This window comes from Theobroma cacao, chromosome 4 (genome assembly GCF_000208745.1).
Source record: "Theobroma cacao cultivar B97-61/B2 chromosome 4, Criollo_cocoa_genome_V2, whole genome shotgun sequence".
Lineage (NCBI taxonomy): Eukaryota > Viridiplantae > Streptophyta > Magnoliopsida > Malvales > Malvaceae > Theobroma > Theobroma cacao.
In genome coordinates, this window is record NC_030853.1 from 25,848,480 (window position 1) to 25,988,630 (window position 140,151).

General features: G+C 34.7%; 19 protein-coding genes across 32 annotated transcripts in view; 8 read left to right on the forward strand and 11 right to left on the reverse strand.

Annotated features, from left to right (window-relative positions):
• The window catches only part of LOC18602650 (glycine-rich RNA-binding protein 2, mitochondrial), a 2,556-nt gene extending 1,085 nt beyond the window's left edge, over positions 1–1,471 (reverse strand). For both annotated transcript variants that reach the window (XR_001927312.1, XM_007034168.2), the window contains exons 1-3: positions 1,315–1,471; positions 511–640; positions 358–426 (exon numbers count right to left, since the gene is read on the reverse strand). Coding sequence is in view for 1 of the 2 variants with exons in the window: in XM_007034168.2 (XP_007034230.1) it covers positions 358–426; positions 511–628 (187 nt within the window). In the remaining variant the exon portion in view is untranslated. The remainder of the gene's footprint in view (positions 1–357; positions 427–510; positions 641–1,314) is intronic.
• On the forward strand, positions 5,340–14,910 carry LOC18602652 (myb-like protein X). Its single transcript, XM_007034172.2, has 4 exons — positions 5,340–5,673; positions 5,987–6,918; positions 12,593–13,646; positions 13,867–14,910. The coding sequence occupies exons 2-4, from the start codon at positions 6,841–6,843 to the stop codon at positions 14,352–14,354; spliced, it is 1,620 nt and encodes a 539-aa protein (XP_007034234.2). The 5' UTR covers positions 5,340–5,673; positions 5,987–6,840; the 3' UTR covers positions 14,355–14,910.
• LOC18602653 (protein ECERIFERUM 26) lies at positions 18,730–21,356 on the forward strand. The gene is made up of 2 exons (XM_007034174.2): positions 18,730–19,239; positions 20,164–21,356. Exons 1-2 carry the CDS (start codon positions 18,811–18,813, stop codon positions 21,055–21,057), a joined length of 1,323 nt encoding a protein of 440 aa, XP_007034236.2. The 5' UTR covers positions 18,730–18,810; the 3' UTR covers positions 21,058–21,356.
• Positions 25,058–27,534, reverse strand: LOC18602656 (chaperone protein dnaJ 20, chloroplastic). Its single transcript, XM_007034177.2, has 2 exons — positions 26,882–27,534; positions 25,058–25,473 (listed from the first exon to the last, which is right to left on the reverse strand). Exons 1-2 carry the CDS (start codon positions 27,299–27,301, stop codon positions 25,324–25,326), a joined length of 570 nt encoding a protein of 189 aa, XP_007034239.1. The 5' UTR covers positions 27,302–27,534; the 3' UTR covers positions 25,058–25,323.
• LOC18602657 (serine/arginine repetitive matrix protein 2) lies at positions 28,681–35,551 on the reverse strand. Of its 9 annotated transcripts, none has more exons than XR_001927602.1 (10): positions 35,470–35,551; positions 34,552–35,096; positions 33,775–34,215; positions 33,134–33,647; positions 31,468–32,645; positions 31,156–31,350; positions 30,614–31,064; positions 30,110–30,185; positions 29,745–29,866; positions 28,681–29,090 (listed from the first exon to the last, which is right to left on the reverse strand). XR_001927602.1 is itself a non-coding variant. In XM_018119794.1 (7 exons), the coding sequence occupies exons 2-7, from the start codon at positions 35,081–35,083 to the stop codon at positions 31,027–31,029; spliced, it is 2,898 nt and encodes a 965-aa protein (XP_017975283.1). In that variant the 5' UTR covers positions 35,084–35,096; positions 35,470–35,551; the 3' UTR covers positions 30,532–31,026. The 9 variants fall into 9 exon arrangements, 1 of the variants encoding a protein (XP_017975283.1); XR_001927601.1 differs by having other exon boundaries at positions 29,745–29,871; XR_001927603.1 differs by lacking the exons at positions 28,681–29,090; positions 29,745–29,866 and adding exons at positions 29,342–29,479; positions 29,704–29,744.
• Positions 36,717–56,627, forward strand: LOC18602658 (small subunit processome component 20 homolog). Its single transcript, XM_007034186.2, has 31 exons — positions 36,717–36,955; positions 37,061–37,183; positions 37,554–37,711; positions 38,321–38,365; positions 39,552–39,630; positions 39,763–39,836; positions 40,446–40,552; positions 41,320–41,502; positions 42,004–42,207; positions 42,316–42,526; positions 42,612–42,686; positions 42,778–43,127; positions 43,312–43,504; positions 43,788–44,040; positions 44,127–44,466; positions 44,640–44,820; positions 44,930–45,070; positions 45,207–45,468; positions 45,622–46,083; positions 46,399–46,862; positions 47,958–48,094; positions 48,175–48,356; positions 48,447–48,839; positions 49,285–49,410; positions 49,722–49,787; positions 49,876–51,686; positions 51,775–52,054; positions 52,941–53,174; positions 55,048–55,632; positions 55,786–55,918; positions 56,036–56,627. Exons 1-31 carry the CDS (start codon positions 36,887–36,889, stop codon positions 56,290–56,292), a joined length of 8,178 nt encoding a protein of 2,725 aa, XP_007034248.2. The 5' UTR covers positions 36,717–36,886; the 3' UTR covers positions 56,293–56,627.
• On the forward strand, positions 56,976–60,438 carry LOC18602659 (probable magnesium transporter NIPA2). 2 transcript variants are annotated; one of them, XM_018119753.1, is made up of 9 exons: positions 56,976–57,166; positions 57,359–57,571; positions 57,690–57,746; positions 58,502–58,592; positions 58,796–58,956; positions 59,118–59,245; positions 59,343–59,480; positions 59,580–59,672; positions 59,864–60,438. In XM_018119753.1, exons 2-9 carry the CDS (start codon positions 57,445–57,447, stop codon positions 60,032–60,034), a joined length of 966 nt encoding a protein of 321 aa, XP_017975242.1. In that variant the 5' UTR covers positions 56,976–57,166; positions 57,359–57,444; the 3' UTR covers positions 60,035–60,438. The 2 variants fall into 2 exon arrangements, with proteins under 2 accessions (XP_017975242.1, XP_017975243.1); XM_018119754.1 differs by having other exon boundaries at positions 58,553–58,592.
• LOC18602662 (putative protein FAR1-RELATED SEQUENCE 10) lies at positions 67,455–72,484 on the forward strand. 2 transcript variants are annotated; one of them, XM_007034190.2, is made up of 5 exons: positions 67,455–67,616; positions 67,713–67,818; positions 69,825–70,856; positions 70,932–71,375; positions 71,465–72,484. In XM_007034190.2, exons 3-5 carry the CDS (start codon positions 69,828–69,830, stop codon positions 72,068–72,070), a joined length of 2,079 nt encoding a protein of 692 aa, XP_007034252.1. In that variant the 5' UTR covers positions 67,455–67,616; positions 67,713–67,818; positions 69,825–69,827; the 3' UTR covers positions 72,071–72,484. The 2 variants fall into 2 exon arrangements, with proteins under 2 accessions (XP_007034252.1, XP_007034253.1); XM_007034191.2 differs by having other exon boundaries at positions 67,477–67,616; positions 69,768–70,856.
• On the forward strand, positions 76,052–78,519 carry LOC18602663 (receptor-like protein 12). The gene is made up of 2 exons (XM_018119091.1): positions 76,052–76,657; positions 77,836–78,519. Exons 1-2 carry the CDS (start codon positions 76,052–76,054, stop codon positions 78,517–78,519), a joined length of 1,290 nt encoding a protein of 429 aa, XP_017974580.1.
• Positions 82,124–84,743, reverse strand: LOC18602666 (zinc finger CCCH domain-containing protein 1). Its single transcript, XM_018118672.1, has 4 exons — positions 84,536–84,743; positions 83,786–83,951; positions 82,872–83,701; positions 82,124–82,546 (listed from the first exon to the last, which is right to left on the reverse strand). The coding sequence occupies exons 2-4, from the start codon at positions 83,862–83,864 to the stop codon at positions 82,439–82,441; spliced, it is 1,017 nt and encodes a 338-aa protein (XP_017974161.1). The 5' UTR covers positions 83,865–83,951; positions 84,536–84,743; the 3' UTR covers positions 82,124–82,438.
• LOC108661650 (F-box protein CPR30-like) lies at positions 86,683–87,524 on the reverse strand. The gene has a single exon (XM_018119258.1). It carries the CDS (start codon positions 87,500–87,502, stop codon positions 86,816–86,818), a length of 687 nt encoding a protein of 228 aa, XP_017974747.1. The 5' UTR covers positions 87,503–87,524; the 3' UTR covers positions 86,683–86,815.
• LOC18602668 (phenylalanine--tRNA ligase, chloroplastic/mitochondrial) lies at positions 88,513–94,657 on the reverse strand. The gene is made up of 10 exons (XM_018120192.1): positions 94,278–94,657; positions 93,532–93,722; positions 92,379–92,585; positions 91,987–92,104; positions 91,480–91,556; positions 90,906–91,085; positions 90,759–90,803; positions 90,547–90,651; positions 88,933–89,046; positions 88,513–88,813 (listed from the first exon to the last, which is right to left on the reverse strand). The coding sequence occupies exons 1-10, from the start codon at positions 94,474–94,476 to the stop codon at positions 88,763–88,765; spliced, it is 1,287 nt and encodes a 428-aa protein (XP_017975681.1). The 5' UTR covers positions 94,477–94,657; the 3' UTR covers positions 88,513–88,762.
• Positions 96,600–97,730, reverse strand: LOC108661627 (F-box protein CPR30-like). Its single transcript, XM_018119093.1, has one exon. The coding sequence runs from the start codon at positions 97,728–97,730 to the stop codon at positions 96,600–96,602; it is 1,131 nt and encodes a 376-aa protein (XP_017974582.1).
• On the reverse strand, positions 98,545–99,861 carry LOC18507219 (F-box protein CPR30). The gene has a single exon (XM_007099604.2). It carries the CDS (start codon positions 99,798–99,800, stop codon positions 98,682–98,684), a length of 1,119 nt encoding a protein of 372 aa, XP_007099666.2. The 5' UTR covers positions 99,801–99,861; the 3' UTR covers positions 98,545–98,681.
• LOC18602670 lies at positions 100,212–102,376 on the reverse strand. Of its 2 annotated transcripts, none has more exons than XM_018118629.1 (3): positions 102,202–102,376; positions 101,416–101,517; positions 100,212–100,597 (listed from the first exon to the last, which is right to left on the reverse strand). In XM_018118629.1, the coding sequence occupies exons 1-3, from the start codon at positions 102,304–102,306 to the stop codon at positions 100,481–100,483; spliced, it is 324 nt and encodes a 107-aa protein (XP_017974118.1). In that variant the 5' UTR covers positions 102,307–102,376; the 3' UTR covers positions 100,212–100,480. The 2 variants fall into 2 exon arrangements, with proteins under 2 accessions (XP_017974118.1, XP_017974117.1); XM_018118628.1 differs by having other exon boundaries at positions 100,212–100,611; positions 101,418–101,517; positions 102,202–102,374.
• Positions 112,352–113,579, reverse strand: LOC108661628 (F-box protein CPR30-like). The gene has a single exon (XM_018119094.1). The coding sequence runs from the start codon at positions 113,577–113,579 to the stop codon at positions 112,449–112,451; it is 1,131 nt and encodes a 376-aa protein (XP_017974583.1). The 3' UTR covers positions 112,352–112,448.
• LOC108661505 (F-box protein CPR30-like) lies at positions 114,394–115,710 on the reverse strand. The gene has a single exon (XM_018118627.1). The coding sequence runs from the start codon at positions 115,647–115,649 to the stop codon at positions 114,531–114,533; it is 1,119 nt and encodes a 372-aa protein (XP_017974116.1). The 5' UTR covers positions 115,650–115,710; the 3' UTR covers positions 114,394–114,530.
• Positions 128,139–130,659, forward strand: LOC18602672 (probable inorganic phosphate transporter 1-5). Of its 2 annotated transcripts, none has more exons than XM_018118799.1 (2): positions 128,139–128,344; positions 128,817–130,659. In XM_018118799.1, the coding sequence occupies exon 2, from the start codon at positions 128,869–128,871 to the stop codon at positions 130,468–130,470; it is 1,602 nt and encodes a 533-aa protein (XP_017974288.1). In that variant the 5' UTR covers positions 128,139–128,344; positions 128,817–128,868; the 3' UTR covers positions 130,471–130,659. The 2 variants fall into 2 exon arrangements, with proteins under 2 accessions (XP_017974288.1, XP_017974286.1); XM_018118797.1 differs by having other exon boundaries at positions 128,139–128,317.
• LOC18602673 lies at positions 132,230–132,757 on the forward strand. The gene has a single exon (XM_007034202.2). It carries the CDS (start codon positions 132,302–132,304, stop codon positions 132,653–132,655), a length of 354 nt encoding a protein of 117 aa, XP_007034264.2. The 5' UTR covers positions 132,230–132,301; the 3' UTR covers positions 132,656–132,757.

A 140,151-nucleotide genomic window follows, 5' to 3' on the forward strand; every position in this document is an offset into this window, starting at 1 on the left:
CTCACTTGCACTCATCATTATTCAACTTCTTACAGGAGAAAGCTACAAGAAAGATAGAGACATAGAGCATAGATCCCAGACAAGCTTAAGCCTAACTCTGTGTTTTGTGTCCAAGATACCCAATAAACAAAGTACAGCAAACACCTAGCAAACACATTAACAATGCTAATCACTCTACAGAACAAAGACTACACATTTCTACTTGGTACTACTTAATGAGCTAGAATACAAAGGACAAGTAGTTTGTCTGCTTGACAAGAAATGCAAGCTACTATTTCATATACTTGACTAAAACATTCAACCTAATGACAATGTCAAAAACTTAACAGTATCATGAGCATCACCAACACAGCTCACCTTCAGTGACATCCCCAAATCCGGAAAATGCTTCCTTAAGAGTCTGATCATCAGTTCCGTACGAAAGACCTAAAAACCATAGATTCAAGTCAAATACAAAATAAATGATATCCACATCAAATCTTCGAACAACAATCCAATATGTATCAATACCTCCAATAAAAAGCTTTTTGGTTGATGTTGACATGCAGCGGATAGAATTAAGCATGGATGTAATTGGCATTTGCCCATTTTGCCTCAGAAGGCTTCCAAGTTTGCTAGAAAATGCCATTATAACGCTTAACTGTACCATTTTTTTCACAACAGCACCACCAAGCCACATAGACAAAAACAAAACAGCAAGTTAGTTCAAATCTTTAACCCAGTTAATAACCAAACCAAACCACAAAAAAAGTTCATATACAATATGAAACCATTTGCAAATCCCAGAAACCAATCAATTCAATTGTAGCTGAAAGGGTTTAAGATCTCATTAAAAATTTGACCTTTCATGTATATTACTATAAAAAATTGGTTTTCCCAGTTGTCTGCAATCATTTCTCCCCCTCTCCCTAACACTAAAGGACCATACTAAAACATGTTTCATATACCCCCTGAACAGGAGAAATTATTACAAAAGTGTAAGCCCATTCACAACAACATTACAATTTTTTATGGCATGTCGTTACATAATTTGCTGGATCTATTATAACTGTCGAGAGAGATATGATATATGTTAAATTTTTCCATGTCCAAAGAGACATGCAACATCAACATTAAAAAGAAACAGAAAAAAAAAACATAAATAAAATCAAATAATCAAGACAAATCATCTCAAAAAACTAACAGAACAGAAAATAGCAAAACCATAACCCCAAAAGAAAATATCATCATCATAACTTTAAAAACAAATAGTGAAAAATCAAATAAATGGATTCAAAGAAACAAACCCATACAAACAAAATCAATAATCTTTACCTTTAAGAAGAGAAAATCAAAGAAATTTGCGAGAGACAGAAATAAAAGCGGCTAGGGTTTAAGAGCTCCGGAAGAAGAGAAAATATCTGCTGCCTTTAATAGCGAAGAGGTTTAAGGGGTTTTGTTCAGCTGTGTTATAGGTGTACTGTAATCTTTGTTCAAGTTTTCTCTTCAATTGACGAACCGTAAAGAAAGATACCGTACATGAAGGAAGCCATCTGACGTGATTATCATTCAGCTGTAGATAATTAAAGTTGGGCGGGGTCCAGGTCAGCAAAAATACCTTTGGATTGGGTTGGGTTAACGGCTAACCAAGTTTCAAGAAAAATTAAATGGTTTATGTTGGGCCTTGGGTTTGAGGCTTTTTTGGGCTTAACTTAAATAAATTTTTTATTATAATTGATTGAACGAAAGGTAATGTCACGTGTCAAAATTTAAACTTAAACTTAATTTCGTGTAATTTTAAGCTTTTAAAATATAACTTAAATAACTCTCTTTGACTCTTTATCTGTAGAAAGAGTCGAGTTGTACTGGCTCTTTATCTGTAGAGGAGAGAGACTCTTATATTAATTTTGATCTATTTCGATCTTTGTATCTCTTATGAGGATTCCACATCGTTGAATATCTAAATTTACTTTGATACTAGTCTGAATCTACCTCAATCTTTATATTTTCATGAGAGTCCCACATCGATGAAAATCAAGAATTACTTTGATACCAAATCTAAAAATAAATTATCCACATTGATAAATATTTGAATTTACTCTTATATCAAATGTCATAAGTTGAAATTTAAACATAATCTTATGCAGCTTTAAACTTTAAAAATAAAAGGTTTTGCATTGATGAAGATATAGATTTACTCTAATATCAAATATCACAGGTTAGAATTTAAATACAATCTTATGTGACTTTAAACTCTGAAAATAAAGTTTAAATAAAACTATAAATCATGAACCTACATTCTTAACTAAAAAAACATACTTAATAGTTAGTGAAAAACTAATATTTATATATTTAATAAACATATTTGATAGCTAGTGGAAAACCAGAATTTATATATCTAAAACTTACCTTATTTTTTACTGATATGGGATTTGTGACTACTATCCCAAATATAAATTTTTTTTTAATTCCTATAGTCAAATGCTGAAAACCACTTAAAGGCATTTCTTAATTGTACTATTAACTATTGATATAATTATTTTTATAAAAAATTTCACAAATTTACTTTTAAAGAAACTTACTTGAATGATTAATGAAATTTTGTCTTCAAAGGCAAGAAAGAGATCTTAAAATCTTAAAGTCCTAAGTTTAAATCTGATAACTTCAATATATATTTTACTGAACTTGCCTAATTATATATTGATATATTTGTTAAGTTTGATTCGTTGGATTCTTATATAGAATTAATATTTGATTATTATTATAATTTATATATATTTTATTTTAATTTCATAAAAAAACATTACTTGAATTTATTATCATTAAATTAATTTTTATATGTGATTTACTTTGACGAAGATACATATATATGTATATATATAAGTAAATGAGGATATATATATTTGATGACGTGTAAAAGTGATCGAGACTTGAAAAAGGATTGACGATGAGTGACAATTAAAACGATAAGCATTCATTTTTACAATGACTTGTCAACAAACCATTTCATTTGACTCCATGCTTCCTTTTGGATATAGATTTACTCTACCTATTTAACAAGGCTTCTATGAGATTCATGCACTTTTTTTTTTTTTTTTTTACAATCCTTCATTGCTTGTTCAATCCAGCCTCCTTCAAATATTTCCCAATATAGTGCAAGTACTTAAAAGGAATAATGATAAATATTAGTAATAATAAAAAAGAAAACAATGCATTAAAGTAATGTGCCTAATGCAACTAAATCAAACAAAGATTGTCTGCTATTTGCCTTGAATAGCAGATGAAAATAGTAATAACTTCCCTGAAAAAAAAAATTATTAGAGTTTCGGATATACAATCTAAAAAAATATGAATCGTAACGTTTTGTATTTCAAGGTTCAAATCTGAAATATTTTAAAGTAAAAAATTAAATTTTAATTGTTAAAGTGCTATTTTTAGAAGATGTACGAAACCAAATTCCAAAAGAATCAGGTTTCAAATCTGGAAGAAGACCACATTATTGGTGTACAAGGCAATGTTTGGGTCATTGGAGGGGCAATTATTGTAGGGTTCATAAGAAAATGGGGATTTTTGGACTTCGCCCATCTTGGCTAAACATGGCAACAGTGTCGTCGGCGTGTGCTTCTGGAGAGACCCACCCTAGCGAACCTATGCAAAGGCCAAGACAAACAAAGAGAGAAGAGCCCCCCCCTTGTCCTCCCTCTTTGGGCCGTTGGGAGGCAATCTGAGGAATGCCTAAAGCCGCTTCACATGGGTAGCGTATTGAGTCAATCATGGTCGTCTTTTAAGGGACACGTGATGGGATTACACGTGTATGGACAGATAGATATCGATTGGCTGGGGTGGTGCCACGTGGTGATTCTTCACTAGCAGAGAAATTAGCCAACAGGCAAAAGGGATCCTACCCACATGTGCTTCCACAAATGGCTTCCTATTGTAACTTAGACTTCTTTCTCTGGAGCAGCTTCTTCTCTCACGCGCATCACTAGCGCGTGCATCTTCCTCTTCTGCTTCTTCTCCGGCATGCAACCCTTATCAACTTACATCAAAACACTTTAAACAAAACTACATGCTAGTACTTAAGTAAGTTTTGCATTCCTAAAGCAGCATCCATTGAAATACAAATTTTGGCTTTCCCTGTTGCTCATCCCATCCTTTAGGCTTAAGCAAAATAAATAGATAAAGAGAAAGATAGAGAGAGAGAGCACTCTAAAACCCTCTTGGAAAGGTGGAGTCTAATTTTAGTAATTAAGTTAAGTGCATTATTTAAAAATCAGATTTGAAATTTAAAATCTGAAGATCATATCTACTTAATCAAATTGGTGAGAGAGATGTGGAATTTGGTTAAAAATTAATCCTATCTGTACAACAAATTATTATTATTAGAAATAAAAAAAAAATTCAATTCACTTTAAGAATTTCACATTGATTGGTTTCAAATAAAATGTTTTTTTTTTACAAAAAACAATTACGATGTACGGTTGCTCCCTCTCGGCCAGCTTATATTATTATTTATTTTTTTATATCTTTATATGTATGTATTTAGAAATTAAATTTAAATATTTATGTTAAATTTTTTAAAAAAATTGAAATTTATTGTGGTTAGGATTTATTTTTTAAATCTTTTGAAAATTATAGTAAGTCTGGTGTACCAAATTTATATTAGATAGTTTACATAAATCAACATGTAGGATTAACACAAAAAAAAGTTTGTAGCTATCAATAATAAGATGAGAGTACATTAACTACATGATTTCTTTTGTTAACGATTTAATTAAAATAATATTTATAAAATATGATAATATTTGGTTCATTATTTAGTATATATTCTTATTCTTTAAAGAATATGAATTCAAATCTCATTTTTCTAAAAAAAACATTTATAAAAAAAATATAATTCTTAAAACGAAACATGACAATTATAGACATTAGAAAAAAATTCGTGGAGATAGAGATGAGGGTAGAAGAGGTAATCCTCGCCCTCGCCATCCTCCCTTGACCATTGTCATCCCTAATTATTATTATCAACGAAGAGTTTTAATTTTACAATTTAATTTTATAAAAGTTATTATGAAATGTTTATATGATTAAATCATAATCATAAATCTCAATCAATATTTTAATAAAATAAATGTGACTTTTACTTAATAAATCTGATTTTTATCGATATATGAATTCATACACGGTATGTTAGTAAGAAAAATCTATGTACTCGAGCTTAAGGCGCAGACGAAAATACACAACTCTCACACTGTCTTCCGCTTACTTGCTTGTCTATCTAATATCTAAAATGTTTATGCGTCGCACAATTGATTTGGGCCTTCTTCGGGCTCTCTCTCTTTTCTCCCTTTTTCTTTCTTTCTTTTTTTTTGTTAATGTTTTCCTCTCATTCTCGCGTGTGACTTCCGAACAAAAAAATAAGCCTTCTTCTAACAAAGAAGCGCTCTCTCCTTCTCTCTCTCAAATACCCAGACCCCTACAAAACAAAACCAAAAAAAGAAAATCTTACGGAAAAAACATAACTGAAAAAAGAAACTGAGATTGAAGTTTGCCGACTACTTCTTCTTCTTCTTCTACTTATCTCTTTAATTTTCATTTTATATCTAATTTTTTATTAATCTGAGAGCAAAAATAGAAAAAAGAAAGAAAGAAAGATCTTGTCCTTCCTACAATGCCCACTTTGTAGCGGGCAAGGTAATAATCTAACCCTCCCATCACCTTCGAAATTCATTTTTATTAAAAGCTGATTTTTATTTTTATTTTTATTTTTTTAACATTCACGCTTTGAATCAAAGCTTTCTTTTTGGCTTTTGATCGATACCCATTTACTCTTAGGTACTCAGAAAAGTGTTTCTTTAAAACTTTTCCTTTTTTTGGTCTATTTTTAGTTTTTTGATTTAATTGTTCTTAGATGAAATTTGGGCCTTCTTTATTTCATCTTTTTATTTAATGGGTACTTAATATTTGCTTAGTGAAAGTTTTTTGTTTGATGGTTTTTTTTTTCTAGGGTTTTCCATCTGGATCAACAAATTGGGGGAAACTTCCCAAATTGGGAACTGATTAGGGTTTTGATCAGAGTATAAATGGGCTCCAGCTCTCATTTTTGGAGCATCGGATTGAAGAGTTATTTGTCTCTAGCTTTAATCTTTAAAGAGATTGCTTAAGAAATGGTGATTTCAAAGCTTTTGGGCATGGAGGAGGATTGCTTTCATATTGAATTGTGTAGATACTGATAAAAAAGGTTCGAAGATTTAGTTGTTTTAGAGAAAAAGGGTATTTGGGTTTTAAGTGATTTTTTATGTGTTTGATCTCAATTGGGGGATGGTTTTGGTATTGGGTTATTATTGGAAGGAGGAGGTGATGATTCTTTATTGTCCCAGCAGGCAACGTAGACGGTCAGATTCTACTGGACCATTTTTGTTTCTTAGAAAACCGTTTGGTTTAACATAGTTTTCAGGTTAGAATTCTTCATCAAAAGAGCATTTCTTTAAGTTATCTTTCTTTGTGGGGCATTGCTGAAGTAGCTTAGTGTAAGATTACAGTAGGTTTAGTAAGTGATTTCAGACTTGCGGTGGTGATTTTTGCATCTGAAGTGAATTGTTTAAGTGAAAGATAGTTGACCTGGGTGACGGTTGTGGTTAGGGAGATTCAAGGGCTTGGTGGGTTTAGGAGTTTTGTGTGCTATTAAGTGACAGGAGTTCATGGAGGAACATTGAAGCTGGAAATGTATGTAGGGTTATGGTGCATGGACAGGAGCATAGTAACTTGTTGTTCCCTTCCCAGAACATCGCTACTGGAAGATAATTCAAGTGATTTGGCTTTTGGAAGGCATTCGTGTTTCGTGTTCTGAAATTCTGTGAAATGTCGCGTTGCTTTCCTTTCCCACCACCAGGATATGAAAAGAAGGCTAGAACCGATGACGTGGACATAATAAAAAAGGTTAACCCCATATTCTTATATTCTGTAACATTTAATGATAACCATTCATTTGTTAGTTTCATGAGATCTAGTTCCATAATAGTTGCATCGGATTTGAGTTATTGCTTATCAGTTTTTATTCTATGAAACATTAAATGCCTTATAAAGTTTATGCTGTCTTGTCTTAAAATGTATTTTATGTGATACATAATATTCTGTGAATGCTTTTACCGACGATTGAAAAATGCTATGTCTTGCTGAATGAAGCACATTTGTAAAAGTTCATTTATTAGGTTGATAGGCTGTATATTCTAAATAGATAAGATCTTAATTATATATGCATATGGTTGAACTGGAAGCTTAGTTGGAATGGTAGAGCAGTATTTTGGGTGCCTAATATATATACGTACATTAGGCACTATTGGTGACTGATGATTTATGGCTGAATGAATCTTTATTAAAGTTTTTTTTTTTGGTTATTACTATGGTGTTAGAATCTGCATTGTTATTTTGGAGTTTATCTGTTATTATACAAGTGGTTTTGATAATCTTATATGCAAATATATCTCATGTTTTTCTATTAATCTATTCTCTAATGATACTTTTAGTTCATAGAAATAATGGATTGAGGAGCTTATAACTTGTAAAGATATCCGGCAAAAAAGCAGTGCCCACATTCTGTTGAATGAAAGATTAAGTCAGGTTAAATCCAGCTAGCTTCAATTTGTTATTTACAGATTAAAGTTCACTTTGGAACACTTCATTTGTCCCCTCTCATCAAAGAAAAGCTTCTACTAAATGATGTTGGACTTGGTCTAGGAATCACATGTGGAAGAGGATTCATGTTTTCCCCACAAGATTTATTGGATTTGTTAATTTTTTAATCAGTCTATTTTGTTAATTTGTTCCTTTTACCCTTCTGTTATCACAGAGGGTGATATTATGGTTTCCAGCCGGTGACAAGTGATGCAGTTTCGGGTTAACACTGGCTTGTCCTGTTGGTTGGAGTTTGAACATATTAATTAGTTAAGAATAGAAGCATCACCTTGGGTGTCTGCTTTTCCGATATCTTCGAGAATCAGTTTCTTTCCAAGTTTTTACGTGTTTAATATGTGTTAGAATAGTGGAATTAATCATGTAGACTTGTGTGTGAACTAAAATTTATTATTTTGCAAAAGAAGCTATGAGAACTGAATGAGGGTACTTTAAAGGAATTGGCAACGTTTTGGACTGTTCAGATCAAGTGATTTGACCTGGCAGAAATGGTTAGCTTTTGCAGTTTTGCCAGCCAGATTGAGAGTGAACTTAGAGGCTCTTTGAGGAGATGAGATGGGAGAAAATTCTTTAAATAGGTTAGAAGAAACAAGTTTGTGGTCGAAATTGATATTTAATTTAGTTTCGACACTTTGAAACATGATAAAGCTAGTTAGGCATTCTATCTAAGACACTCAGATGTTTGAAAGTCAATGACTTTGTAGTTTCAACAATTAACCTAAAATCTTTTCTGATTGGGTGTTGATATGCTATTTAAAGTTACAGCTTTATACTGAGTTTGACTAAATTCGAAAGTTAAAAGCAAGGAGGAATCGAAGGCTCTGAGTTTCTTTTAATTACAATCAGCGAGTCAGTTACAAATTTTTTTGTATCATTTATGCACGCTAGTTGGTGTCATGTTGGCATTAGCAATACTTGAAGGTAATTGTTTGAGAAAGTAGTAATGTTAATTGGTGTATGCATGATCCATGACTCGTTTTCCCTCTCCCATATTCTTTCAATGTTTATTATGAAGTTGTGGTTATTGCTCGGATAAGAATTTTAATTTAATAACCACATTCACAAGGAAAAAGTTTATTTTTGATTGATGAATGTAGGGTTGTCGATTTTTACGAGTAACTCAAGTAGTTTCCCCCCTAGTTTTAGCTGCATTTGGTAATTTTGCTATGAGAATCCTTATCTTCTGCTTTTCACCGTGATGCAATTTGAGGAATATATCCACTTGAGAGAGAGAGATAAGTAACTTTTTACATATCCGTATTTTCGTAAGAATTTTATTCTTCTGCAGTGTCCTGAATTTGAATTCCCTCACGTTTTTGTTTCAACCGCTTCCCTTGTGTTTTCTCATATCTGTTGGTAGGATATGTCAGAATGAATTTTTAGTGCAACTGTATTAGTAGTATTGCAGATCCAGAAGGAATAATCCAAATTAATCACGTGTATTAAATCATTTGTCTTTGCATGTCTCTTAGTGTAAATGAATATAAAAGTAGAGTGATAGCTTCATGATCTGGCCTGCGTAATTTTCTTGCTTTAAATAATTGAAGCTTCAAAAGCAAACATCCTATCATTTTGGCAATTCCTACTGCTGCTGCTAGACGGGCGCTCTCAATCTTGTGTGATTTCTTATCATCTTATCTGGCTTTGCATTCTGTTACACCCTGCCACCTTGTGTTTCTCTCTTTTGTATTGTTTTGTTTATGTTATTGTTTTCTTTTTTTATTTAAAAAAACTCAATATGCATTCAAAAGTTATTGTTGTTTATTAACTTTTAAAAGTGGTCAGTGTGTTTGGAATGGCTGAAACAGGATGTGACTTGAGTCTATGCTATGAGGGAATGCTGAGTGGTCTATATACTGGTAGTGCATCCTGGTTCTGATTAATATTAGAGATTGAATGGCTGTATGATCTCTCTGTCTCTGTCTCTTTATTTTGTTTGGATTCTTGAACCCCTTTCACGCTCATGTCACTAGGAGTTTATTCTGTATTCTTGGAGATTTCTTATTACCGCATTCCCATGCTCCCCTGCATGTTTGCATCCTCCTGCAGTTCCTTGAAATATTTATTACCCTCTTTTTTTTGTTTGCTGATCTTGGTGGCCTTATTTCTTCACCAGAAAGGTATTTTATAATGTTTTCTCCATTGAGGAGTAATTTGGGTGAGGGGGTTGGCTTGGGAAGCACGTTTGCATCTTCCTGCAGTTTTTTTCTTGATTTCCTTGTACCCTTTTTGGTGTTGGCAGCTTATCTTGGAGACCTTATTTCTTCACCATGAAGCTGTTTTATACAGTTTTCTTCATCAAGGAGTGTTTTCTTGTCGACTTTCCATGTCTTCCTGTTCCCAATCATATGTATTTTGACTTATAGTACTAATTCTTCTGGTGACATTTCGGCACCTAAGCTTAAATTTTCATATTAGTTTGTGACTCAGAGTAATATATTTGAAATTTATTCACTTAAAAGCATGTGGCAAACCTTCCATTAGTATTAGTTCTAGATGTAAAGTTGCTGGTTCGATGTATTCATTTTTAATTAATTGGTTAGTTGATATGTTGATTTGGGGAGATCAAGTAACTTGTGGATGGCTTTTGTGGGATGAGAGCATCATGAATAAGTTTCTCTTAATGGAAATCTGCTATTATGCTGCCATTAAGTTGATTACTAGAATAGAAAAGCTTTTGTATTGTTTGTTATAGAGAGATCATGAGGTTGATATGAAGAAATAGTTTGGGCTTTGCTGAAGGAATGGGCCAAACATTCATTACCATGGATGGAGGATATTTTTGGTGGGGTATGGTTTATCTTGCGAGTTACCAGGGATAGAATATGAGTTTTCATCATGATTTCTTGATGTTGGGATTGGTGCCTTGTCGTTTTTTTTGTTGCCCATGAAGTGAATTGTCTGTCATGGCATAAACTGAATATATGGTTTGAACTGGTTAATTTTCAACCGAGTATGACTGTCATCTTGGCCAAGATTTCCTCCAACTTGTGTTTGCTCTAATTGACTGTGTCACACCTTTAAAAATTCTATAAGTCAACTTGAAATCACTTTTGGCCATGAGTCGTGGTGCTTTGGGTAGGAAGACTACGAGGAACACAGATACTTTTATGATTGTAGCTCTTCAGAGAATTTGGCTGCCACACATGATGCTAGTATCTTCTTTCCAAATTCTTTATTCGAATGTGTACTAAAAATCCCAATTCAGTTTCGTAAGTATGTGATTTTAGAGAAACTGAGTGCTAAACTGGCATAGTGACCATTCTGGTTACCACGTGAAAGATTCCCTTCCTCCTTTCTTTCACAAAATGGCACCAAATTCTCTAAAGAAGATAAAGAGAGGAAGCGAGAAGGTGCCCAAATTACAGCATTGAGACTGAAACTTTTTGGTGAAGTGATTATTTAAGCAATGTTCATCGGGGTATTCAATAGTTCTTGTTCATTGGGATATTCAAAATTTCACAGGTCACTCTTTGCATGTCTAAAATGAGTGTTTGATACTTTACTGCATTATATTTGGTAGGAAAAGAGTGTTTTCACCTTTGGCACTAAGTACACCCATGAAAGGTATCTAGAAGTGCAAGTGAAATTGCAATAATGAAAATGAAGTTTGGTGTTGCTGGCGTTTATAATTTTTTCTCTTATTGATCTAGCTTGGGTTATTGTGAGTTGTTGTTGAGAGAATGGAGTTGATAGACTATATTTCCTTACACAATGGAGAATACGGAATGCATCAAGAAGCCTTTTCTGTAAGAACTTAAGGAAATTCTGTTCCTTTAAGCCTTCCTTATTCAAATACAATGCGATATGTATATCAGCTTTGTCAATGATGAGTGCATTGTGCCTCAAGAATTTCTTGTTTAAAGGATGAGATTTCATGTTAATAGATTTCTTTCCACTACTTTACTACCTTAATCTCAAATTTCTCGAAAGTCTCCAGGGATGGCGAAACAAATCTGTGTCTTCTTGTTCTCCACCACTTTGTTAGTAGGATGTTTTTCATGTCATTTAAATTCACCTTGCTTTGATCGGTAGTGGACCTTCTGGTGGCCTGCTTATCTCCTTTCTGTCATCTGCTTGCTGATGATGACATTAAGGTATGCCTAATTTAAGGTTGAGAAGTGCCTCATCTCCTATGCAGCTAAAATATAGAATAGATTTTCAGAACAATTTGGTGTAAAGGCTGTATTTGATGGATTTGAGTACCATTTTCTCTTTAATAGTAGAATTTGCTTGAGTTTTCCTGGTTCTTTTTGCATGGGTAAGGTCTTTAGCAAATATAATTGGAGATTTTGCTCATTAATTTGGTATGTAGCATGTTATCTCAAAATTTTTTTTGTCTGAGGTTTAAGGCTTGGTATTTTATGATTGCTATTGCAACAACATTTTATGGTAGAGATGTGTGGAATTCTGTTTTAGCTATCCAGGCATATTGCTATCTGTTTGCTGGGTGGTTATATTGGTGAATGATGGTGGTTCAGCCTTGTCTGCCATTTACTAGTTGTCGTTCTTTTTGTGTTTCGTGTTTGTGGTGTGTGTTGTTATTGTTGTGTTTTCTTTGATTCTCCCTTTTGCTTGGCTAATAAATGTTTATCAGATTTCCTTTAATTCCCTCTCTCATAACCTTTTCAAGACAGGATACAAAGGGAATTATTAGATTTATCTTCTGTCAAAACCTTAAGTAATCATTTGGAAATTTTCTTGATGGATGATTGGTGTGTAATTTGTTGACAGAGGTATTTACTTGGTTCATATGCTTAATATCTGCATTAATTGTAACTTTATGCAGAATGGATCTTTTAGCGTAACTTTCACATTTGAGGGTTAGTGAAGGTTTGTTTGATTGTTTCCTAGTTATTAGATATTCTTTTGCATTCGACTCATGAATCCGTGTTTTTCTAAGATCATTCTCAATTTTCAGGAGAAGCAAAAAGAGAAGAAGCATAAGAAGGATAAGAAGGAAAAGGAGAAGAGAGAAAATAAAGAAAAAAAGGAGAAAGATAGGAGTGATGGAAAGCATAAGGATAAGAAAGACAAAAAGGAAAAACACAAAGACAAAAAGAAGGAAAAGGATAGAGATAAAGAAAAAGATAGAAGTAATAACTCAGAAGAGAAGAAATTTCCTGGTCATCCTGAGGGTCAAAATGGGGAGAGAATCTCAGATGAGAAGAAGCTTCAAGGAAAGTTTGAAGGTCACAGTGGAGAGAAGTTTATTCAGAAAGAGAAGGGTAGGGATAAAGACCGAAGCAGTTTCTCAGGTGAGAAGAAACTTGCTGGGCAATTTTCAGGTTATAATGGGGAGAAGATCACCCAGAATAGCCATCTGGCTGAAGATTTCAGGGATTCTAAATTTGTGCAGGAGTTGGGAAGGAGGGTTAGAGATGAAGGTGCAGGAACTGGAAACCAATTGGCGGATAAGTTTATGGGTACCGACCAAAAAAGAGACGAGGGAATGGTCAGATTGGTGGCTAAGACCGCCAACATATTGGAAGAGAAGGAAAAGAGCAAGAGAAGTGATGATAGGAAGTTGGATGTGCAAGGAATCAGGGAAGAGACAAGATCTAGTGGAAATGCTATGGTTCAGAACCTTCCTGGAGCAGCTAAAGCTAGAGTTGAAGGGATTCCCAGACAAGTGGAGAAGGATACTGAGAGGCGGGTGGAGGGGAAAGAAAAAACCAAAGAAAAGCAAAGTGATGATAAAATCAGGGATAAACGCAAGGATAAAGACAGGGAGAAAAAAAGTCATGGGAAAGATAAGGACAGGGACAAAGAGAAGAAGAAGGAGGAGAAGGCTAAGGCAAAAAGTGAACGTAGGAATATCGAGCAGGATAACGTAAAAGGAAGCAACAAAGATGACCCTGTGGGTACCATTAATCTGAAAACATCACATCCTTCCAAGGAGGGCAACAAGGATGCTGTTGCTGAGGGAAATCTCCGCAAGCGGAAGGACTTGGAAAAAAATGGATTTTTTCATGGTGAGTTTATAACCATGATTGTGTGTATAAATCCTGCTGATCACTTGAAAATTAGGTTCCTTTTATTTGTTAGGAAACCTGCTGGTAAACCCATGCATAAAATCATGCAATTGCTTTCATGGCAATAAATTTATCCATTTTTCTTAGCAGGGGTTAAAGTTCTAAAGCTCTATAACCATCTTGGTAACGGGTTCTGCTTTCTTTTTGATTTTTGTTACAGTTAATGACAATAAACCCAATAAGTTTCCAAGAACTACTTCTTCCTCTCATCCATTGACTGACAATGGAAGGACGTTGGAATCTTGCCAAGCTCCCATACCACTTACTTCGGATAGCCAAGGGGCAGGAACCAGTCTTAAAGTGGATAATAAAGATTGCAAGGTGAATGGTATCATTGAAGCCCAGCTGTTATCTGTCTCCCCAACAAAGCCTTTAGCAGCAAATGCACAAGCTATTCAAATTGATGAAGTGTCTATGAAACCACCCCATCCAGATTCCAAGTATTTGAGCCAGGTACTTTCGGTGCCCAAAATGGAAGAATGGTCTGATTTTGATGACCAAGACTGGCTATTTCACAGCAATGAATCTCAATCAAAGAAGCCCAAGGTGGGATTTTCTGAGATTGATGAGGCACCACAAGTGTGGGCAGAGGCGCTGCAGATAGAGTCAGCTGATATTTGTGCTCTTCCATATGTTATTCCATACTGATTTGGTCTTTTATTAGTGGGCACACGGTCAACCCTCCTACAATGCAGCAGGATTTGGCCTTTTGGGCGGATTGTTTGATTTCTGTTGAGGATTCTTTTGTTGTCAAACACCGGTGTTGCAGTGAATGTTTTTGCATGACCGGCTGCCAAACTTTGTTGAAAGGAAGTGATCTGTCGCATCGACGAGCACATGCTCTATCATGTCTGGAGGGTGGGTATTTGCCCCTTGGTTCGAACCAACTAATTCATTCAAAACACACGAGGCCACAAAGGCAACCGAATGACGGTGCCTTGAAAGGGAGATGTGTAAGCTTGTGCAATTCTTATTTTAATTGCTTAAAGCTGAGAAGCTCTTTCTAATTGAGAATGTAAGAGAAACTAGCTGTGGTCTTTGCAACTCCACTGCAATTTTGATTTGTAACATAGAACTCTTATTTACAAGAAATGTAAGATAGAGGGAAAAGAAAGTAGTCGCATTCATTTATTCACCTCTCTTTGTAACTGTTGTTTATATTACCGTTTTGCTCCGTGTATAGACTTATCATCTCTGTTTTCCATTCTCAGTCGAGTCCCCATGTTCTTCTGTCCTTTGCTCCCCTGTTTCTCCTGTAAAGCTGTGTGCCTTGAAATTAACCACCTCCATCCTGCTGCCTCAAACCTTTCANCCCCTGTGTGCCTTGAAATTAACCACCTCCATCCTGCTGCCTCAAACCTTTCATTGATTTTAGAGATCGAGCTCTTGGCAAATTTGCTAGTAAAAAGAAAAGCGATGAGAGTTGTGCCTTACTATTGAAAATTCGCTAGTAAAGATTTTTTAAAAGTTTTGAAAGCTTGTTCAACATGAGATTGAAATATCTTATTTATTTTTTTAAAGTGTTTAATGTGATTTATTGTCTTATTTAATCTCACAACACTCTCGTCGTTATTAATCACGTTACCTGAGATTGAATTTGTTTTGAAATTATTTTTTTTTCATGGAACCATTATTAGCTTCTTTGGAAAACTATCTTGTTTAATTTGAGATTGAAACACTTTATCTAATTATTCTAAGGTGTTTGATGTGATATTAGTATTTACAGATGATATTACAACATTAATACATTATTGAAATCTGGGTAATCTTATATCTAAGAGTGTTATTGCAGCAGACATCATTTATTCGAAGACAGCAAGTCCCCAATCATTGTATATTGCTCCGTGAAAACACAGTAAGCGATCAAGAAAACTGAGATTGGTGTAGGAAAGAAGCTGATTACAAAAAGCTAAGCTAAGCCAATCTACCAAAGGAACAATCATATCCTCGATCTAGCCAAATGTTCTTCTAATGAAGGATTTTTAACTTGAAAATTCAATATACAACGTTAGGGTCAAAGAAGATTAATTTTTTTTTTATAATTAGAGAAGAGAAATTCGAATATTATTTTTAAGTAAAAATATCATGTACAAATCAGTAAACCAAATGCTCGGATACTGATAAAAGAAAATTAAGTTTTATTTTATAATTATTAAAAAAAAAGAAATAATTGGATAAAAATATCCGTAATGAGCAACATGTTTAATATTATTATTCCTTGGCATTTATGACAAAAAAAAGACTATAAGTAGTCAGTGAGTTGGGACTTTAGGAGTCACGTTTGCTCATTTATAACATATTGCAAACAATGATAACGATTATAAATACCGTTCGTAAAAAGGTTGAGTCTACATTATATGATAGCCATAATGTTAAGGGGATTAATTGTGCCGTCAAATGCATTTTACCTCAATTCACAACCTATTCAAGGTACACATTGCTAGTACAAGACATGACGTTTTTTAATATATACGATATGATATATAATTATATAAAAAAATTAAAATTAAAATTTTAATAAACTGCATATTATTCTAATTATTTATCTCATACCCTTTCTCTCTTTTCTTTTTAATTTTATATAAAATTAATTTTTCTGTTTAACAAATTTTCACAAACACAATATATTTACAAATTACAGCTGCAAAAGGGGAGGTGGCAATTTGAAGCCCCCTCCCAATTGTCCCGGACCCCTTTGAATTTAAGCTGAGTGAGCTGGCTAGATAAGCTTAGGTAAGTTAGATTGTCGCTTGTCACTGCCCTTATTACCCAATAATGGGACCATTATGTATTGTCTCATTTAGTTCAGTAATTCTCTCTCCCTTCTTCCCATTATTGGAGAAACACCTTTCTACGTGGAGAACTCATAGCTAGCATTTGCCGTCTCCCAACTCATTCAAATACAATGAAATTCCTTTTTACTATGGGGATCAAGAACTCAAACTTTAGTTGGCTGCAATTATTTTCGGTGTCAATGGAAAGATTAATCAGGCCATTCTACAAAACCTGCGATTGCTATCGTTCACTGATCTTTCTTCGTCCCATCTATGGTATACACCTTTCCAGGTCGACCAAGAAATGGAATGGATCCCACATAAGCCGAACGTATTGGAAATTAACCAGGAGAGTTTCATTGCCACAATTTCCAACTAAGTTTCGGCCTAACATGAGGGCCCGAAGTATTAATGGTAAGTCATTTAAGGCCCCAGATGATTAAAGCAGAGACAGCTAGGTATTTTCAATTGCGTTAATTAATTTAATATATACAATTAATATCTTTTATTAAAAATTTCAGCCCCTTAATTACCATTTCTTTTTATTTAAAGACTTTATGGAATGACTAAGTTAACCTTATGAAATGAAACTAGGTATCTTGAAGGTAACAATCAATTGCTATAAATGAGTTCTTAAACCATCTCCAACATGGTATCATTTCTGGGTCAAACCTTATCCTCCATCTTGTTCCCTCTTTAATGCTTTGAGAGTCGTTGTAAATACTTTTCAGAAATATATATAAAATTTTTGGGTACGAGAGAAGACTTTATATGAAGAATTTTATGGTAAAATTCAAAACTTTCCAAAACACCATACTCGAGTTGAGAGCAAAGACAGGAAAGCAAGGACAAAGCAAAAGTAGGGTGGCGCTAGTAGGAGGGGACCGTGTTCTCAATTCTTTAATTTTATTTAAAATTTCAATTTTTTTTAATTTTTTTATATTATTATCCTATACAGAAATTTATTTTGATAACAAAATTTTTAAACTTCACAAATAAATTTCCAACGATTGACATGTACTCAATCAAGTAATGTGAATGTAATTAATCATAAACCGTACTTTGTTTTTTTTGTTGAAAACGATGGAAAATTAATCATAATAATTGTAACAAAATAATTATACCAATGTGTTTTTGATTGATATAAAAAAGATAAATTAATATTTTAATCAGCTAAAATTTGAGTTCAATAATGTCTTAATTGAAAGATAAAGCTAATATATAATTGAATGTTAAGACTAATAATAAATCTTTGAAGAGGACATTATTAATTTATGTCCCTTTTATTTTTGTTGAGTTTCAATTATATTCCTTGGGCAATAGAAAATACATCACTCAAAAAATAAATTATAAAAATGGCATATATATATATACATACATGAAAAGCAACCCATGATGGAGCATTGGGTTGACAAAGGTAAAAATGTTTGATGAGGATAAGTGGACTGCGGAGATGCGTAATGGTTGATGTAAAAATGCATGTCTAATGTGTATGTATCATCCTCTTTGATGCGTAGCTATATATAGGTTCAATGTTTGATTCCTTTTATATTTATATATATACATACTTAATTTTAATTAAGATGAATATGTAATAATGACATTAATTACATATTGGACAGGGACCTTCATCAAATGCACGGGCTGACTAATTGTCCTTCAGATGAATTTTTATTTTGGTTTTTAACATTAAATTTAAATAATTTTTTTTAAGAATAAATATTTATTACCTAATTAATCGAGAGAAACAAATTCTGATTACATTATTTAGAAGTAAACTTCTAACTTTACAAGGAGACAAGTTAAGATTAGGGAATTTTCATTGATAGAGAACCACTTGTTAGTCGAAATTGTGAATGCTATGAATTAAATCTGAATTTGAGTAAAGGTGATTTAACTAAGAAGTTACCGTAGCAACTACTAATTTACTATCCGCCTGAACATCAATCTTCCTGAACTTTTGTTCTCATGCATATTTGTTCCTATGGATTATTTTAAGAGTTTTTTTTTTAATTATTTTGCAAAAAATGCACCTTATTTTGAGTAAGCATATATAATCATCCCAGTTTAAAATCTCTGGTTAGAAGGTGCTTCTCATCCATTTCAAACTAAGCGGTGAACTTTAAATGCAAAGCCAAAGTGGCCAACTGCTCCACGCCTAACGAACCAATGAATAGGAACCAAATAAATGTTTCCCATTAAATCCCCCACCGCTCTTGATTTGAGAACCCAATTTATAAGACCCCAAAGCCACGTTGGCCAGCGCGTCAGGCCTTCCACGCACTTTTACCTATTTCTCTCTCCACTCCACTTACTTCCCAATCAGCAGCATGGTTCCTCCAGAACAAGACCGCCTTGTCTATAACATTAGGCTCTCATCCGTCGGCCCAGGCCGCGTGACCGGTACGGATGTGGTTCATGAGCTTAGCGGCCTTGACTTAGCCATGAAGCTTCACTACCTCAAAGGGGTCTACTTCTTTAGCAGCCAGGTAGTGGAAGGGCTAACCATCGCACGCATGAAGGAAATCATGTTTTTTTCGCTCAACGACTATTATATCACCTCCGGCCGGATCAAGAGAAGCGAGTCAGGCCGACCCTATATAAAGTGTAACGATTGTGGGGTGAGGTTCGTGGAAGGATTATGTGATAAGACAATCGATGAATGGCTAGAGATGGGAGATGATTCCCTTCACAACCTGCTCGTTTACCATCGAGCCATCGGCCCAGAATTATCATTTTCTCCTTCAGTTTACTTACAGGTGATATATTCATTAATATTTTTAGCAACCTTTCCGGCTAAGGTAGTTTCTAGTAATACTTCTCCCTGATATAGTAACGTGCTAGTATCATATTACCTTATATAGTAATTGTTCATAACTTATAAACAGAAAGGCTCTTTTTAAGTCAACCTTTGACTTTACTTAATCATTTCCGCAGAGTCGTACTGCCTTTCTTCGGTCAACGAGATAGTAAAACCCAACAAAACTTTTATTAGGTTAACTTTCTTCAAAGGTTTAGCTTCAAGTTTTTAGGTTAAAACATTAAAAATAGAGAAGAATTTTTTTTTTCTTTCGCCCTTTGTTCACGTTATACTTTTCTTTTTGCACAACTTTTCTTCCCAACTGTACCAATCACCAATTAATGCGAAGGCCAATGCTCTCAGTATCACTATGGTTGTCATGGCACACCAATCATGAAATGCTACCAACGAACCTTTGCATGAGTTATGTTTCTTTCTTTTTTGATACATGTGAATGTGTTTTTGATGGTTTCTTGTAATCCCAACTAGGTATATGTAGAATTTTCACACAAGATAAAAATTTCGAATCATGAATAGTTTTATTTATTTATGCTAATCTAAAAAAAGTAACAAATGAGCATAGATCAAGTTAAGTTTATTATATTGCAATGACTTGATAAGCTTTTAAAAGAGGATGTAGATGGTGATAGCAACGAGTCAATAGTTAGACAGAGGTAGGAATGAGGAATATTACTCTTTCAACATGAAAATTAATAGTTCTAGTAGCCCATAGAAGAAAGAGAGGACAAGTATAGGGAGTGACTAACCATGTCTATGCAAGAATTGCCCTATCCCCTAGGTATGTAAGGACCTCGCTGGGTCTTGAACTCTAGTGGCTTCATTACTTTCCTTCCCTGATCTTTTACTGAGCTTTGCTGTGCAGGTTACTTGGTTCAAATGCGGAGGAATTTCAGTGGGGATGAGCTGGGCCCATATCCTTGGAGATGCATTTTCAGCCTCTGATTTCATCAATAGTTGGGGCCAATACATGGCTGGGCTTAAGCTCAATGGGCCACTCACCCTCTCAGAGTCAGTTGCCAAGATTGAAAAACCTGATGACCCAACCCAACTTGCCAAGGAACCACTTTCTGCAAAGCAGGTCAACCCTGTTGGAGACCTTTGGGTAACTGCCAATAACTGCAAAATGGAAACTTTTTCTTTCTTCTTGAGCAAACTACAGCTATTAACCTTACATGTAAAGATATGTGGTGAAGATGGAGGTAAAAAAATTTCGCCTTTCGAGTCCGTTTGCGCTGTTATTTGGCAATGCATAGCCAGAGTTAAAGAAGCATATGAACCACAAATTGTGACAGTTTGTAGAAAAGATCCCTACCATGACACTAATGTTCCTAGCAACAGTCAAATCATAAGTGCAGTCAAGGCAAATTTCTCTGTCACGGAAGCAGATTTGAACAAGTTAGCAATGTTGCTAGCTGAAGATCAGGGCCTGGATGAAAGAAACAAGATTGAGGCTGCTGTAGAGAAAGAGAATGGGGTGACAGATTACATCATGTATGGGACAAATTTAACATTTGTGAACCTGGAAGATGTCGGTTTATATGAATTGGAGTTAAAAGGACATAAACCAATGTTTGCATATTATTCTATCCAAGGTGTGGGAGACGAAGGAGCAGTTTTGTTTCTTCCAGGGCCCCCAAGTACTGAGAGTGATGGCAAAGAAAGATTGGTCACGATAACTTTGCCAGAGGATCAATTACTGAAGCTAAAGTCTGAGCTAAAAAGGAGTGGTTTACTTCTTGCAACTGAACTTGAATGATTGCAGCACTTTGCAATCGGCATGTGTTCTTGCCTGCGCGTGGGAGTTTTTTTTTGTGTGGAACTACCTTGGCTATTAGTAATTATTAGTACTTTTATTGTACTGATAAGAAACTGCATATGTTGCTGCACTATTTCAGGCTTTCAGCCTGGTTGATAACCAGCAGCAGTAGTTGGTTACATAATCATTGACGTAGTAATGTACTGAAGATAACATGAAATTGTAAAATAGAAAAATATATTCAACTCTTGATGAATAGTTGAACTCTAAATGCTACAAGCTTTTGGGAAATTTTATCACAGACATTGAATATTATAATTTGAAGTTAAAATGTGTGAATGGAAGAAGTTAATTCTCGATAGGGATATGCAACCAGCAGCAGTAGGCAGTAGCAGAGATCAGCCAGACTTGCATTAGTAGGCTTTGAGGGGCCAAGCTAAGATTGAAAGGAAAATAGAATTAAGTGATTGGAACGTCAATTTCTACAATAAACCATACCAAGATTCGAGCTAAAGAGTAGTTACACAATTGAATTGTTCATCTTTTTTTGTTTTCTTGGCAGTAAAAAGCTATGTATTTGACATTAATCCATCTCTTTCATCCATTCCAGAAGTTGAAAAACTATGGGGAAGGCTTTGGCAGATCGATTCCAGGGCAGTCTATATTGGTGTGCATGTCACGGGGGTTTTCTCTTGACCCGTGGACCTAGCCTTTGCCTCACTCAAGGTCGCTTAGAAAAGCTAGCAGCTTTCTCAAGTTAGTAAGTTAAGATCGATTTTGACAAGAACAAGAGAATTGAGAGAACAAAGAGAGATCTTTTATTGATAATAATTCTAATATAAGAGTCATTAGTCTTAAATGAGGGGGCTCAAGGGGTTTATATAGCCTAGGATCCCTTGGAGCCGTTATAAGACAGTTCCCAACGGCTAGGGGCTGTTTTGAACTCTTCTAAGCCCTCCTGACGTGCCCCTGGTCCTGTTGCCCACGGCAGACAACGGCTGCCCCGCAGGTCTCGGGTTGGCTAGTGTTTCTCGTGCACCAGGCAGACTGCCTGGGCAGTTCGCGCCCCCCAGCTGCACGCCAGTCTGCCTGCTCTGCTGCGCTCCATTTCCCTGCGCGCCTGCGAGCCCCGTCTGTGTGCTGGCCCGTGCGCTCATCCGCTCGCGGGTGCCGATACCTCCAAGTCCCTCGGCACCAAATTGGGGTTTCAGCCCTCGTTAATCGCCCATCCTCAAGCTGGCTCGCCTACTCTCGAGCCCCAAGCCCTTGCCATCGGACTGTCCCGGCCTTCTCCACAAAAGGGGCGTGACACGTATGCATAGTCATGGTATTCAACCGCAGATTTGACTGGCATCATTGCCCCAGAAAAGAACGAAGCTATCATGGCAATGAAAATATTCAGTGCTGCCATGATATTAATATCCTTTGATACCAATAGTCTCTCTACTCTTCCCTTCCTTAAATTTGGGTTGAAGAGAGATTTTTCCGCATCGTTCTCAATGTAATTGAACGCTTTACTTATAACATTAGACATTTTATCAAAACGTATGTGCAGTTTATGAAGTAATGGCTGGTTCAGTTACATTGATCCCTTTCATTATTTACGTTGTCTAAAGTAGATCTTTTTATTAAAGTCTTAGATTTCTAATTGCAAAACCTCCAAGACATGTGCAAATATGTTTGAGCAACGCAAAGGGTGCCAAATTAAGTTAGTTGGCAATGGCATTGAAGGTCGCTTAGGCTCAACGGATATGGCCATTTGGAATAAGGCTTGTGTACGCAAACAACTTTGGACTGTTTACTGTAAGTCTGGATCTACTTGGGTAACCTGGGTTCATGAATATGTAATTAGAGGCAGGAACTTTTGGCATGTACCTATCCCTCAACATTGTACCAGGTGTTGGAAGAAGATTTTAAGACTAAGCATGAAATTGGTGACGGGAGGAATACTTTCTTTTGGCTTGACAACTGGCACCCTCATGGCCCTCTCTTGAACCATTTCTCTGGACTCCATAAACAAGTCAAGGTTGCTGTTGTTGTTGAAGGTAATGGGTGGAATTGGTTTAAGACTAGATCAAGGGCCATATCGGTTATTATTGCAGCTGTTGATAGTATTATTACTCCTAATCCTCTGCAGGCAGACACTATTCTTTGGCTTCCTACAGGCTCTAGCAAGCCACGTGGCTGACACATGGGAGTTTCTTAGGCACAAACAATCTAAGGTGGGATGGCACAAGTTACTTTGGTTTCCTTTATATATCCCCAAGGATACTGGCTAGGTTGCATTGGACAAACTCCCCACTCTGTCAAGATTGAAGCATTGGGGAATTCCTTTGCAAAATATAAACTGTTTTCTCTGTGGAAGTGATGAAGATTGTAGGAATCATATCTTCTTTACTTGTAAGGAAATATGGAGTGCTATTTAATTGCAGAAATCACAAGTCTATAGAGCAGCCAGTGATTGGGACTTTGACTTCAATGGGCAATTTCAACACTCAAGGGGCAAGTCATTCGCAGTTCAGATTTTAAAAGTGTATTGATTTGCTCATATTTTTACTGTTTAGAAGGAACCCAATAGCAGAAAATACGGAGGATTAGTTCTGTCACTTGGCTGGTATCTCAACTTTCTGAAGTGATCAAGCAAAGATTATGTATGCAGCCAGATTAGACCTTGTTTCTTTTTCAGCAAATTCTTCTTTATGTCTTGAGTGGGGAATTAATTGGTTTCCTTTATGTAATGATTATGTTCATTTTCTTTTATCTTAGTTGTTGTTAAACAGCAAGATTATACCTTTATTATAACAGGATGTTCCTATTCTGAAAGAAGCAAATATTTGTAGATCAGTGCACAGATTTTGTGACTTTCTGCTGTGGATGTAGATGAAGTTCACAATGTGGGCACAAAGGCAAAGGAAGCAGCAAGTCAGCAACTAAAAACCACAGTGTTAGAGGACCAAAAATCCCCGAGGTTATAAAATTTTAATGGATTGGACCCTGGTCAGGATTGTCTTCCCTTCAAAATCAGCCTGAGCCGCCACCCCACCAAGCATCAACTTCCTGAAATTAACTCAAACATTCTTCCAACCCAACACATATTCAACATTTGTTTTTAGAACTCAAAAAGATTCTTTATACACATATACTTATAGAACATTCTTTATTTGTTTTAAATCTTGATTATGCAGCTGTACCTAATCAAACAACTAATCTTTGGCTTTGTAATGTTATTGACATGATATTTTATGTTCGAAAGGTCTTTTCTGCAGAACGATAGTTTGCTTTCTAAGCAACTTTTATTTAAAGAATTATTAGTGTCAAATCATCCTGGAGTCCAAAAGCAAGCAACAACACCAGATACAAAGTCAACAATTTAGTGCAATTCACAGCCAATGTCACAAAAAAACACCCACAAATGCAACCACCATCTTTTTAGCGAACCAATATCTCATGATTAACAGAGTTGGGAGTAGGAAAAGGAGTTTTTGGTGCATAATCAAACTATAGATTTGGACAAACTCCCCAACATATTGTCAGAAACTTGGTATCAAATGTCTGCCAAGTTAGAGTTCACATGAAATAATAGAGTGCTATAAAAGAACCAACTAGCATGAGTAAGAGGTTCTCAAATTGAACCAAGCAACCACAAACACACTTTGAGTGTTTCTTTTTTTAACACTTTTAAAGGCTGACATAAGGTTTCTCTGTTTTTCTACTTTTTGAGTGAATTTATGTCCTTGGCATGCACAACCTAGGACTCCTTTTCAGGCCCCCCTGCCCTACGGTGGGCTATATGCTCATTGAGCTCATGGTTGACAAAAAGGCTTTAACTGATACAAATTAAAATGTTAAACTCTTGATACAATCACAAGTCTAGGCACAAAATTGATATCCTTTTCCATCATATATAGCTTGCCGCCTAGAATGGAGCTTTTGAGATAAGGTTTACCCAAGTAACAACCCAACATAAAATGAAAATTGCAAACAAGCTTCAAGACCAGAATACATGAAAACAAAGCAAATAACTTGAGCAAGATAAATTCTACATAAAATTTATGTACAATCGTGTGTTAGTAACTTAGTATGATTAATATGGCTGAAAGACAGTTGGGCATTTGATTTTCGATAAAATGCTAAATTAGCATTGAAAGTACTCTCTTTTGAGCAATGCTAAACCAGTCGCCATCTATAATATAGACAAAGATAAAACCAAAAACCTAACCAAAAGGCTATTCATATTTGTATGCGTGGAGGAAATAGGGAAGTTATTTATTGTTCTCTGGAAGATTCATCCCTTTGCCTGCGCATTCGAGCTCCCCATGACATGTTTCCTCTGGCATCCCTATTCATGCTTCTTCTCTTCAGCTCTGATAGCTGAGATTGCCAACGATTTTTCCACTCACTCCGCTCTTCCAGTTCCTGGTAGCAAATGGAATGTATGAATTTTAGGTAAACCAAACTGTTTCTCTCAACACATCAGTAAATATTAACAAAAGCATGAATGTGTAAACAAAATATTCCTATTTGACAGCCCCAAAACAAACAATCATCCTCTTAGGTCAAACCTTTAGAGGCAAAAAACTAAAGCGACATGCAACTTTCATGAAAAAAAAAAGAAAACAGCCCAAAAGTAGAAGAAATATCATAATAAAAACTAAAATTGCTCCAACTCTAAAGATCAGTCAAATATTAGGGTGCAAAACAATTAAGGGATCGGACAAAATCGAATGATTTCGTTATTATCATTACTAAAAAAAAACCAGCCAAATCCTTTTTGCAAAGGAAAGCAATAAACAAGTTCTTTTTTTACCCTAATAAACAACCATAGGCAATTTGATGGATACGAGAGGTGACCAGGTTTGAGCCCAACAATTAAAGCCTACAAGGGTTGGTTACCATGGACTGCTAAGAAGTTGTATCGAAGTGAATGACATGTTTGAACATGATGAATCGAGAAACAATGAAGAAAATAACATACCAAAACTAAGAAGGATGACTAGTTAGACACTGTCATCCTTGCAAAAGAAAGAAGCATATCAAGAGCCAGTTTCACCGAATTAAATGGCATATGAAAATTCCAGATTAAAAGTTTTACCTATCAATGTAAAAAAGCTAAAGGAGAAGAGTTAATTGCTTATTCCCTATAAGCCTGGACACCATACAAAATATTAATCAATATGTATCCAACTCTAACCGACAGCATAGCTACTCCTACTTGTCTTAGATTCCAAGATGTAACATGAAAAGACTAAAGACCATAACAAATCACGGAAGATGAAATACTCTGTCTAGCCTTTCATATCCTTGAAGCTTAGCATATAGTACGGTTCTTTTTTTCTTCTTCTTTTATTATTATTTTAATAAGAACAACCTTTCCCTCATGTAAACCAAACCGCTAGCGATGGAAGCCAAGGAAGTTTATCTACTTCAATGAACTTAACCAACACAAAAAGGATGAGAACAGGAATAGATTTGACCTTCCGTATCAGTTTTTGACCCTAGCTTCTTCATCAATCAAAACAAACTAAACTTCCACCAAATCCCAACTGGTACAAAACTTAGAGAACTTTCCCAACACCAAAATCATCAATCCAAAAGGTTAACTTACCTCCTCTACGTAATCAAAGACTTACTGAATTTCCATATGTACAAAAAATTTCCCCGAGAACAAAAAATTCAAGCCCGCAACAATCAATAAGCTAATTTAATAACTTAAATAAAAGTAACCCAGATACCCAGTACTCCCAAAAACACCAACCAAACTTTCCCAAAAAAGGAAGCTAAAATCAATCGAAAGAATTAAACATTAAAAAGAAAGGCAGAATACCTCATCGTATTGGTAACGTCGTCTAGCAGAGAAAGCAAGATGAATCCCCAAAGCCAAGTCGCGATCATACGACGCCCTCCTCCTCGGATCCGACAAAGTCTCATAAGCCTCCTGGACTCGTATAAACCGCTGGGTGTACTCCTCCACCCGATCCGGCGGCGACACGTCCGGGTGGTACTTCCTCGCCAGCTGCTTATACGCCTGCTTTATCTCCGGTAAAGTACCCGTCTCGGGTATCCCCAGCAACTCATAGAAACTCACCTCCTTCCTCGCTTCATTGATCCTCGCCTTGATTTTCAACGACCCGAATTGGACCCGGGTGGGGTCGACAGGTCTCCGTAACCGGATGAAGGACGTGTCGGGGACAAAGAAGCGGGCGTCGGTTCCCGGAATCGCCGCTAATCCGCAACCGCAACGCATCTTAATAATTCTGAAAACGCTCTTTTCCGTTAATTACGACTAATTTTTATTCATCCCTTTTTTTGTACATAGTATATTGTTTTTGCTTGAGAAATGTTTGCAAAATGAAACAGCAACTTATAAGCAACACGGCGAGGGATCTTTGTTCTGTGGAGAGGGGAGGAAAGAAGGCTGGGATGGGAAAGATATTTGTGGAAGGGGAGAGGGGAAAACCATAGGACAAAGGTTTGGTGGGATTGAGGATAAGTGTCCATTCCAACTTTACTTTAGAAGGTTGTTTTGGGTTTTTTACTCATGGATTCGTATTTTGCCTTTTCTGTTTTTTTTTTTTAAATGGAATGCACTACTTTAATAACCAGAAAAAAATGTTGAAAAATAGAAAACACTGGTAATAATTATGATTGCTAAATTTAGTATTGTTCTCATCATTTTTATTTTTCCTCGTCTTGTTCCAAAAAACGTATATACACATTTTGGGTGATAATTTATTATTTTTTGAAATATTTTTATCTTAATTATTTCTCTCACTTGATGTAATACTAATTTTTCGTAATTTATTGCATATTAAGTAAAGTAAGATGTACCATCAGAGTCAAATTCTCTCCATCATTTAAAAAAGAAAATATAAATCAGACTCAAAAAGTTGCACTTATAGTTGACAAACTTGTGGCCCGTGGGGTGTGGGATGAGCACCCAGATTTGCGGCCATGAATGCGCCTCTTCCACGAGAAAAACATAACAGGGACCGTATCATTCATAAATTTAACATAAAAGATAGAGATTATTCAAGTACATTTGTTGGGATACCCAGAATTATTTCCGAATCATGACAAAGAATCCAACGTATATTTTAACAAGTCCAGTACACGGTTTCGCTTCTGCATCGTTTTCAACACTGTTTAGTTTCTGACAACAGCTGGCTGAGCCCAGATGACAGCAGATATAATCTGGACTCTAGCCTAATCACGTTGTTTGCACTCTGCACGGTCTATCACGAGTTGTTGATTAATTTAAGTTTCGTACAATGTAGATCCTACCTAATACAGTGACTCAAATGCTTGACAATCATGGTTCATGCTCCTTCCGTGCAAAATGTAGACAAAAAGGGGTTGGATAGAGAGGACAGCCACCATCTCAATTTTTCAATTTAGTTAACAACAAAGTTATTGATTGATTTTGTCCTCATTTCATGATGATTTTAACAATTTCTTACCATTACCATCCTAAAAATGTGACAATTATATTTTATGAATATACTACGTGGTTGAAAGTAACTTCAATGGAGACACAATGACAAAGTCGATAATAAAAATAAAAATAAAATAAAATAAAATCCTCCTTTGATTTGTTTATAGTAAAATAAAAAATAAATAGGGTCATAGGCAGAGACTGAGGGTGATGTATTTCAAAAAAAAAAAATCGTGACTCGTGGTTCTATTTTGAATTAGATGGCGACAGGCAATATTTAGAACTACAGTTTGACATCAAAATGTAATCAATCAGCTCATCGCATATTTCCCTAACCAGTCAATCCTTGCTTGCACCCACCATCGTAAGATGACGCCCAAGATGGAGCAAAAAATAAGAGAAAAACAGAACAACTACAGATATGGGGGAAGCGAGTGAGAGATCGATGGGGTGGGATTGGTGTTGGTAGGGGATTTTAGTAAGTTCTGTAAAATGCAAGAACATTTTTACATCTGCTTCACGCCACTCAACATTTCCAGAGAGTTTGAGACCAGGGCTGAGCTCTTATACCACCATATCCATGCCTCGTCCTAAAAAGAAACTGAAAGAAAGAGAAAAAGAAAAAGGGGAGGGGAGGGGGGAGGAATGAGAAGGTGCTTGGGAGGATATTGTTTGGGCTGGGTGCTTGAGGTGGACGATTAAGTACCATTGCCTTGGATATAACCTAAATATTATAAATTTTANGGGGGCAGAAGTATTCAAAGACCTGGAAAAAGACGGGGAGAAGAAACAGAGGATGGGAGAGGGGGAAAAAAAGCGAGTGAGTTCTAGACGCCAACATCACAGTTCTACTTGAGTGCAAAAGCATATGCAAACAACAAGCAGCAACAAGTGCATCCACTGTTTAAACTATACATACTATGAACTGCCTATGAGGCTATGATTAATACAACAATTCACTCTCGACTCCAAGGCTCCAACTTTGCCCCTCTGAAAATAAAAAATAATGTTTCATCTTAATTCTAAAATAGGATACCGAAAAAATGGTTAGATGATGTTTTCCATGATCGAAACATGCAACAAACCAGAATGTAAAGGTTTCCAGTTGCTTCTATCAATCAACAGAATTTTTGGCAATCAAGCAGAATTAGAGTTAACACAGCCAAAGGATTAATATCTAGGACACAAATTCAAGCAAATCTAACTTGACTTACTATCATAAAGAACTCAGCCAATCAGTGTCATGGAAAATTACCTGTGAAAAACCATGAAACTAAGGTAAGTGATCAACCAATCTGCTATGAGGCTCAAATTGAGACGCTATTCATCCCAGCAGGATCTGATTACGCTGGACCTTAAAGTAGCTTTGGCCAACAACTTTCCTTGGAAAGGAGGAAAAACAAGCAGGAAAAAAAAAGAAAAAAAATATGGGGCAGGTGAAAAAGATGGGATATGAGTAAAGAACAGGTTTGTAATAGAATGGAAAAAGATAAAAATATTGCAGACAGCAGCAGAGAAATGCATTCACTCCTTACTTTTATTAATCAACACTAAGGAAATTTCAAAAATGTTAATAGAAATTTTATAGCATAAGCTCTCTGTCACAAAGTGACTGCATACCTTCACATAGATCAAGTAAAAATCAACCCTGCAAACTGATCACTGACAGCTCCAACAGGAACACCATGTATATAACCTGCATGAGTTTGGGATATAACAGGCTGTCCAGACCATTAACGGCAAATAAAAATGGAACCTATGATCAAGCACATCAATCCAAGGCCAAGGGTTGTAGGCATCAAGATTGCTCGAAGACAAAGGTGACTGTGGAAGAAAAAAAAGGCCAGTAACAAAAATAGCAGATCACAGACCAACTCAGTAAAAGGTGCATTGGGAAACAGGCCAACAGTAAGTCCTAACTTCTCAATATTGAGCATTTTTATTTTCTAAATCAACTGTTTGCAGGACCTAAGACGTCACATAGATGCAAGCTTGCTAGTACATACACAAGCATAACTAATTTTATACAGAGGGAAAGAGAATAAAACTAAACAAGGATGCAAACTTTCAAATAAACACTTAATAAATTCACAATTCAGCAATAGAGATAATGGTCCAACATACATATATAGCAGTAAATGAAGCTTGCTACAAACATTGCATGGTTGATTGCAGATGAAAGCAGAACACTGCTTGAAATACTTTATCCATTGTAAATGTCAGCTCAGAGACTTCAATTCCAATTTGTTCCACATGCCTGCAAAAGATAAAAGAGCACAAAGGGCATACATTTATGAAGAACCAACAAATGGCTGAAAAATCCAAGCACCAAAAGAAACACTAAGCAATCTCCTAAGTGAACTGCCGATCCTTTAGGAGCCAAAAGCTCATTAAACTCTATATAAATTGTTCATATCTGAACAAGCTTGAATTGAACCAAGCCTAAATTGGAGAGTCAGAAGTCAGACAGCTTGAAGTAACTTTGACTGCAGAAATCACAGGCCCCAAGGTCCAGCTCCACAACTAAAGCCCACAGCTCAGTTCTGCTGAGGAGAAATGGAATGATTTTCAGATCCTGCAAAGGACAACATAAACAAGTTACTATTAGTCACCAACACTACAACTCCATTAGTGTTATTTCATTTTTGGTGAGTTCGTGACATTACCATTACTGTTGAGCTGATGCTTACTACTTGATCCTTCAAGTTTGCTTAGTTCATCTGCATCCAATCTGTTATTTGGTGAGAGTCCTTCATCACAGCTAAACTGTAGTAAATATTTGCCCTTCAATTCCTGATCATCATTCACTGAAACTTTAGAGTCATAATCCTCCTCCTTTGAAGCCAATATTCCATCATTCCCTGTAATTTTTAAATCATTCACAGTGGAAGTAAGCAGCCCATTATCATATCCAGTCTTGCCTAATTTTTTGCCAAAATGAGGTGAATTTTTATTCCCATCATCCAAATAATACCTACCTTCTACTGACTTTGACCTAGAGCGCCTTCTGCGTCTTGAATCATTGTCTTCAGAACTTCTCGGAGAAGATCTACTTCCTCTAGGATGCCTACATTCGGCAGATGATAAATGCTTTCTATCATGACGTTTTGATCTTTCATCTATTTTATCACTGGAACGATGCTTGACTTCAGTAGACTTTGATCTGGAGAGCCTTCGATGTTTTATTTTATTTCCACCCGAATTTCTGGGGAACAGCCTGCTTTCTCTGTGATGCTTGCCCTCAGCAGATCTTGACCTGGATCGCCTTCTATCCCTATGCTTAGACTTCTTATCTCTGCTTCTATCACTCCTCTCCTTGGTGTAATGCCTACCTTCAGCCGACCCTGACCGGGAACGCCTTCTATCACTATGTCTCGATTCATCTTTCTTCATTTCATCAATTTTACTGTTGGAGCGAACCTTGCGTTCAACAGAAACTGACCTGGACCGCCTTCTGTGTTTTAATTTGTTTTCATCTGAACTTGCAGAAGACCTGCTTCTTCCTCGATGCTCACCTTCTGAAGATAATGACCTGGAACGCCTTCTGCTGCGGTGCTTTGATTTTTCACCCTGGATTTGATCCCTTTTCTTATCAGAATCAACAGATTTTGACCTAGAGCGTTTTCTGTATTTCAATTTTCTTTCATCATCATTCTTTGGGGATGACCTACTTCTCCTATGATGCCTTGGTGACCTTGAATCAGGATGAGATGACTTCCTCGCCCTTGGTGAACTTTCTCTGCTATTTTTTGGGGAGTCTGAATCAACAGGAGGTGATTTTCTTGTTTGAGGACTAATACTCCTACTCCTATTTCTCCTTGAAACAGATGAACGACGATCACGTGATCTATCCAGATCTCGTCTCCTACTCCTGTCAATGTCATCCCTATCTCTATATGACCGCCGTTCACTATCATACCTTGAACGATGATGAGATCTCACAGGTGATTTGGACCTACGGTCTCGTTGGAAACGAAGAGAAGGTGAATAAGAGCGAGACCTCCTTCTTCGTCTATAACTGATCGGTGATCTTGACTTGGACCTTGACCTTCGCCGATAATTAATTGGTGATCTAGACTTTGATCTTGATCTTCTCTGATAACTAAGGGGTGATTTTGACTTGGACCTTGACCTTGCACGAGAAGTGGATGGTGACCTGTCAGCAGGAGTAATGAATTAGCAGAACTCTCGATTTTTTTATAAGGAAATTTGAAGTCTATGATACATAACGGAAAACTTTGATCTCCTTTGGTTCTCAATACGTAAAAATATCATCTGGAAAGACAAAATCATGATTTGACCACACGGGAGAACCATTACAAATACATACCAGATACAATGTTCAGCTCATAATTAAAGCGCACGTCATAAACATTATTCATTTAAAAGAAATGCTGCAGTCTATCCTATCCCCATAAACCTAAAAGACAAAACATAGATGTTCTGCATATCATACCAAATAGTGAAACTCTGCTTGCAAACCATATGTAGCTTAATAATAGCAGCTGTTAGGAGAAAATAGAGGAGAACACAAGTAACTCTTTTCATTAACAAGACAGAAGCAGAAGCCTCAATAAAAAATAAAGCCTTAAGAAACAATACACATATGAAAGAAAATAAACTTGTCCTGATGAGGAGACATACCTAGATTTACTTTTAGTTTCCTTCTCTTCAGTAACAAGTCCATCAGCTTTTAGCTTCTTACTTATCTCTGCAGCTCTTGCTGCGGCTAGCTCTGTTGCAGACTTCATGCTTGCAGCTCGGTTAGCTGCCTGCTGAGCAGTCAATGTCTGTTGCATAAGCAAAGCCTGTTGGAATTGCATCTGTTGCATGGCAACAGCTTGCTGCATCATCATAGGCAAAGATGATGAAGCCAATGATGAAACAGCTGGTTTCTGGGGAAGCGATTTAGCCATCTCCACATTTAATGGTCGACCTCCAATATCCATATTGTTCAATGCCAAAGCAGCTGTTGCTTCCTCAGGTTTTGAGTACTCTATGTAAGCAAAATGCTTTGAATCAGTGATTGTACACTCAACAACTGTACCACAGAAGCTAAAAAGCTGCTTCAATTGCTCTGCTGTGAGAAGTGGGCTAAGATTGCTAACTTGTAGGGTTTTTTTCAACGCATCAGCCTTCCCAGCTTTGTCAGGAGAATCTGACAGGAAGCAGACAACTATTAGCTTGTGCCCTTGACTAAAAAGGAAATTAAAACAAGATAAATAGAACTTTGAAAATAAATTAAAGAAAAAAAGACAAGGAAAACAAGATAGTTTAAAAAGTACCAGATGAATCTTTGGTTGACTGAGCTTGTGCTTGCACCTGAGCTGCATGAGCTTGAAGGGCCTGAGCAGCAACAATAGCCTGAGCTGCAGCCATTGCAGCTGCAGAAGGTGCCATAGGAACCTGACTGAGAGTTCCCATGCTGGTTGTTGCAGCCAAGGCAGTCATCAGCAAATTGTGGGGAGGGTGGTTCAATTTGCAATCAGTTTTAGCACAACGACCATTGAGGTATTCTCGACAAACTTCCCCAAGAGATGCCCCCATTCCCGGCAAAATAGCACCACCTGAAGCACCAGAAACAATGCCTGGGATCATTCCCAATAAGCCAGGGAAAGCTCCAGAAACAGAACCTGTGTAGTTTGGCATGTTGGGCATGGTTTGGTTGACTAGATTTGGATATGTGGATGCAGGAGCCACCCCTAGTAGTCCTCCAGTAGAAGTACCTGCATGACAAAAAATTCAATATCTATACCACAAGCCCTACAGCCTACAGCCAAGAACCATGCCTAAAAGTGAAGCCAAATGTACAAACAATAAGCAAGAACAGAAATTGAACAGCAATTTAGATTGGCAGTGAAGCAAAACTATGAAAAGGTCAATTACATTGAGAACTCTTATTCCAAATAACGAGCCTTCTTCACATTGCACACTCAATTTGAACATTAAAAAGTTCACATTTTATCCACAACAATCAATTAGGGTCACCAAAGGTACAAAATTTTGCATGACAAGAAAATATGCAGTTAAAACTTGAATAGACACATCTTTAACAATGTTACCTGCACTGAAGAACACCGGGAAAGGGCTACCCATGATGGGTTTTCCATTGCACTCAATATTCACCATATAGTTCCCTCTCTTAGGCACCACATAAGTCACAGTGTAAGTCCCATCTCCCATATCCTTCACAATCCCTTCTTGTTCTGAACCCCCAACGCCCACACCAGGCGAAACCTTCACCTTAATCTGAGCACCCCCACTCTGTACTTTCCTCCCATCAGCATCCTTCGTTACCACCATAAACGTGGAGGCTGCACAGGCAGTGCCACCCGCTATTCCAGGCCCCGCTGCCATGCACTTGGCAGGATCCACAGGACCAATTGGCTTGTTCACCAAGTCACTGGTGTCCTCAGACTCACTATCGGATGAAGCTGCCGCCACATCCTTGTTACGGTTCTTATCAACATCCTTGAATGTGGCTTCGAAAGCTGCTTTAGCAGCAGCAGCTTTTTCGGCCTCACTTTTCAGCTTGGCCTCCTCGGCTTGCTTCATCCATATAGGCTTTGAGGCAGTCGAGTTTCGATCCGCCATCTATTAAATACACCTAAATTTCTAGAAAAATTAGCAATAATCCAAATGCCAAAAATCAATAGAACAAAAATCTAAATTAATTTCAATTATTGAAAAACAATCCAATAAACCCTAGCTAAAATTCCAAAACTAAAAACTGTTTGAAGAAAAAAACTTACAGAATTAATTAAGGAAAACCTCAAATTCGAAGCTAAGGGAAAATGAAAAGAAGGCTAGGCATTAAAATTTTGAGATTTTACTTTTCATAATTAGATAAATTTTTTGGGTCCGTTTGGACATTGGTTGGTTACCGAGAAAATGAAGGAACAGAAAAGAATTTTTTTTTTGTTTTGGTTTAAATATTTTATGTAATTACTACGTCGAAAAAGAAAGGGAAAGAGCGTTACCTGTTAATTGGTATCCGACGGCGAAGATGGGTGCATAGGGTAAGAAGACTTGGGAGAGGACGTATTTGAGGCGGGGTGGGGGTAAAACCGGGATTTGTGCACAAAATTTTAAATAAACAAAAAATTTTAATGTATAGAGGAAATTTCAAAATAAAAAAAAATTGAAACTATATCTTTTTTCTAATATAAATTTGAAGACCTCGAAATATATTTTTTAAATAAGAGAGACCTCAAAATATCAGTAGTTAAAATTTGAAGGTTTTGCTTTGTAAAATGAATAATACGAAAAATATATAAAATTGTTGGAGAAAAAGAAATAAAAAATATGATATTTATTTTTTAAAAAATTAATAAAATATTTTTATTTTTATTATATTTAATTAAATTTTTATATTTTTATTTTAAATCAAATAAATTTTTATGATTAATTTTTTTAATTAATATATTTCTTTAGTTAAAAAGTTTATTTTTTTTATATTACGTAATATTAATATGTTATATTGAATGTTAATATAATATGATAATGTGTTATAATAATATGATTAAATGACATTTTTAACTCTTATATTAGTGCTGGATAAAAATTTTATAAGTATAAAATGATATGTGTCATTTTAATTAATAATATTTAATCAGTCGTTAATTATAAGTGTTTATTTGATTAAAAATAAAAATATAAAATTTAATTAAATATAATAAAAAATAAAAATTTATTTAAAATTTTTTAAATAGTGGATATATTTTTAAAATATTATGTCAAATAAAAACCATTTATACCCATATTTAAATAACATTAAAATTCTTATAACATCGTATTCTTATTGTTATTATGATCATCTTATTCTTATTCTTTATTTAAAAACATTTACATTGAAATTTTATGAAGGTCAATTTCACTTTAAATTAAATATATTAATAATTTAGTATTTGATGATTCATATGATAATTTTAATGTATTCAGAGAAAAAAATTAGATAATTTTAACAAATGTCTTAAAGCACTTGTTAATAATATATATATTTTTAAGGTTTAACTAGAAGTTATGTATAAAAAATTAAGATAAAGCTAATATAAAAAACATTTTTTGGATTTTTTTTAATTAAATACTATAAATCTATAGGCAGATTGGGCTTAACTGTCCAACATTTAACCCGATAGAAGCCCGGCTTGTGCTACCGCGGCCCAAGCCCATTGTAACTTTTTAGTCGGCAAGACGCCAGCGCTTGTTTATGCCAGGTTTTCTCAGCCTCGAAGAAGCGGCTGCCTCTAAGTTCCAAGAAAGAAGAAAAAAGGAAAGAGAAACAGAGGTCCAGTTTGCTAAAACCCTTGTAAAACCCTGGAAAATTCTGGCTATCGAAAAAGCCTCATATTTGTGAACTAGAAAAGGAACGAATACTCTTTTCTCTCTATCTCTGCAATGGCAACACCGTCCCATGCTCAAGCTGTCAAGTCTCTCAATAAATCTCCTGGCCGCAGGCGCTTTGTTGTATGCTCTTTTCTGTCTCCTTTTTTTCCTTTTTCTTTTTAGTTTTTTCTTTTTATCATTTTAATTTGGCACTCTTAGTTTGTTTCCTTCTTTGGGTAATTGCAGTTCAAGACTTTCTCTCAGAGAATAGAGGATATTGATATAAATGTATTTCGAAGCCTTGATAAAATCAAGTCAGAGCCCTCTGAAGGTTCATCTTTCCTTCGGGATTGCCTTATCGAGTGGAGGGTATGCGTTAATTTTCATCAAAAAGTTTTGTTTCTTTCTTTGACCATGTTGGAACCCACTATTTTTTGGTTTTTTTTTTATTACATTTTTAGAATTGATTGCTTTTAGTTAGTTTATTGTTTTGCTGGAATCCTTCACGGTTATGTGAGAACATAATTCATTTACAAATGAATGATCTTATTTGAAATAAATAGTTTATGCTTTCGAAACAAAGTCCATTAATTGGATTTAATGCAGTTCGCTAGGGAAGCATATCTAATATGATAAAACGTACCAGTTCTGGTCCATTAAAATGTTATTTTAGATGGTATTTACTTTACTTTCCTTTCATTGCTGTTAATTTTTTTTATGTTTTTTATTGTTAATGCAGGAACTGAATACTGCAGAGGATTTCATTTCATTTTATGCGGAAGCATTGCCTTTTGTACAGACTCTACCCTTGGTACTCTTGCACAAGGAATTGATATTTACTAAACTTATATCGAGATTGCAAATGAAAGCTAGATTATCTCTTGAGCCTATACTCAGGTGTGTAAGTTTATGCTTGATCAAGCTCTATCCATTGTCTTGGTATAAGTTTGGTTTCGTTTTTGTTAATTGTTCTTCAAACAAAATGGCAGACTGGAGGCTCATTAAATTGACTCTCTAGATTTTGTTTAGCACAACAGCATATTGATCTAGAGAAACAAAGGACTGTCTGAGTAGCAAGTTTACCAATAGCATATTATATCCAGTCTAACACCAATGGATGAAATTAGCCAGCAGTGCTGCAACAGTTTATTGCAGCTGCTTGATGGTTTGATCATTAGTATCCATCTTGGGAAATTAGTTTATTGCAGCTGCTTGATGGTTTGATCATTAGTATCCATCTTGGGAAATTAGTTTATTGCAGCTGCTTGATGGTTTGATCATTAGTATCCATTTTGGGAAATTATCTTGGGCTATAATGTTACAGCATACTCTGTTATAATATTAGTATCCATGTTGGTTTTTTTTTTTTTTATGGTTGAAGGAAAGCTTATATGAATTTGTGTTATTGATGCTGCATATTCAACTTCCTGTTTCTCGTGCTCCATTTTGTGCTCCCTTCTGTTTGTACTGGTTTGAGATAACAAAAGTTTTCTAACTTTTGTGCAGGTTGTTGGCAGCCTTCTCTAGAGACCTTCTTGAAGATTTTCTTCCGTGAGTCCCTTCTTCCTGTGATCAAATCCGTTTTTTTCTCCCTTTCTGGTGTATAACAATTATGCAGTGCTGCATGTTATTGATACTTGAAGTGCATATGCATGTATTAACTGATGCTATGTATAGGTTATTTTACGGCTATGCTACAAGTAATGCATGGAGTACATATCATCTATATGGGTGGGCATGAAACAGTTTTGATGCATTGCCTTGAAATATTGTGTTTTATGTATTGATAGTTCTGGTTTATTACATAGTTTAGTAAAACTGAGTGGAACAATAAATAAAAGAAGAAAAAACAGCTTCAAAACATATTTTGTTATGGAAACATCTGATTTATATTGGAGAGACAAGGTTTTTTCTCCCCAAGGAGCTTCCTGCTGGAGAGGAAGGGTGGCCACTGTATTAACTGCTGGTATTCACAGCATCATGCAATAGTGGTGCAGTTGTCAAAGAAACAGGGGAGATGAATAACTCTTGTAACTCAAGGGCCGTCAATAACTGCAAGATTTTTTCTTTAATCAATAGATAGCCGCATGTACTCATATGGCTAGGGTTTGACTTAGATCAATTATCAGGTTTAAGCAATACTTTCACCAATTGTGGTTTTCAACTACTTGTTTATTTTTGACATTTATGCCACTTCATGTTTCTTCTATCAGAAGTGGGGGTTTGGTTCTTAATTTGTAATTCAAGTACTACATGCTGATACAAGTGTTTTTTCTTTCCATTGAAACATTTTTTTAAACATGAAGGTACTTCTGTCTTTCTAATAAAATATTTTGACATTGTAACCATTCTTATCGAGTGAAGAAACCTCAAGAGGTGTAAGTGCCAAAACCAGTGCCATTGCATCGTTTTCATGATTTGTAGGAAGTGCAAGGGATGAAATTGTAAGAGCAGTTTATCCTTGTTATTCGTGGTTGACTTCTAGAAAGGTTAGCATTAGGAGCAATGATGCTAACCTGTGATTATGAGGGCTAGTTTTGTTTTCAATTTTCACAGTTTGAAATCCTTTTGTTTTCCTTCTTGGTCACTTTTGTTTTGTTTCCATTTAGTTCAGCAATGGTTTGTTTTTTCTTTTTTTTTCTATTTCATTATTGGCAATGTTGTTTATTTTAGATTTCTTTATGTTTTTTTTTCTTTTATTATTATATTTGACTCATTTGCATAACTTTTTGGCCAGCTTCCTGCCTAGGATGGCTGATTCATTAGTCTCTCTCCTCAAAAGTGGTGCAGATAGGGAGCCAGAGATCATTGAGCAGGTCTGGGCTCTATGCTCTTTTCTCTTACCTGAGTAGTTCTTTATGTGTTAATATTGTTTTACTTGTTTAATGTTGGCCTAAATTTTGGTAATTATTGACGTGGACTCTTAACTTGGCCACCTTTGCATGCAGATTTTTACTTCATGGTCATGCATCATGATGCATTTGCAGAAGTATTTCATACGGGACATCATAAATGTTCTCAAGTGAGTATTTCTTGAGTCTTGTTTTTGCAAAGTAAGTATGAGAAATAGGTAGCTTATTTAGTTGGATAGTCCTCTTGATTTTTAATTTATCTTGGAAGCACATATCCTTTCTCCTTATAATGTTACTGGGTGAAGAGATAAGAATTTTATATTAAGGAATTTTCTACTATTGAAAAGTTCAGAAAGAAAGATGGTTTTTTCCTTAATGGGAAAAAGAAAGTAACTCTGGTTAATTATAGGGGATAAAGATGGTTGAGGAGAATATTTTTAGGGCTTCATTTGGAGTTCCTACAGATATCGAGGGGAGTGTTGAATTCTATAAAGATATATATGTATTTTCACTTTGATGTTTCCAGTTTTGCTGAACCATATCTTTTGAGTTTCACTATATATTCTTAAGGTTTTATATATGTTTTTGATGTTGTCAGGTCTCCGATAGATGCGTATAATGTCTTGACAACTACCTATTAGTTGTACAACTTTTTGATGAGTTTGACAAAAGAATAAGATAGGAGTTTTTTTTTTTTTGGGACTGAAGTGGATTATGAAAGAATGACAAATTTGACACAATTTATGTCGCTTATGTTCTTTTTTCCCTTTGTTCTAAAGGGTTACAGTACAATTGAGATATTACGCGAAGGATTATGTCCAAGAGTTTATGGCAGAAGCTACATCATTCTTGCTGCGGAATGCACCTGTTGAGCAACTTATAAAAGGTATCAGCTTGCAATGATGGAAACTTGTTTCAAATTTCCTATTCTTATGATGCCTAGAATTAGGATCTAGATTTTTTTTTCTCAGCTTGCAGAAGTTAAGTCTCTTAGTGATAATATTTTAATAGGATGTTTTTCCAGTTGAGCATTGTATGTTCATTCTGCATTTTCTTTCGGACTGCATGCCCTCGAATAGTTTTTAACAATGCTAGTGAAACAATTAATAGTTGTAAATGAGCTTTTGATGTTTTAAGTTGTTGGAGAATATTTCACTGCAAAAGTTCTATAATTATCAGGGAGAGCGCCATGTTTGCGAGTAAGAGTATTTTGGAACCCTTACAATTTTTGTTTATGTGAAAAAAAATGTTAAAGCTGACACCAGGGTTCCTTTTTGATGTCTCTGATGTTGATTATTGCATTTTGTGTTGAATTTTGAAGGTATTACATTAAGTAGGTTATGTTTTGAATTTATAATTTAATTGTTGCGTATGGTAGACATTTGCTTGATGTGATTTTCTCGCTAGATTTTTTGTGGTTTTTCCCCTTCCCAGTTAATTTGTTTTGTTTTTGTTTTTTTTTTTTTTTTTTTTTTGCAGTTTGTATTTCTATTGTACAAAATTAAAGTAATGAATCTCTTGAATCAAGAGAATTGTTGCGAGTTACATGCATTTGTGGTCTTATGATGTATATTGTGTTGCTTTGTGTTGGATCTGAATTTGAGTTTTTGTTAAATTCTGTGGCTTATGTTTTCTGAATTTTGATTGAAACAGGTATTAGAAAGATCATGTTTGAAGTTACGAAGAATCCATTACCTATACGGAAGTCTGGAGTTAGTGCTTTGTTATGTTATGTTATGTTAGGAACCTCATCGAGGTTCCATTCAGGAGCTGAGAGAGTTTTGCGATTATTGGTGGACAATTCAATATTTGCTATTGGTGAGAAGTGTCCTGAAGGTATGTTATTTCTTGCTGATAATGCCCTTCTAGAGACCATTAATGCTGTGCTTTATGTACATGGCTTAGGCACTTCAATACTTTGTTGGAAGAAGAATGCCTGAGGTTTCTCACTAGAGTCATTAGTATTGATGATCTATTCACTCTGTTAGTGCGCCCATCTATCCAAGCAACACATATTTAGTGAATAACTATGGTATATACTTAGATCTTTCTTTGCAGGATGTTGGAAATATTTGAAAGTGTTTAATGTTTATAGTTAAGTTTCTTTGAGGACTTGCTAACTACGTGATTTATTTACTGGTATATCTTCTTTAGTTTACACATTTTTCACTTGCTGATAGCTTGTATTGGCTCTTCTTGGTCATTCTTAAGCCCTGCAATGTATTTTGTCTCTGACTTAGTACTAGCATGGTTTATCTTGTTTTTTGTTGGTTAGTGGCTGGTATTCTTCTTTACCTAGTTTTATTTGGTCCTGAGGGTTTCTATGTCCTCTTGCAGGTTCAGATGCTATTCTTGAAGTGGTGATTATTGCCTTTCAAAAATTATCGGAGGAGCTAGAACCCAAAGAGTTAACTCTCATGTGGGAGTGCTTGTATCAGGAAATAAATGACTCTGAAACTAATGGATCCTTCTTACATCTAAGTCGCCTTTTATCGCTACTTACATCTGCTGTTCAGGTTAATAACGGGCGTGGTGTTTCTAGTGAGTTGACAATGGTCTTGATACTATGGTTTCCTTCTTTTTCTGTTAAACATTATTTTGACTTTCTTTTACCTTACTGCCTATTCTAATTAATGTACTGCCATGCAGATTATCAACAAATGCTTAAAGTTGTAGGGTCCTTGGTGCGGAAAATTGTACTGCCTTCTAACAAAGGAAATGGTAGTTTGCTGGAAGTTGTGGATAAGGTTCTGTCGCTAATGCTACACATTCTTGATGGACTCTATGGTTTTAATAACTTGTCATCCATCTCTGGCTGTTTGTTACAGTGGACTCCTGTATTTGAGTTAGGGAACTCAAGGTATTATCTGTTTTAGAATCGGTCTCAAATGCCATGTCTTTTAGCTGCATTTTTTTCTCATGACATGCTGTTGCTTGGGTTTCAGTTTGTTGACTTTTCTTAGAGAACTACTGCTGAAGGACCCTTCTGTAATATATATTTTCAGAGATCATATTTTAAGGTAATATTGACATCTAAGTTGCATCTTGGATCTTCCTTTACTCTTTCTGCTTTGGCTGCAGTTTTCTGAAATTTTATGATTGAATTTTCAGTGCTATGAATGATTTGGTAGAATCTTCATCAGAAGAAGTTATTTGCTTGTTACTGTCCTTCTTTGAGAGACTGCAAATGCACCCTCAAAGCTCTAACTTCTTAGATGGAATTTCTGAAGGGAGACTTGCAAAGATATGCTATTATATGCAAGGGGTTATTAGTAACTGGATCAGGCTTATAAATGATATTGTACTTGGGAATTCATTACCTGCTGAAATTGATGATGCCAAGTTGGCTGTATTATGGGGAGTTATAAGCTGCTATCCACATATGTTTGATGTCCAAGCAAATGGATCTGTGCTGATGGATTTGATAGATGCACTTCATCAGCTTCTTATGATTGAAGATGGTAAGTAATTCTGCCTTTCATCTTTGTTTTCCAGTATGTACTCTGAAACACTGCTGTCTTTTGTTGCCTGCAATTCATAGCTTTGAGTTGTTAAGAATGGCCACGTCTGCATTTTTAGCTTTCTTAAATCTGGTTGTAGTATCTCCTTATCATGTTTTCTCTTGGTTTTCTCCTATTCTTTCAGAATATATTGCAGGTGTTTCCAAACACACTTGGGAAAGCCTAGTTGGTTCTGCTTTAGGTTCCCATAACAAATGGTATTCTGCAAAAAAGCCTGGGTATGGAGAAATGAGCAAAGTATTACATCTTGCCAAGGCCTGCAAATCATCCTCGCAAGTATTGTTGGCTGCTGCTGATTACTTAGATATTGTGAATGGGTATGTTGACATTTATGTATGCAAATTTTCTGAAATAACCCAGGCTCGGCCTAGTGGTCCTTGCGCTTCAATGGAGGGTCAAGGTCCACTGGTCGGTTCCCCTTCCCCCCTGGCCTTGCCCAAATTTACCAAATACAGACACAAACACATACATGCACATGTCTTGTTCATTTTACTCACAAAGCACACAGACACATATACTCTTTCTGGTTATCTTTGTTTTATCAACATGTTGTGCTTGTTGATCACTGGTTATGTTTGGAAATTATCATAAAAATGGTAGGCCTGCATTGCAAGCAGACAGCAGCAAGAAAATATATCATCCTGTGCTTGAAGGAGAGAATACTGTGGATGCAGTTGGCATTTTTGCCGATAATTTGTGTCACCCAGATAAGGGGATTCGTCTTCCAACTCTAAGAATTTTGTGCCATTATGAGCCTCTCAGTTGTGAAATTTCTGATAAGGATCAGCCAGCTGAGAAGAAATTAAAAACAGAGGGTTCTCAGGCTTGTATTGTAGCCACTGATGATAGCAATGTATGTACAACTATCTTCTGCTGCTTTTATTCTTTAACACCAGCATTTATTAGATAATTAATACTAATATATTTCCTTTAAAGCAGGTTCTGCGTCTCTTGCTATCTATTGAGGCCACTTCTCTTTCAATTTTTACCAGCAGGAAAGTCACCTTATTGATATCTAGAATACAGATGGGGCTCTCTCCTGGAAGGATATCTGAAACATATGTACCACTTGTCTTGAATGGGATAATTGGCATCTTCCATAATCGTTTTAGCTATATATGGGATGCAGCTTCTGAGTGCCTTTCAGTTCTGATTAGCAAGCACACTGGACTTGTCTGGGATAGATTTATTTCTTATTTTGAGCAATGTCAATCCCTGGTTCAGGCATCTGATATTCTACTTGACGGAGTAAATGCCAATTTATCTAACACATCTAGTGGTATGTGAAGATATGTATTTTGCTATTAAATTGGCATTCATTTGTTTCCTTTTGATATTATATCTTGTCAGTGGATTTTATGATTGAAACTTGGTCTAGGGTATGTAATATGATCGTTGTTTTTCATGATATAAATACTGATTTCTAATTTCCTCCCTTGTTTCAATGTTCAGATCTTGTAAGGAAATTCAATTTGTTTCTTAAGCCTGCATCTGATAACACACCAGGCACATCAGTCTTGTCCTTGTTGCTCCAATCTCTACAAAAGATTCCTTCTGTTGCTGAATCTCAGTCCCGTCAAATTATACCTCTATTTTTAAGGTTTTTGGGTTATGATAGCGATAATCTTGTGAGGTAGTCATCTTCTTTATCTTGTACCATTGATTTGTTTTTCTTATGATATGAAGCATTGAAGTAAATCATCTTATTAGAACTTTGTTTATTTTCTCATTTGGTATTGCAGCTTGGGATTGTTCAATTCAGACATTTATGACGGGAAGGAGTGGAAGGGAATCCTTAAAGAATGGCTGAGCTTGTTGAAACTGATGCGGAACCCTAGATCATTCTATCGAAATCAATTTCTAAAAGATGTTCTGCAAAATAGGTTGGTGCAGTGTGGTTGGTGCTTTATAGTGTCTCATTTGTCGCTTGCTTTAAATTGTGTTAGTTGTCACAAAATCTAAACTCAAATTTAACAATCTTTTAGGATGGGTCATGTATTTTATTTCTGTCTTTATCAGGCTTCTAGATGAGACTGATGCTGAAATACAGGCAAGGGTTCTTGATTGCCTTTTATTGTGGAAAGATGACTTCTTACTCCCATATGACCAGCATCTGAAAAATCTAATCAATTCAAAATATCTGAGAGAAGAACTAACAACATGGAGTTTATCTAAAGAATCTGGTCTAATTGAAGAAGCTCATAGGGTGACTCTGGTGCCTTTAGTTGTTCGTCTTCTGATCCCAAAAATTAGAAAGTTGAAAACACTTGCTTCTCGGAAGGTATATCCAAGTCCAACTGAATATGATTTAAATATTCTTTACCCCTAACCTTTCAGCCTATGGGGTTTTCCAATTCTATCCATATGTATTTATTTTCACTATCATGTCATTCTTATCACTTTGAATGTTGATGCTATGACCTTATTTTGACAGCATGCAAGTGTACATCTTCGAAAGGCAGTTCTTGGTTTCATAGCTCAACTCGACGCTCATGAGCTCCCTCTTTTCTTTGCTTTGTTATTAAAGCCCTTGCAAATTATATCAAATGAAGATGATTGTGCTTCTAACTTGTATTGGAACTTACCAAATAGTTCTATTGATGAATTTCACGCACCAAATTATCTGAAATATTTCACAGTGGAAAATATAACAGCCCTTTCCTGGAAGAAAAGATATGGTTTTCTGTATGTAATTGAAGATGTTATTGGTGTTTTTGATGAATTTCATGTCAGACCTTTTCTTGATCTATTGATGGGATGTGTTGTTCGGGTATTAGCAAGCTGCAGTTCGAGCATTGACATTGCCAGGGTTGCTGAATCGTCTCTGGTAAAAGATCATCCTGGTGTTGAGCTGAGCTCTGATGACAAAGACAGTGCAGTGGTAAATGATGTGCAGGTAATATTTCCAGCTGTGCTGTGACTGTCTTTTTTCCTTGTTCTTCAATTGGATTGATAGCTGCTCCTTTTCTCAAATACTTTGTCTCTTTTAAATTCAAATAGGGTAACGAACTATTTGTAGTATTCAATAGGATTTCTGTTTGATGTTATATTCTATCAATGATGGAACAGCATCTTGTATGCTTTTCTTTTCACCATCTTTTCCTTCTAATTGGCCTTTTACAAATAACCATATTCTTTATTGAAGGAAACTAAGTTTAGGTTGCATTTAAAAGACACAGCTTGTTAATGATACTTTTTTCTTCTTTTGCAGACTGGCATTGCCATCAAGCAGTTCAAAGATTTGAGGTCTCTATGTCTGAAAATTGTTTCTCTTGTTCTCAATAAATACGAGGACCACGATTTTGGTTGTGAATTCTGGGACCTATTTTTTACATCTACGAAACCCTTAATTCATGGTTTCAAACAGGAGGGTTCTAGTAGCGAAAAACCAAGTTCCCTGTTCTCTTGCTTTCTGGCTATGAGTCGAAGCCACCGACTTGTGTCCCTATTGTGTAGGGAAAGGAATCTTGTTCCTGATATTTTTTCAATTCTAGCTGTCCCAACTGCTTCAGAAGCTATTTTATCTTGTGTTCTGAAGTTTATTTCAAACCTGCTTGATCTTGATTGTGAGTTGGATGATGAAAACAGTCCTATCCAAAGTGTGATATATCCAAACCTAGAAGCACTTGTCTGCAGCTTGTATCATCATTTTCAGAGTGATAGTGCATCTAAGAGGTATGAGTGATTCATCTTACCTGTAATTCTCATGCAAAGGTATGCTAGTATGTGTAGAAGTATTGAAGAATCAACTGCTTCAAACTATTATGAAATAAATAGTTACTTTGGAAGAAGAAAAGAACTGTTTTTCGTTTGCTATTCCTCCTGGCTCACATAATGGATCATCCATTTTCTTACTGCTTCACTAATCTGGCATCACTGTAGAAATAAGAACTTTTTCTCATAATCATCGTTGAAATCTTCCAAGAAGCATGTCAGTGATATGACCATATAAATTTTCAGTTCTTGGTTGTGCACTTTGAGTAAGGTGCTGTTCACTTGGAGTACATTAAGTTTGAGAGAAATTGTTTTTTTTCTTTTCTATTTCCCTTTTTCAAACAGAACGTAAAATTTAGTAGTAATATATTTGGAGGGTAGAATTTTTTTTTTAAGAAAATAGAATGATTGATAATGAGAGAGAAAGGGGGGGGGGGGGGAGGGGAAGAGAAATAGATAGAGAATGTTTTAAGTATGGTAATGTGTAGTAGTTTCATTTAAGGCCTTCTGTCACAGGACCAATGAGAAACATTGGATACCTTTCCGATCCTTGGTCCAAAAACAAAAAACTAATTCTAAGTTTCTACTCTCAGGATATTTTGAAAATTTTTATGGTAGATTTTTCCCCCCAAATTAAAGGGTTGTCTAGATATTATGTTTGATAGAAAATGCCAGTGAACATGTAAGTTGAGACACCTATCTTTTCTGTGTCTTTTTTCTCCAAGACCCTTTATGGCCCCATTGGTAATGGAAACGTCTTTTTATTATGACTAATAATGTGTTCTTTTGAAGTTTAATATTCTGGTCTGTATTGAATTTTTTTTTTTTTGAAAGGCTGGTCTGTATTGAATGTTAATGAATACTTTTTACTCTCTTTTTCTTTTCTCAACATGTGGAACTCTGTTCTGTCCCTACTTCATTCTTAATTCCCCTTTTATGGTTTCTGCATTAACGACTCATATATATTTGAGTTGTTTGCTTTTGAGTTAAAAGTTATTAGGGGATGGAAAAGCTCATCTCTGAATTTTTCCTTCATCTATTCTTTTGCTGTTACAGAAAATTGGTCAGATGTCCTGGGGAAACAGAAATTAGAATTTTTAAATTGTTATCGAAGTACATAAGGGATCCATTGCTGGCAAAGAAATTTGTTGATATCTTGCTCCCATTCTTATCAAAGAGAGTCCAAGGTTCTGGTAAGAATAATTTAGAATAAGTATTGATACAAAATTATTCTCTTTCTTTGTTGTATTAATGTATTTTATTGGTGTTGCAGGTATCTGTCTTGAAGCCATACAAGTTATTCGAGATATCATACCTGTACTAGGGAGTGAGAGGACCACTGAGATGATAAATGCAGTTGCGCCACTTCTTATTTCTGTTAAACTGGATATTCGGGTGTTTATTTGTGATCTTCTTGAAGCACTTGCTAGAACTGATGCTTCTGTACATGTGGTGGTAATATTTGCCTTGTTTTTAAATTTTTATTTTGGGAGTTTCTTTTATCTATGAATATCATAAGTTTTAATTCTGATGGTTGGAGTGCAGGCTAGACATGTCAGGCAATTGAATGCAACCTCAGCTTTTGAATTGGATGAGCTTGATTATGACACTATAGGCAAGGCATATGAAGAGATTGGAATGGGATTCTTTTGTGCTGTGCCAGTGGAGCATACATTACTCATTTTGTCACAATGTGTATATGATATGTCATCAGAAGAATTAATCTTAAGGCATCATGCTTATAGGTTGTTACTTATATTTCTTGAATTCTCTGCCAAAATTCTTGGCCAAGAGGTTACAGATCACCATGAAACTGCTGAAGAGATGATGATAGATGATGGAGGCCGTTGGACAAGAGCATGCATGAGGCGTATTATAAACAAATTTCTTTTAAAAAATATGGGGGATGCAATTAGCAGGGGAATTTCTGTGAGAAAGGTATCAAACGATTTAGACCTATTTTAGTCCTCTTGTAGAAATAGGTGATATGTTAGCTAACCACCCCATCTGATACAGCATGCTCCAAACTATGTACACATGTACTGCTGTGCATAAGGACCCTTGTTGATGGTAACAATTTTGTTTGGGAAAGCAATTTTTCAATTATTATACCAACTAATGTGATATAGATGTGCACCACATTATGTACACATGCTTATGTGCATAAGGACACTCATTGATGCGTATCGTTGTTCTTCGTACACATATTTTGCCGTTATTATAGTCAGTTTCTTTGTATCCTTTTAGGGTTACAAAGATGTAGTATGTGGAGAAAAATCCATGATATTTGCAATATCAGTTGCAGTAACTTGAAAAAAAAAAAAATCTGTGTCTTCAATCCTTAATATTCAGGAGGTTTTTTAATGGATGGGAATGGTTTCAGGAATGGATTGATTTGCTGCGAGAGATGGTGATAAAGCTTCCACAATTGGCAAATCTTAATTTGTTCAGAGCTTTATGCTCTGAAGATGCTGATCAAGATTTTTTCAACAATATCATCCATCTACAGGTTATTTCCTTGCTTTCTATGCTCTTTTGGCCACTGATGTTCTGACATAAATCATTTGTGTGATTGACAATGGTCTCTGAATGCATGTGATGAAAGACTGCTGTTTATTTGTTCTGTTCGTTCTGATAATTTGTTCTTGTAAGTTCAGCAAATATTTCTATTCTGAAGTGGAGTTTGTAACTTTTCTTCAGCCTTTGTGTATTTCTTCTGTTTTTGCTAGTGCTAACAAAAGCTAATTTGCTTTAGCTGTTAATGATTGTTCCAACAAAGGAGACTGAAGATTTTTCTCAATTGCCTCTTTATTTGTGCAGAAACATAAGAGAGCAAAGGCTTTGTCTCGCTTTGCAGATGTTATCAGTAAGAGCAATATGTCTAAGGTAACTTCATTGTTAACACGTTGGTATTTAACTAGGGGAAGTTTTCTTATAAGCACTAAAAACTTGCTATGCTGCTTTCGGCTTGCAGGATATCATAAATAAAGTGTTTATTCCACTCTTTTTCAACATGTTGTTCGATTTACAACATGGAAAGGATGAACATGTTAGAGCTGCATGCATGCAAGCACTTGCTTCAGTTTCTGCTAGGATGGAATGGAAATCATACTACACATTACTGCTTCGCTGCTTTAGGGAGATTAGGATGAAGCCAGACAAGCAGAAGGTTCTCTTACGATTAATTTGCTGTATCTTGGACCAATTTAGTTATTCACAGCTTTGTTCCAATCAAGGATCCAAAGATTCCTTGGACAACATTTTAGATTCTGAAACCAGTAGTACTGTTTCTTCAGCATTGCAGAATGGTGGTAATTCTGTTATGGTTGCTGAGATACAGACCTGCCTTCAAAAAACAGTGCTGCCAAAGATACGAAATTTATTGAGTTCTGATTCTGATAATGTCAATGTTAATATCAGTCTTGCAGCACTGAAACTTCTAAAGCTTCTTCCAGGAGATATAATGGACTCCCAGCTGTCTAGCATCATTTACCGCATTTCGAATTTTCTAAAGAATCGTCTAGAAAGTATTCGTGATGAAGCTAGGTCTGTGTTGGCTGAATGTCTGAAGGAGCTTGGACTTGAATATATGCAGTTTATAGTTCAGGTTTTGCGAGCAACATTGAAACGGGGATTTGAGCTGCATGTTCTAGGATACACACTTAATTTTGTTTTGTCAAAGACTCTTTCAAAGTCTACTTATGGGAGCTTGGATTATTGTTTAGAAGATCTCCTCTGTGTGGTGGAAAATGATATTCTTGGAGATGTTGCTGAGGAGAAAGAGGTGGAAAAGATTGCTTCTAAAATGAAAGAAACTAGAAAGTGCAAGTCTTTTGAAACCCTGAAATTGATTGCCCAAAGCATAACTTTCAAAATCCATGCGGTAAAGCTTCTTTCTCCCATTACAGCTCACTTGCAAAAGCATCTGACACCGAAAGTGAAAGCAAAATTGGAGAATATGTTAAAGCACATAGCAGACGGAATTGGGTGCAATCCAACTGTAAATCAGACTGATCTATTCATCTTTGTATATGGCCTTATAGCAGATGCAACTAATAAAGAAAATGGGTTGGGTGTGAATTCTTCTGGTACAGAGGCAAATAAGCATGGTAATGAGAAAACTGTTTTCTCTGGCCAGGCTTTTGGAACTAAATCTGCATGTTCACATCTTATTACTGTATTTGCTTTAGGGGTTTTGCAAAATAGAATAAAAAGCATAAAATTGGACAAAAATGATGAACAACTGTTATCAATGTTGGATCCTTTTATCAAGTTGCTTGGCAACTGCTTGAGTTCCAAATATGAAGATGTTTTATCTGCATCCCTTAGATGTCTTACTCCATTGGTAAGGCTGCCTCTGCCATCCCTTGAATCTCAGTCTGATAAATTGAAGGTGACACTGTTGAGTATCGCACAAGGATCAGTAAATCCTGGAAATCCTCTTATGCAGTCATGTCTAAAATTTTTAACTGTGCTTTTGAGGAGTACAAAAATTACATTATCCTCGGATCAGTTACATCTGTTAGTCCAGTTTCCAATGTTTGTGGACCTTGAAAGGAATCCCTCTTTTGTTGCCTTGTCACTTCTAAAGGCAATTGTTAAACGCAAGTTAGTTGTTCATGAGATATATGATATAGTAGTTCAAGTTGCAGAATTGATGGTAACTAGTCAGGTGGAACCAATTCGCAAGAAATGCAGTCAGATTTTGTTGCAATTCTTACTTGATTATCATCTTTCAAACAAACGCTTGCAGCAACATTTAGATTTTCTGCTTGCAAATCTAAGGCACGTGTCAAAGTATTTGAAGATATGTTTTTTTTTTTTTTGTTTATTTTGTTTTGGAGTTGTCTTAAACCAGTCTGCTTTCTTGCAGGTATGAGCATCCCACTGGGAGAGAATCTGTGCTTGAAATGCTCCATGCAATTATGATCAAATTTCCGAAAAGCATTGTTGATGAGCAGTCACAGACCATATTTGTACACCTGGTGGTGTGCTTGGCTAATGATCAGGATAATAAAGTCCGGTCTATGACTGGGGCAATTATAAAGCTCCTTATTGGTCGTGTAAGCCAACATTCAGTGAAGTCCATTCTTGAGTACAGTCTGTCCTGGTATATGGGTGAGAAGCAGCAACTATGGAGTGCAGGTGCACAGGTACAGTTCTCTAAAGGGGTTTATTAGATTAATGTTTGAGAATGATGTTGGCTACGTGCTTGGAGTTTCAGAATAGAAATGCAGTAAATTTTTGGAAATGGGGGCAAAATTTCTGAACCACATGTATGACCTTCTAAACTGTGAATGCTGTTTATTTGTGTTATGACATGTTTACCATATTTATTGCTTGAGAAAATTTGGTGACATATATACCTAATGAAAGTGTACCTTACTAATACTATATAGGGTGAATGTTCCAAAGTGCTCTTGTCTAAGATAAGGAACAGTGGCTCTTGTTGTAATACCCTCCCACACTCAAGTTATTGCTGGTGTAGAGACCTTATGGTGGACTAGTGGGGCGTTTTGTTGTATTATTTATATTTTGGTGATGAGCTGGGCTGCGAACTGTTGACTATATACTTTAATTTGAACAAGTTCTGTCAGCTTTATGTGTTTGGTTTGTTCTATGAGTAGTAAGCCGTGAGCTTGGATATCAGTTGAGTCTGAGCTATTCATGAGTATCTAGACTCTGCTTTAATTCTTTAGAGTTCTAGATTCAACTTAATTAGGACAGTTCTTCCAACACTTGGAATTGTTGAAATGATAGTTTTTCTATAAATTGAGCAGCTGAATTAACTTTTCTATTTTGTTTGTTAAAAAAATTTTGAAATTATTCTTTGTTGTTGGGGATGTGGGGGTAGGGGACTCCAATTCATTCTTCCTTGCTGATGTGAGCCTGGAAGTTAATGGATATATTGTTTTGTTAAGTCAAATTCTGAAACATGGCCGGACTTGAATCTAATCAAGTTCTCTGTAAATATATTTTCTTTAGGTTCCACAATTCTCATGTGTTCCTTTTATGATGGTCACGTATGTCTTTCTGCAGGTATTGGGATTAGTGATTGAGGTCATGAAAAAAAGTTTTCAAAAGCATATAAGTAGCATATTGCCAGTGACTAAAAGCATTTTGCACTCTACTATTGATGCTCTTACCAACACAGAGATGGATCTTTCTGATGAATCTACTATTCCTTTTTGGAAAGAGGCATACTATTCACTGGTTATGTTGGAGAAGATGCTCCTTCAGTTTCATGATTTAAGCTTTGAACGGGATCTTGAGGTATGTCCTGGCTGTTTCTTGTTCCAGAGTAAAAATGTTATTAGATAAGACTTTCCTTTTTCCACCCTAGTTGTCTTATTGACCACCATTCTCCGTAAAAGTACGGCCAATCTGTTAATGATAGCTAGGTATATCCCTCTTTATATGTCTAGAGGCAGGTAACTGAGCATTGCTGATTTGTCATCAATATAATAGAATATTATCATTATTGTGGCACATTATATTGTTTCATTCAATCCTTCATTCTTTATCTCTCTCTTTTTAAAAGATAAACTATAAAAAAGACATTAGACCCTTTCCAGATGTGATATAGTGTTGTAAAATCATGGCACATTGATTATATCTTTTTTATTATTATTATTTTCTTTTAAAGATAGAGTTTAGAAAAGCCATTAATTTTGCATGTGCAGTTAAGTTATTATCCTTTATTTGATTTAATCAAGCCATCGAACTTTAATTTCAATGTAATTAAGTCCAATTGAAACAAAATATTTGCAACAAGAACTGATTAAATCTTTTAAAGTGTAGAATAGTCTGTAGTTGTTTTGCCTTGATTGCACTTAAATAGTAGTCCCATCGTTTACTTGAATCAATAGAAGTACAATGGCTTGAGTGTGCATTTACACAAAGTTTGAGGGTCTTTTTATCTTTTATCCTTTTCCTCTTTTTGTTGTTAGGGAGCATCTATGTTAAGTTTCTTATAATTTGCTTATTTCATTATAATGGTTTTGCATGCTTGTTTTGGGTTTAATTTGTTACATCTCACAAATAAGCATAGGTACAAACAATTATGCACCTACAAATTCATATGTGTAAGCATGAGTGGAGCCAAAATTTGAAAGTTGAATTTTATTTTTGGGGGGCGGGGCCTGTTGACAATATATTTCAGGAAATATCCTTGGAAGACATCAGAGAAAATTTGACAAAGTTTTGGGGGCTATACCCCTGTAACAGTCAATAAGCTTTATCCCTTTGTCTGTTACATTGTCATGTGCATCTTCCATGATATGAGCTAGATCATTACACCCGTTGGCTGGCTCTGGAAATATTAGTCTTGCATTGCATGAATAGATATAACTTTTAAGGAGAAACAGCATTGCTCAGATTTTTTGTTGGTCCTTGTGGGTGGCAAATAGCATAGATAATTTAGTTAAAATTTTCTCAACATTAGGGCTTTATTTTGTTCAGCTTGATGAGCAGAAGAGCTTAGAATGCTTTGTAGTCTTATGTTGGTGCATTTTAGATAATGAGTACTGATCCAATTACAATAAATGTTTCTGCCAACATAATGTTAGGGTTTTAGTTAAATCTAGCGTTACCACTTGCATATGATTTGAACACCTAACATGTTTCAACATACTAGGTTCTTAGAATCTTTTGTGCATCCAATTTTAGTTTGTTTTAATTCAAAGACTATGTGTTGTATTCCCTCTCTATGCCACATAGTTATCAGCCATCTAGTACAGACACATGTATATATGTAAATTTATTTATTTATTTTTAAAAACCTATGTGATCCTTTTGTAAAAAATAATGACAAGTTTCCAAACATTACAGTAACTATCCTCTGGCACAGGTCAGAAATTAGCTCCGTACTCATGTTTTTCATGAGGTGATAACCTACCTGACTTTTTAGACAGATGCTAACAGAAGCAAAGACAGTTCTAGAAATTGTACATAAAACAATAATGAGTTGCAAATAGGAAGTACCCTCATTTTTAAGTGGTGTACAGCATGTTGTACTCAAACAAGTCTCTTCAATCAGCCAACTCAAGAACAGACATATCCTGCCCATATTTATTATTAATGATAGGAAATTAGCAATCTGATTATGTAATTGAATTCATATTAATACTACTCTACTCATTATCAGGACATTTGGGAAATGATATGTGAGTTGCTGTTGCATCCGCATGCATGGTTGCGCAATGTATCAAATCGCCTCATTGCCTTGTATTTTACTAGCATGAACGAGGCTAGAAGAGGTAGTTCTGAGAAGTCATATGGAGCTTTATTCCTTATGACGCCAAGTAGACTTTTTATGATAGCTGTTTCCCTTTGCTGCCAACTGAAAGCACCTATCAGTGATGATGAGGCTGCTACAAAGGATCTAAGGCTTGGTGCTAAGAAGGAGAAGGAAAAGAACCATCATCACCGGAGCAGCCTGATTACAAAAAATCTTGTGTTTGCAATTGGTGGTCTGAACTCCTTGATGAAAGAGTGGGCTGGTGTGAACCATACAAAGTTCTGGTCTACCCTTGAACAGCATGAGCAGGAGCAGTTTGTTAAAGGTTTCCAGTTGCTCAATCCAAGAAAAGCAACAGGAATGCTTTTGTCTATCACTGGTGCTACACATGACCAAAATGATACAGACCATTCTAAGGGCCTTCAATATCTACTTGTCTTTAATTTGCTTAAAGAGCTGGGCAAGCTTGCCCTTCAAATGGAGGCTATTCAGGTTGGTCAGACTGTTGGTGTTTATTTGATTTCTGGAAATGCATTGGACTGAAATTCCTTTCCTGACCCGACTGGTTAACTTGTTGGTTTTGAATTGCATTTTTGTTTTTATTGAATATATGTTGTGCTGATAAATTTAAAATGCCGTGTGCAGTTGAGGATTGTCTTCAATAGTTTCCAGAAAATTTTACCTGAAATCAGTAAGGATGATTGCCGACATTATGCATCTTATATGATGCTGCCCTTGTATAAAGTTTGCGAAGGGTTTGCTGGAAAAATAATCCCTGGTGAGTTATGACCTTCCCATACTAGATTTATTCCGTATAACTTTAGACCTTCCTGGTTTTGATTGAAATCCTTATGCTGTTGCAAACTTGACCATTTTTATCCGCATTGTCTTACAGATGATCTAAAGCAATTAGCACAAGAAGTTTTGGAAAGTATACGGAACACTTTAGGCACTGAAGATTTTGGACATGTTTACAGTGAGATTAAGAAGAAACTAAAATCAAAGAGGGATAAGAGGAAGCGAGAGGAGAAGCGCATGGCTGTTATCAACCCTGAGCGCAATGCCAAGAGGAAGTTGAGGATTGCAGCCAAGCATCGTGCCAACAAGAAAAGGAAGATAATGGCGATGAAAATGGAAAGATGGATGCGTTGAGAATTGATTTTATGAATAGTCCCTTGAATATACAGCTCTCCGAACAGGGACGATGATACCCTGCTTTTCTTTTCCATGACTAAGGCATCAGGAAATGATATTTACTTACCTTGTATAGTAACCAATAGACACAACCATGGATATCATCAAAATTTGGATGTCCTCTTCCCATTGCTTTTGCCTGGGAGGAAATTTTGAGAAATTCACCTGTTTCCCTCGGTTTTGATTGGTGAGGGATCTCCTTTACTTGTAATACCAGAATATTTATAACTCAATTTTTACTCCAGATAGAAAAGTAAGTTAATCTTTAATATGTTGAGGTTAGTGATAGTAAATTTGTGAATTCTTTTAATAATTTTGAGGATCCTATTGTCCTAAGATTTAAACATGTGATTCTAACCTGTAGAAAAAATCTTAAAATTCCGACCACATGCCATCTTCCTATTAATTACCATATCTTGAAAATCCCTAATTACGTTTTTTTTTAATGTAATTATTCTAAAGCATGATCGTCAAAAGTTTATTAATATCACCATTATTATGGGGTCGGGAAAGTCCCATAACCTATGCTTTAATGCTTCAAAACAGAGGAAAAAAAAAAAAGTAAGACAAAGAAAGGAGGCATTTTGGGGAATATGATGAAAATGGAGGGCCAAAAGTTGAAAGAATCGAGGATAACGCGGGATTCAGAGGCAATCTTAAATTGTAGTTGTTTCTCTAACGTTTGTGTAACGAACTTACCATTCACGTCTCTCTCTCTCTCTCTCTCTCTCTCTGCCTTTCTGTCTTTCTCTTTCATTTTGCGAAGAAAAGGATTAATTTTCTCTCCCCATCAAAGGTCAAACCTCTCTTTTTCTTCATCAGAATTATGGACGTAGGTTTCTAGCTTTGTCCCATTAATCCCTTTTGCAGTGTGCCAAGAAAGTAAAAAAAAAAAAAAAAAAAAGCAAGTCTAATATATATATATATAAGAAGAAAAAGTATGTTGTATCATGCAAATTACATCAAGGTTTCTCTTTTAAATTGTTTAATGATGTTTTTTTGGATTTGATATGGACATACACAGGGGAATCTGGATTGGAAGTCTTGGCCCTGCAAAAATTATTAAGAGACCAGCTTTCCATCATCCATTATTGTTTGTTTATATGATCGATGGGGATGTCAATCGACAATGTTCGTGGACTTGTTATGGCTGTCTCTTCAAGCATTTTTATTGGATCTAGCTTTATTATCAAGAAGAAGGGTCTTAAAAAGGCTGGAGCAACTGGAACCCGAGCTGGTTTGGTTTTTTTCTTCTTTCTTTCTTTTCTTCAACCTTTTGGTAGCAGCTTTGGCTAATTAATCTTTTTGTTAATGGATGATTCAAGATTGAACTGTTGTATCTTTAATGTGATCAGGCCAAGGAGGGCACTCTTATTTGTATGAACCTTGGTGGTGGGCAGGGATGATAACTAGTAAGTTTTAACAACTACTTCTAATTTGTTTTTCTTTCTGTTCTCAATCCTGCCTGTTATCAAAACTCTTCTTGTATTGTGAAGGAAAAATAAATGTCTTGTCAATTTCAAGCTGTTGAGAATTAATAGAGTTGCCATGAGGTTCAAGGAAATCCTTCGTTATTGATCTAAGAGCCAAGCACCAAGGCAATTCTATAGGATAAATTGTGTTAATGTTTTGTACGAGACTTGTGCTTTATTCATTATTGCCCTCGTTGGACTGTCTGCGGATCCAAAATGACCTGAAAATATAGGAAAAGAGATAGATGTCTGTTTGCAAGCAAAAAGTCCAGGCATTTCTTCTACAATCTTTCAAGTTTTTCTAGGTAATGATTTTGGACTAACCGATTAATCAAAAGACGAAAAGAAACAGTTAACAAATCTACAAACAAACAAAAGAAAGGAAAACAGAAGAAAAAGAGAAGCAGGACATATGGAAAAATAAGAACAATCTTTGTTCAATTTCAAGGAATCATACGAACTCCGAGCAAAGTTGTTTATATGCAATGCCGTCTAGTAGCAAACCATCCATCATACGAACTCCGAGCAAAGTTGTTTATATGCAATGCCATCTAGTAGCAAACCATCCATCTTTGTGCCACAAGTTTACCATACTGTACATTTTTTCTTACTGCTTTTTGTTTTACTACGACTTCGTGTTCAGAAAGTCCTGATATTACTGCTTGATTTATGTTAATGTGCTTTTAATTTTGTAGTGATAGTTGGGGAGATAGCTAATTTCGCTGCTTATGCGTATGCTCCTGCAGTTCTCGTAACACCATTGGGAGCTTTAAGTATTATTTTCAGGTATGGGATCATGTTCCCATTTTGTCAGTAGAAATATGAGAATCTTTTGACTAGCTAGGTTCATCCACATTCATACAAGGAAGTTGTGTAGAAGCTTACATATCTCATGCATGTGGGCATGTGGAGACACATGTTGGCCATTGTTGGATGGATTGTTGGTTTGTGGATTTGAGTAACGTTATGAAGAAAACATTATTATGCAGTGCAGTGCTAGCCCATTTCATCCTGGAGGAGAGATTACACATCTTTGGTGTGCTTGGATGTGCTCTGTGTGTGGTGGGCTCTACGACTATTGTTTTACATGCTCCACAGGAAAGAAATATTGAATCTGTCAAAGAAGTATGGCAGCTTGCAACAGAGCCAGGTATGTGAGAAATTCCTATCTAGTTACTTCATTATGTCTAGCTAAGCCTGTCAAACAACCGTGCTGATCGGATAGACACTCTTGATTGCAATACACTAACATCCAATGGCATGGATCATTAGTGTTTGTCAGACTAATACATGAATTTTTTATGTCCACAGGTTTCCTTGCATACACTCTACTAATTTTGATTCTGGTAGCTGTTCTTATTTTTCGATATGTTCCACGCTACGGCCAAACCCATTTGATAGTATATGTTGGAATCTGCTCCCTCATGGGCTCTCTCACGGTCTGCTGATAACTTGCAAAGTTTTGTTTTGTTTTTTTTTTGTTTTAATTATGGCTTAAACAGTTCTTTGTTGTAAACCATCTATCATCTTCTACAGGTAATGGGTGTAAAAGCAGTGGGAATCGCATTGAAGCTGTCGTTTTCAGGAATGAATCAATTTAAATACTACGAAACATGGGTTTTCACATTTGTTGTGACCTTTTGCTGTCTTCTGCAGGTGAACTACTTGAACAAGGTAAATATTGAAAAAGATTTACATCCCACTGCATATATGATACTCTTAGCTTTTAAAAGTGATGTAAGTTTCCTCCATATATGAATACATTTTTTGCAGGCTCTAGACACCTTTAATACTGCTGTCATATCTCCTGTTTACTATGTCATGTTCACAACATTCACCATTATTGCCAGCATGATCATGTTTAAGGTAAGTTCTAGACATTTCTTTTATATATATTATCCCTTTTCATAATTAATTCTGCATTCTATGTAACTTAAAGTTCTCCACATCAATTAGATTTAAACCTGTGCCATGCATGACTAATGGTTTTATCTTACAATCATCTTCAAATTCAAGAATGAAAACAACAATCTCTCTTCTTGTGGTTTACAATGCAGGAGTGGGATTCGCAAGCTGCAGCAGATATTGCAACAGAGTTATGTGGGTTTGTGACAATTCTAGCAGGGACCTTCCTCCTACACAAAACAAAAGATATGGGAAAAAGTCCAAGCGTGAGAAGCCCTGTCTTTACCAGCCCTGATTTAAATCCAACTCCAGACTCCAAATAGTTAAAAGCAGATGTTTTTTTTAGTTTTTTACCCTCAACAAAAACTGCTACGTTTTCCCTACTTCCAAACAGAAAAGGAAGAGAGTTAGGAGACAGGACCTCTCTTTGTTGAGAAAGGATTGTTAACTGAAGGAAAAGTCATATGCAAATCATGTGACATCACTGACATGGTGGATGTGAAAGGATGCTGCTGCTGCAAAACTTCCTCTTCATTTATTCTTTTGACAGAATATTAATTACACTGTGAGTATGAAACATACAGATCTTTACTAAGAGTGTTATTAGGAAAGGATACAAGAAATTTGTTCATGATCTTCGATCTTAATAGTATCTGTTTTGTGTTTCATAGTGTGGACTGTTCAATTTTTAGTATATACTTATGAAACATAATCTTCATGACTCTTACCTAAGCATCCACAATAATACTATATAGTCATTGGATACCAACTTAGGGAATTTATTTTAATCTAAAAAGTGAGTTGAAGTTTTATCAAATTCCTTGATCCACTACTTATTTATTTTCCATTTATTTTTTCCTTTATTATACTTGACAAATCCATGTAACTCAAATTTGGTTTGGATGAGAAACATTACCCCCTGAATTTCTATTAAGTTTCATGCATTTGGACTCAAAAGTTATTAGATTCTTCAAAACTTTTGGTTTGCCAACTTACATGCAATCAGTGAAATAGTACAGTTATTATTGAGAAAACATAGTAGGAAGGATAAAAAAAAAAAAGTAAAGGGTGAAATGGTTAATAATTACATTTTTGATTCAATGTATTATTTCATTTATCTTTAATATTAAATGAAAGGAATGAGAAGTTATACATGAGAGGACATAAATTAATGAATTTTCCATAAAAAGGGAATTTTAAAAATAAAATTATGGCTCAAGGATAAAAAATGAAAAAAAAAACTTTTTTTTCATGAGAATAAAAAAAAAAAAGAGATTTTAATACAAGCAACACGTGTCACGAATGCAAAGTGGTAGCAAACCGCAAACAGAAAAATCCTCAACCAACCAAAAACAACCCACTAGATTACAAAACACAAAGACATAAATTTTACCATCCCGAACTTACCGCTCCCTTGCAATAACAAGAACCCGAAAAAAAAAAAGGGCCCTGTTTCTTCTTTTTGTACTCAACAATTTTCTCGCTTTTGAGTTCTAACTCAGTCACTCCTGAAAGCACTTACTTTCTCACAGATTTCTTCACTTTCTCTCCCAAATTTTCCCCAGAAGATTTCCCCATCTTTACTTTAAGTCTAAATTAATCCCTACCTCAAAGAAGGAAAACCCAAACAGTCAAAGCAGTTTCTTTTCTTCAAATCCCTCCAGCTTAAGGTAAGCTCTCTGCCAGCTCTCCCTTTTTTCGGGTGTTTCTTTTGATCTGGGTTGTTTTGATTTTGGGTCCTTTCTTCGATGCCATACAGTTGTGTACTTGATGAATTTGAAGTTACCCTGATAGAGAAAGTTAGGTTTTTTTATTGGTTTATCTGTATATATTGTACCAAATGATGATACCGAAAAGAAAGAAATGGACTGAGGCTGAAGAAAAAACCCTAATTGATAAATATGGTGAGATGGTAGCTGATGGAACTCTCGCCAAAATGAAAACCCGCGAAAAGAAGTATAAGCCTATTGCTTGTTATGTGAATTCTGTGCATCATGCACGTGATTCTATTGCATATCCGTGGCAATGGTCATGGAAGGATGTGTCTACTAAGGTGCAAAATATGAGGCACCAATATTTGCTAGTTAAGCAAAAGATTAAGAAACCCGATGGGGTAGTTGATAATCCGGTGGGTGGGGAGTGCAATGGGGATGATGAGTTTGATTGGTTCGAAGGGCTTACACATTGGTCCAATTTTTTGCGGTACAAAGAGGTATTTGGGGATGTTGCAGTTTCATATAATAGTAATAATAACAATAATAATAGTAATAATAGTAGTGATATGATGGTGGTTGCGAATGAGGATAGGGAAAATGGAGGCGGATTTGTTGGAGGTAGGGGAATGGAGATTGTGGAGTTTGGGCAAATAGGTCAATCTGGGGATGGAGATTTTGCAGGAATTGATGGGGGAGAGTATGGGGTGTTAGGTTTGGGCTTTGAGTATGATGGTGAAGAAGGAGAGGGGAATTATAATGGGAATGATCATGTAAGGGAGGAGGCAGATGATGGTTTGTTGTATGAAGAAGTGGAGCCAAATGGGTCTACGTTGAAGAAGAAAAGGAAAGTGTTGAAGGGGTTGGAGAAGAAGGCATTTGGGTTTCTTGTGAACCAATTGGGGCAATTAAGGGAATTAGAGGCTCGGTTTGAGCAACGTGAGGCAGAGAGAGAGCGTGAGAGGCAGAAGAAGGAGAATGTGCGACTGGAGCTTGAGAAAAAATGGGAAAGAAAGTTGGAAGAAAGAGCAAACGGAAGGGAAGAAAGAGAGAAGGCTAGCGAGAAATTGAGAAGGCAGAGAATTCTTGAGTGGGAAGCTATGGAAAAGGAAAGTGAAGAGAGAGAAAGAAGAAGAAAAGAAGAGGAGTTGATACAAGAGAGGGAGTGGGAGGAGAGGATGCATAGAAGGAGGTTAGAATGGAAGAAGAGGATGGATGAAATGTTAAATCAGCACAGAGCAGAAATGGGCCAGATGCAGACTCGTATTCTTCATGAGCAACAAAACCTTACTAGCCAGTTGCTTGGGATTGTTTCTCAATGGACTGGTCATCCAGCAGGGCTTTCAGACCATACTGGTGCCAGCAACCATTATCTTTCACAAATGATGCAAAATTTGCACCATGTGAATGGTATGGTTCATGGAGATGGGAGGGTTGACGGTGATAATCAAGATGACCAATTTATTGTTGATGGATGATATCTTATCTGCAACACCATCAACTCCATGGACAGGTGAAATAAATGGAGGCTGTGCAAGAATGTTTGCTACAATGAGAAGTGTAAAGGTCAGGAATTGTTAATTGCATATTGCCGAGTACTTTCAGCTATATTTGCTTGCATACTGAGCTATTTAGTTCAAAACGTAGTTAATAAGGGATATAAGATTCTCTGTTTTGGCTTTTCCTTATCCTTGCCCTTTTGTAACTATATGTGTTAAATATTAATGAAATTCTATTCTGAATTTGCCTTCTTTCTTCTATGCTTTTATTGTTTGTTGTTTTCTTTTATTTTCTTTCATTAGTTTGTTCTCTGGAACCAAATGGATTAAAAGAGAATTTATGTGGCCTACCACAACTATTACCGCTCAAAGCTCCATCAAGTGAGATGAACCAGATTTTGCCTTGTTATTGTAGCTAAAAGAGATTTGAAAAAGCAGTAATAATTGAAGCATGGAAAGCCAGTAATAGACAAAGCAGAAATAGGGTAAAGACCTTTTGAATTCAGCTAATGTTATCTATTTCTTGGATGTAAGTGGTGTGGACTATGGAGCACTTATTGTGACCAGAGAGGAGCTGTTATTTCAAGAAACGCTAGAAATATAACTAGGAATGTATTTCATGCCTCTCACTGTGTTAATCACCTAGCTGGGATGGCTTTCACAGTTAGACTTAGATTTACTATTGTCTGAATTTCTAAAATTGATTGTCTTGACATTAGTCTATAGACATATCACTGGCAGACTGAAAATGAGGCAAAGACAATTGGATGTTAATGCATTCTTCGAACATAAAGTTATTTTGATTACTCCTGCTTTCTGTTGATTTCAAATCATAGAAGAAAATGGAATGGCGTTGGTATTCTTGGTTGAGTGAGAGCTTGAAGGTCATCATTTTTTAAGTAATGAAGAATGAATTACAGATATTGATAGCTTAAATAATTATATTTCCTAGGAAAAGCTCAGAATAGGAAGAGACAATAATACACCATAACCTGAGAATGAAAGATAACTGGCAGTCTGTTTTCTCTCTTTTATACTTTTTTCAACCAGTTGAACATCATTAAACCCTGTATTTATAGAAAAAAAAATTAATCTATCTTCCCTGGAGGATTTGGAATGATGCTGTGTGCTAAGTCGGTGTGTGTGTAAATATGCCTTCACATGTGAGTTTGTCTTTATTTTTCTGCTTTTCTGCTTAAGATATATGTAATGCTTAAAGCATATAACTCTGAGCATGCGAAAATTGGATTATTTGATAAACAATATTTTTTGGACTTTAAAATCATTAAAGTGGTATGGGAAACTCAAAATTATCAGTAGTTAAAATTTTATATTCATTCTGTTGATTTAATTTGATTGACATATTTGATTGGAGTATCTATGCTCTGTCATTAAGGGAGTTTTTTATCAGCTCTTTTGACTTATAGAAGGAAAAATGATGACTTATAGCTAGAGTTGCATGTGAAATATATACATATAAGTGTATATATATGTTTTGGAGTTAAACAAACTTATGGAGGGAAACTGGTTGTATTGATTGAATGAGAGAGTAGTCCGATTTTCACCTGAAATTTTAATTTTATGGACAATTGAAAATGGCTAAAAATATGCTTTATTTGTTCTAACTACCAAAGACAAATGGTTTTATTCACTCAAGTCTAATATGCTGGAATTTGTAGAATAAGAACACAAGACGTTTCTCCTAGTTTGAATTTCGGTTGCTTTCTTTATGATTTATCATTTGCACTTCCAATGCTCTCTAATGAGGCCAGTAAATTATGTTTTTAATGCATTAAACAAATTTGCTCCTTAGGATAGTTTGTAGCAGTGGAACGAAGCAAATCACTGGATTGGTTCTGTACCAAAACCACAGGACAGCTATAGTTGTAACATTTTTTGTGTTTCCTTTTCTTCACTTTACCCTTAATCCAATAGTGGTGGCTGTCTTGCTGATCAAAAGTTTCTACTTTTTACAAAAAATTATGTTTGTTTGGAACTGAGTGCATGCAACCATTTTAGCTGATACTTACTAGAATCTGCAGAACAGCCTCTATTGTCTCTGTTCCGTTGAATTGTATTCAGAGGATGCTACAACACTTAAACAACACATGCAATGGCTTGTGCAAACAAGCACGAAGAGGAGGTTTGCAAGAAATTTAGAATTCTACCAACACTCTGATCTTCAACTACATGCATTGCAATGTGTGGCCAAATCATGTTTATATTAAAATATGCCAGCCATTTTCCCCATTAGTATAGCTTGATTGCAAACCTATCTCTTGTACTATTTGGTATTTTTGCCGTTTGTGTCACTTATCAGATGATCTCTTTTGTTCAATCATTAGAAATGGTGCCATCACTAGGCATTTAATGGTGACTGAGCAATAAGTGAAGATTTATTTATGCAAAGTCTGAAAAACAACTGCACTAGCAAATATGTATGTTCTCATTTTCTCTCTCGAATAAAGTTTGTCATGAAGCAAATGGTGCAAAAGCATTGGGGAATTAAGAATTTCAAAGAATGAATTCGTTTTAATCATGCTCTAACTATGCTGATATCTTGATACAAGTAAAGTCAAGCTTAGGAGAAATAATAGAAGCCTGATTCAGGTATAACTGGCATAGAATTGGACCAAATTGATTGCTTATGCTCTAGAAGGCTAATTGTAAGGCACTTGAATAGAAAAGCTGGAGAAAGATGGCTCCAGACTCCAGCATTGAAATTGTCTTTTATCTGTTTTGTTTTATTTGTGAGACACTGTAGATCACAAAATCCACCCATATTCATCGAAGGTATTATTGCATTAATAGAACATCTCCAAAGTATTTTTATTAGAAGGGGGGGAAAAAACTATATATGAAAATTTCATGCACTAATTATGCAGTAAACTAACTAGTAGAAGAAAATAAAATTACTGGGCCAGAAACTGTAAACAGGAAATAGAAAAAGATGTTGCTTCAACATTTAAAAGACAGACTGAAAAGCAAAAGGTGATACCATGCTCAGTTGGATTTTAAAGATTTCCAAATTAGCTATGCCAACTCCACCTTGTCAAGAACAAGGAAGAATCCAAATAAAAATTACTGTTACTTGCCCGTATACTATAAACCAATTAGTGACCTAAAGCATATTTAGTTAGCCATTACTGAAATATTCTGCTTCCTTAATCTATAAGAAGCATCCCCTCCCTTGGTGGTTCTTTCTCATGCCCTTTTCTTCCTCTCTCCCCCCTGCATTTATCAACTGCTTCGGCATCCGACTGCAACCTAGTGAAACTGTAGTCTCCACATGGGAAAATGCATACGATGGGGCACTTGACATAACTTCGGAAACTGTCCATAATCTACCTTGTTAAAACTTTTATATCTGCGTTTATATAGTTATAAACATCCATCAATTAGAACCAAAGCTTCTTCGCTCCCTGGAATATACAAAGGTCTGAATGTCTTGAAAGGAATCCTGACACTAATTCTTTTCCAGGACTCCATATTTATTCATTCTGCAAATATCACGAATCGACCTATATTCGAATAGATGCAACATGTAAAGACATCCTCCACCATTTAACAATATAAGTTTCTCTCTATCACGATGATCACCAGCAAAATTGGTGTTGGGTTACCATGGAATTACTCCTTTGTAAAATAAAAAATCTTAAGGAGGAGCATTGTAGGATACTTGGAGCAGTATGAATGCACGACAAGCCATCACAAAGAACCCCAGAGCTCCGTCTCTCGAGCACACCGGAAAATAGCAGCCCCTTTTTCTTGATTACCCTGTCTAGGGTCAAACTCTGACGGCTGCGCTGCTGGTTGACAACGAAGGACTGCTGAACATATCTCCATGTGTTGGCCTCCATAAACTGGTTCAGTTGCAATTTCACGAACTCTGAATCTGACATTAGGTTGCACCAAGATTTGCTTACGCACTTAAAACCGGCGAACAGACTTGACAAGCAATCTCGAAATATCCCCTAAAACATCACGAGGGGTTTCTTTAGGACTTTTCCATGGCCTCTTCACTCTCTTCCTGTGCTTTACTTTCCTCCTTTTTGTATCCATGTTTCCTGTCATTCAAGGCACAAGCCGAGCGAATTAAAATATATAGCAATATTGACTATTGAGAATAAGATACAAGAAAAATATAAATAGTTACTTAAAAAATAATTCTTACATGATTGCTTAATATAACTGTTTAAGAAAAATAATTGTCATGTCAATTATCAACAAATTACAGAAAAAATTTTTACAATAAAAGAAAAAAATCAACAATAAAATAAGAATTTAGGACTGAGATAAAATTTGTGTTTAAAAATTAGACATATATATATATATATATATATAATATAAGACGAATCTAAAATTAATATTTACCATACAAAGTGTAAATTAATTACCCGAATTGGTATTGATAGGCCAATTGGGTCCAAAGAGTCGGTTTTCCTCACATGGGCTTGGGCCCATTAAAACCCAAGTCGGGCCTTTCCATTGACTTTTTGCACTAAAACACAATTCCGCCATTCCCAATTGGCAATTTTTAAGAATGATAAACAGATGAAGAAAGATACTCAAAGCAAATAATAACCGAGAAAAGCAAGAAACGAACAGAAAAGAAAAGAAATGTTGTCAACAGGGGTTCTAAATTAGGGGAGTTACATTAAAATTTAATTTTCCCCTCCTTTTTTCTTTTCCTGGTAAGCAATTTCTTAATTTTCGATACTGAAAGATTCCATTTTTTTAAAGAGTAAAATTTGGGTATTTTTAATTGATTTTATCTCCTGTTTTTACAGTGCCGCTGTGACTGGCAATTGCAGCTAATTCTTGGAAACCCCACATTGGCAACGGCGGGGTAAATTTACATTTTTCTCAGGGTTTTATTTGCGGTTTTCTTATCAGGTGCCTGCCTTTTCTTTCTCTTTCTTTTTAGCAGTTCTTTTTTTGTGTCTTAAATTGTATTTGATTTTGTTTTTTTATTTCTTCTGCAATGGTTTTTGGCAGACTTTCATTGTGTAGAAGGATTCTATTTTTAGCTAAACTGAGTTTTTTTTTTCTCTTAAATTTGTGTTTTTCAAGATTGATTGCATGTTGGGTCTGTTTTGTTTCAACTCATATTTCATCTGTTTTCTTGATTTGAATTTAACTACTATGTGAAAAGGAATATTAAGTAATTATTTATCTAGGAATTTATGTGCCACGAAGAATCTTTTCTCACTATTACTTTACATGATTGTCATTCAGTGGGTAGCTGTTAAATTTGCTGCTAAGGATAGTTTTTGCAGTTTTATATCACTTGTTATTGTAGGGAAGAAGGGGGAGGAGGTAGAAAACGGAAAGAAAAGAAACTGGAATTAGTTGGGTGGAAAATTCTTTCTTCTATTAAGTGCTAACTTGTAATCATCATTTATTTAATTGTATTTGCATTTTCCACCAATTTAATGGAGTGAGTTCTTCTTGTTTCCGTTTCGTTGTTTTCAAGTATCTGGTCTAGATAAGGTTGGTGTTTTGTATTTTCTGAAATAAATTGGGCTTCATTTGATTGGTACTTTTGCCTTTTTTTTTTTTGCAAAAAAATAAATAGAAAAGAAAAAGAAAAAAATAAAGGTTAAATAGCAAAAGTATCAATCAAATGGAGCCTTAATATATGAAATAAGGGTCCTTCTTGCAACTCGAGACTTGAATGGTTACAAGAAAAGTTGGTTATAATCTGCCTTGTGTTTTGCCTGTCCTTGTTCACCTCCAAGGTCTCTCTTTTTTGTTGGCTTGCTTATGGTGGAGTTTGATCTCCTGCTCTCCCATTTTTCATTGCCCCCATTCTTCCTCCCCTTAATCTCTAGCCTCTGAAATTGTGTTTCAGAGTCTGGGTAGTTGTAGTCCATCACAAGAATAATTTTACTTTATGTGTTTAAGCAGTTGAACTTTTCTACTTTCAAGCATTAAAGTTTCTGTTTCAGTGGACTAGAAGAGAAAGAAGAAATAAATGTATGGAGAAACAAAATTTTGATTTCTTGTGTAATATTTGTTGAAGCCAGGTGTTTTCCCCCCCTTTTTTAGGGAGAGATAGAGATAACACACATATAGGAAAATATTATGGATGTTTGTGTACATAAAAATTGTTTAAAAAAATGCTATATGATATTGCATACTAAGTTTCAATAGAAAACCATGTAATTGTGAAAGAAAATGTAAATTTCAAGAGCTGTGCATATTTAAATCATTATTAAAAAAATTTAAAAATTAATCTGAATAAAAATTATAGCATAACTAAATGAGCAGAAACAGAAAGAACTGAAAAAGAGAACAACTGAGAACAAACAATTACTTATGCACCATTGATGCATTAGTCAACCTTGTGAGTTTCTTGGCTGTTTTGACTTATTTATAGTTTCTTTTGTTCTCTCAATTGTTTCTTTTAAACAAGTGGAAGACATATTTAAACTGTAACCTTTTAGTGGAGTCAAAAGTTGGTGTGTATGAAGTACTACATTTAAAAGTGGCCATTGCAAACAAATTGATGGTATGCTGATTAAAATTTTGTTACAAATTTCCTTGGGTGAAAGATTTTCAAGTTGCAGAATTGTTTTCCACTTAGTATAGGACTTCTATGCAGAATGGCAGCCATTAACTCAACTCTTGCAAGGGCCAAAATTTAATAAATGTGAGAAAAACTATGCCGATAAAGACTTATTGAAATCGGAGGGGGGGCAGGACCTTTGCTAAGCCTGCTTGACTTCTGTATTGGGAAAGTTTTTTTTTATTTTTTCATTCTGGTGGATGGTCTTGGTTTTCTTTTGTCCCAAGTAATAAATCTAAGATCATGAAATTCGTAATCCTTTCTCTTGCTTCAGGCACTAACAAGAGCATCAAAATTGGGAATTTAAGAAACCTTTCACTTCTTTTCCTAGGAAATGACCATGAAACCGTCAAATAACATTTGGATTCGATGCCAGCAGTGCCCTTGTGGCGATTGGAAGTGTTATGTTAAGTATGAAGGAGATGATCAGACATCAGTAAGCTCTCAGCTAATAAAGAATGAGACAACTTCAGCATCTGCATCATCAGAAGCTGTCTTTACGCCGTATGTTGGTCAAATTTTCAAAAGTGATGATGATGCTTTTGAGTATTATAGCAATTTTGCACGGAAGAATGGGTTTTCAATAAGAAAAGCACGCTCCACAGAAAGCCAAAATTTAGGGATCTATCGGCGAGATTTTGTCTGTTATCGATCTGGGTTTAATCAACCCAGAAAAAAGGCCAATGTGGAGCATCCAAGAGACCGGAAATCAGTGCGATGTGGATGTGATGCAAAACTTTATTTGACAAAAGAAATTGTTGAAGGCGTTACTCAATGGTATGTTTCACAATTTAGTAATGTCCATAACCATGAATTATTGGAAGATGACCAAGTGCGTTTGCTTCCTGCATATCGGAAAATACAGGAAGCAGATCAGGAAAGAATTCTTTTACTCTCCAAAGCTGGGTTTCCTGTCAATCGCATTGTGAAGGTGTTGGAATTAGAAAAGGGAGTCCAGCCTGGACAGTTGCCCTTCATCGAGAAGGATGTTAGGAATTTTGTACGGACTTGTAAAAAGACTGTTCAAGAAAATGATGCTTTGCTTACTGAGAAAAGAGAAAATGACACATTGGAACTTCTTGAGGCCTGCAAGGCTATGTCAGTGAGGGATGCCAATTTTGTTTATGATTATACTACAGATGAAAATAATAAGGTTGAAAATATTGCATGGTCATATGGCGATTCTGTTCATGCATATACAGTATTTGGTGATGTGATTACCTTTGACACCACATATCGTTCTATCACCTATGGATTGCTTCTTGGAGTATGGTTTGGTATAGACAATCATGGAAAGCCAATTTTCTTTGGTTGTGTATTACTGCAAGATGAAAGTTCTAATTCTTTCACATGGGCTTTACAGGTTTGTGGACACAATTTTTTGTGATCAATCTGCAATTGTCTTCTTGTCTATTTATGATTTTCTTCTTTTGAACAGACTTTTCTTCATTTTATGAGAGGTAGACATCCACAAACAATTCTAACAGATTTAGACTCAAGCCTAAGAGATGCTATTGCAAGGGAATTACCTAATACAAAACATGTTATATGTTTATGGCATGTTCTTTCCAAACTATCGAGTTGGTTCTCTCTGCCGCTTGGATCACAGTATGTAGAGTTCAAAGCTGAGTTTGATACATTGTGTCACTCAGTGGGCATAGAGGAGTTTGAACATCAGTGGAATCTGTTGGTTGCTCGTTTTGGTCTTGCCTCTGATAAGCACATAGCTTTGTTATTTTCGTATAGAACATCTTGGCTTCTGTCTTACATCAGAGGTTACTTCCTTGCTCGTTCAATGACAGCAGACTTTTCTCAGTCTTTGGATGCATTTTTGAAAAGAATTTTGAGTGGACAGACATGTTTACAGTCATTCTTTGAGCAGGTTTGTTAATTAGGATTGTAAAGAACTTTTTGCCCCATTTGTTGAAGCTCTTATGTCTGAACCACATTTTAAACATTTGCTTTGGGCAGGTTGGTGTCGCTGCTGATTTAAGAAATCAAAGCAGGGAAGGGATGCAATACATGCATATCAAGACATGCTTGCCTATTGAAGAAAATGCAAGAAGCATTCTTACACCTTATGCCTTCAATGCATTACAACATGAAATTGTGCTGTCCATGCAATATGCAACAACAGAAATGGGAAATGGATCATATCTTGTGCAACACTATAAGAAAATGGATGGTGAATATCTTGTGATTTGGATACCACAAGAGGAGCAAATTCATTGTTCGTGTAAGGAGTTTGAACATTCTGGAATATTGTGCCGGCATTGTCTTCGAGTGCTTATAGTGAAGAACTATTTTGAAATCCCAGAAAAATATGTTCTGTTCCGATGGCGATTGGAGAGTTCCTTGGTCCCTGTGGAAGATCAAAATGCCCAATGGAGCAGTGATGAGTGTGTTCAAGCCTTTCATTCCCTTGCTGCAACTCTGTTGACAGAGTCGCTGTTTACAAAGGAACGTTTTAATCATGTTCATAGAGAACTTACCAGACTCCTTGATTATGTTAAGGATATGCCAGTATGTAATGAGTTTGCTTTGAATATGGCAGCTAACAACATCAGTGAATCCTAGGTTTGGTGATACAAATGGTGGCTAATAAATGCAGTTGAAGCCTGCTTGTCTAAAGATTTCTGGATATTTAGAGGATTAAACACAGAGGTGATCAAGGCTTTGGATAGATAAGGAATTACTGATGTTAATAATCTTGGACATTGAACACTGTCAAACAACATAGAGGTGGAAATATACTGACTTTTTTTTCTTCACAGCCCATTCCAGGTTTCTGGGTTGTTTTCATTTTTTTTTCTTCAGGCTACTATATTTTTTGAAAGATATCGTTGAAAGCTTTATCAGCATCTGATGTAAAAATAATAAGTGCATTTTGATGTGGATAATTTAATTTTAGGAGGATGAGAGAAGGAATGAATTGAGAAGATAGTGTTTCGTCTTTGAAATTTTACCATGATATGAAGGTTGTTCTAGTCAGAGTTTCTTCATTATGATGCTTGATAATTCATTCTTGCAGAGTTAACATTGCCCAAAATAATTCATTCTTCCCCTTCATCTATTTAATCCACAGTTTGTTTCAGGAAATAAAAGCATATACCTTATTGACTGCAAAACTTTTCATTGACCATGACTGCAATTTTATGAGCCAAAAAAATTAGTAGGTGAAATTGCATTTCACATTGGCTCTGACTTGGTTATTATGTGTTGGATCATATGGCAAAAAGAGTGCAACCAGTTGGCAAAGCTGTGATTGCTTCGACTGTTACATCTAGGTATCAATACTCTTGCTTTGATTGTGAATGATGACAACTCCATGTCAGTCAGCTGGACCTCTAAGATATAGTGTTATAGTTGCATCGACTTCATCTAATGCAAGAATACCTGATATGAGATAATTATTTTGTTCCATGGTGAATTGTTTTAAGGGAATTTACATTTCCAATGGTAATAATTGCATTGTTTTATTGTGCTTCATCTGTGTATATAGGAAAAAGGATCATGTAGCTTAACTTAAATTAAATCCTAAAAAGAAATTACTAGTTTAAGAAAAACTTAAATTTAAAAAGACTTTTTTTATTTTACTGAAAATTTTGAAAAAAAAAATAATACAAGATTTTCTCCATCGTCTTAATTGGTTCAATGACCTTGAAAAAAAAAATTAATTTTTCAAATTTCAAATCCCAAAATTTTCTTTCATTATATTATTTTCAAAGAATTGGGAAGTCATTTATAATAACTTTGTCAATAAGTTATTCAATCACTCTCTATCAACATCTACGTAGACTACATTTGTAATTATAATTTTTCATTGATTCTCAAGTCTTATAAATAAAAACTCTATAAAGTAATATGTACCCTTTGTAGATAAGGGCAGCTCAAAGTGAAGATAATCAGTTGCTAATTATTCAAGATGATTACCTATTACATTCTTGGGATTTAATTATCCTAGTAATATTTCAACATATTTTTATTTTGTTTGTTTACCATTTCCTCAAGTAAGATATTTAAGAATTTGTGAGAAAACCCTTTAATCTCAGTGGTTTCTGTTTTTTTTTTTTTTAAATTGTTAAAGTTTGTTCAGTTTTAAAACGATATATAAATAAAAGGCATTCAACATGGTAGACATTCAATATTATGTATAAAATTTTTAATGGGTTTTTATGTATCAATTTATTCTTTAATCTCATTGCATTTCAATTTGAATAAAATATAATTTTAAATTAAAAAGTTTTTTAAAAAATTATAAAACATGACATCTTGATTGATCCATTAGTATATTTTTATCTTAATCGTTTTGATTTTATTAGTTACATTGATTTCATTTAAGGTAAAATACCACATATGAGTTGGTTATTTGTTCCATGATGAATTGTTTAGGGGAATTTACAGGTTTATTGCATTTTTATTAATTTTGATTAATTAGGGGCAAAGACTTGGGGTTTAGAGAAAGTGACTCACACTTGGGCATGAGGGTTTGGCTGTGTGAATGAGAATACTGGTTTTCCGAGAGGGACCCTCACAAAGGGTCCCACTCTGCACTTTCCTCTCCCTTATTGTATTCTTGTCAAGTTTTATCCTTGTGGGTTCGCTGTTCTTTGAGGTAGAAAATTGCACGAGCAAAGAGCCTTCTCCCATTACATCATCACCATCTCTCCCATCTCCCATTGGCCTGGTGTTTGTATTTGCGTGTGAGTGCAAAGATGGTAATGCAAATGTTTTCGTTTGATTGGTGTGAAGGGTAGTAGTTGATTTCTTCCCCCTTTCGTAGTATGCTGCCAGCATGGGGTTATCTGATGGTGTTTTTCCTTGTGATTGTGGTGCCTTTATGGTGCTTATTTTTTATGGTGTTTTTCCTATTATCATTACTTGCAAATCCAATGCATAAAGTAGATTGGAAGTGCTAACTCATCTTGTGGATATAAAACTATGAAATCAAATTCAATTTTAAAGAGTTGAGGAAAATGGAGGAGTTGCCATTCATATTCCAACCGCAAACAGTACTGATAAGGCAGCTAATAATTAAGATATATATATTCATGTTTATTCTGAGCGTGTTTACTCCTCTCAGTGATTTTGAGTAAGTCAAGTCGTCTTTGATTTCATGCGTGTGGAGCAATCTGGGAATATTGAGACGTAAAGCAAAGCAGGGAAAACGTGTAGTAAGGCAAAGACTAGAATCAATTATCTGATGCAATTAGAGAGTTGCTATATATCTACCATATCTTATGCAAAATTCCAACATAAGTAAATAATAAACAAAAAAAACGCAAAATGGTTTGCTTTGTTTCTTTTACTGCCTAGTGGTGGTGCAACCACTAATGAAGAAGATCACTTTCATGGCGTAAGAATGGGGCAAAAAGACTGAAACATTTTACATGATGGGAAGACTAATTATAAAGCAAAGACCAAGACTATAAGCTCAAGATAATCTCATATAATTTTCCTTTTGGGTCCACAAAAAATAGTTTCTGAATTAGAAAAGTTTTGAGGAGAGAAAATGAAAGTATCAGCCATTCTTTCTTTTTCTTTTTGTGTTAAATCAACTTGTTGAGATAGAAGGTAGCTAGAATGATAGTGTAGTTCGAAGTTGTCTATAAATATCCTGTATGGGACATCTGAAGCTCCAAAATCTTCAGTTTGTAGTAAGCAAATGAACATGGAGAACCTTCATGTCCTTTCACTCTTTTTGCCTACCTTCTTTCTCTTGTCATGTTCCATTCCTGTTGTGAGCCAATGCCTTGATGACCAAAGATCTGCTCTGCTCTGCTGCAACTGCAGCAAGGTCTTTACCATTCTCATAATTTCACTTTATCTTCCAAATCAGAGCTTTGGGATGTCAACACTGATTGTTGCTCTTGGAAAGGAGTTACATGTGATGCTCTTGGTCATGTGATTGGGCTTGATCTTAGTTACAGAGACCCCTCAAGCAACTTTTAATCTGTTTTTAATCTCCATCATATTCGACGGTTTAATTTTACTAGAAACAACTTTAATTCTACTATGTTTTCGTCTCAATTTGACGAGCTTACAAATTTGACTCATTTCAACCTTTCAGAATCTTGTTTCTATGATGAAATCTCAAAAAAGATCTCATACTTAACAAGGTTAATCTCTCTTGATTTATCTAATCAAGATTACTGTTATAAGAGAAACAAACAAAGTTTAGATTTATACAATAGTTATTTTCCTACTCTAAAATTAGAGAAACCAAATTTCAAGACATTAATCAAGAATATGAAGTCTCTTACGGAGCTCTATTTGGATTCAGTGAATATTTCAACTCAAAGTACAGAATGGTGTCAAACCGCGTCGCTAACACTTCCTAACCTACGTGTGTTAAGCTTGTCAGATTGTGGTTTAACAGGTTCACTTTGTTCATCTCTCTCAAAACTTCATTTTCTTTCCAAACTTAACCTCAACCCTAACCCAATCTCTTATTTGCCTCCCAATTTCTTGAAAATTTCCTCTAGACTGGTTTCTCTCAATCTATCCTGTTGCAATTTAAGTGGGCATTTTCCAACAGAAGTTTTTCTATCGCTCAAAATGCAAAGCATTGACATTTCACAAAATCACAATCTTGAGGGTCAGTTGCCAACATTTCCATTGAATAGTACCTTAAAGGTCCTATCACTTTGTGGAACAAACTTCAGTGGTAAACTACCCGAATCCCTTGGTAATGTGAAGTTCTTGACAAAGTTAGAGCTCTCTCTTTGCAATTTCTCTAGACAGATTCCATCAACAATCACAAATCTCAGAAACCTTGTGCACCTGAATCTAGAATTTAATAATTTCAGTGGTTTAATCCCTTCATTCCATAGATCTGGAGTTCCAAATCTTGCATACCTCAATTTGCAGAGGAACCGACTTTCTGGGCCTGTACATTCTTCTATATTTACTCTCCCATCACTGCATACCTTGCTTCTTGGAGGAAATCAATTGGTTGGGGAAATTGATGAGTTCCCCAATGCATCTTGTTCGTTGATGCAATATTTGGATTTAAACCATAATTATTTAAGTGGATCAATCCCAAAGTCAATCGTTCAACTCCCCAGGCTTGAATTGCTTTCTATTGGCTACAATAGCTTTGGTTCCATGAAGCTTGATATGTTGTCTCAACTCAAGAACTTAAGAGCTCGTGACCTTTCCAATGTGAGCTTGTCAATTGGAAACGACAACAAAAACCTTACTTTTCCCCAATTAGGGGAGCGGAGCTAAGTCTAGAGTCGTGCAACCTTACTGGAATTCCAGAATTCATCAAAACACAAGAAAAGTTGGTTTCTGTAGATCTTTCTAACAACCGAATCCAGGGTCTTGTCCCTAATTGGTTGTGGAAGAGCACTCTTCTACGTCTGAACCTTTCTTTCAATGAGATTGATTTGCCATGTGGTGATGCCAACTCCTCCATTCCAATGCTGCGGTCGTTGCATATACAATCCTGCAATAAAAGTACATATCCATAGATTTCGAAAGGTCAAGAGAATTTAGAATTTCTAACCTTTCAAATAACAAAATAAGTGGTGCGGTACCAAACTGGGTGTGGAGAAGAAGTTTGGATCCTGTGTCTCTTTCTAGCTATCATCTCTCATATTTGGACCAATTTTTACCCAAGGAGTCTCTAACTTCTTCTCAAGGGTCTCTACGAAGATCTATTTGCAATTTGACTCAACTGAAGTATTTCAGTGTATCTAATAACAAATTGAGCGGCTCAATTCCAAATTGCTTGGGCAATATCAGTAATCTCTCTTTGTTGCAACTAGGAGGAAATAACTTCACCGGAATGTTACGAAGATCATTAGCCAAATGCACTTAGCTCAAAGTTTTGGATGTGGGAAACAACAAGATGCATGACACATTCCCTTTCTGGTTAAAGAAATTGCCTACATTAAAGGTTCTCATATTACGAAAAAATAGATTTTTTGGTCAAATTAAATGTTTCGAACAAAACAATCTTTTCCCAGCTTTGGATGTACTGGATATTGCTTCTAACGAATTTTCCGGTGAAGTATCCCTTGATTTCCTTCAAGCGACTCAACTAAGGTCACTAAAAAATTGGTGAGAATAAATTGGAAGGAAAGCTGCCAAGGTTATTAGCCAATTGCACAAAGCTTGAAGTACTGGACATTGGAAAAAATATGATACATGACACGTTTCCTTTTTGGTTGGGAAAATTGCCTTCTCTGAAAGTTCTCATTCTACGATCGAATAGATTTTATGGTACAATTCAATTTTCTGAAGCTGAAAAAGCTTTTTCAATGCTACACATATTGGACCTTGCTTCCAACAAATTTTCAGGTGACTTATCTGCCCAATTTTTGCAATGTTTGAAGGCAATGATGCTGACGATTACCGACAACAAAGCAAAGCCAAAGTATATTGGAGATGGGTACTATCACGACTCAGTGACAATTGTCAATAAAGGAAATGCCATTTTCTATGAGAAAATTTTAAACGTGTTTACTTGTCTTGATCTTTCCAACAATAGTTTCCATGGGAGAATACCAGAAGAAATACGGGATCTTATATCACTCAAAGTGCTAAACTTATCCCAAAATAGCTTCTGTGGCCAAATTCCTTTTGGACTTGAGAACTTAAAAGAGCTTGAGTCTTTGGACTTCTCACTGAACAAACTCTCAGGGAAGATTCCTCCGCAGCTTACAAGTCTAACTTTCCTTGAAGCACTAAACCTATCTTACAACCAACTTGAAGGGATCATACCACAAAGTAACCAATTCTTTACATTTTTAAATGATTCTTATCAAGGGAACCGAATATTATGTGGGCCGCCTTTGACTAGGAATTGCGATGAAGTTGGTGTTCCACTGTCACCTCCAGAGGAAGATGCAGATTCATTGATAGAAGGTATATCCGATTGGAAAATCGTGTTGATCGGGTATGGATGTGGTTTAGTGATTGGGTTATGTATTGGATATACAGTGCTGAATGAGATGGGAAACAAATGTCTTGATAGTTTTGAAGGGAATGGTAAAAGGAAACGGAAAACAGCTAGGTGACTCCATCAGAATTCATATTTCAAAGTCAGCAGGTAAGAATTTCCTTTTGAAACTTGGCAATCTTTTAAAAATTGAAAAGATGGTTGCCGCAAACTAGAATATTCTTTGAGTTTCCTAAACTCATTTTATTTTTCCTTACAAGGTTCACTATCATATCATAAATTTGTTCTCATAACATGGACATTCATTATCAATAATTCTGTTACAATTTTACAGTGCAGGAATCAGAAACATGACATGGCGGATAGAACAGCGACTGTGCCTACCTCTTCAGTGGCATGACAAGAACAAACATCTACTAACAACCGAATAATCTTTAACAGACCAAGCTCAAGCAAAGATCCTCTGTTGCTGTATTAGCTCAGGCTGTATCAATGCACCGAAAAGATGAAAGCAGAAGAACAAAGCTTCCAATTCCTAGTATCAAGCTCCACATCTCCAAACTGACTTTGATTACGTTTTCTTGCCCCTAAGAGGGCTATGGATTTGAGTATGGCCCTGAAGGATTGGAATATTATTGAGAATTCAGTGCAGAACCATGAACAAGAGAAGAAAGTAAAAAGGATATTGACTTGGCTGGAAATGTCACAGGAGATTCATAGTCATTGGCAAAGTGGATAAGTAAAAGAGAGAATGAGATCTGTGATGAAAATGACAATGCTTTGTTGAGGCTGAGTCCGAGATCATGATGAAGTGAGATAAGATTGTTCTACTGTACGTGTCATTCTTTGAAGCCAAACCTTTTTGGTCACTGCCCTCGTAGGGAATGGCATATTTCGTATCAGAGATCCAGGTATGCATCTCCATTACTCAAACGATAGGTTTTCCCTAAACCTTATATAGCTAATTTCAATGTAATTTTCTCTTTCATAAGATTCTACATCCCTTTCTTACAATATTCATTTCTTTGATCTCTCCTTATTCTGCCCAAATTAAGTTTATGCATATTAAAGACTTGATTGTTTCTAGTAAAAGTAACTTCATCCTTGTAAGATTCTACAGTTTGTTGCATATTGCACAGAAAAGCAAGAGCAGATGGTCGCAATACAGTTCAGAAAAGGATATGGATTATAAGTACAGACTTATTCCACCCATCTTACCTAAAGAAATTGTTGCTTCAGCTGCATCTTATGTCCAGTCACAAGCAAAAGGCCTTATTCCCCCAGCTTCAATTCATTGCACGAGAGTGGTGGTAATGATTCGCATTTGAAAGTGAAAACTACCCCAAAGCAGGACAGCAAATGCGTATCAGGTATCAGAGGTGACCGATCACCATGAAGCATCAATAAAAGACTACTTTGAACAGAGGAATGCAAGAGGCGCCAAAGGACCGTACTTGTTTGTGATGATGACGTGTATATACTCCACTTCTTTACTAAATCCTTTCAATAATTTATTCTCTATCTGTCAAATATGCACATTGATCTGTCAAGCATTGTTCTGATATAGCAACTAATCCATAATTAGAATTCAAATAACACAATCTTGATATCTATGTTAAATTCTTCCCATTTTCCTCCAGAATCTAATTACTACATTTTTAGTTGCAGCCTTGCAGTGACCAAACTCGTGGCATCTTGACAGTCAATCCTCTTCTTTGAATGAAATACATTTGAGGTAAGCATCAATCTGGAGTCTGAATATTCTGAATGGAAACGCCACAAAGTGAACTTCTTAAGACAAACTTTCAGACGATAGGAAGCTACTATCATTCGGAATGTGCTGGTGTTCTTGTAGGGAATAGAAGTGCTTGCAAAGAGTATATAAGAACAATTCATGGAAGCAACTATGGACCCTTTGAAGGGGCAGCCTTTCTCTGGTAATCAACTTGATGCTATAAACTAGGATGGTGGTCAAGCCTTCTGCAACGTGCAATTTATAACCTGTTTTTAGTTTTAGCTCAGCTTTTATGTTTGGAAGTTTCATGCAGGTGAAAGATATTTGAGGACTTGGGGTTGACGAAAGCCACATTGGACAGAGTGATTAGGCCATATAAAGACTTTGCCACTAGAGGCTTCTCCTACAACTACCTTCTCACGTAGCCTTAGTTCTTGCTCTTTTCAACCCGTCTCTAATTCCAAATGTAAGTATCAACTGGAAAAGTACTTTATTCTCGTGATTTTGGTAATTAGAAAATTTTAGAGAGTAAAAAGAAAAGAAAAGGTCATACTAAGAGAATGATGTATAAATAAAACTGCTTTAAGGGACAAAAATGACTAGAACCCATTTCTTGAGTTTAAGTTTAGGTTTGACAGCTGATTTCACTAACTCTTTTTTGGTCTTAAATGCAGAAACTATTGTTTGTTCCGCTAAGAATATCGTTCATTGTCCTGCTCCCTCCCTCCATGGAATGCTTTCTATGCGGTTGGACAGCACCCACCCAACTGAAACTATCTGGAATCTTACAGATGGAAACTCTGTGAACTATCATCCTAAAAGATCATGACTCTATAAGTAGGTGTATGGAGACATGGACTCTGATCTGACCGAGCCGAATTCTTGGCCAAAGCACTGCTAATTCTCGCAAGGTTGATAATGCACTGCTAGCTGCAGGTTGAAATACAGGGTTCGTTGGCATCTCAGGAATGCCATGAATATTCTTGAGTTCTAAGAAAAGAATAAAATTTTCTACCATTCAACAACTTGTAGTAAAATTTTGTATATACACTACAATTTTCAGTTGATTCTCAATTACATATCATTGTCTATTCATTTATGCTTATTCATCTATCTGCTTTAATTTTTAGTTGTAGTTTCTTGTTTAATTGTTTAAATCGGACAACTTAAGGAACTTCACATAAAAAGCCTACCTAATTACTACTCTATTTACAAAGCGGGTAAGATTTTTGCAAGTATAAGAGGTGACAAGGATTTAGTTATTAACCAGAGATGTGAGATGAAGAATGAGATCAAAATTACAAAGAAAAAAGTTAATTTATTATTACGTAGATAAAAAAAGATTAAAGTATACAATTAAATGACAAAGACAATTCAATTTGAAAATACAATTACTTATGTATACAGAGAATCCAAAATCTAACCTATCATGTATGGTTAACCACATTCAGGAGTCCGCTAAAATACATTTGATACTAAAGAAACAACCAAACAAATCTGTTTTAACGGGCATACATATGTAGGTAAATGTTTAGTCTAGGTCAAAACCTATTCAAAAGTAAAAAAATGAGAAGTAATTAAGAACATCGAGGGAAAAAGGATAATTAGATAATGAAAGGGCACAAAACAGACCCTCCATGCATATAGAAATGTTATTAATTAGGATTCATCAAATCTATTGAAATTTCTCAATGGGAAAAACAATAAAATTCTTGACCAGATCAACCAATGTATGATGCCAACAAACCGCATGAGGTCTGAACTCTTGCACTAGCTTGGTTTCAATACGGAAAGGGGAAAAATAAAAGAAAAATGCTATTGTGATGATAACAATACAATCATTTATTCCAAATAACTTGAATTAGGCGAACTACCAAAAAAATAAAAAATGGAAGAAGAAAAGAGTTTTGGGGGACCATAACTTTATTCTAAAAGTCACTGTACTGAGTTAAATGAACTACCGTTACCAGATGAACATTGTCAAAGGAACAACATAACAATTGCAAACACTATGGAATAAATATACGAAGACAGGATGATTTTTTTTCCCACACTTTATAAGAACAATAAGTTGGTAGCTGCATGAAAGAGAAGAATGCTCACCTAAATTCTAATGCAAACGCTCGCAGCAACAATGATTTTAAAAAACTCATCACCACATAATCTAAAATTTTGCCCAAGCTCTAGCAGTGAAAGCATTCCTTTAAAAAGATATAAAGAGTACTGAATCTTCTATTACAACAATAAACAAAGAAATAAACATGTTTGTGCCTGCAGAAGTTGTAGCAAAACATAAATGAACTTATCGTTTACCCTCTTCGGCCATCTTTCTACGTATCTCATGAGCAGTATTAAAAATACCAAGGGTAGGTTGGTTGCAGACAAAGCACTTCTTATTCTTTGCATGATGCTGAAAAAATAAAAGATAAAATAGTTGGTTAGTTTACATTCAAGCAAGAATAAAAATGAAAACCATGGTAATGACATAATACAGATGTGAGCCACCAAAAGTTGACAAATGTAAAGTGAAAATATGTCCTATTCCTATAACTGCAAACAAGTTTGACCATATAAAAAAATTTTTTTACGTTAATAACCAAAAAAGTTTTTCACTCTAATGCATGAACAATAATATAACAAAAATTAACAGATATTGAATCGAGCAAACACAACATGCATACACACACATGCACACACAAAAATTAAATTTACATGAAAGGACATGATGAGGTAACCTTTAAAGCACAATGCTCGCAGAAGTAGTGCTTGCACTTAGTAACAACAGGATCCACAAAAGGCTGCCGGCAAATAAAACATGCAAAGGGTAACGAATCATCATCATCATCATCACTCTGGTTTAACCCCGCCCCATCATCATCATCGCCACCCAAAGCCAGATTTCTCTTCCTTGCTTTCTCTGCTTCTTCCCACTCCTTCTCTAACTGCCACCCAGACTTGTAATCTCCGCGATCATGCATAAACTTACATGAATCTCCGTAACCACAGTAACCAGTTTCTTTGTAGTCTTTACAGATATCTGGCTGATAATCAAATCTTGCTGACACCCTGATGTGGGCAGAAGCCCTAAGAGGTCCATGTGACCCACCAGCTTTCTCACTGGCAATTGTTTGCTCTCTTCGAAACCCCGCCTTATGATCCACATAACCATGCATTCCTTTATACAACTTCTCTCCACCAGAGCTTGTGCTTTTCCCCTTCAAAACCTCCTCTGATTGTTTAAGAACTTTCTCACGTATAGCTCGAGCATCTTTTGTAACCTCAGTCTCAGTTTCTAAGGTTGCTGTTGCTCTGCTATCATTGTGAACTTGAATTTCCTTTGAAGACTCAAATTGGAAAATTGGTTTGTCAGATTCTATCTTTGATTCAGTGGCAGCAGCACTCTTGGAGGGTCCAGTTGAAAAGTATAACTTATTATCAGGCTTCAGAGTCTTTTTATGGTTCTGCAACAGAGATGTTTCATTTCTGGAGTCTTCATCTTCGTCTTCGTTTATTGTCCTTTTCCTTATGTTTTTGCCCTTTGTTGGCTTCCTAAAGAAATTGCAGACTGAAAAATAAAAAAGTTAGCTATACCTATACAGGAAAAATAACCATATATACCTTTAAAAATAATTAAAGGAACAAATTTTACCTTGTTCAGACTGCTGAGGTTCTGTTTCAGATTGCTGTGGTTCTTTTCCTGGATACTGGGACTCATTTGAATCTGTCATCTTAATGGAAACAAAAGCAAAGGTTTATAGATTCCTTGTGTCAAGCAAGATGAACTTCAATTTGCTCACAATTGTTGCTACAATCACCTGAAAGAAGGTTTTAGAATAACATCAGTTAAAATCTTTACTATTAAGTAAACCGACTATTGATCCATGATCAAAATACTAATCATAGTCATAACATAATTTGTATAGATAGGATCACACTTTCTGTCATGAGAATGAAATTAAAACTCATGATTTGTAGTGGTTCCTGATAGAAGATACTCAAAAGGATCATATGTCATCACGTTCTACAGTTCTAATCATCATTATAGCCACAATTACATTGATAATTGCACATGTTAATTTCATCAAGAACACAAAAGCTAAAACAAAGAGACAAAATAAAAAAGACATCATTAACAACTTCACCGTGAAAAATTACATGGAAGTTCATAATTTTATAACCCAAAATTCGAATAAAACTATACTAGATTCACTATAGTTTTCATGAATTTAGCAAAAAAAGTTTTTTTTTTTACCTCAAAAGTCTAAAATCTCTAAAACCACAAAAGAAAAGAAAAACAAACCCTAGATCGAAAACAAAAGAATCACTTGACTCAGAATCATAAAATTTAAAAATCTACAGACAAGGATTAAAAATTTTAAAATTCTCAAGTCCTAGTTACCTTTATAATGGAGAAAGATAAAGAAACCAGTGGACTGACTTGCAGCGGCTGACGAACACTGTAGAGGGAAGGAAAGGGATTGTTGTCGGAGGTAGGTTGCGTTACCCGAGAACTTTGGAGCGAGCGGTGGTGGCAATGGTGGGGTTCACCGTTTGTGGTGGTAGACGACGAAAAGAAAGAGAAGAGCAGGATGGGAATTTTACGATTGGGCTGGATATTCCCAAATTTAAGGCCCGATGGTTTAATGAATTGTGCCCGAATCCAAATGGGATTCGGATTCCAGGAAGTTGCCTTCTGTCTGACCCGTATTTGACCCGTATCCACTCTTTTGGTTATTGATTTATGTCCCTTTTTTTGGCCAAAAGTGGATTATGTTCTTTAATTAACTTACACAATAAGTATTTTAAACCTTAATTAATACGTATTTGTAAAAAGCAAAACAAAAGTAGTTCACAACTTTAGTTCACTCCTAAATAAGATTAATTGTAAAAAAATAGTTTTGATTTTGGCTTTTGCTTTTTTTATATGTACATTCATTAATCCTTGAATTATTTTTATTTCTTAATCATTTGTTCAATCAGACAAAAAATAAAATCCTAGACTTTCATTTCTCCATATAAACAATGACCAATTAATATTTTTCTTATTCATTTAGGCGTTTCAACTATATATATATATATATATATATATACACGCATGGCTTACTTAGGTAGACTTGTTATGAAATTGGAGTAGTTATTAGTTAAAAACGATTAAATAGAATTGCAAAAAGTTGAAAAAAATTGATAATTAAAACTCAATAAAAAAATTAATAAAAGCTAAAAGTTTATTAAAAATTGTACTTTATATACAAATTTAGTCATTAGTTATTGAAGGGACAAAACTAATTGTGATGATTCCTCTAAAAAATATATCAAAAGTGTGCTAAAACTCTAATACCTGTGATAATTCATTTTATAAAATTTTGTGATGGCTTCATCTTTTCAATCAAAGAAAGAGTGCTGAGAGAAAGGGAAAAAAAATATTAATACTATTGGAGTGCAAATTCAGAAGACTAAACTAAGCGAAGCAGTGTTGCATGACTTTACAACATGGATGAAAAGTCTAGTCTCTTCTGTTTTATCTCCCCTCAATCAAACAGATTGCTTCCTTTAAACCAATCCTTCTCCATTATCTGCTCCTCACTTCATTAGCCATGGCTCTGCTGAGAGTCATTACTTTTCTGCAATAACATACCAATAGGAAAACTTGGCACCCTTTTGACTCAAAGGTATGAAGACATACTTCCAAACACAATACTTTTACTATATTGTTGGATGCTACCTGTAAACAAGGAATGATGGAGAAAGCTCAAGATGTACTAGAACTGATAGATCAGAAAATGTAAGATTATTAGCATACAATGATTAAGGATCTTTATTTTGATGGCAACAAAACAAAGGGTTTTCAAAATATATTTTATTAATAAAATTGAGGAATATATTTTTTTTATTTAAACTTTGTTCCTTACTAATATATATATTTTTAAATAAGATAAGTATTTTTTATGTTAATTTATTTATTAAAATTTAAAAACATATAACATATCAAAAGAGGAATCTGATTTTTTAGTATCTTTTTGTTCAAAATTTAAATATTAAAACTTATAAAAAATAATTTATTATATTTCAATAAAAAATAAATAATTTTTTAATAATTAGATAGAATAGAATTAAAAATAATATACATATCATATTATATCATACACGTATCATATAATACTTGTTTGATAATTGACCAATCGATAAAATATATAAATTTGTGTCAATTTTTAATAATATCTTTTCCTATTAGCAATAGTCCCATCATATGGCAATCCTCTGCAACTTCTCCTTGCTCCGTCAGATTTCCTATTAAAATAGAAATCAACTGAATTTAGCTGAGAAAGTCTTAGCATTTCGTTTAATTGATCACCATAAATGCCCCCACCAAGGTAATGTACATATCTTCATGCTTCTCACAGAAATTTGGATAAGGCAATCATGGAAGTGATGCTCCAAAAGATTCAAAAATATGATGCTCAAAAAATGGAAAGTTAATGGAAAATATGAGAATTCACCCATTATTGCACTGCTTTCCAGGATTAGAGAGATTTGGAGAGTAACAAAACAAGGTGATGCAATTCGACATGATTTTACATTTAAACAAGTACAAACAGCCATGGCAGATGCCGCGAGACTTGGAAACAATACAAAAATTGAAGCACAGAGCGAAAATGAACTAGCCTCACCGCATAATTCTTCAATCTTGCACATGATTTTCTCTGTTGGAGACATCATCGAGATTGGGTGAAACTAGACTTTCAAAATATATAATGGAGTGAAACCAATCCCAATTATTGCGAATTGCGAACCTTTGCTCTTGTGGATCGTACACGACTAATCTCCATCCATCATAATCGATTACAAGTTTACCAGTTTTTGTGTAGCATAATCCAATCTGCCAATGTTTGAATCCAGGCAAAGGGTCAACTGGGGAGCTGAATAATCTAGTCCACGAGGACTTGACACCATGTTCCTTCATGAACCATCCTTCATAAAGATTTTCACCGCACTCAATGAAAAGGGACAGGCAATCTCCCCAAACCCCCAACCCCATAGTTGCTACATAATGATTCTCGTCCATACGAGCTGGTTGTGGCACCACTTCTTGAAACTTCTCTTCTGCTAAATCAAATGAAATGATTTTAGTACGACTACTTACTCTTCTCGCTAGCCAATGCAGTGATCCTTTCAGGAAAATCCCACTTCCACCTAATTCCACGTCAGTTTTGAGATCGGGAATTATTCTCCAAACATTGGTTTTCATTGAAAAGACTTCAACTGTAGTTCTGTCAGAAACAATAGCAGGAGACCAGGGTCCGCGAGCAACACTTAATAATTTGTAATCATCAGTTGAGAAATCGTAGCCAAGACCATAAGGAACCATCACGAAGATGATGCTTTGGTTCAGGCAACGGCCTTGATTCCCTTGTAGATGGATTCCATAAAATGAAATCCTTATAGTCCACAACTAAGCACACCAAGCCATTACAAGACCCAGCAAAGTCAATTTCATATTCGGGATCCTTCTTGATTGCTGCTGGATAATCAAGCTCCAATATTATTGCATTGCTGCCATCTTCAGTACCATGGTAAGCTTCCAAGTCTATCGACAGAAGAGGATTGGTGGAGAGTAAGTATTCGGTGGGGGTCGATATTGCTGTCTTTCTGTGACTGTGCAAGGTGTAGTTTGGCAAACTGAGGATCAGAGATCAAAGATCGCCATGGCTTGCATACACACTTGGATCGAAGGAGACATTTGACTGGTAACCTTGACAGTATATTGGCTATAATGTCATGAGGGAGTTGAGAGACTGTTTCCATGGATCTTATAGATTTTGATATCTGCTTAATTCCTTCCCTTCTTGTGTGGCCTAATAAAGGTTGCAGCAACTTGACTTTTCCCTTCTGAAGCTTATAATGTAAGCCACAGCAACTAGCACATTAATTTGTGAAAGAGACATTAGAACGTAATGCTTTTTAAGTCAAACTTTGTGTAAGGATGATGCTTCCTCGTCTCTTCACTAGTGACTTTGCATGAGACTGTCCTGGCCTAGGACCTGAGGGACAAGTCAAAGCTTTTAAATATTCTTTGATACTGTTCCAAGTAGTGATATGGCTTGTCGCAGAACAAAAACCACATCCCCCCAATTCTGCCTCTGATTGGAGATCTTGAATTCTTTGCCAAATATTATTTGCTTTTTCCCTCCCTGAACTTTTTCTTAATGTTATGTTACTAGATCCTATAATCCAGCCAATTTTTGTTCCTATATGCATCTAGGACTTTTGCTCAACGCAATTTCTTCAACACTGTTCTTTAATTTCCTAAAGGTGAAAAGAAAAAAAGGTTGGATGCAAGCAGCAAATTAGAATGAATGAAAAATGATACTCATCACAGAGCAAAATAACAATGTATATATGACAATATTATTAGAAGAAGGATGAAAAAAAATGCTTTATCGTCAAGGAACAGTCAACGGAATACAATTGTAGAATTCTTGTGTATATTCCATGACTTAACCAGCCTAAAACCTTACAACAGCAATAAATAACTGAAAACTGTGCAGTATGATCATTTTCAAGATGCAATACCTATAACTCAAATAGAGAAAAATATGTTTGCACTTTGTGTAGGTATCGATAACGATCATCTTAGGACAACATTTAACTTGCTCTGCACCTGTTCTCTCACGTTCCACTGCATTCACAATTATAAACATATTTTAGACTACATTGTCTTACCTTGAAAGAACACTTTAAGATTATAGTAATAGTAATATCAATAATAGTAAGCACAGAACGAAAGCACAGCAATACCTGCAGGTCATTAATCTCCTCATCTGTGAGTGAACGCTCCATGGACCGATATGTAATCCGGTAACAATGACTTGTCATCCCTTTCTTGTTGGGAAAGTTATCTATCAAACTCACCTGGTAGTAACAAAAATAAATATTATTATTGAACATACCTACCACAAAAGACCCTCAAATGCTTCATATTACGATTGTTGAAAGATTTATGTGACAACCTAGGTTTAATTAAAGCCAAACATGTACAAAACTTTCCATCATGTACAACATTGACCTGTTGATAGTAGTGCTTTAAGGCCTTTCCATGTAGAATTTAAAATATGCTTTGTACATCAATAAGATATCCTAGCAGACGAATCAGTCATCCACACCAGTCTTGAATATGTATATATTTTTTTTTTGAAAATTTAAGATATATTCAACACAGAGGGAAGCAATCATTTGCCTCTGTAGCAACATACAAGCAGATTCAACTCTGTTATTCCCTGGATTAGAGAATAACATCCTTGAATCATCCTAAGGATACCTGAACTCAAAAAACTATACAAAAGGAATGGGTTCCCTGGCCTTCCCCTTATCTGCCAGTTCCCCTCAACATCATCAAAAACAATCAAGAACCTCAGCACCCTACAAAAGGAAAAAACAAAATACAAAATCCCCATTCCCCTAGGCTGAACAAACATCAATCGGTTCAACATAGTTACTCCCTGTAATCTGTACATTCTGGCCTTCAATATGTAAGGGAGTATAAATAATTACAATTGTTATGACAGAATCAGAGAAAGATATTTTACCATGAAATCACAATCTCATATGTATAAAGCTATAATGCAAAACCACCAGTATCCAAAGCTTTGAATCCTCATCATTTTTCTTTAAAAAAAATTATTGAACAAAAATTTCTTTGTAACTGTCATTTGAGACACAACATTGGCTGATGGATAATTTCTATTTTTTATAGAACACCTCATTCACTCCAGCATACATAACCATTTCCACTGGATACTCCCAATTGTTTTATATAGCCCAGCTGTGGGTTAAAAATAAGTCATATTAAAAGAAAAACTAGAAATCTAAAATTGGGACATCTATTTTAAATCCACAGTGTCATTTATTATTTTCTTTAAAACTTCAACGATAAAGTCTTCGCCTAACAACAACTTGAGAAGCAACAAATTGTTTTGTACATCATTTACACTTTCCCAACACCACCACCGCTTTAGTTTGGTCCTTTGTTGACATGACTTCCTCCACAGAAACCTAGCAACCTTATTTTCAGAAAAACAGATAAGAACCTTTCCCATCCCAGGCCAAAGAAAGTGAAAGCAATCAATAGAGTCCATTCAGAGCCACTGAACAGACATACATATGAGATATTACTTATTTCAACTCCATTGAATCAATTCTTTCTGTTTTTCTGTTAATAATGGATGAGATAAAGCAAGTCAGTCAAACACACTCATCTCTGTCAATACCTTTTCCATCATTCAGATAATTTATAATATTTATAAACTGATAATACGTACTCTATATAACATTCAGTTGGGCAAATTTACCATATAGATGAACATGTTTATGTCTTCAGAAGATATTTCTAGCCAACAGATGTAAATTGCATACCTCTTCAACAAGATCCCCAGCTATTCCTCTTATAACTTCACATAAATTGTTCTCAGTAAATGATTCATTGATCCAAAAGCTGATGTCTTTATAACAGGGAGGATACTGCAAAAACAATTGATGTGTCAAGTCATTCTTCCATAATAAGTACTAAACTATTAAAAGAATATACTGTGGAAAGGGTTAAAATAAACCATTTTCTTAATTTATACCTTTGAAAAGGGTTTAAACTTCACTCCCATTTGGCCTTGGGAAAACTGCATTCAAGTAGCTTAATCAAATCCAGCTTAGATGAAGATACTAAATTGGAAATTTAAGAACTTCAACTTTCAAATCGTGGAGCTACATTCAGGAGCTACCTGTGAGGTAAATCGTTCATCAGTTGACCAAAAAAGCCGAATATCCGGTATGTCAAATAAAACCATTGCAAGCCGCTCCAATCCAAGTCCAAAGGCCCAAGCAACACTGTTTAATCTACCATTACTTTTCAATATTTCTTGCTCCATCACTCCACAACCCAAAACCTCCATCCATTTTTCCTGACAATTGTTGTAGGTGGCTGGTAAGTCATACTCAGTGCTAAAGTTACCACATGAAATAGTCATTGATTTAAGAAGATTCAGATTGAACAGTCAATTAATAAAAGTAATAATGAGGGCTAGTAACACAGAGTACATACATGTAGTTAAGGAGGTATTAGAACATTCAAATCTTGATTTAGCTTAGTACAATTTATGATTACAACAATAAGCATACTGTTCACCCTCTAAATCTTTTGCTGTCAAACAATCATAGTAGAATTTTTTGACAAAAGGACCATGAGCATTGCAATAAAGTAAGCAATGGAGAAGGCAAACAAAATTCTTCAGACTGAATAAGTCATGCTTAAAGAAAACACTAACACTATTCTATAAAAGAGGATTAAGAGAATACCTTAAAATAGATTTCAAGTTCATAAGAAGGATTTGTAAATGGAAAATAGGCATCGATCCAACGCATCTCAACGGCACCTGGAATGTTAACAGATTGAGGCTAATTGACTTTAACATGTAGCAGTCCTTACCAAGTACATGATCAACCCCAGACACAAGCACTTTGATGACTAACTACATAAAATTTTGCAAGTGATCTGAGTTTTATAGCAGCTAGTTAGACACTTCTCTCAATAAAAAAATTTATTATTGCACATAAGTCCAGATATCTTGCACATTGGTACATATATCTCCATGGTATCTCCAAAAAAAATGCAAATCTGCGATGAATTCTTGTCACAAAAATTGCCACTCCTTGCCAATTCCAATAGTGCATTCATGATGTAAATAAAGATCTTACTTCAATAAGGAATATGATTTCTGAATCCCTATATCTCATTGTGGCAGATACGCATCATCATTTGCAAAAATTGTAATCCCTCAAAAAAGCTTCGACTCTAAGAATTACCAAATAAGTGACGAGCAAGGCCCTCTAGACTTTTCTTTAAGTCCTCAGCTGCATATGATGTGGGATCCAGACCTGATGCCTCCCAATTATCAGGAGTAAAAACACGAACCCCTTCCATCTGTATGGTAAAAGGCCAGATGTTTTAGGGGCAAAAAACAAGAAGGGACCTTGATTTATGAACATGGCCATCTTATAACATATGTTACATGTCAAATCACAGCTGTTCATCATGTGGACCCATGCAGGAGCCCATTGTAGGGCCCATCATATGGATGGCTGTGCTGGGCATGTAGCAAGGAATGCAAAATTACCATGTACTTGGAACAATTTCCCAAGAGAAGAGAATTTTGTAAAGCTAGTCAACATTAAAGAAATTTTCAACAAAATCAAACCTGATGAAACACAGGGTAATGGGTAGAATCAATAGAGTCTCTACGGTACACATCACCAGTTACAAGGAAATGAGTGTGTCCCCTTCTCAACAGCTCTGCTTGATGAGCACTTGTATGACACCTCAGCACAGTTTGAGAGTCAACATAGTATGTATCATTATAGCTCCTGCTTACATGATCAGCAGGCACCAGGACATCATCAAAATTCTGCAAGAAGATTTACTGTCATAAATAAATAACTATATAAATATATGTTCTCACAAACATTTTGCAAGATATAACATAACTGAGAAATGATATTAATTCATCAAATAGATGACAAAAGGTTTCTTCATTTCAGAGGAGCACAAATAAAAAATGAGGCATAACTTTGCATACTGAAAATCCAATTCTGAGCAAATAAAATTGGACAACAATAGAGGTCCAGAATTTGTCAAGTACAATTTTGAACAATTCTGATGAGTATTATATGAGCTTAGATAGGAATGAAAAATTTCCTTATATACTTTAAACTTCAATTTGAGGAAGTTAAAGTTGCATATAAGTATGCAAATTAGTACATTCACCATTCCAACACTTCAGAATTGAACGACTCTAAAATCAAAACCTAAGGGTAGAAGAATATTCTTACTGGCTAGTCATACTGCTTGCAGAGCCCAAAAATAGCTATGCGGATATGTAAAAGCCTTTTGGATTGGAGAGATTGAATTATATTCAAATCACATGGTCAATTCAAGAAGTTGACTAGAGAGACCACGTATTGTGGAACAAAACATGCTTTAATGGGCCACATTGTAAGGAGAGAAAACTGTCTATAACCTCAATATTTGACCCAAATCTATTCTCTCCCTCTCACTCACTAACCCACACACACATACATACATAGAGGTTCAAGCCTACATGGTAAATTACATAATTCATAAGTTAATACACAAGCTTCGTTTATCTCTGAAGTCCATACAGATACAAATTCAGATGAAATTTTTTTAACTTTTCAAAGATCTTAGACCAATTATTCTAAAACAGAGCATAAGATTGATTTATAGAAAATCTAGACTCAAAAGCTGATCCTTTGCCATCCAATAATATTTGCTAATTCAGAGGAACATAAAAGAGGGCAAGGTAATACAGGGAATAGTGGACCACATTATACCTGTTTTACTGAAACAATTGGGCAGAGATCATCAAACTTATCAAACATGTTTGGGTAATTAGTATCAAAATACTCATATATTCCATTCTTCAAAATCCCAAGAGGGTGGTTATTCCTTCTGTGGAGCTGCATTCCCAGTTTTGAAAACATCGTGTCTGGAACATTGTTCGTTGGGTCATCCCTCACCACATCTACAAATCGCACCATCCAAACAACACTAAACCAATCATAAAACTATGCATAAAAAAGTGGTCATGAATCAAAATTTCACCAATAACAAGAAATCAAAGCACATACCATGCACATATTCAAACTAAAAACTCAAGCAATAGATTTTAGTTGCTGAAAATTTTCAATTATTTCACAACATCCATGAAGGGGTAATCCACCTACACTTACCATCTTATAGATATCTTCCGTTCCAAAATATAACAAATCACACCATAATTTTAACTTTCTTATCATATACAACTTAAAGACACACAAAGGGCATATTCTGAAAGCTCCAACACACAAATGCGATTAGGTCCATTACAAAATAAATTAAACCTTTACCAACTCGGAGTGAAACACGGGATAAAATACCCAAAACAATTTACTAGTACTAGAGAAAGAAAATGCAAGAATCGGATAGACCCATCTAGTTAAAATGCAATAACAGGAAATATTCAAATGACCCAATTCAAGAACAGTAAAAAATAAGCATAACAGAAAAAACCAAGTCCATAGAAAGTGGCATTTTTTACCATCTTTAGCAATTTTGTTTCCACCAAGCTCTAGCACTGAAGAAGCCACTGGTTGTCTCCACTTCTTCTTAGCAGAAAGAGAAACAGCAGCAGAAGTAGAAAAGGGTAAGCAAAAAGTGAAGCGTTTGAAACCATTAATGTGGTGAAAAAGCGAGGTTTTGGAGAAGATAGTTGAATGAGCACTTGAAACTACTGCCATAAAGCCTTGGGCTATAGAGAATTGGTTTTCTGTTTCAAAAATGCTGGATTTTGCACAGAGAAGAAAGGAGGATAAGTCAGAGGTTGGGTTTGATTCGTTTGAAAGAGAAGAAGGGCACTTCGGTACACACAAAAAAGAAAAATGAAAACTTCATTGTTACAGGCCGCACGATGTTGAGCCTATCAGGCCGACCCTTCTACGGACCAAGTGAAATGGAGATCAGACCCTTACAAACCAATAGTAGGGATTAAAAATGGGTTTATGCTAGAATATAATGGACACCCCAGTTGATAGTTCAAATTCTAACTCAAGAAAAAGAATTAATATATTTAACTATATGTTAAAAATAAAAATTAAACAATTAATCAATTCTATCAAACACTAATCCACTAACCAAATAAATTGCAATGTGATTAAGATCTTATAACTAAAATAACCTTAAGCAAAAATATATTATTAAATAAATATTTCAACTCGTTTATCAGTTGTTTAAAATCTGATGCAATTCCAGATAAATTAGATTATTGAGTTGAATAATTTCGAATATAAGAATTTTGATGCAAATAAGAAAAAGAGAGATCTTTATTTTAGTGACTTTTTATTCATAAATTTTCCTTATTAAACTAACAAAACCAACATTAATTAAGATTTATAATGTTTTAAGCCATTCGAAACACATGTCAAAACTAACAAAATGACTCAACTAGTGAACCATGTAATTGCCACTTCAAAAATATACTCTCTATGGCTAGGTATTTATGGTCAAACTTGATTGATATCTTAAAATTTAAGTATAGATTCAGTCATCCATTTTAATTAAATTTATTATTAAAATATTAAAATATATTATTATATTAATTTTTTATTTATATTTGTAAATGTATTTCTAATTTAATTTTATTAATATGATCATGTTTTCACATTGAGACAGAATTGAGTTTGGACTTAAACATTCATATCCAAGATTTAATCCAAGGCGAAAGCTAAGCCCACGGACACGATACACAGTTTGGTTTAAACATAAATCATAATTGGATTCGGATATCAGGTACCCAAAAAGTAGTACTCGAACTCGATATAAATAGTGAAATTACTACTCGAATCCGATTACAGAGTATTTTAATTTTATGTAACCGGTTCGAATACTTAAGAGTATCTTGTAATAATTAGAATATCCATTAGCGTTTTTAGGGAGATTGATTGAACTGTACGTCAGAGCTATTGAATAAATGCAATAATACCATAACGAAGAATCATCCGCTTTCAAGTGGTAGGAAAATGGAGATTTTTACGGGAGTAAAAATACTATATTTGTCCAACATGAGGTAATTCACAAGACCATGGTGTTTTTTTGTTTTTTAAAAAAGATTTTCTAGCTGCTGTAAATAAAAAATTAGATTAACTTAGTACTACCATTTCTCCGTTTGCCACCGATATCGAAGTACATGAAATTAATGTCTTCAAATAAAAGAAAATGCACTGATTTCCTAATTTTGACCACCCATATAAATCAAGCTTATTTGGCCAAAACAATACAACCCACCAGCAACAAAGCAAGGCATTAAGGCACCCCCACACGGCCCCCAAAAGGAATTTTGTTGTTAACTTGGAGTTTATCAATGGACTGCATGGGGTGATCTATATATTAACTTCAAAATGTCCATTATACCAACTTAATTCATAATTTTTGTTCCTTGGCATTGGTCAACAGATACAATTTGAATTTTTCAACAAATTATAATAAGAAGCTAAAGGAGAATCAGGAATCTAAATAATTAACAACCACTTCAATTTTAATGTTACACAGTCCCACATCAAACAAGGAAATTCTCTGCAAAATCTCCTTTCCTAGCCAAATTTATTACCTGAACAACACATCTACTGACTTTAGACGACCAAATCTTCAACTTCTTAGCATATAGCAAAACAGAAAATATATATGCACTATAAAGCCAAGGCCTTTATGCAGAAATTATAAAAGAAAAAAAAAGGTTCCAGTTAACAACGGTTGCTGTTGCATCAACAATAAGTGTAAGAATAAAGGAGGGTAGCTTGCCTCGCCTCATAATTTGTTCGCCCCTTTGAACGTTTCCTCATTAACTAAGTGTTATGCATAGTTGTGTCTATACATTGGTTGCACCATAACAATTTGGCGAAACCAGGCTTTCAATATAGATAGCTGGTTGAAACCAATCCCAGTGATTGCCTGGAGTAAAAGTTTTTGATGTCTTTTCTTTAGGATCATACCAGACTAATTCCCTTCCATCATAATCTATTAAAACTTTACCAGTTTTTGTATAGCATAATGCATTCTCCCAGTATTTATATCCATGCAAGATGTCTCTGTGGACACTGAACAATCTACTCCATGACGACTTGATGCCATATTCCTTCAACAGCCATGCCTCAAAAACATTTTCACAATCGTATCCATAGAACAGGCATAGGCAATCTCCTGAAATCCCCAAAACCAGTGTGTTATCTTTGCTCTCTTCAACATGATCTGGTACCGGCACCAGTTCATAGAATTTCTCTTCTACCATGTGAAATGCAACAATTACATAAATTTTTTTGAGGCCAGTTTCTCTTGCTGCTAACCAATGCAATGTTCCATGGAAGAAAAGCCCAGGTCCTTCAATTTCTGTGCCAGATTGGAGGCCTTGAACCCTTCGCCAATTGTTACTTTTCAACGCCAAAACTTCGACTTCAGTTTCGTTTGAAGCATTAGCGGTAGAAGGACGAGCAGCTCTAACTACTTTGTAATCATCGGTTAAGAAATCATAGCCAAGACCGTAAGAGAAGGAAGCCTTTGGATCAAAAGCGTTGAGGTTTGCCAATTCCTTGGCTTCTCTAATAGTTGGATTCCATAAGAAGATGCGCTCATGCTCAAAGACTGCACATATCAAGCCATTACAAGAACCTCCTAAATCAAGCCAACCGTCCACCAAATCATCAGAGTCAGGAGTCTTCTTCATAGCCGACGGATACTCAAGTTCCAATATCAGTTTGCTTTCATCATCGAGATCTTCTGCCGAAGCTTCACAGGCTATTGATTCAAGAGGTTCAGTGATGAGAAGGACTCTATACCTGCTAAAGTTGCTGTTCTTCTGTGTTTGTTTGAGGTGTAGTTTGGCAAACTGGGGATCAGAGATCAAAGACCTCCATGGCTTGCATACACACTTTAGTTGTATCAGGAATTTGACTGGTAGCCTCGACAGTATATTGGCAATAATGTCTTGAGGGAGTGTTTCCATGGCTTCCTTTCAGATTAATTTTGTTCTGCCCTTGCTCCTTGGATAACCCTTAAGTTAAATAGCTAAATCACGTATTCTTATTTACCTTGAAGCTTACATTGTACGCTATCAAATATCAATGTTATGGGATTTAATTTGTCATTGGTGGAAAGGTTCAACAGCTCTTGAACCAAAGCATTTTAGAAAAAAATTCCCTGTCAAAATAAGAATGGCTACTATATTTTTTTAATTCAATGATCAGCAGCTCCCCTTTGAAGTAGTAATTGCACGTGGGAGACGAATTGAACGAGTCATAAAGCTATTAACTAATATAATTCTACGGTAAAGACAACAGAATCGTCCACTTTCAATTGATTATTATTAACCAGATGTGAGAGGCAAATAGAGATGTGTATAGGGGAAGCCATGTATAAAGTCCACTGTTTCTGGTCCTTCACAAGACCATGCTTTTTTTTTTTACTATTGGGTTAATTTTCAAGCGAATATTTAAAGCACAGGAAGTTAATTTGTTCAAATAAGAGAAGATGGCACTAATTTTCAAACTTTGACTATGTTGAGGACCTGTCGAGCAGTTTACCCAACATTAATCAAGCTTTTGTCCAAGAGGCTGAATTAGGGATTAATGATCTTCCAGACTAGGAGCACATTTTTTTTCTATTGAATTTTTCTTTTTCTGTAATTGCAGATTAGGATTTTACTATTCCATATTCTCTTCGGAAAACCGGTGCAACCCATCCTTTCCTAGCCAAATTTCTTACCTGAACAATAAATCAATTGAATTTGGCTAAAACAGATCTTCTACTTCTTAGCATACTTACAAAGAAAAGACGCACCCCTTTTTTATGTAGCTGTTGCATATTTAACCACAATAACATAATAGAAATGGGAGAAGAAGCAACTTGTCTCACCTTACAATTGACTTGCCTCTTTGAAGGCTTCTTAAATAAAATTTTAGGCATCATAACAATTCGGTGAAATCAGGCTTTCGTTATAGATAGCTGGATCAAACCAACCCCAATTACTGCGCGAAGTATAAGTTTTTGATGTCTTTTCTTTTGGATCATACCAGACTAAGCACCGCCCACCATAATCTATTACAACTTTACCAGATTTTGTGTAACATAATGCCTTTTCCCAGTATCTATGTCTTGGAACAAGGTCCCTCTGGACACCGAACAATCTAGTCCACGATGACTTGTTGCTATCTTTCAAGAGCCATGCCTCAAAATAACGTTCACCGCATCCATTAAACAGGCACAGGCAATCTCCAGAAACCCCCAAAACTCTCGAATCATTGCTCTCTTCAATCTGATCTGGTAGTGGCATCAGCTGGAATTTCTCTTCTGCTAATTGAAATGAGACGATGACATTTACTATTTCTAGACCGTCACTTTCTTTTTCCCCTAGCCAATACAACGCTCCATGGAGAAAAATCCCCGGTCCTTCTATTTCGATACCAGACTTAAAGCCTTCAATCCTTCGCCAAATGTTACTCTTCAATTCCAGAATTTCTACTTCAGTCTCACTAGAAGCATCATCCTCACTAGAAGGGCGAGCAGCTCTAACAACTTTGTAATCATTAGTTGAGAAATCAAAGCCAAAACCATAAGAGAACGTACCCATTCGATCAAAAGCATTAAGCTTTGCCAATTCCTTGGTTTCTCTAATTGTTGGATTCAATAAGAAGACGCGATCATTCTCAAAGACTAAGCATACCAAGCCATTGCAAGACCCTCCCAAGTCGACCTGGCCATCCATCAATTCATCAGAGTCAGGAGTCCGCTTCATTGCCGTCGGATACTCAAGTTTCAAAATTAATTTGCTGTCATCATCATCACCAGAAGCTTCACAGGCTGCTGATTCTGGAGGCTCAGTAATGAGAAGAACTCTCTGGCTGCTAAAGTTACCGTTCCTCTGTGATTGGGTGAGCTGTAGTTTAGCAAAATGAGGATCGGAGATCAAAGACCGCCATGGCTTGCTCACACACTTGAATTGTAGCAGAGATTTGACTGGTAGCCTCGACAGTATATTGACAATAATGTCTTGTGGGAGTTGAGGGAGGGTTTCCATAGCTCCTTCAGATCAATTTGGTCCCAGCTACCAAACCCTTGAAGCTTTGTTTGTAGACCATCAATATATGATTTGGAATTTTAGGCTTTCATAAGAATTTGGTGAAAACGTAGTCGTTTAGGGCGGTATTTACTGATTACATCTTTGAACCAAAAGAGTGAGTGGAGAAATTCTCCTGTCCAATACAGTATTGGCTGCTATTTTTAATTCTATGGTCAACTTAAGTAGTCAAAGCTATTGAATAACATAACAATATATAAAATCTACTTTTGGCCAAAGTTTGTACTTTATAGAATCATCCCCCTTGAACCAAAGTTAGGTAGGAGTCAGCCATGTATATAGTCCATTCTCTTCTAATTCAGATTAGGTTCAATATCTTACCATCAAATAACTTTCAGACAAGAAAACTGATTCTAAATAGCTTGCAATATATATTTATGGATCATATTTTCTCTCTTCATAAAATAAGAAAAGCAAACCCGAAAATAAAGAAAAACATAACCGAAACAAAAGGCAAACTGATAATTAAACAGAGTACATACAATAGTATTTAGTCATTCAGACTTCAACTTCAAAGACACTTAAGAAACGAAAATATATGCGGAAATCACCACAGGACCAAAGCATTCGGAAATGGAAAAGACAATCCACTTATTATTCAACATAACATTTTGCTAACTTCAGTCAGACGTCACAACAGATTTGCCCTTGATGTCTCTTATCTTAATGCCAGCCAAAGGATTTGAGCTATGCCCTTCTCTCTTGATTGGTCCAAAGCCATCTTCCTTCTCCACCGTCTCCCAAAAGTTATGTATAATTAATTTGAGGATAAATAAAAAAGAAACAATCGACTAAACCAAATGAAAATGTAATTTATTTTATATAATTGAAAAAAAAGAGAATTCGAATATTACTCTTTAAATAAGAGATCATGCCTCAATCAATGAGTCAAATGTTCGGATAAAAATGTATGTAAAATAGACATTTACAATTTAAAAACGATTGAAATAAACTAAATTGTACATATCTAAAACTTTAGAATTCTTAAGATAAATTGGAAATTGAGTTGAATATATAGTAGGATTGAATATAATTATTGGAATTTTTTTCTTCTGTGAGTTTCAATTATACCAAAAGGATCTTAATTTATTATATAAATTTAAAACTAATATTTATTAGAAATTATTCTATTTATGCTTGGATTTAAATTTGATCAAATTTCAATTTTAAAAATATAATATACACACATATACGTACACGTAAGATATCATTATTAAGGTAATACAAAGCGAGAAAATAGTTTTGGAAGGGAAATAGCATTACAGAAATATCCCTAATTTTATCAACACTTGATGAGGTAGGGCAGTGGAAAAAAGAAAATAAAACAAATCAAAATTAGATTTTAATCTCTTCAATTTGGTTTCAGTTCAATAACAATAAAATACACCCACTTCGATCAATTTTTGACTTTTCTAATACATTTCTAATTAATATTTACGAGATCTATTTTTCATTAACATTAGTAAAAAAATTTAACCCGCGTGTAAAAGTTAATAAAACTAAGAAGTAGGTAAATAAAAGCCAGAAGAAAAGAAAAGAAGAAGTTGAAACTTACATCAGCATAGATGGAAACCTTGGCCCGTTTGGCATACCTCACGTATCGCATCAGATCTTCGTAAGTGTAGAAACGTTGATCAGTTGGTGGACAAAGGTAGCACTGCCATTATCACAACTTAATTAGTTAAATAAAAGTCGTATTAATATTTAATAATATTCTATGTTCCGTCGTAATTATAATCTTCTTTGGTATTTATATAAATATCATGTACAATATTATTAGAAATTTAAATATCTGACACACGTATTTTATTTTTTTAATTTAATTAATAATGATAAAAAATTTAATTTGTATAACTTCATAAATACTGTAAAGTATTGTTAATACATGCATGTAAAACACGTGTAAATTTATATTTAGTTAATGTCAACGATCGATCTATCTATATACTTTTTGATAGTATATAATGATTGTTAACAAGATTAACGAACTTAACGAATTTCTTTATCGTGTATCAAATAATAAATAAAGATATAAAAATATTAGTAACGTAAAGATCGTATCTGATTCACTTTCTAAGTGGGATCAAAGTATATAATAGACAAATTATTGAAGGTTTGATATTTATAGGATCTAGGCAACCAGATTCAGTATTAAGTGCAATCAAATGATAAGGAAAAAAGAGCCCTTCTAGTAAAGGCAAAATCAGATACGCACGAAGTGATTATACCTACATGCAAGTACTCATCTTTAAATCAGTTGAACCATTTTGAATTGTTAATTTGATCAAAGTTATCAAATGAAACATAAACAAAATACGCTTAGTAATTGATTAAGCAATACCTGGACTTCGGTACCATCATCTTGCACCATGGTATCCAGAACCCAGCCTTCGGGAATCGAATCAGAGGGAAGCTTGATGTCCTTTTGGTCTTCCTGAGCAGCCATTTCCTGCAAAAGTGAAAACCCCAAAAGCACTCTCTCAGTTCTATATGGTCTAAATTTCACCAAGACACTGCTGCATGAAAACGAATCAACCAAAGGGATTTAATATAGGGCAGTCTGGAAATGAAAAAGATGCCTTTGAACCACGTGTTCTGAGTTCCTTCGTCAGGAAACCAAAACGTGGATTGAAGGAATGGAGTAAAATGTGATGCTTGCCTGCTTCTGGAATTTCAGTTTCAGTTCTTTGCTAGGCTGGTTTTGGTTTTTTCTTGACTACTTTCACGCGAGAATAGACAAACCAAAATGAATGGACCTTGAGTTTGTTGAGAAAGCTGACAAGATTTTTCATGAAAAACAGCCGTTTCATGATTTGTATTAAGTTTGGTTACCTTTTTAAGTAATTACCTCAGATTTGTGAGTTGGCAATTTAATTGATTCATGAATCAATTTCAACTAAGGAAAGTTGATTCATATTCGGATATTGCTATATTATGATTGTCGTAACGTGCGGGTCCGGGAACCCGTCCGCTGGACGCGAGCGAAAATAAATGTTTAGGAGTCGCCACCAATCTTTTTTATTTAAGTGTGATTGGTCACCTATTAACTCGATTCTAATTGAAAAAGTTCAAAATTAATTTTAAATCTGTTGACAGAACGAGAACTAGTCCACACTTTTCAAAGATAGGTTCGGGAATGTAGTTACTCACGGAGAAGGGTTAGTACCTCCATGACGCCTGTTCCTCAAACGGTACCATTTAATCTTAAGTTATCCTATTGTAACCTACCTTGACTCTATTCCTATGTTCCCTTAATCCTTCTTATTAATTAATTCTTTATTATGTTATTTGATTGAATTTTTTATTTGGTTTCACGGTGCACATGATGCAATTGCAAATGATGTTATGATTTATTCAATTTTAAATGATGGGATCTATAATCTTTTATTGAAAAATCATTCGAAAACTATCCCAACGCTTTGGTGAAGTCTTGAAATTTTCCTTACCTAGGAGTATCCTCTGAAGAATTCGTCTCTACAAGCTCTTCGAGGAAATCTCATCATCGAAATTTTTGCCCCATTAATAAGATAAACGTTGCATGCTATGACAGGATAAAAATGATGATATCTACATGAACGCGTTTATTGATTTAGTTAGCTCGTTATTCATGCGATAAACGTGTTTAATAATTTAAAATGATTTATTACCTTGTTCATATATTTATTGTTATGTATATATTTTTTTTGATGTATGTTATTTTTTTACACTGATTATTTGAGTTAATGAGTATTACAGTATAGAATTCGGATTCATCTCAATGCTTCGGTGAGAATCCATCTCGAACTTTATTTATTTTTAAAATATATATTATTTTTTTTAACAATGATTATTTGAGTTAATAGGTACTAGAGTATAGAATTCGGATTTATCCCGACACTTCGGTGAGAATCCGTCTCGAACATTATATAAATTTATTTTTTTTTATTTTTTTATAATAATTATATTTTCATCACGTATATATATATTTGAGTATCTAAATATATTTATACTATAAATATTTTCTTCTATTTAAACATCTCTTTTTTTTTTTAATATTTATACTATACTTTAAAATATTATCTAAAATAAACCTTAGGACACTATACTAAGTAATTTAGCTTAATTTATGCCATCTAATTACATATTTAACCTAATGAATTGGACCAAACCCAAGCAACATAATTCATAATGCATTCATAAAGAAATGGGGTTAGATTTTTACCTTATTTGGGTTTTAATAATAACCCAAACAATTTGTGTATAGCTCACCAAGTCCTTCAATCAATTGGGCTGTTGAAGGCCCAAAAGGAAAAGTCTTTCCCTTTTTTAAGGGACCCAATGCCGTTTGAACCTTTCTTCCTCTTTTTTTTTCATTCTTTTTTTTTTCTTATCTTTCTCTTTCTTCTTTCTTAGCCCGACCCCCCCTTTTTCTCTCTTCTTCTTCTATTTTTCTTCTTTTTTCTCTTTTCTCTCTTGGTTTCTTTTCCTTCCTTCTTTTTCTTTCTTTTTCTCCTTAGCCGCCGGCCTCCTTCTCTCTCTTCTTCCTCATTCTTTAATCGGTGCCGATTCGACCCTCTTTCTCCCAACCGATGCCCCTCACTTACTCTCTTTCTCCCACCCTCCAAAATCAACTCTCTCCTTCACACCCAAATCCGCCCCTCACCAGATCTAATCTCTTTTTTTTTTTTGTGTTGTGTTTATTTTGATTTTTGATCTTTTGTTATTGTGGCCAAGGAAATCTGCTGGTAGAACACTAGGGTATTTTGGATTTGCAGGTCTCGGTTGTTTGAAGAAAATAAGATTTTTTTTAAACATTTTCTTTCTGTTTTTTTTTTCTATCTTTTTGTTTTGCTCCTCTTCCCCCCTTTTAAGAACTAGATTGTCCAAAAAATTGGACAATCAAGAGGTGAAATCATGCTCTTCTGAGCATGATTTCACATGTCTCTGGCACAAAGGGGAGTTGGTAGCCAGAGGTGACCATTTTTCCCTAAATCCGGCTACCTTTCAGGGGCATTAATGCCTTGTAATGATGGACTGGAGAAGGGACTGAGCACACTCAAACCTTTCCTGTTCTTCTTCTTTTTTAAAAAAAATTTATTTCTTGTTTTTTTATTTTTTTATTATATTTCATTATTATTTATTTTTTTGATTTTTTTGAAATAGGTGTCTACAATGATCTTGCCTACTAAGAATGATGTACATTGGGAAAAACAAAATTATTTGATTCAATAGCAAGTCTATGTATTTCATACTCTATTAATTGGATTTAAATTTCCCTTCCTCTAAAATAAAAAATATATAGAAAAATATTGTAATCAGTATTACTACACTTTTATCCCTTTGAGTTTCAACTATACTTATTTTAATAGTATTTTTTTTATTTTTTAATTTTTATATTGTGAAAACTTAAAAATTCTTACTTTATAGTTAGATTTTTTTACCCCACTTTTTTTCATATTACGTGTCCAATCTTTGTTATCATATGCAAACAAATCAATTATCGACTAATCATATATATGAAGGCCACCAATAACCAAAACAGACCAAAGCATTGTGTAGGTCATACGCACTAGTGCTGCTAGGAGCCAAAAACACTAGTGTGGAATCACACTCAATGAACGAGAAGAGTGCTCAAATTAACAAGAGGTGTAAAGGGGTTTTAAGTGGCGAAATTTTACATTGGTTGGAAGGTTTGGTGGTAGGGAAAACCAAAGAAGAAAGTGAGGTTGCGATATTAATTGACAAGCTAAGGATGGAGAGGCATATTTGAGTGTCAGTAAAGGGTATTTCTCCAAGGCATTTCTTGCTGACTTTCACTGATAAAGAAGAATTGAATATGTTGGAGAAAGATGAATGGAGGTGGCTTAAATGGTGATTCACTAAGTTGGAGAGGTGGACAGAAAAATATAGCACACAGTTGTAAAAAAGTGGTCGTCAGTCAATGGTATACTGATCCATGCATGTAGACCTGACAATTTTGAACACAACACGTTAACAAGACACGAGAATATACGGGTTAAACAAGTTTTGAATTTAGTCTTAACGTGTTTCGTATCTAATTGTGTTTGACACGTTAAGACACGAAACGACAAACACGTTTAAATACATTTACTTAATCGTGTTATCGTGTTTAATCGTGTTATCGTGTTTAAACGTGTATACGTGACACATTTATTAACTTATTAAAAATTAATAGTTAAAAACTATTTTAACCTTATATAAATAATTTTAAATAATTATTTTAATAAGTTTTTTTAATTTTATAAAGGGTATAATGTAATTATACATGCTCAACTATAATTTCTAACTTTTGGTGATTATTTGATGTTATTATTATTTTTGTTTTATTATAATTATTTTTATAATTATAGATTTTAAATTTAAATAATAAAATTATATTTAATTATAAATATTTTTATTTAACGTGTTAAACGTGTTAATCGTGTTAAACGTGTTATTAATCGTGTCGTGTCATATATTGACACGTTTAATAAACGTATTAATCGTGTCGTGTCGTGTTACACGTGCATTAAACGTGTATGTGTACATGTTTTAAATTTGAGACATAAATATTAAATGTGTCATGTTCGTGTTTAGCCTTAACGTGTTTTGTGTTTAATCGTGTCTGACACGTTTACGACATGATAACATGAATTGTCAAGTTTACATGCATGGACTTATGAGACATTTGTGAATGTGGTGACGTGTTGGGGGGAGTTGTTGGCGGTGGAGGCAAAACAATGAATGGTGATAACTATTTTTGTGGCTCTATCCCTATAGTGACAGAGATAAAGGACAAAATAGAGGAGGTGATCAAAATGGAAACTGGAAAGAAGGTCTTCTACAGTCAAGTGCAGGAAATTACGGCAGGAGGAGTCTACCGACACATAGTTGGACTAGGAGGAAAAATAAGGTGCACTAGGATGCAGAAGAGAAATGGGGCTCGGTTTTCATGTAGAATATGGAATATGTAGTGGAATTGGGAAATAAGAAGGTTGAAATCTATTTAACACGTGGAGAAGTTAGGTACAAAGAAACAATAAGTAGAATAAATAGTAGTGACACATTTAGAATTTTAGATATGAACCAATTAAAAGATAATTATAAAAATAATTATAATTTATATATAAATATATATATATATATCAAATTTTATACATATAATTATAAATAAAATTAAAAATCAAGAGGTGGTGGCCACCACCTCTTGGTTTTATCAATAGGCACAAGCGACACTAGGACAGAGCATGTTGAGTTCAGGATTCAAACGTGGAATCATAGCATGAAGAGTTCAAAATTCAAGCGTGCGGTTGACTTTGGTGAACTGAAATCTGACGCTTTCACAGAAGCAAAAGGAGAATGAAAGGGGAATGAACAAACTATGTCCTAACTAATGAGGATACTATTGGGGCAACGAGAAAGGTGGAAAAAGAAAGGTTACAAAATATTAAAGAGGAAAAAGGATCTGTAGTGAAATCAGGGAGAAAGAGATATATGAAGGAGTGGTTTGGGTTGAAAATCTAAAGGCCCAAGAAGTGATAATGGGTTTCAAGAACCTAATAAAAGGAGGATAATATCGAGCCCCAAGAGAGTTAAGAATTAAAGCCGAATAGATGGAATAGTGGGGAATAAAGGGGGAGGAAAAAATCGATCCAATGGAAGCCCAATTCGAGTCTTACCTTCCACAACAGAGTTGAAGGAATTGGATGAAGATATTTCACAATCAAATCTACCTTTCTTAAGCAAACAAAAAAATAGAAAGTTGAGTTTGTTAAGTGAAGTGGTGAAAAGGATTATGGTAAGAAAAATGGAGCAACAAAGGAGAAAAGCAAGACGAGAAAATAGAGAAGCCTTTGTGGGGATGAGAGTGAGTAGGAAAGTTGGCTAATAAATCCCTGTCAAATAGGGATGTGATAAATCATAATAAAATGAATGGACCCTGAGTTTGGTGAGAAAGTTGATGAGATTTTTTTATAGTTGTGCTGGAGAAAAACAGTCGTTTCATTATTTGAATTAAAATTGGTTAACTTTTTAAAGTAATTACCACAAGTTTCTAAGTTGGCAATCTTAATTGATTCAATTTCAACTAGGGAAAGTTTCATTTTAGGAGGGCAGCTATGGTGTTTGTCAACAATATTCCAAAACAAATGCATTAGTGTTTGTTGGGCAATTTCTTTAAAAGTATGAAAATGTTGTTAATGTGTTTATTGCAAAGATGAGGAGTATGCTAGGGAAGAAGAATGGTTTTGTCAGCTTTGAAAGTTTACATCAAGCAAAAAGAGTTTGTACTATGCTTAATGGGATGTGGTTTTTAAATTAGAAACTAAATATGAATATGGCAAGATTTTGGGACAAGACAACACATTAAAGGAGAAGAAAGTCAGTTTAGCAAAGGGCACAGGGGTGGATTAAAAGACAAGTAGAATTGGTTGGTTTTTAGTTTGTTTCGATTGGATGGGTACTTTTAATTAGTCCAATTTGCCAATTCTCCTTGAATAGATAAGCTTTAAACCATTTTCTTATTATGCTGAGTTCTAATGAATAGAATTGGGGTCCAAAACCCTTTAAGGTATTTGGGTTGTTGATACAAAATAGGTTTTTGCGGAAGTAGTGCAGGAAAATTGGAGATCATACGCAGTTATCAGTAGACCAAGGTTTTGTATAAAAGTAAAGTTGCGTAAGTTAGTCATTTTTGAAGTAATGGACTTGGGACTGTTTAGGATGGCTAATGAAAAAAATTAAAGCCTTAGATATTGAAATTGAGGAGATTGAAGTGAGAGGGGGATAAGAGGGAGTTAAGTGAGGTCGAATTAAAGAAAAAAAAAAGCTGATTAAGGAAGCCCAAGAAGTGATAATGGGCTTAAGGAATCTAGTGAAAGGAAGACATTAGTGAGCCCCAAGAGTGATGAGAATGAAGGCCGAATAGATGGGCTAGTGAGGGAAAAGGAATAGACAAAAAAATGAAGCCTTATTCAAAGTCCTATCTTCAGCAACGTAGCTGAAGGAATTGGATCAATATATTCTACCATCAGATTTGTCTCTCTTAAGCGAACTAAAATATAAAAAGTTGAGGTTGTTTAGAAAAATCAAGCAACAAAAGGTAGGAAGAGCAAACAGAGAAGTTTTGTGGGGATGTGAGTGAGCAAGAAAAGGTGGCCAATGAATCCCTATCAGATTGGGATGTGATAAATCATAATAAAAATGAATGGACCTAGCTTGAGTTTGGTGAAAAAGCTGATGAGATTTTTTTATAGTTGTGCTTGAGAAAAACAACCGTTTCATGATTTGAATTATGGTTGACTAACTTTTTAAGGTAAATACCTCAAGTTTCTGAGTTGGAAATCTTAATTTATTCAATTTCAACTAAGGAAAGTTACATAATTATAGAAGGGAGGTTTCGGTGTCTGTTAACAATATTCTAGACCAAATTCATAAGCGTTGGTTGGGCAATATCTTTGAAAAGTACGAAAATGTTGTTGATTTGTTTATTGTGGCGAAGAGGAGTAAGTTGGGGAAGAAGAATAGTTGTGTGAGGTTTGAAACTTTACACAAAGTAAGATGAGTTTGCACTATGCTTAATAGAGTGTGGTTTCTAAACCAGAAACTCAATATGAATATAGCAAGATTTTGGGATAGGATAACATTTTAAAGAAGAAGAAAGTCAATCCATGAAGGGACACATGCAGGGGTAGAGTAAAAAATAAGTAGAATTGATTAGTTTTTAGTCTTTTCAAATTGGATGGACACCTTCAGTCCATTATGCCAAATCTCCTTGAATAGATCAGCTTCATACCGTTGCCCTTATCATGTTGAGTTTTAATGGATACAATTGGGGTAAAAAACCCTTGTAGGTATTAGATTGTTGATTCTCGAATAAGGCTTTGTGGAAGTAGTGTAACAAAATTAGAGATCATACACAGGTACCAATAGACTAGGGTTCTATGTGAAAGTAAAGTTAATTAAGTTGAAGTCTTTTTCAAATAAATGGAATAAGAAAGAGTTTAGGATGGGTGATGAAAAATGTTAAAGTAGGATGAAATTGAGGATATTGAAGTGATAGGGGATAAGAGGGAGTTGAGTGAGGTCAAATTGAAGAAGAAAAAGGAGTTGACTAAAGAATTATGGATAGCGCACTACAATAAAGAGTCAAATTAGAGATAAAAATATTGAGTTAAATGGATTAAGAGCGGAGATAGAAACGCAAAGGTTGTCACTGTAAGGCCAAGTTTCAAACATAATGTAATATGATCTTTAGGTTGAATGTAAAAAAGAAGTGAATAGAACACCCGAAGATTGTCTGAAATGAGGTTTATGAGTACTTTAAAAGACAGTTCTCTTCTACACTATAAGTGAGTCCGAATAGAATTGAATATAGTTGTTTGAATTTTTTTTATGAGAATCAATTATACCAAAAGTATCTTAATTCACCATGTAAATTTAGAAATAATATATATTAGAACTTCTGTTTATGCTGAGATTTGAATTTGAAAACGTCATTTTCAAAAATATATATGAACACATGCATATATGTGAGATATCACTACTAAGGTAATGCAAAATTTGAGCATCTAGTTGGAATGAAAATAATATTACAAAATCCCTACTTTCATCGATACTTGACGAGGTAGCATAGTGCAAAAAAGAGAAATTTAAAAAAAAATTAAAATTAAGTTTTATTTTCTTTATTTCGGTTTGAGTTCAATAACAATAAAATACACCCACTTTGTTTAATTTTTGGCCTTTTCAATAGCATTTCTCATTAATATTTTTGAGATATATTTTATATTGATATTAATAAAAATATATAAAGGCACAAAGAAAAGATTGAAACTTGAATCTAAGGTAGGCCCTTTGGTAAGGCCATTCAAGCAAGAAGTTTAAAGCAAATAAATTGCAATGTGATTAAGATCTTACAACTAAATTAACCTTAAGCAAAAATATATTATTAAATAAATATTTCAACTCGTTTATCAATTGTTTAAAATCTGATACAATTCCAGATAAATTTAATTATTGAGTCGAATAATATCGAATATAAGAATTTTGATGCAAATAAGAAAACGAGAGATCTTTATTTTAGTGACTCTTTATTAATAAATTTTCCTAATTAAAGCTAACAAAACCAACATTAATTAAGATTTATAATGTTTTAAGCCACTTGAAACACATCTCAAAACTAACAAAATGACTCAACTAGTGAACTATGTAATTGCCACTTCAAAAATATACTCTCTATGGCTAGGTATTTATGGTCAAACTTGGTTGATATCTTAAAATTTAAGTATAGATTCAGTCCATTCATTTAAATTAAATTTATTATTAATATATTTAAAATATTATTATATTAATTTTTTATTTATATTTGTAAATGTATTTATAATTTAATTTTATTAATATGATCATGTTTTCGAATTGAGCCAGAATTGAGTTTGGACTTAAACATTCATCTCCAAGGTTTAATCCAAGGCGAGAGCTAAGCCTATGGACACGATACACAGTTTGGTTTAAACATAAATCATAATTGGATTCGGATATTGAGTACCTAAAGAATGGTACTCGAACTTGATATAAATAGTGAAATTACTATTCGAATCCGATTACAGAGTATCTTAACTTTATATAACCGGTTCGAATACCTGCGAGTATCTTATAACAATTAAAATATCCATTAATGTTTCTAAGGAGATTGATTGAACTGTCAGAGCTATTGAATAAATGCAATAATACCATAACGAAGAATCATCCGCTTTCAAGTGGTAGGAAAATGGAGATTTTTACGGGAGTAAAAATACTATATTTGTCCAACATGAGGTAATTCACAAGACCATGGTGTTTTTTTGTTTTTTAAAAAAGATTTTCTAGCTGCTGTAAATAAAAAATTAGATTAACTTAGTACTACCATTTCTCCGTTTGCCACCGATATCGAAGTACATGAAATTAATGTCTTCAAATAAAAGAAAATGCACTGATTTCCTAATTTTGACCACCCATATAAATCAAGCTTATTTGGCCAAAACAATACAACCCACCAGCAACAAAGCAAGGCATTAAGGCACCCCCACACGGCCCCCAAAAGGAATTTTGTTGTTAACTTGGAGTTTATCAATGGACTGCATGGGGTGATCTATATATTAACTTCAAAATGTCCATTATACCAACTTAATTCATAATTTTTGTTCCTTGGCATTGGTCAACAGATACAATTTGAATTTTTCAACAAATTATAATAAGAAGCTAAAGGAGAATCAGGAATCTAAATAATTAACAACCACTTCAATTTTAATGTTACACAGTCCCACATCAAACAAGGAAATTCTCTGCAAAATCTCCTTTCCTAGCCAAATTTATTACCTGAACAACACATCTACTGACTTTAGACGACCAAATCTTCAACTTCTTAGCATATAGCAAAACAGAAAATATATATGCACTATAAAGCCAAGGCCTTTATGCAGAAATTATAAAAGAAAAAAAAAGGTTCCAGTTAACAACGGTTGCTGTTGCATCAACAATAAGTGTAAGAATAAAGGAGGGTAGCTTGCCTCGCCTCATAATTTGTTCGCCCCTTTGAACGTTTCCTCATTAACTAAGTGTTATGCATAGTTGTGTCTATACATTGGTTGCACCATAACAATTTGGCGAAACCAGGCTTTCAATATAGATAGCTGGTTGAAACCAATCCCAGTGATTGCCTGGAGTAAAAGTTTTTGATGTCTTTTCTTTAGGATCATACCAGACTAATTCCCTTCCATCATAATCTATTAAAACTTTACCAGTTTTTGTATAGCATAATGCATTCTCCCAGTATTTATATCCATGCAAGATGTCTCTGTGGACACTGAACAATCTACTCCATGACGACTTGATGCCATATTCCTTCAACAGCCATGCCTCAAAAACATTTTCACAATCGTATCCATAGAACAGGCATAGGCAATCTCCTGAAATCCCCAAAACCAGTGTGTTATCTTTGCTCTCTTCAACATGATCTGGTACCGGCACCAGTTCATAGAATTTCTCTTCTACCATGTGAAATGCAACAATTACATAAATTTTTTTGAGGCCAGTTTCTCTTGCTGCTAACCAATGCAATGTTCCATGGAAGAAAAGCCCAGGTCCTTCAATTTCTGTGCCAGATTGGAGGCCTTGAACCCTTCGCCAATTGTTACTTTTCAACGCCAAAACTTCGACTTCAGTTTCGTTTGAAGCATTAGCGGTAGAAGGACGAGCAGCTCTAACTACTTTGTAATCATCGGTTAAGAAATCATAGCCAAGACCGTAAGAGAAGGAAGCCTTTGGATCAAAAGCGTTGAGGTTTGCCAATTCCTTGGCTTCTCTAATAGTTGGATTCCATAAGAAGATGCGCTCATGCTCAAAGACTGCACATATCAAGCCATTACAAGAACCTCCTAAATCAAGCCAACCGTCCACCAAATCATCAGAGTCAGGAGTCTTCTTCATAGCCGACGGATACTCAAGTTCCAATATCAGTTTGCTTTCATCATCGAGATCTTCTGCCGAAGCTTCACAGGCTATTGATTCAAGAGGTTCAGTGATGAGAAGGACTCTATACCTGCTAAAGTTGCTGTTCTTCTGTGTTTGTTTGAGGTGTAGTTTGGCAAACTGGGGATCAGAGATCAAAGACCTCCATGGCTTGCATACACACTTTAGTTGTATCAGGAATTTGACTGGTAGCCTCGACAGTATATTGGCAATAATGTCTTGAGGGAGTGTTTCCATGGCTTCCTTTCAGATTAATTTTGTTCTGCCCTTGCTCCTTGGATAACCCTTAAGTTAAATAGCTAAATCACGTATTCTTATTTACCTTGAAGCTTACATTGTACGCTATCAAATATCAATGTTATGGGATTTAATTTGTCATTGGTGGAAAGGTTCAACAGCTCTTGAACCAAAGCATTTTAGAAAAAAATTCCCTGTCAAAATAAGAATGGCTACTATATTTTTTTAATTCAATGATCAGCAGCTCCCCTTTGAAGTAGTAATTGCACGTGGGAGACGAATTGAACGAGTCATAAAGCTATTAACTAATATAATTCTACGGTAAAGACAACAGAATCGTCCACTTTCAATTGATTATTATTAACCAGATGTGAGAGGCAAATAGAGATGTGTATAGGGGAAGCCATGTATAAAGTCCACTGTTTCTGGTCCTTCACAAGACCATGCTTTTTTTTTTTACTATTGGGTTAATTTTCAAGCGAATATTTAAAGCACAGGAAGTTAATTTGTTCAAATAAGAGAAGATGGCACTAATTTTCAAACTTTGACTATGTTGAGGACCTGTCGAGCAGTTTACCCAACATTAATCAAGCTTTTGTCCAAGAGGCTGAATTAGGGATTAATGATCTTCCAGACTAGGAGCACATTTTTTTTCTATTGAATTTTTCTTTTTCTGTAATTGCAGATTAGGATTTTACTATTCCATATTCTCTTCGGAAAACCGGTGCAACCCATCCTTTCCTAGCCAAATTTCTTACCTGAACAATAAATCAATTGAATTTGGCTAAAACAGATCTTCTACTTCTTAGCATACTTACAAAGAAAAGACGCACCCCTTTTTTATGTAGCTGTTGCATATTTAACCACAATAACATAATAGAAATGGGAGAAGAAGCAACTTGTCTCACCTTACAATTGACTTGCCTCTTTGAAGGCTTCTTAAATAAAATTTTAGGCATCATAACAATTCGGTGAAATCAGGCTTTCGTTATAGATAGCTGGATCAAACCAACCCCAATTACTGCGCGAAGTATAAGTTTTTGATGTCTTTTCTTTTGGATCATACCAGACTAAGCACCGCCCACCATAATCTATTACAACTTTACCAGATTTTGTGTAACATAATGCCTTTTCCCAGTATCTATGTCTTGGAACAAGGTCCCTCTGGACACCGAACAATCTAGTCCACGATGACTTGTTGCTATCTTTCAAGAGCCATGCCTCAAAATAACGTTCACCGCATCCATTAAACAGGCACAGGCAATCTCCAGAAACCCCCAAAACTCTCGAATCATTGCTCTCTTCAATCTGATCTGGTAGTGGCATCAGCTGGAATTTCTCTTCTGCTAATTGAAATGAGACGATGACATTTACTATTTCTAGACCGTCACTTTCTTTTTCCCCTAGCCAATACAACGCTCCATGGAGAAAAATCCCCGGTCCTTCTATTTCGATACCAGACTTAAAGCCTTCAATCCTTCGCCAAATGTTACTCTTCAATTCCAGAATTTCTACTTCAGTCTCACTAGAAGCATCATCCTCACTAGAAGGGCGAGCAGCTCTAACAACTTTGTAATCATTAGTTGAGAAATCAAAGCCAAAACCATAAGAGAACGTACCCATTCGATCAAAAGCATTAAGCTTTGCCAATTCCTTGGTTTCTCTAATTGTTGGATTCAATAAGAAGACGCGATCATTCTCAAAGACTAAGCATACCAAGCCATTGCAAGACCCTCCCAAGTCGACCTGGCCATCCATCAATTCATCAGAGTCAGGAGTCCGCTTCATTGCCGTCGGATACTCAAGTTTCAAAATTAATTTGCTGTCATCATCATCACCAGAAGCTTCACAGGCTGCTGATTCTGGAGGCTCAGTAATGAGAAGAACTCTCTGGCTGCTAAAGTTACCGTTCCTCTGTGATTGGGTGAGCTGTAGTTTAGCAAAATGAGGATCGGAGATCAAAGACCGCCATGGCTTGCTCACACACTTGAATTGTAGCAGAGATTTGACTGGTAGCCTCGACAGTATATTGACAATAATGTCTTGTGGGAGTTGAGGGAGGGTTTCCATAGCTCCTTCAGATCAATTTGGTCCCAGCTACCAAACCCTTGAAGCTTTGTTTGTAGACCATCAATATATGATTTGGAATTTTAGGCTTTCATAAGAATTTGGTGAAAACGTAGTCGTTTAGGGCGGTATTTACTGATTACATCTTTGAACCAAAAGAGTGAGTGGAGAAATTCTCCTGTCCAATACAGTATTGGCTGCTATTTTTAATTCTATGGTCAACTTAAGTAGTCAAAGCTATTGAATAACATAACAATATATAAAATCTACTTTTGGCCAAAGTTTGTACTTTATAGAATCATCCCCCTTGAACCAAAGTTAGGTAGGAGTCAGCCATGTATATAGTCCATTCTCTTCTAATTCAGATTAGGTTCAATATCTTACCATCAAATAACTTTCAGACAAGAAAACTGATTCTAAATAGCTTGCAATATATATTTATGGATCATATTTTCTCTCTTCATAAAATAAGAAAAGCAANTTTTTTTATATTTGAGAAAAAGAGATTCGAATCTTACTCTTTAGATAAGAGATCATATACCAATCAATAAGTCAAATACTCGGATACAAACGAAATAAAAATGTATGCAAAATAGACATTTACAATTTAAATATGATTGAAATAAACTAAATTGAACATATCTAAAACTTTAGATATTCTTGAGATAAATTGGAGATTGAGTTGAATATATACTAGGATTGAATATAGTTATTGAAATTTTTTTCTTTTGTGAGTTTCAATTATACCAAAAGGATCTTAATTTATTATGTAAATTTAAAACTAATATTTATTAGAAATTATTCTATTTATGCTTGGATTTACATTTGATCAAATTTTAATTTTAAAAATACAATATACACACATGTACGTACACGTAAGATATCATTATTAAGGCAATACAAAATGAGAGAAAATAGTTTTGGAAGGGAAATAGCATTACAAAAATATCCCTAATTTTATCAATACTTGATGAGGTAGGGCGGTGGAAAAAAGAAAATAAAACAAATCAAAATTAGGTTTTAATCTCTTCAATTTGGTTTCAGTTCAATAACAATAAAATACACCCACTTCGATCAATTTTTGACCTTTTCTAATGCATTTCTAATTAATATTTATGAGATCTATTTTTCATGAACATGAGTAAAAAAATTTAACCCGCATGTAAAAGTTAACAAAACTAAGAAGTAGGTAAATAAAAGCCAAAAGAAAAGAAAAGAAGAAGTTGAAACTTACATCAGCATAGATGGAAACCTTGGCCTGTTTGGCATACCTCACATATCGCATTAGATCTTCGTAAGTGTAGAAACGCTGATCAGTTGGTGGACAAAGGTAGCACTGCCATTATCACAACTTAATTAGTTAAATAAAAGTCGTATTAATATTTAATAATATTCTATGTTCAGTCGTAATTATAATCTTCTTTTGTATTTATATAAACATCATGTATAATATTATGAGAAATTTAAATATCTGACACACGTATCTTATTTTTTTAATTTAATTAATAATGATAAAAAATTTAATTTGTATAACTTCATAAATACTGTAAAGTATTGTTAATACATGCATGTAAAACAAGTGTAAATTTATATTTAGTTAATGTCAACGATCGATCTATCTATATACATTTTGATAGTATATAATGATTGTTAACAAGATTAACGAACTTAACGAATTTTTTTATCGTGTACCAAATAATAAATAAGGATATAAAAATATTAGTAACGTAAAGATCGTATTTAATTCACTTTCTAAGTGGGATCAAACTATATAATAGACAAATTATTGAAGGTTTGATACTTGTAGGATCTAGGGAACCAGATTCACTATTTAGTGCAGTCAAATGACAAGAAAAAAAGAGCTCTTCTAGTGAAGGCCAAATCAGATACGCACGAAGTGATTATACCTACATGCAAGTACTCATCTTTAAATCAGTTGAACCATTTTGAATTGTTAATTTGATCAAAGTTATCAAATGAAACATAAACAAAATACGCTTAGTAATTGAGTAAGCAATACCTGGACTTCGGTACCATCATCTTGCACCATGGTATCCAGAACCCAGCCTTCGGGAATCGAATCAGAGGGAAGCTTGATGTCCTTTTGGTCTTCCTGAGCAGCCATTTCCTGCAAAAGTGAAAACCCCAAAAGCACTCTCTCAGTTCTATATGGTCTAAATTTCACCAAGACACTGCTGCATGAAAACGAATCAACCAAAGGGATTTAATATAGGGCAGTCTGGAAATGAAAAAGATGCCTTTGAACCACGTGTTCTGAGTTCCTTCGTCAGGAAACCAAAACGTGGATTGAAGGAATGGAGTAAAATGTGATGCTTGCCTGCTTCTGGAATTTCAGTTTCAGTTCTTTGCTAGGCTGGTTTTGGTTTTTTCTTGACTACTTTCACGCGAGAATAGACAAACCAAAATGAATGGACCTTGAGTTTGTTGAGAAAGCTGACAAGATTTTTCATGAAAAGCAGCCGTTTCATCATTTGTATTAAGTTTGGTTACCTTTTTAAGTAATTACCTCAGATTTCTGAGTTGGCAATTTAATTGATTCATGAATCAATTTCAACTAAGGAAAGTTGATTTATATTTGGATATTGCTATATTATGATCTTGCCTATTAAGAATGATGTAAATTGGGAAAAACAAAATTATTTGATTCAATAGTAAGTCCATGTATTTCATACTCTATTAATTGGATTTAAATCTCCTTTCCTCTAAAATAATATATATATATATATATATATAGAAAAATATTGTAATCAGTATTATACTACACTTCTATCCATTTGAGTTTCAACTATACTTGTTTTAATAGTATATTTTTTATTTTTATATTTTTATATTGTGAAAACTTAAAAATTCTTACTTTACATTTAGATTTTTTTTACCCCACTTTTTTTCATATTACGTGTCTAGTCTTTGTTATCATATGCAAACAAATCAATTATCGATATGAAAGCCACCAAGAACCAAAACAGACCAAAGCATTGTGTAGGTCATACGCACTAGTGTTGCTAGAAGCCAAAAACACTAGTGTGGAATCACGCTTTTAAGTGAAGAAAATTTACATTGGTTGGAAGGTTTGGTTGTAGGGAAAACCAAAGAAGAAAGTGAGGTTGCGATATTAATTGACAAGCTAAGGATGGAGAGGCATATTGGAGTGTCACTAAGGGTATTTCTCCAAGGCATTTCTTGCTGACTTTCACTGATAAAGAAGTATTGAATATGTTGGAGAAAGATGAATGGAGGTGGCTTAAATGGTGGTTCACTAAGTTGGAGAGGTGGACAGAAAAATATAGCACACAGTTGTAAAAAGATGGTCGTCAGTCCATGGTATACTGATCCATGCATGGACTTATGAGACATTTGTGAATGTGGTGACGTGTTGGGGGGAGTTGTTGGCGGTGGAGGGCAAAACCATGAATGGTGATAACTTTTTTTGTGGCTCTATCCCTATAGTGATGGAGATAAAGGATAGAATAGAGGAGGTGATCAAAATGGAAGCTGGAAAGGTCTTCTACAGTCAAGTGCAGGAAATTGCGACAAGAGGAGTCTACCGACATACAGTTGGACTCGGAGGAAAAATAACGTGCACTAGGAGGCAGAAGAGAAATGGGGCTCGGTTTTCACATAGAATATGGAATATGTAGTGGACTTGGGAGATGAGGAGGTTGAAATCTGGTTAACACCGGTGGTGGAGAAGTTACAGTAGGTGGTATAAGTAGTAGTAACACATTTAGAATTTTAGATATAAGACTGTTAAAAGATAATTATAAAAGTAATTATAATTTATATATATATATATATCAAAATTTATACATATAATTATAAAAAAAAATAAAAATCAAGAAGTGGTGGTCAGTATCCCTTGGCTCTGTCAATAAGCACAAGCGACACAAGGACAGAGCATGGTGAGTTAAGGATTCAAACGTGGAATTAGAGCATGAAGAGTTCAAAATTCAAATGTGGGGTTGACTTTGGCGAACTGAAATCTGACGCTTTCACAAAAGCAACAGGAAGAATGAAAGGGGAATGGACAAACTTTGTCCTAGGTAATAAGGTTACTATGGGGCCGACGAGAAAGGTGGAAAAAGAAAGGTTACAAAATATCAAAGAGGAAAAAGGACCTGTAGCGAAATCAGGGAGAAAGAGATATACGGAGGAGTTGTTTGGGTTGAAAAAAATAAGGCCCAAGATGAAGTAGGCCCCAGAAGTGATAATGGGTGTGAAGAACCTAGTGAAAGGAGGACAGTAGCGAGCCCCAAGAGTGATGAGAATTAAGGCCAAGTAGATGGAATAGTGAGGAATAAAGGGAGAGGAAAAAATCGGTCCAATGGAAGCCCAATTCAAGTCCTACTTCATCAACATAGTTGAAGGAATTGGATGAAGATGTTTCACCGTCAAATCTACCTCTCTCAAGCAAACTAAAAAATAGAAAGTTGGGTTTGTTAAGTGAAGTGGTGAAAAGGATTAAGGTAAGAAAAATCAAGCAACAAAGGAGAAAAGCAAGACGAGAAAATAGAGAAGCCTTCGTGGGGATGAGAGTGAGCATGACAGTTGGCTAATAAATCCCTGTCAAATGGGGATGTGATAAATCATAATAAAATGAATGGACCTTGAGTTTGGCAAGAAAGTTGATGAGGTTTTTTTATAGTTTTGCTTGAGAAAAACAGTCGTTTTATGATTTGAATTAAAATTGGCTAACTTTTTAAAGTAATTACCACAAGTTTCTAAGTTGGCAATCTTAATTGATTCAATTTCAACTAGGGAAAGTTGCATTTTAAGAGGGCAGCTACAGTATTTGTCAACAATATTCCAAAACAAATGCATTAGTGTTTGTTGGGCAATTTCTTTAAGAGTATGAAAATGTTGTTAATGTGTTTATTGCAAAGAAGAGGAGTAAGCTGGGGTAGAAGAATGGTTGTGAGTTTTGAAACTTTACATGAAGCAAGAAGAGTTTGTACTATGCTTAATGGGATATGGTTTCTAAATTAGAAACTAAATATGAATATGGCAAGATTTTGGGACGGGACAACACATTAAAGGAGACGAAAGTTTAGGAAAGGGCACAGGGGTGGATTAAAAAACAAGTAGAATTGATTGGTTTTTAGTCTGTTTCAATTGGATGGGTACTTTTAGTCCAATTTGCCAAATCTCCTCGAATAGATCAGCTTTAAACCATTTCCTTATTATGTTGAGTTCTAAAGAATAGAGTTGGTGTCCAAAACCCTTTCGGGTATTGGGTTGTTGATGCAAACTAGGTTTTTGGGAAAGTAGTGCAAGAAAATTGGAGATCACACACAGTTACCAGTAGACCAAGGTTTTGTATGAAAGTAAAGCTACGTAAGTTAAAGTCTTTTTGAAGTAATGGACTAGGGAGTGTAAGGGATGGCTAACGAAAAAATTAAAGCCTTGGAGGATGAAATTGAGGAGATTGAAGTGAGAAGGGATAAGAGGGAGTTGAAGTAAGGTCGAATTAAAGAAGAAAAAAGAGTTGATTAAGGTAGCACAAGAAGTGATAATGGGCTTAAGGAATCTAGTGAAAGGAAGACATTAGTGAGCCCCAAGAGTGATGAGAATGAAGGCCGAATAGATGGGCTAGTGAGTAAAAAAGGAATAAAGATAAAAATGGAACCCGTATTCAAGTCCTATTTTTAGCAACATAGTCGAAGGAATTGGATAAAGATATTCTACCATCAGATTTGTCCCTTTTAAGCGAACTAAAATATAGAAAGTTGAGGTTGTTTAGAAAAATCAAGCAACAAAGGGGAATGGTAGGAAGAGCAAACAGAGAAGTTTTTTGTAGGGATGTGAGTGAGCAAGAAAAGGTGGCCAATCAATCCCTATCAAAATGGGATGTGATAAATCATAACAAAAATGAATGGGCCTTGAGTTTCGTGAGAAAGTTGACGAGATTTTTTTATAGTTGTGCTTGAAAAAAACAACCGTTTCATGATTTGAATTATGGTTGGCTAACTTTTTAAGGTATTTACCATAAATTTCTGAGTTGAAAATCTTAATTGATTCGATTTCAACAAAGGAAAGTTACATCATAGAAAGGTGGTTTTGGTGGTTGTTAACAATATTCTAGAACAAATTCATTAGCGTTGGTTGGGCAATATCTTTCAAAAGTACGAAAATGTTGTTGATTTGTTTATTGTGGCGAAGAGGAGTAAGTTGGGGAAGAAGAGTGGTTGTGTGAGGTTTGAAACTTTACATGAAGTAAGAAGAGTTTGTACTGTGCTTAATAGAGTGTGGTTTCCAAACCAGAAACTCAATATGAATATAGCAAGATTTTGAGATAGGATAACATTTTAAAGAAGAAAAAGGTCTATCAAGGAGGGGACACAGGGGTAGAGTAAAAAATAAGTAGAATTGATTGGTTTTTAGTCTTTTCAAATTGGATGGATACGTTTAGTCCATTATGCCAAATCTCCTTGAATAGATCAGCTTCAGACCATTGCCCTTATTATGCTGAGTTTTAGTGGATACAATTGGGGTACAAAACCTTTTTAGGTATAAGATTGTTGATTCTTGAAAAAGGGTTTTGTGGAAGTAGTGCAACAAAATTAGAGATCATACATAGGTACATGTAGACTAGGGTTCTGTACGAAAGTAAAGTTAATTAAGTTGAAGTCTTTTTCAAAAAAATGGAATAAGAAAGTGTTTGGGATGGTTGATGAAAATAGTTAAGTCTTGGAGGATGAAATTGAGGATACTGAAGTGAGAGGGGATAAGAGGGAGTTGAGTGAGGTCCAATTGAAGAAAAAAAAGGAGTTGACTAAAGAACTATGGACAGCGCACTACAATAAAGAGCCAAATTGCAAATAAAAATATCGAGTTAAATGGATTAAGAATGGAGATAGAAACGCAAAGGTTGTCACTGTAAGGCCAAGTTCAAACACAGTGTAATATGATCTTTAGGTTGAATGTAAAAAGGAAGTGAATAGAACACCCGAAGATTGTTTGAAATGAGATTTATGAGTACTTTAAGAGACAGTTCTCTTCTACACCATAAGTGAGTCCGAGATAGGATTGAATATAATTGTTTGAATTTTTTTTTATATCAATTATAACAAAAGTATCTTAATTTACTATGTAAATTTAGAAATAATATATATTAGAACTTCTATTTATGCTGAGATTTGAATTTGAAAACTTCATTTTCAAATATATATATATATATATATATATATGAACATATGCGTACATGTGAGATATCACTACTAAGGTAATGCAAATTTTGAGCATATAGTTGGAATGAAAATAATATTACAAAATCCCTACTTTCATCGATACTTGATGAGGTAGCATGGTGGAAAAAAGAGAAATTTAAAAAAAAATTAAAATTAAGTTTTATTCTCTTTATTTCGGTTTGAGTTCAATAACAATAAAATACACCCACTTTGTTTAATTTTTGGCCTTTTCTATAGTATTTCTCATTAATATTTTTTAGATATATTTTTCACTAATATTAATAAAAATATATAAAGGCACTTATAAAAGTGTCTATGTACCATACTAAAAAAAACTAAGAAGAAGATAAATCAAAGCAAAGCAAAGAAAAGGTTGAAACTTACATATAAGGTAGGCCCTTGGGTAAGGCCATCCAAGCAAGAAGTTTTAAGTCTCAAATTTGGAGAGGTTTTATTTATTATTATAATAATAATTTAATTAATTATATTAAAAATATATAAAAATTAAAATAATTAATAAAATATTTACTTTTTTTTCCTGTCTAGTAAATATTTATTTTCTCTCACTTTCATATCCTTATTAATTTTAAATTAATTATCTTATTTTTTATTAAAAATATATAAAAATAAAAAATTAATAATTAATAAAATAACATATTTTTTTACTTTCTTAATTAAGTACTTAATAAATCTCATTTTTTTTTAATTTTTAAAATATTATTAATTCTTATCTATTTGTCCTTTTTCTCCCATCAGGAGAAATCCTCGCAGGAAGGCTCTTCTTGCTTCCTTTTGTACTGTGCAGGTTTGGTCATTTGTGGTTACTTTTTGCCTGGTTTGGTTTGCGGATAGCCACTTCCTGTTAAGTTTTTTGGGGCGTTGATTTCTCGGGCCGACGGGTGGCAGGTGTTTTGACATTGATTCTCTTGAATGCTGTTTCCTATCTTTTTGGTCCTTTGGTGCGAGGTGGGCAAGGAAAGCGGATGAGAGGAAGCTGGGACTTTTGATGATTCTGCTGGGCACTGAGGCGGGGCTTCTCTCTGAGGGTTGGCTCTGTGTTGAAAGGTTTTTGTGGTGCAGGATTGCTTTGGTTGTTTCATGATCCCATGCATGTGGATTCCGGTCGGAGGGCAGAGGATGGCTTTCTCTGGTCTGCTGAAAAGATATGGTTGGCTCGGTTGGCGTCTTGGCGTTTGATGCTGTCTTCTTTGTGCGATTGTGATGTGCTGGGTGTATACTTCCCGCTCCTTTCTGTGTTTGGGAGCCTTGGCTAAGGGTTGCTGATCAAGGCTGATCAGCTTGGGGTCGGATGCTGACTGCGCCTCTGGGCTCTCCTTCTTTCGCTCAATTTTGCGCTCCATTTGCAAATATTAGGACATTAGTTCATGTTTTGTCTTCTAGTCGCCCATTGCTTTTCTATTGAGGGGGGCGTGTTCTCTTACTGCCTTCAATGGCAAAGGCTTGCTGCAGTTCCTTTTGTTTCGCACAAGGGCAAATCCCTCTCTTAAGCTTGTTGTCTATGTCATGAAGAGTCTTCCAAACAGTTAGGTGCTAAACTTGAAATGGCATTCAAGCTTTTGGTTGAATAAAATCTCCCTTTCAAAAAAAAAAAAATGAGGGTAGCATGTATTTAATGATCTTTAATAATTATTTTTTTTATTTTTAATCAACTAATAATAAGATATATTTAATAATTTTTAACCGTTATTTTATTTCTTATATATAAAATTATTATTTTTATTTATAATATCCACTTTCAATTTTTTTCTCCCTCATTTACTTTTTCTTTTTTTAACTTCAAATTTCTTTTAAAGAATATACAAGAAGTTCGTTATGTTATTAACTTTATAAAGTCGTAAACCTCATTTACGATTTGCAATAAGTATTCAATAATTAGATACTATTGTTCTAATCTTAACAGATTTTTTTATTTTAATTTAGAGTTTATATTATATTATTATATTGTCTTTATATTATGTGATAGTTAATTTATTGAAATTAAAAATTTTGATTGTTGATTTTATTTTAATTTTTTAAAAATATAAAATAATTATAACAATTAAATATTTTTAAACTTCATAATAAATGTGTAAATATGTCAAATCAAAAATATAAATTTGATTATTCAAAATTAATTTTTTTAATTTTAAAAAAATCTTATTTAAATATATATTTTTTTAAGCTTTTGAAGTTGCTAAGCCGTCCCTGCTTATATCAAAGTAAATGAAAGTCTTGTCCCTTTTGGCATACCTCACATATCGCATAAAATCATCATAAGTTTAGAATCGTTGATCAGGTGGTGGACAAAAGTAGCACTGCAATTATCACAACTTAATTAATACAATGAAAATATTGACATAATTACATATTTTGCTTTTGAAATTGTTATTCAGTTTTAGTTGAGTAATCTAGTTGTAAATTTCATAATGTAAAAGGTTTATATGTCAAACTTCTTTAGGGTATACGGATCTTAAGCAAGACCTTGACTTCAGTACCATCATCTTTCAGCTTCGTATCCAGAGTCCAGCCTTCAGGAATTGGACCAGGGGAAGGGTTGATGTCCTTTTGGCCTTCATAGTCAGCCATTTCCTGCAAGGTGGATTGGAAGAATCGAGTAAAAATATTATGCCTGCCTGCTTCTGGAATTTCAGTTTCAGTTTTTTGCTTGGCTAGTTTTTGTTTTTTTTTTGTTTTTAGTTCTTACATGCAAGAAAAGATAAAAATCAAAATGCAATGGACCTCGGGCTTGGTGAGAAAGCTCACGAGATTTTTCCACAGCTGTGCTTGAGGAAAAATGGCCGTTTCATGATTTGATTTAAGATAATTACCACAGGTTTCTGAGTAAGTAATCTTAATAATTCAATTTCAACTTAGGAAAGTTACATTAATTCGAATCTAAATATTGTTATACTGTGAATTTGTTTATCAAGAATGTTTCAAATCAAAAAGAACATTATATTAATCACAGTATTTAGTTTTACGGTAAATACATGTATTTCCTTTTTTATTAATCAAATTTGAATCTCCTACTTTATTAATTGATTTTGGATCTCGTTTTCTCATTTATATATATATATATATATATAGTCCTTTGAATTGGATAAAATCTAACATTCAAATTCTCTACTTCCTCCTTATAGCTAGCCTTGCTCTTATGTATAAAAAGAGAGATGACCCGTCAAAACAATGAGACTCCTTACAACAGATACAAAATCCAGGACACGAAACAAAGCCAGAAATCCAACAGGGCTACAAAGGTGTAGCAGCGAGAAAGATAGGAAGAAAATCAAGGCAAACCCAAAACAACCAAGAAAAAACAGAAACAGGACAAACAAGATCAAGAGCAACAAAGCAACCGGAAGGACAAATCAAGCACCAAGGGAGGAATTATTTATAGAGACCAATTTATCTAAAATAAAAATATAAAAAATAAAAATTTATTTAAATTTTCATAAATAATTTAATTTTTTTTTAAATATTATCCCCTATTAATTTTGTCAGCTTTACGCAAATTAATCAGTTCTCATCCTTTATCATACAAAATCAACAATTTGTAAACTGTGGGATGTTGTTCCAGCTACCACATCATTATAATCATTTAGATATCATACATGTCTACAGTTTAGGTCAGTCGTCGGGCGAATTTTTTGATCTGGATGGGCTGATTTGGTTTATTCGATTGGCTGTCCTAACAAGTTTCTACTCATGCTGTCTACAGTTTCCATTCGACAAGTTAATCACCGAATTAGCCCATCGCTGGTGGTTTGCTGAGCAATTAGCTTACATATTCAACCCTTTCATACACGTTATAAATATATCACTGTCTTAACTTAGAGAAGATAGCAACTTTTACATCCTTTCTACCCACGCCAATGGTAGAATTATTATTAATAATAATTGTTGACCTTCCATTACAAGATACCGGAACCCTATGTTATTGGTTAAGTATTCGTAGATACCCGAATAACAGTTAACCATTTATATTCTTAATTATTATATTTATTTTTTTAGTTTTTTAATTAAATACAGTCTGCTAAAACATGTAATAAATCTTTTAATATTGTTTGGGAATTTAAATGTAGTGTCTAGATAATTTTCTTTTGATTAATAGTTATTGTCATTTGCATTGCATGTAAATAATTATTTTTATTTAATTTTAAATGATAATTATATATAAAATATAAATATTTTTAATTTTGTAAAATTAGTTTATCCATAAATGGAAGACAATTATAGATAAAAGACAATTAATATTTGTAATATTGACCTATAAATTATTCAATATTATTAGAAATAAAAAAATATATTTTAACGAAACTTTTTTTAATACAATTAGAATTCTGCTTTCCATATTGAATTAATCTTATTAATATTTATAATAAAATATTTTTATAATGAAAGTTAATCGATACAATTAAAATTTTTAAATATTTATAAATTAGATAAATCTTATTAATATTAATAATAAAAAATATTTAAAATAATATTTTAAAAATATAATAAACAAATATGAATCAAAAAGTTTTCCTACATCTATATACTTTATTATCTGTAATTAATATAGACTAAAGACATGCAAGCTTTCTTTTTCTTAATTTTTTCAGATTATTCACCTCAAAATAATGAGCTGCCCCTTTTGAAAATAAGGAAAACCATGCCTGCCGATGCAAGAGACAAAGCTGGGATGGTAATATTGCTATACATCTTGAATGTTAGCTTTGGGGGGCTTCCTACTGCATGAAAGAACTTGCTTGCCAACTTCCATAAAAGTTAAACACAGGACTTAAGCCGGCCGATCAACATCATGAAGTTTAATTATGATGGATTCTGTAATTTCTCTCTTGTTTCCCTGGGAAAAGACTGGTACTTGATACACACAAAATATTACAAAAGAATGCATTTATTGAGGATTCAAACAATCATTTGTTTAATGCTGGCCTTCGAACTATTTTTTAATTTCTATTTGGTTCCAATGGCTTTCACTAGTCTATAACTGTATCTATGTATAGAATGAGTTGTCTCATCAGTCATCATTCATTATTCATACCTATAAAAAAAAATCCAAAGCTTTTCTTCTCTTCTTCTTGTTCTTAATAGATTTTAATTATACACTCATACATTGACATAAGGATAATTAAATCAATAGTCGTTAGAACAAAAGGAAAAACATCCACCTGTCCTTTTGTCTGCAACTTTATTTAAGATTGGTGCCGTGTTGGGTAGAACACGTTAATGTAATGTAATAATAAACATATTGTATTGATGTATAGGCAGAAGAAGCAACCATCAGTGTTGGTGTCAAACCATTGACTTTTAAGGCATATACTCTTTGATGCCGGAATCCCATTCTGGGGGACTTGAAGAGATCAGATCCACTTAAATACCTTGACTGATGATCACTCTTGACCAACTCAGCCCTCTTTTTCATTTTGCCTGAGCCAAGGAGCAGCTGTTTGTCTCCGGAAGGTCAGGCAGTTCTGAATCTCTAAGCAAGTGAGCTAAATTACTAGGAATTCTGCATGTCAAGATGATTATTCAGTTTTCCATAGTTTTGATGAAGAGATGAAAAGTATTTTATATCTTTGGAACAATCAATCATTCAATTGATCTTAATTTGGGGCTTTACCCATTCTCCTTTAAAGTTATATACATCTCTTATCTGGGATATGTATATGTATTCTTTATTTGTATATGTATTCTTTATCGTTTTCAAAATGAGCATGCATGTTTAGTTCCTTGAATTCTGTAGTCCTCATATCTCAGGGCAGATTATATTTGTTTTGATGACTGATCGGGTGGTGACTCTCTAGGAATTATATATGGCGGAGGAATCGAAAAATTCCTTAAATGTCTAACTTGTATTAATTCTTAATTTTGCAGTCTTCTACATTTACATACAGGAATAGTATAGTAAAGAGCAGTGGGATCAATTGAATTTATGTTCTTGTTTTCCCATCTTGTGCAGGTAGAATCGATATTTTGAGGGAGGCTAGTCAATAATCAAGATCTAGCTAGGCATGGCTCGAAACCAACTTGGAGTTCTTAATGCTCTGGATGCAGCAAAGACACAATGGTACCATTTCACTGCAATTATAATTGCAGGAATGGGTTTCTTTACTGATGCTTATGACCTTTTTAGCATCTCTCTTATCACAAAATTGCTTGGCCGTATATACTACCACGTTGAAGGAGCTCAAAAACCTGGAACATTGCCTCCTAATGTAGCAGCTGCTGTTAATGGTGTGGCCTTTTGCGGCACTTTAGCTGGTCAGCTTTTCTTTGGCTGGCTTGGTGATAAATTAGGGCGGAAACGAGTTTATGGACTTACCCTGATGCTTATGGTGGTCTGCTCCATTGCCTCCGGGCTTTCTTTTGGAGATTCTCCAAAGGGTGTCGTGGCAACACTCTGTTTCTTCAGGTTTTGGCTTGGTTTTGGAATTGGAGGTGACTATCCCCTCTCAGCCACAATTATGTCTGAATATGCCAACAAGAAGACTCGTGGAGCATTCATCTCTGCAGTTTTTGCAATGCAAGGATTTGGAATTTTGGCAGGTGGGATTGTTGCTCTTATCGTGTCAGCTGCATTTGATCATGCGTACAAGGCCCCTCCATATTCTGTTGACGCAGACGGGTCAACTGTCCCTGAAGCTGACTATATTTGGCGCATCATTCTGATGTTTGGAGCAGTTCCTGCTCTCCTCACTTACTACTGGCGAATGAAGATGCCAGAAACAGCCCGTTATACTGCCCTCATTGCCAGAAACGCAAAACAGGCCGCTGCAGACATGTCCAAGGTCTTGCAAGTGGAGCTGGAAGCTGAAGAGGAGAAGGTAGAGAAGATGAGAGTGGCAGAATCCAATTCTTTTGGTCTATTCAGTAAGGAATTTGCACGGCGCCACGGAGTACACTTGCTTGGAACAACTACTACTTGGTTCTTATTGGACATTGCCTATTACAGTTCCAATCTGTTTCAAAAGGACATCTTCAGTGCGATTGGCTGGCTTCCAAAACCTGAAACTATGAGTGCAACTCATGAGGTTTATCGGGTTGCAAAGGCGCAAACACTTATTGCACTTTGCGGCACTGTTCCTGGATACTGGTTTACAGTGGCTTTCATCGATTATTTAGGCAGGTTCACAATTCAGTTGATGGGTTTCTTCTTCATGACTGTGTTCATGTTTGCTCTTGCCATCCCTTATCATCACTGGAAATCTCACAACGCTGGATTCCTTATTATGTACTCATTGACCTTTTTCTTTGCAAACTTTGGACCCAATGCCACCACATTTGTTGTGCCCGCTGAGATTTTTCCAGCAAGGCTGAGGTCAACATGCCATGGGATATCTGCAGCAGCTGGAAAAGCTGGGGCCATTGTTGGTGCATTTGGCTTCTTGTATGCTTCACAAAGTACGAACCCAGCAAACACTGATGCAGGTTACCCACCTGGTATTGGAATGAAAAATTCACTGATTGTGCTTGGTGCGATCAACTGCCTTGGGATGGCGTTTACTCTTCTGGTGCCCGAGTCCAAAGGAAAATCATTGGAAGAGCTAACAGGTGAGAATGAAGAGGACGGTGATGAGATCCAGAAGACATCTGCTCAGACCGTTCCAGTCTGAACTAGCAAAGTTTAACTAGGATGTTCCGATCAATATATAATTTAGATATTCAGAAATGGAATGCCAAAATTAGGACAATGAAAGGAGCTGGAATTGTAACACTACAATAATGTCAGTGATGATAATCGCAACGTTATGTTTTTAAATAATGATGTGTTATTATCTGTACAGGTATTCAGGCTTGGCCTATTAATTGCTATCTTTCCTTAGAAGGGTTATGTCCAGGGTCTGGATCTCCCCTGCACCTTAAACTTCCTCGTATTTGCCAAATGGTAAAACATCAAATTAATGCTTTGCTTGTTTTGATAAAAGAATATTCTAAGCATACTAATTAAGTGACAGAGTAACGTATTCAAGCTTTAATCGGTGGCTATAAAATGAAACAAACCACCCCCACCCCCTGTTGGTGTATGTCTAATGTTATAGTATGTGTTAAGAGTCCTAATTTGCAGCTAGATCAAAGAAAAGCATTAGCGGTTGTTGGGATGCTTGATTGTTGTGAGTGGGCGAGCTGGCTAAGATCAATGCTTAAGAGGGGTCAGTATCATAAGTTATTAGTACTGTTAATTAGGGAGAGGATTGCTGCTGAAACTGTATAGATCAGGAGTTTGAGTCATGGACCATGCTTATATGTGTGAATTTATTAATGCTTTGGACTAACCTTTCTTCTTCTCTCTGTGTTTCTCTCAAAGACGAGCAATGTTGTCCCATCAACTGCAGACACATACAGGCTCAGTTAAACAACTCTGTACACCACAAATATACAATTTAAAGCACATAAACTCATACTCGTGAACTGAGCCAAAGCATGGATACCGCTCTAACAAAGGTCATTCACTCAGTTGCAAGGGTCTCACTCTAATCAACAAAGGTTAATGCAAAAAAAAAAAAAAAAAACAATGGTTAATGCCACTTTAGCCAAAATGTTAAGCTGCATGAATTCACCATGACAAGGTTTCCATAACTGATACGTCCATCGTTTCCAGTACTTCAAATGCTGAGTATTCTATAGACTGTGGCATTCATGTACTATAATAAGATAATGAGGTTTTTAATATTTCAGATAATTCAAAGAAAAAGGAAGTTGCTCAAACCATTAGGTTAAAATGTAAATCTTGAGAATTATCTTCCTCGATAACATTAAAATAGAGAATACTCAGTAAGATTAAAATTTAACATTATTTATATCGAGATAAACAATCTTCCTAATTAAATCAACTTTATCGATAGTGTATATAACAATATAATACATTATTATACAATAATACATAAAGATACCTATATAGATAAAACATGTCAAATATTGGATAAATACAACATATGTATGTTGAAACTACTTGTGTAATTTTGAAAATTTTGATGCCTACAAATGTTTAAGCATACATATTTTTGTATAATTTTGAAAATTAGGATGTCTACCTATATTGTTAGAATGACTTTGGATTAATAAATAGTACAAAATTTATAGTAATATAGTAGTAAATATTGCTTAAGTTTAAGTTCATATAAACGTGACATTTAATTTACTTGGGGAAAAAAAGTAAAAAATAATAATAATAAAGTGTGTTTTTGAGACATGGGCCACCCTGGCCTTAAATGGTATGGGCCACAGGAACTTTTATAATTTCATGGGCCGAATATGGACCGGAAGCATTAGCGAGTCTGAAAGGATAAAAAAGAAAGGTGGCCCAATCAAATTGGGCCGCCTAAGGCCTAATTTATTTCAGTAAAAGAAAAAGGAGTCTCTGTAAAATTCAGAAATCATCAACCAGAGAGAAATAAAAAGGGGCTAACCAGGAGAAGAAGAAGAAGAGCAGTGCCAAACCAAACCATGTCGTCGGATCCCTACGAGAGAGCGAAAGGAGGAAGACTGACCTTCAAAGGAGGAAGCTTAGCCACTCGCAAATCCATCGACAAAGGCAAGAAGAAGCACAAGAAGAAAAAGAACGCCGACGACGAATCTCAGCCTTCCCACGACGACGTCGCAGCCGCTTCCGCCGTTGAAGGCGCCGAACCGGGAGGAGATGTGTACACGATCGACGCGGCTAAAAAGATGAAGTACGAGGAGCTGTTCCCCGTGGAGGCTAAGAAGTTCTGTTACGATCCCAAAAATCCTCAAGCCAAGTCGGTGGAACAAGCCCTCGATGATCGAGTCAAGAAAAAGGCTGATCGTTACTGTAAATGAGCTTCAATTGTTGCTTAAAATTAAAGCTTTCTGTGTTATTAGTGAACAATTTAGAAATTAATTGCAATGCTTCTGTTTAAGGGTTTCGGCTCAAATTCCTCATTCCCACTTGCATTACTCTCCCAATTTTCTGAATGTTTGTGGTTTGTGTCGAGGTTAGAGTTTCAGGGTTCTAAACAAATCAAATTATGAAAAATTTTACTCTGATTAGTATTCCATAAGCCATTGCAACTTTGACACTGACCAAACTCATAACATCACAGCAATTGTTACACCCTTGCTGAAGTAGAAACAATTGACACACTTGTAAAATATCATTCTATCATCTTGACTCAACTGCATTAGGTGCTGACTCAGATTTCAGTTTCTAACTCACGGGTTTGCTCTCTGCTCTTTATATAAACTTGTGTGTGCTGGATTCTGGCTAAGCATCTTTGTTCATACCCTTTCTTCTTTTTATAAATTCTATAATTTGAATTTAGAATTTCTACTCAAAATCCATCTTATCTTTATTACTTAAATCAAAATTTAATTTGGTGTTGCGACTATAATTGGGGATTGCAATATTATTAATTTTACGATTGAGAATTAATTCATTATTATTGAAATTGTAAATTTTTTCATCAAACGTATGATTAAAATTAAAAATACAGACCAATGGTAATACTAATCGAACTCTAAAACACCAGATACAGTATTATGAGAAAACAAAGTTGATTCAAACATAAACTATTATGAATTGTAAATATCAGTTTTATTTTATCAATGGTAAAAAGATGTATGTAAGAAAACTAAAAATGAATTGGTAAGGGTGATGACAAATGCAAGTATATCAGGAGTATTGATGGTGAAGCAAAATCCATAAGCATCTTGTCATATTTCATCCTGCAACTGTTGAAGCATTCATCTACTGCGCAACCTCCTCCATAGCCGAGTACATCACAATTGCCAATAGCATTTGCCACCATTGACTTATTTCCTGTGCGAAATAATTCAAAGTTTTTGTCTTTTTGAAAATTAAGAACTTCATAGATCAGCAGGACTAAAAGGTTCCCTGGAACTTTACAAAAGCAGGCCTCTGATTTTGAGACTTGAACACAAGCTTATCAACCCAAAATCAGGGACATCAACCTCGATAGCTGCAGCATGAGCAACTTGGTATCAGTATCTAAAAAATTCCTGGCTGCCAACTATTTACAGAGCTATCCAGAGAACTAGCTCATACACTGACACTGCATGCATAAAACATCCCAAACCCAACTTCACATATACAATTGGCACATTCATTAGATAATTACCATTCTCCCCAATAATCGCAACAGAACCCTTTTCCACATGAAAGGCAATAATTGATCTAACTCAGCTCTGCACATCACGATCTCAGCAAATCTCTTTCGCAGAAGCCTCATATGTTTCAATAAGAGCAAGTATGAGTAATAACAGCAGCACAACTACTATACCTGTCTTGTTCTTCCCTTTTGTTTTCCTTACCAGAAGAGAGGTAAAAAAAAAAAATGCAGCAAACCACTCCTCCGAGAAAGTTCATAGTTCAAACTCCAAATAATTGAAACTTTATGGTTCAACCTCCAAAGATGTTGATATATATATACATACAAATCAAACTTACAATCACAATCAAATTCTCGATTTACATGACATAACTTCTACATTTAACAAACGAATTAATTAATAAATAATCAAAGTTACTCGTTTATCATCATCGATCTTCATTACATCTAACGGCTAAGATAAAATCAATATTTCCTTACAAATATTTACCAATTATATTAATATGCAACTTTCCCCTTTTACTCTCTATTCCTTTCCTTCCTGTCGCTTCCCTTTATCACCCAACGTCAGTATTAATTTTCCCTCCGTTTGCGCTTCATATCTTCCTGGTTAATATAAATGCAACGTACGCAAACAGTGAGGTAGCCATACTATGGATTGATGATGGTAACTTTAAAGAAACCGCCCCTTATTTTCTTGTTTGAACTTGTAGAAGAATTGAACCGTAACTGTCATTAATTGTGAAGTTGGAGTGACAGTGGGAATCAAATCCAAATTGGATATTAAAAAAATAAAATCCAAGTTAACTATATTACTATTCATGAAAATAATAAAAAATATTTGATTTAGTCTCTATCAAGTTTTGTTCTTCTTTTATTGTGATTAGATAGAAGAGACATTCCAACATGAAAAACAACCTTGAAAGCCTTTAGCCGCAATCGAATCATTCTTGTCTGGACTAAAGGTGTCACTTTCTTGTAATATTTTCTAATCGTACCACCATCATGTTCGGGTGGTATATGTATGCATTTAGCTGCAAGAAAAAGGTCTTCTGCTCATCAAGGTTAAGGACTTCACTCAAACCATTTCAGTTAATCAATATCAATTTGCCTTTCATAAAAAAAAAATTAATTAATAACCCCTCACCATTTAGAAAGAGATAAATAACAAAATAAGAAACAAATTAATCTAGAATTACAAATTAATCTAGATATAATGATCCTTCTCTTTTATTTTATAGATCAAAGGGTTATTTTAGAGCCATATAATTTGCATATTGCACATAAAAATTTAATTCTAGAATTACAATTTGCTTGATAGGATGAATATTAACAAATTTATGATTGGTTTTTTGCAGTGACATAGCCAGAAAACTCCTAGTTCATATAATTAATCATACTTTTCAAAAAGAATCATACATAACAAAAGAAACACTAAGTTATTATATCATTTGAACAATATATGCATAGAATTCAAATTTAAAATAAAAATTAAATATGTTATCCATTATTTTAGAAAAAAATATGAAATTAAATATGTTATCATTTGAAGACAACTTCTTCAAAGAAAGTCAAAAAAAAAAATGAAAGTGATCTGAGATTTTTGTAATTCTCGTTGGTGTGTTGCACTTATAGTTATAGGTTGGATCAATCACCCACTTAACTTATAATCTTTTATTTTTTTTTAACTTTAACTTGGAAAGCAAGTTAATTAAGCCTTAGTTTTGACTGGTTTCTTATGTTAATTAAATACCACCTCACCATATGGCTGGGATCTATTGATTTGTGCCTTACTAGCTAACACCTGCACACTACTCATGACATCCAACTTCCTAATTCTTACATCTATAAATGACTAACAATTTAGTTTAAGGAAAATTGTAATAATCCTTTTCCTTTTTTTATTAGTCAAATGGTTATTTTAGAGCCATATAATTTACATATTGCAGACAAAACTTTAATTCTGGAATCACAATTTGCTTGATAGGATGAATATTAACAAAATCATTATTGTTTTTTTGCAGTGCAATTAGGCTTTCTTGACTTATAGTTGCTAAATGATTAAATTAGACATGACTGGGGAGATAGGTTTGAATTTTGTTATCAAAGGTATGAATCGTAATTGCACCGTCAAGCCCAATTGTGTTGCATCATGGGATAAACTTACAGAAATTTGTCTTAATCACTGACACTAAATAATGTTTAAACTCTACATAAACGGATTTAAACATTTGTCCCTTTCAACAAAAAAATTTGTCAAAATTAGACCATACCCAATCATCATGAGGTAAAGAGTTAAACAAGATATATTGGATTGTTGTGGTCTTACCGCAATGTCCTTCATTGAAATTGTCTTTAAAGATTTTGCCTTTTAAATTTCATTTAATTTTATTGAAATTAAGAAAATACTAATGACTTCGTTACAGAGAATAATAAAGCATTTACGGATCATCACGTAGAGACAAAGAATGTAGAAATTAACAAAAGAAAGTTTGAATTAATTTGAACAGTAAATCATAATTATGAAAGTAGTTTTTATTCTTTTTTCTATTTATCGTAGACAACACTATAATTTGAATTTAACATTTCTATTCAAGATGAATTTTATCTTTATTACTTGAACCAAATTTCAATTTGATGTTGCCACTATAATTGGAGATTGCAATAAAAAACTATGATTGAAAGTAATTGTGATCGAAGGTATTTGTTATTTTTACCATCAAGAACTAATTTATTATAATTGAAACTGTATTTTTTTAACATTACGTTTGCGATTGACATTAATGATTATAATCAAATACAGAACAATCATAATACTAATCGAACTCTAAACAACAAGTATAGTATTATAACAAACAACGTTGATTCAAATATAAATTATTTTAGATTATACGCATCAATTTATTTATGGATAGTAAAAAGATGCATATAATAAAACTAGAAATAAATTAACAAGGATGACGACACATGCAAGTATCATTAGGAGTTTTGATGGCGTAGCAAAATCCATGAGCATCTTGCCCATATTTCATCCTGCAACTGTTGAAGCATTCGTCTATTGCGCAGCCTCCTCCATGGCCAAGTACATCACAACTGCCAATAGCATTGGCCATCATTGACTCATTGCCTGTGCCAAATAATTTATATATAAATGGATCAAAGCCTCACATGGTGAAATTTATATATAAATTTACAGTTTTCAAAAACCTATTTTTCATTATTGAGAGAAGATACTGTCTAGAAAAGATACAATTATACTTTAAATATTCATGGAAAAAAACATAAATAAAGAATCAGGTTAAGCATATTATAGGGTTGTGCTTCAAGTTAAACCTAAGTGTGTTTTTCTCTAAATATCTGAGTTCAAACATATACAGGATAAAAAAGAACAAAATAATAATAAGCTTTTAATATAAGAATTACCTGCAGTAATGAAGAGAACAAGAAGGAAAATGGCAGAAAATGGAAGGCTTTTCATGACTTAATTCTATACTATGTGCTAGGAATATTAAGAGAGAGTGTGAGGAATGAGGATGATATGGTATGCTTGAGTGGGAATATTTATAGGCAATATCTTGAGAGAAGGAATTTCTATGTAACCTTCTTTGCTATATAGTCTGTGGTGTGTGAAGGTTGAATTTTTCTACCTAATGTTTTAATTATAGTGAAAGAATTTCCTCGAGATTTTCTAGACCAATGCGAAATCTGCTCAAATTAATGCTAAGTTGCTAACCATATTTATAGTCAAACTGTCTGAAATTTTCCTGGAATATTCAGTTGGGTCAATTAAAGTAATTAATTATAAGCTGATCAACTGGAATTTGGTCTAATTAATATCACGAGGAAATTTCTCTCAGTTTTTTTATTATATTAAATTCCCATCTTCTTAAATTTTTCATTTGTTTGTCAGTCTTGATTCACGTTTAGTTGACACGTCAATTCAATAGATGGAAAGATGTATATCATTGAAATTGTGGAAAGTGAAAAGGTATAAAAACAAATAAAAAAAATTAATTACACCAAGTAAATATTCTTATTAATTATACCGCCGTAACACAAGGTTTAAGTTATTTGTCGTGAATGATGAAACCGACAAAGAAAGGAAAAAATTTTAATTTTCGTTTGATACTTTATTGAGTCTTTGTCCACTTTTAGTTGAAATGTCAACTTCAATAGACGGAAAGAAATATATCACACATTAAGTCCCCAAGCCATTGTGGCTGTGGCAAGTGAAAAGAATACTTAAAAAAGAAAAAGAAATAATATAAAGCAAATATATAGTCTTATTAATATATGTCCCCGTAAGACAAGGTTTAAGTTGTTTGTTATGAAAGATGAAAAAAGTTTTAATTTAATTTAATTTATATTAAATTTTGTTCGATATTTTCTTGACATTACTTTATAATATATTTTAATCCTTATTCATGTATATAGAATTTCGATAAATATATGAAAAGTAAGATATTTGAAAAGTAATGGGAACGAACCAAATCCGTTAACCACTAGTAGACAGACGACTTAGTATAAATTAAAAGCAATTGCTAGAGTTAATGCTTTCAAAATATTTCTGGCCCTTGACAATGCTTTACCTAAACTTTTCACATCATTGCAATGGATATTTAGTTCTCAAAACTTGTTATCAACGTAATATCTTAAATGTGAATATAAGAATTTATCGACCGATTGAAACTTAAATGTGAATATAAAAATTTTTCGATAGATCGAAATGTATGATCTGTAATTAACATTTCAAATATAAATATAAAAACTTTTCAAGTCTCATTTTTTATACATCTTTTTGTGAAAATTAAATATCATAATCAAATCACTAAACGCTCTAAATGATAGATTTATTCATGAAAATCACACTAATAGAAATGTTATAATAATAGAAACATAACTCACATTTCTCCATAGATGTTGCCAAGATGTATCTCGCACAAGGGTCCAATCCCGGTGATATCTCTACCAATGATTTCCCTTCTCATCCTATGCAATTGGAATCCTAAAGGCTATATTTCACCATTCAAAACAATTTCTTTGGGAGCTGAACAAGTTAGAAGGGAAAGAACCTACGACCACAAGAACATCTTCTTGACATCCAAGTTGAGTAAAATAAATCAAGCATGAGCCTCTGCGTAAAAGACCATAGATTAAGTAACTAGTTCAACTTTTACTCTTGATTTCTTCTCTATCATTTAACAGAAATGGATAGTGGAAAATCTTTGTCAGGGTACCTCTCAAAGCATAAAATCATCAATGCTGATGGAGCACTAACACTGATAACAAAATCTTACCTCACACTTGCAAAGTAAGCTCAATGAAATTCCCCTTAAATGATGATCTGAGCTCGTGATATATAAGTTGCGTTTGGTATATTGTTGAGATTGTGATTGTTAATAATGTGATTGTTAAATATATGATTGCTGTGAATGTAATTGTTGAGAATATAACTTTTTAACGTTTAATATAATAAGAGAAAGTAATAATTGAAGGGAATGTGATTGTTGAGAGAATTATATTGTAATATTTAATTTGTAAGCATTTTACTAAAAATATAATGTAAATTGATAAAATTATCCTTATATATAAAAAAACATATAAATTGAATAAATTTTTAATTTTTAATATAAAATTTGATATTTCAACTTTAAGCAATTAAGATAATAAATAATAACATTAAAAAATAACATAATATTTTTATATTAATTATTTAAATATTCAAACATGTAAAATTACTAAATATTTATTTTCACCTCAAACTTATAAAAATTAAAAATAAAAAACATTATCAAAGACAAATCTATGATAGATAACAATTTCAATGGAGATTTTGATAGCAACCAACCTTGAGACAGCTTCATGAATGCATCAATTCTCCCGACCTAGTGAGATCAGAGATTAAAAATTTTATATGACAAAAGCAATGAAGTGCAAAACTGATAAGACTTTTTGAACCTCTCACTTTGATTTATTTGTACTCTTCACTATAAATCGTCTCAAACTATTTAAGATAATCACTTTTCCCACAAACCACTCCAATAAAGACTACCTGCAACAATTCAACAGATGCTGCCCCCTTAATAAGGCAACTCAAATCATAGCCTAACATTTTCAAATGGGACAATAAAATATTCAAGACAGAATTACATGGTTGGTGTACTTTTACACAAATGTGTATACAACAATTTATTGCAAACAGGACAG

Bases quoted from the DNA above. Each gene is read 5' to 3' on its own strand.
- LOC108661650 (XM_018119258.1), bottom strand. From the start codon at position 87,502: ATGGTTCCTTATGGTCTTGGCTACGATTTCTCAACTGATGATTACAAA.
- LOC108661505 (XM_018118627.1), bottom strand. From the start codon at position 115,649: ATGGAAACCCTCCCTCAACTCCCACAAGACATTATTGTCAATATACTG.
- LOC18602653 (XM_007034174.2), top strand. From the start codon at position 18,811: ATGGTTCCTCCAGAACAAGACCGCCTTGTCTATAACATTAGGCTCTCA. The intron at 19,240-20,163 runs GTGATATATTCA...TTTGCTGTGCAG, and splicing joins CTCCTTCAGTTTACTTACAG to GTTACTTGGTTCAAATGCGG.
- LOC18602662 (XM_007034190.2), top strand. From the start codon at position 69,828: ATGACCATGAAACCGTCAAATAACATTTGGATTCGATGCCAGCAGTGC. The intron at 70,857-70,931 runs GTTTGTGGACAC...TCTTTTGAACAG, and splicing joins CTTTCACATGGGCTTTACAG to ACTTTTCTTCATTTTATGAG. The intron at 71,376-71,464 runs GTTTGTTAATTA...TGCTTTGGGCAG, and splicing joins TACAGTCATTCTTTGAGCAG to GTTGGTGTCGCTGCTGATTT.
- LOC18602663 (XM_018119091.1), top strand. From the start codon at position 76,052: ATGCAAAGCATTGACATTTCACAAAATCACAATCTTGAGGGTCAGTTG. The intron at 76,658-77,835 runs GTGAGCTTGTCA...CAATGTTTGAAG, and splicing joins GAGCTCGTGACCTTTCCAAT to GCAATGATGCTGACGATTAC.
- LOC18602668 (XM_018120192.1), bottom strand. From the start codon at position 94,476: ATGGCAGTAGTTTCAAGTGCTCATTCAACTATCTTCTCCAAAACCTCG. The intron at 92,586-93,531 runs GTATAATGTGGT...ATCTTCTTGCAG, and splicing joins CAATTGTTTCAGTAAAACAG to AATTTTGATGATGTCCTGGT. The intron at 90,652-90,758 runs GTATAAATTAAG...TTGTTTTTGCAG, and splicing joins AGTTTAAACCCTTTTCAAAG to TATCCTCCCTGTTATAAAGA.
- LOC18602666 (XM_018118672.1), bottom strand. From the start codon at position 83,864: ATGACAGATTCAAATGAGTCCCAGTATCCAGGAAAAGAACCACAGCAA. The intron at 83,702-83,785 runs GTAAAATTTGTT...TTTATTTTTCAG, and splicing joins ACCTCAGCAGTCTGAACAAG to TCTGCAATTTCTTTAGGAAG. The intron at 82,547-82,871 runs GTTACCTCATCA...TTATTTTTTCAG, and splicing joins GCGAGCATTGTGCTTTAAAG to CATCATGCAAAGAATAAGAA.
- LOC18602652 (XM_007034172.2), top strand. From the start codon at position 6,841: ATGTCGCGTTGCTTTCCTTTCCCACCACCAGGATATGAAAAGAAGGCT. The intron at 6,919-12,592 runs GTTAACCCCATA...CTCAATTTTCAG, and splicing joins ACGTGGACATAATAAAAAAG to GAGAAGCAAAAAGAGAAGAA. The intron at 13,647-13,866 runs GTGAGTTTATAA...TTTTTGTTACAG, and splicing joins AAAAAATGGATTTTTTCATG to TTAATGACAATAAACCCAAT.
- LOC18602672 (XM_018118799.1), top strand. From the start codon at position 128,869: ATGGCTCGAAACCAACTTGGAGTTCTTAATGCTCTGGATGCAGCAAAG.
- LOC18602673 (XM_007034202.2), top strand. From the start codon at position 132,302: ATGTCGTCGGATCCCTACGAGAGAGCGAAAGGAGGAAGACTGACCTTC.
- LOC108661628 (XM_018119094.1), bottom strand. From the start codon at position 113,579: ATGGAAACACTCCCTCAAGACATTATTGCCAATATACTGTCGAGGCTA.
- LOC108661627 (XM_018119093.1), bottom strand. From the start codon at position 97,730: ATGGAAACACTCCCTCAAGACATTATTGCCAATATACTGTCGAGGCTA.
- LOC18602657 (XM_018119794.1), bottom strand. From the start codon at position 35,083: ATGGCGGATCGAAACTCGACTGCCTCAAAGCCTATATGGATGAAGCAA. The intron at 34,216-34,551 runs GTAACATTGTTA...TTTGTCATGCAG, and splicing joins CCCGGTGTTCTTCAGTGCAG to GTACTTCTACTGGAGGACTA. The intron at 33,648-33,774 runs GTACTTTTTAAA...GCTTCCTGTCAG, and splicing joins GTCAACCAAAGATTCATCTG to ATTCTCCTGACAAAGCTGGG.
- LOC18602658 (XM_007034186.2), top strand. From the start codon at position 36,887: ATGGCAACACCGTCCCATGCTCAAGCTGTCAAGTCTCTCAATAAATCT. The intron at 44,041-44,126 runs GTATGTACAACT...CCTTTAAAGCAG, and splicing joins TAGCCACTGATGATAGCAAT to GTTCTGCGTCTCTTGCTATC. The intron at 55,633-55,785 runs GTTGGTCAGACT...TGCCGTGTGCAG, and splicing joins TTCAAATGGAGGCTATTCAG to TTGAGGATTGTCTTCAATAG.
- LOC18602656 (XM_007034177.2), bottom strand. From the start codon at position 27,301: ATGCGTTGCGGTTGCGGATTAGCGGCGATTCCGGGAACCGACGCCCGC. The intron at 25,474-26,881 runs GTATTCTGCCTT...ATTTGCTACCAG, and splicing joins GACGTTACCAATACGATGAG to GAACTGGAAGAGCGGAGTGA.
- LOC18602659 (XM_018119753.1), top strand. From the start codon at position 57,445: ATGGGGATGTCAATCGACAATGTTCGTGGACTTGTTATGGCTGTCTCT. The intron at 57,747-58,501 runs GTAAGTTTTAAC...TTAATTTTGTAG, and splicing joins GTGGGCAGGGATGATAACTA to TGATAGTTGGGGAGATAGCT. The intron at 59,481-59,579 runs GTAAATATTGAA...CATTTTTTGCAG, and splicing joins AGGTGAACTACTTGAACAAG to GCTCTAGACACCTTTAATAC.
- LOC18602670 (XM_018118628.1), bottom strand. From the start codon at position 102,306: ATGGCTGCTCAGGAAGACCAAAAGGACATCAAGCTTCCCTCTGATTCG. The intron at 101,518-102,201 runs GTATTGCTTAAT...TGATAATGGCAG, and splicing joins ATGATGGTACCGAAGTCCAG to TGCTACCTTTGTCCACCAAC. The intron at 100,612-101,417 runs ATGTAAGTTTCA...AATTAATTATAC, and splicing joins CAAGGTTTCCATCTATGCTG to ATAACTTTTGGGAGACGGTG.
- LOC18507219 (XM_007099604.2), bottom strand. From the start codon at position 99,800: ATGGAAACCCTCCCTCAACTCCCACAAGACATTATTGTCAATATACTG.